Source organism: Arvicola amphibius, chromosome 5 (assembly GCF_903992535.2).
Source record: "Arvicola amphibius chromosome 5, mArvAmp1.2, whole genome shotgun sequence".
Taxonomy (NCBI): domain Eukaryota; kingdom Metazoa; phylum Chordata; class Mammalia; order Rodentia; family Cricetidae; genus Arvicola; species Arvicola amphibius.
The window spans coordinates 25830783-25972860 of NC_052051.1; the positions used below are offsets into that span (position 1 = coordinate 25830783).

At 46.6% G+C, this 142078-nt stretch overlaps 5 protein-coding genes across 7 annotated transcripts; 3 read left to right on the forward strand and 2 right to left on the reverse strand.

Annotated features, from left to right (window-relative positions):
* The first annotated feature begins 541 nt into the window (after positions 1-541).
* On the forward strand, positions 542-28420 carry Hck (HCK proto-oncogene, Src family tyrosine kinase). Its single transcript, XM_038329386.2, is given in 24 exon segments — positions 542-591; positions 594-631; positions 633-651; positions 1331-1337; positions 4955-4998; positions 5731-5748; positions 5751-5794; positions 5796-5817; positions 6176-6188; positions 6569-6602; positions 6604-6668; positions 8001-8109; positions 10413-10463; positions 10465-10512; positions 10514-10543; positions 10545-10563; positions 10990-11048; positions 11050-11143; positions 13385-13413; positions 13415-13565; positions 14819-14895; positions 20288-20441; positions 25930-26061; positions 27927-28420. Coding segments are annotated over 24 exon segments (1509 nt in total). The 5' UTR covers position 542; the 3' UTR covers positions 28130-28420.
* Positions 28421-37706: 9286 nt separating this feature from the next.
* Tm9sf4 (transmembrane 9 superfamily member 4) lies at positions 37707-81041 on the forward strand. Of its 2 annotated transcripts, none has more exons than XM_038329378.1 (18): positions 37707-37928; positions 51570-51686; positions 54881-54980; positions 59577-59745; positions 59845-59977; positions 61270-61393; positions 62844-62962; positions 63064-63175; positions 63996-64066; positions 66860-66992; positions 67859-67940; positions 68038-68113; positions 69812-69895; positions 72309-72484; positions 72996-73059; positions 74961-75080; positions 75837-75926; positions 79157-81041. In XM_038329378.1, the coding sequence occupies exons 1-18, from the start codon at positions 37914-37916 to the stop codon at positions 79304-79306; spliced, it is 1935 nt and encodes a 644-aa protein (XP_038185306.1). In that variant the 5' UTR covers positions 37707-37913; the 3' UTR covers positions 79307-81041. The 2 variants fall into 2 exon arrangements, with proteins under 2 accessions (XP_038185306.1, XP_038185308.1); XM_038329380.1 differs by having other exon boundaries at positions 51573-51686.
* Positions 81042-88896: 7855 nt separating this feature from the next.
* Positions 88897-91961, reverse strand: LOC119814086 (putative testis-specific Y-encoded-like protein 3). Its single transcript, XM_038329385.1, has one exon. It carries the CDS (start codon positions 91846-91848, stop codon positions 90841-90843), a length of 1008 nt encoding a protein of 335 aa, XP_038185313.1. The 5' UTR covers positions 91849-91961; the 3' UTR covers positions 88897-90840.
* A 2420-nt stretch (positions 91962-94381) lies between these two features.
* Plagl2 (PLAG1 like zinc finger 2) lies at positions 94382-108334 on the reverse strand. Of its 2 annotated transcripts, XM_038329381.1 has the most exons (3): positions 108231-108334; positions 102727-103096; positions 94382-99399 (listed from the first exon to the last, which is right to left on the reverse strand). In XM_038329381.1, the coding sequence occupies exons 2-3, from the start codon at positions 102984-102986 to the stop codon at positions 98169-98171; spliced, it is 1491 nt and encodes a 496-aa protein (XP_038185309.1). In that variant the 5' UTR covers positions 102987-103096; positions 108231-108334; the 3' UTR covers positions 94382-98168. The 2 variants fall into 2 exon arrangements, with proteins under 2 accessions (XP_038185309.1, XP_038185311.1); XM_038329383.1 differs by lacking the exons at positions 102727-103096; positions 108231-108334 and adding an exon at positions 101048-102204.
* A 120-nt stretch (positions 108335-108454) lies between these two features.
* Pofut1 (protein O-fucosyltransferase 1) lies at positions 108455-134683 on the forward strand. Its single transcript, XM_038329384.1, has 7 exons — positions 108455-108676; positions 110632-110753; positions 115007-115189; positions 116274-116386; positions 125593-125785; positions 127552-127794; positions 132043-134683. The coding sequence occupies exons 1-7, from the start codon at positions 108535-108537 to the stop codon at positions 132229-132231; spliced, it is 1185 nt and encodes a 394-aa protein (XP_038185312.1). The 5' UTR covers positions 108455-108534; the 3' UTR covers positions 132232-134683.
* Positions 134684-142078: the final 7395 nt, after the last annotated feature.

The following is a 142078-nucleotide window of genomic DNA, read 5'->3' on the forward strand; positions in this document are numbered from 1 at the left end:
ATGTGGTGCCCAGTTACTTTTCTGGATTACTGGAGCCATGTACACATCTTCATTGCTGGCACTTTGCATACAGTGGTAGTGTAGTTGCATCTTATGTCAGGCCTCTTCGGGGTGCTGGGGCCCATCCAGAGGCTGTACTGAGCAGTCTCCATTACTACAGTTTCTCCATTCTTCCAGTGCTCTGCAGTGGGGGTAGAGAACCTACTGGGACTGGCGGGTAGGAACGACAAGTGATGTGTGGTTGGTGTGCAGGGGCCATGCATCAGCTCAGTTTCCTAACCCCAAGCCAACACTGCCCACCATTCACGTTCCCCCACGCTGCTCCTCAGCTCTGCGTGCTGATTCTGTTAGTCTCACGAGTTTCCTTAATAGACTCCCACTCTGCTGGTACGTAGAGCCAGGACTAGAACACCATGTGGGCTCTGGCCAAGCAGCATGGCAGATGAGTCAGGAAGAAGCTCGAGGACCCAAATGGTTTCACTCGGGGCTGGCAGGCAGGTTGGGGCTGTGAGACTCCTGTCTTCCCCTTCTTTGGCTACAGGATGGGATGCATGAAGTCCAAGTTCCTTCGAGATGGAAGCAAGGTCTCGAAACAGAGCCAAGTGCCAATCAGAAGGGTCCTGTGTATGTTGCCAGATCCCACGTCCCCCAGCAAGCTGGTGAGTATGACACCACCAGGAGGTGTCCCAGGCCCTCGCCATAGGGCCTTCAAACCCTTTCTGGCCCTGGCCCAATTAAGTGAACTTAGGGTAGGATGGCATGGAAGCTGCTTCTTATGTGGGCAACCAGGACCTGGCCCAGATCTCTGCCTCTCAATCAAGTCTAGTGTGGGCCCTGAGCCTGGACCCTGTCTACAGCAGTGCAAGCAGACCCATGATAACAGCACTAGCATGGCTGTCCATCTGCCTGGCCAGGGTATAACAGCAATCCCAGCAAGGAGATTAGCAGTGCTATTGGGGCGGAGGGATGTCGTGGTGGATAAAGGACTATTGCTCAAGTGGAAGGACCAGAGTCTGGATGCCCAGCAGCATCTACAATCCCGGCACTCAGAGACAGAGACACAGGCTCTCCATAGTAAGCTGGCTAAACAGGCTGGCCAGTGAGACACCCTCCCTCCATATATAAGGTGGAGAGTGATGGAGGAAGGCATCCACTTCAGGGGCTCCATACATGTGTGTACCATGTACACACATGGCTGTACATAGATGTACACACACGTGAACATGCATAAACGTACTTCACATACATGCAAAACAAAACAGCAATAGTGGATCTATTAGTTACTTTTCTATTACCATGATAAATACCATGACCAAGGCGACTTACAGAGAGAAAGTGTTAGTTTGGCCTCATAGTTCTAAGGCATGCGAGCCCATGATGGCAGGGCAGAGGCAGCAGGCAGCAGGCAGTAGGCATGGTGGCTGGAGCAAAAGCTGAACATTCACATCTTGAGCATAGAGAAGAAGACAAGAAATGGTAGTCTTTATTACTCTCAAACCCCCCCCAGTGACATACTTCCTCCAGCAAGGCCACACCTCCTACAGCCTCCCAAACAGCGCCATCAGTGGGGACCAAGTGTTTCAAAGGCAGGAGCCTATGCAGACCACCACAGTGGCTTAGGAGCCAACAGCGGGAGTACTTAACAAAATGAAGGGGTAAGGCAGGAAGTGGGATGTGCTCAGTCCATACAGTGCTTCCCACGTAAGCCCAAGACCTGCATTCAATCCCCGGAACTCAAGGTTTATTTTTAGAAGAAGGCCGAGCTGGGTGGTGGTGGCGCACGCCTTTAATTCCCAGCACTCGGGAGGCAGAGGCAGGAGGATCCCTGTGAGTTTGAGACCAGCCTGGTCTACAGAGCGAGTTCCAGGACAATCCCAAGCCTGTTTCCAAAGGCCATACAGTCCCTTCACCCGAGTGACAGCCCATATGAAGGCAAACCCTTCCCCAGTGTCCAGCCTTCTGAGCCCTTTTCCATGTGTGAGGCTCTGAATACAACTATTGCTGGGAAGGGGAAAAGAATGCAACGGTCACCTCCCTCTCTTTGCACGTGACTTCTGTTCACAACTGCTGGTTACACAAACTTCTCAGGCTGGTGACGTCACAATCCGGTTTGGTTATATACTGTTACCCTTAGCCATTCCTGGGTCCAAAGGACAGCTTTGGGTTGTCCTTCCTGAGGACGGATGATGGGGTGCAGTCATCAGCTCATGTTGCTCCCTCCTTCTCGGTGCTGGGCCCAGAGGTTGAGGTAAGAGAAGAGAACGTTTCTCGGGAGAAGGTGTTCCAGGCTAAATCTGTTTGAGAAACCTCACATGGCACAGCCACCTTCCTTAAGGACATCTCAGAACCTTTAAGACTCTTTCAAAAACAACAAAAATCAAGTATCCTCGATGCTCCCTCAAATGAATGTGTGTGATGGGGCACACCTTGTTGAAGATAAAAAGTCATTAGTATGGAGCTCCGCAAGTGACACATCCCCTAAAGGCAATCTATCATTAACGGTTTGATATGGACATTTAAAATCCTTTTCCATGCATTTACCAATCCACCACCAGTGTGTGTCCACAGGAAATATGTATATGTGTTGATATAAATATATAATGATCCATTTGTTTGTATGCTTGCTTTTGGAAGACAGGGTCTCACTCTGCAGTCCAGGCTTCTTGGTACTCACAACAATTCTGCTTGGCCCCCAGAGTTGCCCACTTCATGTGTGTACCTCTATGCCCAGCTCCGATAATGTAATGTTCAGCAGATGTCTTAGTTAAGGTTTTTTTTTTATCACTATGAAGAGACCATGACCACAGCAACTCTTATAAAAGAAAAATATTCCATTGGGGTGGCTCACACTTTCAGAGGTTTAGTTCCTTGCCATCATGGTGAGACATGGTGGTGTATAGGCAGATGTGGTGCTGGAGAAGGAGCTGAGTGTCCTACATCTTGACTTGCAGACAACAGGAAGTGGTCTAAGACACTGGGTGTCGCTTGAACACATATGAGATCTCAAAGCCTGTCTCCACAGTAACACACTTCCTCCAACAAGACCACACCTACTCCAACAAGGCCACACCTCCTAATAGTGCCACTCCCTTTGGGGGCCATTGTCTTTCAAACCAGCACAGCACAAGTTGCTGTTATCACTCAGCAACGTCTGTGAAGTCCTCTAAGTGATGCTTAGAGCCCCAGGGTCCTGGTGGCCATGCCTCTGCTCCATATGCATGATGGAATCTGTCCCTGAGAAACCTGGTACCCAAGGTACCTTCAGACATCTCTAAAAAACACTGATCTGGACCAGTTCCCTCATCTTGTGGGATAATCAATCTAGCCTTCTCCAGTATTCCACAGCAAGAGCCCAGGTCACAACCTAAGACATCTCCATCCTTGAGCAAGCTCTGCCCCTTATATGTCATGTGACCCCACCTATGCCTGTAATCCTTTCCGACAAGGACCTAGGGGGCCAGAACAGATGTCCTTAGGTGTCCTTTCAACACAGGCTCCTCACACTTTAGACCCATGTCTGTTGACAGAGGACTGTTTGTTTGTGTTCCTCCTGGCTGCCCAAACCAGAAATAATCACACAGAAACTGTATTAATTACAACACTACTTAGTCAATAGCTTAGGCTTCTTATTAATTCTTACATCTTAAAATTGACCCATTTCTATTAATCTGTGTATTGCCACGTGGCTGTGGCCTACCAGTAAGGTTCCAGCCAATGTCTGTCTCCTTCAGCTGTTACATGGCTTCTCTCTGACTCTGCATTCCTTTTTTCCAGCATTCAGTTTAGTTTTTCCCACCTAACTCTATTCTGCCCTGCCACAGGCCAAAGTGGCTTCTTTATTAACCAATGATAATAAACATAATTCATGGCATACAGAGGGAACCCCACATCACCTCCCCTTTTCTGTCTAAATTAAAAAGGAAAAGTTTTAACTTTAATATAGTAAGATTACCTATAACGAAACAGGTATCAAGCAAGAATTATAGTTACAAATATTTAGTTCATTACAATTTGACAAATTAAGGAAAATACCCTATCATCTGTCCTATCTTCATGATTCTAAAATTGTATATCTAATTTATCCTTTATCATAACTAAGAAAAATTCTAACTAGCTTTCTGCAACTTTTGAAAGATCCCAGAAGGATATAATTTGCCTAAGTTAACAGAAGTGTATTATAAGCAACTTCCAAACTCTAGAATTGACAGAGACATCTTGCGCCTGGACAGTCACCCAAAGTTTTCTTCTCTAACATTTGGAGCATCCATTTCTTAGCCTACAGCCCATAGTATCCAGCAGACTTTTCCATGAAAGCAGGAAATTTCAAAGACTGTTTTGCCTCTATTGGCAGTTTGTCAGTCGCTTTCTTCTGTATCCTGCAGAATGTCTGGCAGACTCTTTCATGAAGCAGGAATCCTGAAGGGCTGTCTCACCTTCCTTAGGCAGCTTCAGCAGGTCATTTTTCTGTGGGTCCTGTTGTTTATACAGCATACCATCAAGCAGTCCAGGCAAGAGCAGTTTCTTGCCCAAATGGCCAATAAACTCCATAAGGAGCCTCTTCGATGGACCATCAGTCTCTTGAAGTAGATTGGTGCTGCCAGGAGCAGATGTGTCTCATTGTCATGAAAAGTCCTAATTCTTAAAACATTTTAAATGCCATATCCTATTAGTCTTTGAAAGGTTGAAGAATAACTATCCATCTGAAATATATCTCTGGTACATCTAGAAAACCTAACTGACTATAAGCTTGATTATTATAGATGACTACCTATCAACCTGTAGTTCTTAATTATATATTACATTTTTAAATGAGCTGCACAAACACAATACCTTAATCAAGAACAAGAAGTATATATATAACAAAATTGACTTAAATTTGTATCAATAAACCAAGATCCATACCAATGCAAAATATTCATCTCTATACATGTCCTTCTCCTGTTTCTTCCTGCAGGGGCCCAAGCAACAGCAACAGCATGCCCCCAGGGTTTGTGGAGGGTGAGTATCTGGAAGCAGGGGTCGTGGCAATTGCGTGCCATCTGTTAACTTAGGTTCTGAGTTGTAGGCTAGTGGGGAAAAAGTCAAAAACACCTATATCAGTTGGTTGTGTGTGTGTGTGTGTGTGTGTGTGGTGTGATGCTGTGATAAAACACCATGACCAAAAGCACCTTGGGGAGGAAAGGGTTTATTTTCTCTTACAACTCGCAGGTCACAGTCCCTCACTGTGGGAAGTCAGAGTAGGAAGTCCTCAGGAGGCTAGAAACAGGAACTGAAGCAGAGATCACCAAGAAACAGTGCTGACTGGCTTGCTCAACCTGCTTTCTTATACAATCAGCTGTCCAAGGGGAGCACAACCCACAGTGGACCTGAACCTTCCACATCAACCATCAGTCAAGAAAACAATGCCTACCGGCTTGCCACAGGCCAGTCTTGACTTAGGCAATTCTTTACTTGAAGTTCCCTCCTCCCGGGTGACTCTGGTTTGTGTCAAGTTGGTAAAACTAACCAGCACACCATCCTTGAATATCCTCTGAATTACCTGAGTTCCTTCCCGGGGCTCTCGTGTTTCTAGAACGTTGCCCTGTGATGTGGACAAAGTCCTGCAAGCTTTAGCCAGCATCACGCCCAGCCCTGGAGGCTGCTCGGTCACCCTATGAGACAGGCAAAGAGTGGGGTGCACATGGGGTTCAGAGTGGGGGTGCTGGGGAACTACATCTCCCTTCCCGGCAGGCTCTGAGGACGTCGTTGTGGTGCGCTTTATGACTACGAGGCCATTCACCGTGAAGACCTCAGCTTTCCAGAAGGGAGACCAGATGGGTGGTCCTGGAGGGAGTGAGTTCTAGCCTGCTTCCCCCTAAGACACACCCACCCCAGGGCTTACAGTCCTGTTTTGCATCAGTAAAGAACCCTAGAGCCTGTCTGACTCTGGGAGTAAAGGACAGATGAGAACCGGACCGCATGCCATAGAGGAGGAAGGGACTTGCTATACCCTGGGGTAACAGGAGCGTGGCAGGGGACTGTGCCCTTCCAGCAGGTTCTCTACAAAGCCTCCCTAAGGCTTTCCGGAACTGGGCTTCAGTGTCCCCGCAGGCCTGGCCCCTTCGGAAGGCTTTGCACTCAGACATCCGGGGTCTCTGAGGTCCCCACCTGTGGTTGTCACAGCTCTCACCATCAGGGTTGCTACAAGAGTTCAGATTGTACTGAGATCCCGAAATGGGACCTGGCCATGCACAGGCAAACCCTAGCTCACAGCCTTCTCCTCTGGGCCCCACTGAACCAGTTAATGTGAGTGCTTCCTGAATACAGGCCCTGGATTGGGGTAAGGGTAATCCAGTCATGGCTGGAATTCAGGAAAGAGAAGGGATCCAAAGAACCCGGCATGTGATCTGTGACCCCAAACTCCTGTGGAGACCATCATCTCCCCTACCCTAGTCCTGGGCCAGTGTTGGGTGCCCTGCACCTCACTCTTCTGGTTTCCTAAGTGTGTGAAGAGCAGGGGTTTCTAGGCCAGAGTGGAGACCACGGAGAATAAAGGGTTCCTGTGCTCTTCTTTCCTTCCTTTCCCTAGGTCTGGGGAGTGGTGGAGGGCACGATCCCGGACTAACCCGGAAAGAAGGCTACATCCCAAGCAACTACGTGGCTCGTGTTAACTCTTTGGAGACAGAGGAGTAAGTGTTCTATCCCTGTCCGGCACCCTCTTCCTGGAGCTCTCATCTTGGCTGGTTCTTTTCCCATGCTTCAGTCACAGAGGCCTGTCCTAACACCCTGTACAAGATGGCTCCCAAGAAGCCTGTTTTACTTTCTTCTGAACATATCCCAATGGCAAAAAGGGACATTGGTTTTTCTGGTTGTGCACATGCACGATCTGCCTCCCTCTTGAGAATGAGCTCTGGAGTTAGGCTGTCTAGGTTCTAATCCGGTCTCTTACCACTTCCAAGCTGCATACCTCAGACAAGCTACTTGTCCTCTTGGTTCTCCAGGTTTGATCACTATAAATAAGAATAATAAAGGGTGACAATTACAGGCTCTAAAGCTGCAGAAAACCTGTCTCGAAAAAAACCAAAAAAAATAAATAAATAAATAAAAGAAATAAAGGGTGACAATTGCATAGAGCTGGGTCTCTTGGTAAAGATGGGGCTGGAGGTTTGGTGGGTTAAGACACTTGTTGCCTTTCCAGAAAACTCATTTGGGTTCCTGACACAGCGGTTCACAACGGCTTTTAATTCCAGCTCCCGGGGATCTGACACAGAGCGCTCTCTCTCCTTCTCTCTCTCTCTCTCTCTCTCTCTCTCTCTCTCTCTCTCTCTCTCTCTCTCTCACACACACACACACACACACACACACACAGCGTGGGGGGGGCGAGAAATAATTGAAAAAAAAACAAACGGATGAACTATTCATACACTTCTTTAATCCCCAGCACTAGGGAGGCAGAGGCAGGCAGATCTCTGTGAGTTCGAGGACAGCCTGTCTATATAGTAAGTTCTAGGACAACCAGAGCTACATAGTGAGACCCTGTCTTGGAGAATAAAAAAGATGAATGTTAGCTATTTTCTCCCTTGTTGATAACTGAGAAGCAGAGAACAAAATGGAGCCAACCTGTAGGGTTGGGGCACACTGACATCTTCTCAGGACTCTTTCCCATCAGATACACAAACCGCTCCGTATCCTGGCGAGGGTGAGAACTGCTTCAGCTGCTTCAACGAGAACTTTCCATCGTACCCCAAATAGCGGGGGGGTAGGAGAAAGGAGAGAGAGAATAAAGGAAGGAGAGAGGGAGAGATAGAGAGAGAGAGAGAGAGGAGATAGAGAGAGAGAGGAGAGAGAGGAGAGAGAAGGAATAGCTGGTTTCCCACCAACCCACACCCAAAAGTAGGAAAAAACGCTACCTGAAGTCAGGTGCTTGTGTGGGCTCTGCCCCAGTATGTCCTGGGCATCGTGGTGAACAGGACATGCCGGTTCATCCTGAAGCTCACAGTGTCCTCATTCATTCCTGGCAGGTGGTTCTTCAAGGGTACCAGTCGGAAGGATGCAGAACGCCAACTCCTGGCTCCTGGCAATGTGCTAGGCTCCTTCATGATCAGGGACAGTGAGACCACCAAAGGTGATGCCTGTCCTCCCTGCCTTCCTGTGCCCCATGGTGCCAGCTCCAACCCCTAGGGACATTCTCTGAGGAAGACTGAGCAGCTCAGTCAAGTGGCCGTGCTACCAGGTTTTCTCCCCTCCTTTGCTGCTCTGAGCAGTGGGAAGGCTAAGGATCTTTGCAGGGTGGCTCTCCTAGTTCCGTAGATGCAGGCTTAGGTCAGTGGAAGTGGTTTGAATCCTGATGGCAAACAAACCTCCTGCTGACACTTTGTCCCCACTAGCTCCTGGCTGGATTTTTTACTGTATCCTGTCTACAAGTCCCATTTCTCCTTGGTGAAGAAACAGTGTGGTGTGAGCTAAAGCTAGACCCAAAACTACCTCTGGGACTCCCTCAAAATTCTCTCTTGGTGGGGGCAGTGAGACGGCTTAGCCGGAGATGCCTGATGTCAAGTTTGACAACCTGAAGCTACATGGAAGAAGGAAAGAACCGACTCCTGAGGGTTGTCCTCTGACCTCCACAAGCATGCCACGGCATGCATGTCTACCCCATAAAGATATAAGGGGGAGCTTTTTGGGCGACATGTGGATAGGAAGATGTCATGGATAGATGTCAGGAGTCTTGTCCTGAAGTTTCTGTACTAAAAAGGTGGCATCTTGAGTGGGTGTTTTAAAATATATATATTTAAAATTTATATTATATGTATACATATAACCTCAAACCACAGAGAATGGCTCCCCCAGAACTGCCCCAGTGAGTTTCCCAGGGTAGCAATGCGGCGGCAGGCGCCATCTGAGTTTAGACTCCACAGGTGCAGGTGAGCCTTGACTGTTCATTTGCTCTCAAAGTCACTTGATTTGAACAGGTCAAGCCAGTTGTACAAGTGTGACCTGGTTGGAACTGTGAGGGCACATAGTTTTGGGGACACTGAAGGCATTTGTGTGTCTGGGACCAGTTCTGCCATCCATGGTCTGAGGTCAGCAATCATTTAGGGCTGCAGGGAGAGGCCCAGCCTCTTTACCTCCATCTGTGCCTAAGATAGCTTAGAGATTGGGCTGTCCACCTCTGCAGAGAAGCAGAGAATCAACGGTACATGTCAGAATCTGTGGATAGGAGGGTGGACTGGGCTAGCTTCCACAGTCCTTGCGGGTGAGGGTATGCTGGGGATCGGATAGATTTAGAATGAGGCCCTGAGCGCTTGGCTGCTTCCCAGATCCTGCACACCCTGTCCAGGCCCCCTTGACTGGGACAGGGTGGCCAAGGAGGGGCCCTCAAGCCATCTGACTGGGTTTGGAACCCAAATGTACCACTTACCAGCTATGTGACTCCAGGTAAGGTATTGTCACCTCCTAGCTCATTTCCTCACCTATATAAAACAGGATTGGCAATACTATAAAGCCTCTACCTTATGAGGTTATTCGCTATGATGAGTAATGTAATCCCTGTAGTTTTAATTTGTTAAAATGCATTCTATTCCCATTGATCCATCGTGTAATCTTAATGTGTTGAAATGTGTACTCTTCCTCTTCGTTCGCTGTTCGTTTAGCAGCATGCTTCGAATAGGGCTTGGCATGTACAGTCAGGTGTCATTCAGCAATTTAAACCTCTGTTTAATACTTCTGTTTCTTTCTATATCTCTTTCTCTTTCTTTACCAAATTAATATGGCATCGTGGCTTTTCCGTCATTAAATAGATGACACATGGATAGATAATTGATAGATAGACAGATAGATAGATAGGGAGAGAGAGAGAGAGAGAGAGAGAGAGAGAGAGAGAGAGAGAGAGAGAGAGAGAGATGATAGGTAGGTGGATATATATATAGATGGATATATATATATATGGATATATGTGTATATATATATATATATATATATATATATATAGAGAGAGAGAGAGAGAGAGAGAGAGAGGACAGATAGGTGGATGGACAGAGGACAGGCCAGAAACAGTGAAGCGATAGTGGCATCCAGCGTCCTGACTGTCCCAAGTCATATGCAAGTATTACTCCTGCTGATCACTGGGCACTGTGATGAGATGGAACGGCACGGCCACTCTTATCTTACAGGTGAGGAAACTGAGGCATCAAAAGGCCGTGTAGTCATCAGAAGGGCTCACAGCTGAGAATGGCAGACCTAGGGTGGGCACCCAGGCAGCCCCATGCCTCAGCTTACTGTTAACGATCTGAGCATTTGCCCAGGTGCCCGTGAGCTCACATGAGGCCAGCAGAGGCCTCACAGACAATCATGAGGATGTCTAGGTACTGACACCAGATGGCCAGGGCGCCGAGGGGTACCATTCTGATGGGCTTCTTTTGGACTAATGCAGGGAGTTATACTCGCTGTCTGTTCGAGACTGTGACCCTCAGCACGGAGACACGGTGTAAGCATTATAAGATCCGGACCCTGGACAGTGGAGGCTTCTACATCTCCTCCGAGGAGCACCTTCAGCAGCCTGCAGGAAAACTTGTGGCCACTACAAGAGTGAGTCCTGCCCGAGGCCCAGGCCCCCCACATTTGACTGCAGAGCCTCAGCTTGTCCCCACTGCACGGTGCAGCCCAGCTGGGAGGCTACTGCCAGCCACAGCTTTAATTCCTCGACACCCTGACCGTATTTTACAAGGGTTGTTTGGTTCTAGAGAGGGGAAACCAGTCTGGTGTCTTCTAGGCAATTCTGGATCGCATCTCATCCCCCACGGAGAAGGGCCTGTCTCTCAGGAATCCCAGTCACATGGGATTCTGCATGAAGCATTGAAGCACTCCGAGGTCTCCTGACCCAGTCATGCGGGGGTGATCCTGAGGGTTAGGCTTGTTGGACACCGGGGGGTGGAGGGATAAAGGTAGCAACTCGTCCCTGTTCTGCTCTTTGGGGGGATGTACCATCTGCTCGGACTGGGCACTTTGTTTCAGAGGGGAAGGACGGGCTCTGCCAGAAGCTGTCAGTGCCATGTGTGTCTCCCAAACCCCAGAAAGCCATGGGAGAAAGATGCCTGGGAGATCCCTCGAGAATCCCTCCAGATGGAGAAGAAACTTGGAGCTGGGCAGTTTGGAGAAGTGTGGATGGGTAAGGAGCTGTGGCGAGAACACCTCAGGGCCATGCTGAGAGGGCACCAGTGCAGGGCTGTCGCACAGCAGAAGGAGATTTAAATAATAACCCCAGAGGGCCACTCCTCAGATAACAAACCAAATCACCTACTGGGAGGAATCACTATTTTGCCTTTGCGGTCAGGCTTGAGGGTCAAAGAATTGCCTCTAGGAGGCGCCCGAGTCCTGAATGGCAAATACCCTCTGTTGTGTGGAGCTGGGCAGCCTGCCTTTTGAGCTGGCATACTCAGGAACTCTAGGGATGATGAAAATTCATAGTGGTAGAAAGAACATGGGTTTTCAGGTGAAGACTTAGCTGTTCAGATTCATGAGCCACAATGCCCAGTGACATTTCAGATGGGTGGGGGTACCAGAAAGGCCTGACACACCCCTGTTGGTCCCTTGCCCCACTTTTAAGAACAGCAATTCCTGTTTCATGGGAGGTAGGTGATCACAATGCCTGGCCGGCCATGCTAACACTCCCCTGTGTGGCAGCTGGGAGAAGCAGCTCGTAGAGAAGCAAACATTCCGCTGGATAAAGCACATTGGTTGGTTGGTTAGTTGGTTGCTTTGCTTTGGTTTTTCGAGACAAGAGTTTCTTTGTGTAGTCGTGGCTGTCCTGGGAACTAGCTCTGTAAAACAGGCTGGCCTCGAACTCACCTATCTTTGCCTCCCAATTGGTGGGATTAATGGCATGCACCACCACACCAATAAGGTTTTAAAAGCTTGTGTTTCAAACTACATTTACTGATAGCCTGCTGTATGCCAGGGTAATGAATAAAAGAATGAAACCATAAGGAAACGCTTAGAAAGGACAGATCTGAGTAGCAAAGTGGGGGCCAATAAAAAAACAAAACAAAAAAGCTGTCCCCCTGAGGCCCCATGCTCTCACTGCAGGGAAGCCCACAAATCTGGATTTGAGCTTTCCTGACATCCAAAGCACACATGGAAAGACACAAGAGCCCTGAAGCAGGGTGGGATGGAGCAAGAGGACAGAGTGTGGCTGAAGACTTGAGGGACAGGTGTATGCAGGGTGGTTAGTGTATAAAAGCCGGAGTAGTGAGGCAAGTCAGATGACGCAGCAGGTAAAAGGCTTGCCGCCAAAGCCCGGTGATCGGAGTTCAGTCCCTGGAATCCACAGTGGAACGCGGAAACCGGCTGACAAAGACTGTCCTCTGACCTACACACACACACACACACACACACACACACAGAGAGAGAGGGGGGGGGGGGGAGGGAGAGGGGGAGAGGGAGAGGGGAGAGGAGGGAGACAGCGAGACACAGAGACACAGAGGAGGGGGGAGGAGGGGGAGGGAGAGGGAGAGCGACGGAGACAGAGACACACCACACACACACCACACACAACAGAGAGAGAGAGAGGAGTGAGAGAGAGAGGAGAGAGGAGAGAGAATATTTATTTGTTTTTTAAAAGCAAAGACTGAATTTAGAGACCCAGGCCTCTATAATCCCAGCTACTATATTAAGACAGGTGGACTCAAGTTCAAGGCCAGCCTGGACAACTTAGTAAGACCCTGTTTCAAAATTAAAAAGGGGGCTGGGGACGTAGCTCAGTGGTCGAGCACTTTCCCAGCATGAGGCCCTGGCTCAGTCACTAGTTGTGTGTGTGTGTTGGGGGTGAACTTGGTAGATACCAAGGACAGAAAATTGAGCATGGCCAGATCAAGCAGGGTCTTGCAGGTCATAATGAGGTCCGGAATTTATTTCAAGGCAGTGTTAAACACTGTGTTGCAGGCTCGTGCCACAATCTAATTAGTGGTTTGAGGGTTACTACCCTACTGCTGTTAGTTTACAGTGCTGGGGATCATGCTCAGGGGGCCTTGCATGTGCCAGGCGAGTGTTGTGCCACCCAGCTCCATCCCGCCCTTGAGACTTGAGCTGGCCTGGAGCTGCAGGCCTTTCAGGCTTTCACAGCCTTGGGAACTCGGAGTGACAGACGCGTGCCCAAGCTCACACAGAAAGCTGTTGTTCACTCTTGCAATCAGCCCTTCAGACTGAGTGCTCATTTTCATTTCCCTTAGCAGATGAGGAAAACACAGCCCAGAGAACTGAGGTAGTTTGTTGAGCTGCACTCCGCTAGGGAGCAGGGAACTGTCTCTGCCACCAGCCACGCACGCTCTGTCTTAAAGGAGCAGGTGGGCAGGGAGAGCTCCTCGAAGGCTGCTGGATCCTAACCCACTTCCTTGCTCCGTGCTTTCTCCAGCCACCTACAACAAGCACACCAAAGTGGCCGGTGAAGACCATGAAGCCAGGGAGCATGTCTGTGGAGGCCTTCCTGGCAGAGGCCAACCTCATGAAGACGCTGCAGCACGACAAGCTGGTGAAGTTGCACGCCGTGGTTACTCAGGAGCCTATCTTCATCGTCACAGAGTTCATGGCCAAAGGTGCGTGAGCTGGGCCAGACTGTGGCCCAAGCAGACTTCTTTCGAACTCAGAGATGACCTTGACCTGGCTCTCCTGGCACACTTCTAACAAATCCTCACAAAGCGCCCACAGTCAGTCCAGCCTCCTGGCTCACAGAGTGCAATCACGTGATGGGGGGTGAACGGAGAGAAAGGGCAGGGCCTTCATAGCAGGGAGCTGGCAGAGTCTCTGAGACGACAGAAGAGGCACATGGCTTCCTGTGACTTGTATCTTAGAACCTTGGTGCTGGACTGTAAAGAAACCCTGCTTGGAGTACTAAGGGACAAGAAGCCACATGGAGAGAGACCATAAAGATGAGACATCATCTTTAATGTTCCACCTCTATCACCCCTCTTCACGGTGTGGGTCACCTAGCCTGCTATGACCAACCCACAGAATCATGGGAAATGTTCATGTCGTTACTTTCAGGCTACTAAGCTTTGGGCTACCCTGCTTGTCGTCGTTCAATATATCTCAGGAATGTTTGAGACAGGATTTCACCCTGTAGCCCAGGCTGCCCTGGCCCTCACTATGTAGCACTGGCTAGCCTCGATCTCACAACAGCCCTCTGCCTCAGCCTCTCAAGTGCTGGGATTACAGCCTCACAAATGCTGTGTCTCCATCACCTGGGTTCTCCGGGATTTTTTTTAATTGTTGTTGTTGTTATTATTATTAATTTATTTTAAGAGAGTTATTCCATAGTCGTTTTCAGGCCCTGCTTATTTTTGGATTAACATCTCACACACCATCATCCAATGTGTTTTGAAATCTCAAAACCTTTTCCATTTTCCAAATCTACGATCAGCTGGCTTCCTAAAGCCAGGCCCCAGGCACCAAGTCTCATGAGGCTGCATCAATCAAAGAGTCCAACTAGCAACCAAAAGTCCTTTCAGAGAAATTCAGGCTCTAGCACTCAGATAGTAGGGGCAGCAAGTAGACGCTTCTAACTCTAACATCATGGCTGGGCAGTGACGAAAGCCTGTAGCTGTGGCTATTCTGCTAGCTGAAGTGGAAAGAGAGCTGGAGTCCAAGAATTGGTGACCAGCCGGACAATATAGCAAGATGCCATCTCAAAAGGAAAGTTGGCAGGAGATGTAGCTCGGTAGTAGAGCCCTTGCCCAACGTGTGAGGCCCTGGCTTCAGTCCTTGCACTGCAGGAAAACCCTCTACCACTATGAAAACAATGTTTCCCAACGGACTAGCAGGCAGTGTTCCTTCTCACTCCCCTTTGCAGGAAGCCTGCTGGAGTTTCTGAAGACTGAAGAAGGTAGCAAGCAGCCATTGCCGAAGCTCATTGACTTCTCAGCCCAGGTGAGCCTAAGCCAATGATGGTCAGAAGAGGTGATGTCACTTGGGTGCTCTGTGTCTTTTGTGTGAGTACCCACCCCTCCACATGTACATGGATCAGTTCCAGGACCCAGAGATACCAAAAGCTTGTGCATGCTCAAGTCCCTTATAGAAAATCAAGTATTACAAATAGCCTAGACACAGTCTCCTGTGTAGTGCTTAACGCATCTCCAGGTGAGTTACGGAATCCAACATAAATGCATATAAATAGCTGTCATTTTGTTTTGTTTAGGGGTTAATAATCATTTTTAAAAGTCTGTAGAGAGCCAGGCAGTGGTGGCACACAACTTTAATCCCAGCACTCGGGAGGCAGAGGCAGGCGGATCTCTGTGAGTTTGAGGCCAGCCTGGTCTACAAGAGCTAGTTCCAGGACAGGCTCTAAAAAAGCTGCAGAGAAACCCTGTCTCGAAAAAAAAAAACCCAAACAAAACAAAACAAACAAAAAGTCTTTAGAGACTTAATATAGATGCAATTGTTTTAAGAATATTCTTGTCCGTTGGTTGAATCTGCAGGTGCAGAACCCACAGACACGGACTGTTCTTCATATAGAACAATTCATACAGAGCGCACATCAAAACTATGGAATGGGCTTTTTAGAAAAGATTAATCTTTTATTTTTTATATATGGATATGTGGGTCTTTTGTCTGCATGTAACTCTGTGTGTCACATGCGTGCCTGGTGCCCTCAGATGCCAGAAGAGGGAATCAGATCCTCTAGAACTGGAGCTACAGATGGTTGTGAGCCATTATGCAGCACTGGGACCCAGTCCATGTTCTCTGGAAGAGCAACCAGTGCTCTTAACCACTGGGCCATCTTTTCAACTTCTGAAATCATTTTGTTGATTGGTTGGTTGGTTGGTTTTTGGTGTGAGGCATGGAACCTAGGGCCTTGCACATCCAGAGAAGGCTCTCCCTTTGAGCTACATGGAAGTTATCCATTCTTTATGTAACAGATCACCTCAAGACTTAGTAGCCTGAAATAACTTTGAATTTTCCATGATTCTTTGGACTGACTGTAGCAGGCTAGGTGGACCACTCTGTGAACTGAAGGGACTTGAGTAGAATGTCCAAGGTCATCCTTATAATTTCTCTCTGTGTGGCCTCTCGTCACACAGTATTGGCTGTCCTGGAACTAGCTCTGTAGACCAGGCTGGCCTTGAACTCACAGAGATCCGCCTTCCTCTGCCTCCCAAGTGCTGGGATTAAAGGCGTGCGCCACCGCCGCCTGGCATCACTCCGTATTTCAACACAGCTTCATTATAGGCCAGCACCAGAGCTCCAAGAGGGCCCCAGCCAGGGAGTAACTGGTGGCAAAGCCTCTGTTTGCATTGACTTGTCAATACCGCATTGGCCAAAACCAGTCACGGCAGCAAGACCAGAGCCGTGACTGGACAGAGCTGGACAGGAGGGATGAATCCTGGCAGGCAAATAGACTCTGCTCACAGGAAGGTAACTGTCATCCCATTTTACAGTCCTGAAATTGAGTGTGAAGAATTTGAGGGCATGATGGTGAATGGCTGTAATCCTAACATTCAGGAGGCAGAAGATGGACAATCAGGAGTTCCAAGACAGATCTGAGCTACTGATTGTAGAAGAAGAAGAAGAAGAAGAAGAAGAAGAAGAAGAAGAAGAAGAAGAAGAAGAAGAAGAAGAAGAAGAAGAAGAAGAAGAAGAAGAAGAAGAAGGTTAAATACAGATAAGGAAACGGAGCTGGACAGTGGTGGTGCACACCTTTAATCCCAGCACTCAGGAGGCAGAGGCAGGCAGATCTCTGTGAGTTCGAGGCCAGCCTGGTCTACAGAGCGAGTGCCAGGACAGGCTCCAAACCTACAGAGAAACCCTGTCTCAAAAAACCAAAAAAAAAAAAAAAAGAAAGAAAGAAAGAAAGAAACTGAAGCCCAAGAGGTTCTGCAGCTCTGCAGCTGGCCTGAGTTGCAGGGCTGATTAGGGGAGGGGATAGGTAAAACCACCGTGAAAATGGCAAACACCGCTGCCTTGTACAGTTCTCTTGTGTATGAGCCAAGGGAGTAACCATGGGCTCTCTCCACCCACCACCCTTCACGGCCCAGGCTCACAGTCTGAAGAGCAGAATCCAGCAAAGAGAAGGGATGTGTAAGCCTTAGGAACACATCTTAGAACCCCATTTAAAATAAACAAGCGTAACAACAATGGTGCAGTGGGACAGAGTTTTGCTAGGTGCAAGGCGCCCTGGGTTCTAGTCCCAGTGCTATACAAAAAAAGAAAAAGACACATTCTTTGTCCTTCGTCCTGCCCCCTCGACACAGCACAGACTGTTTTCCTCCAACCCTGTCTCGTGCTCTCTGCTCTCTGTGGGAAACATGGTGGACAGTGGCGCTGTGGAAATGCATGGCTTGGTCCAGGAGCCATCAGGAAAAGAGTCACCAGGAAGTGGTCTCTAGGAGGCTCCCGGGGATTAGAAATTCTGCACATGCAGAGGAATAGGAAAGAGGGTCTCGACAAAAGAAAACGCCAGGACAAAAGCCCAAAGAGAAAACGAAGGGGCTGAGCCTGGTCAGCCAGAGCCTCCTGGGTGGTACAGGTGAAGGATATGGCATGCAACCCAGTGGGAGCTGAGGAAATTTGCGGCCGAGCAAATTTGAGCCTGGTGGTGAGGCCCAGGTCAGAACTCATTTGAGTATGCAAATACCAGAACCACGGGCAAGGTCTAGCCAGAGGCTCCACTTTCAGAGCCCTGAATGCCAGAGGCATATGGAAATCAAGGCCTAGCACTGCTGTCCCAGTGACCCCAGTCCTCCAGGAACAACTGTGTGACCTGTTACTAAAGTCTAACCATCAAACCAGCAGGAGCCTTGCCAGACAAGGGTCAAAGGCTGCAGCAAGAGCTCCTGTTGGGGCTGGGGATGTACCCGAGCCAGTAAAGTGCTCACCTAGTACACATGAAGTCCCAGACTTGATCCCCCAGCCCCCCATAAACCAGACGCAGTAGTGCACATCTATAATCTGAACACTTGAGAGGCCGAAGCAGGAGGACCAGACGTTCAAAGTTATCCTCAGTAGTTTAGTGAGTTCTAGGTCAGCCTGGGCTACATAAAACTGTCTCAAAAAAATAGAGTCACACGCTCCCTGTCACAGCTAAAGAAAACAAACAAGGCAAGACACTTGGCATTACTAGCCACCTCTGAAATGACTCTATATGGAAACAAAGTCCTTACCTGTGGGGCAATCTTAGAGGTCAATCTCCCTATGAACCCTGGGATGCAGGCTCAAGGTCACAGAGCTTGGGAATCAAGATGAGCAGGTCCAACCCTGGGGCTATTTAGCCATGATATTCCATTACCCCCAAATTATTTATTTATTTATTTATTTATTTAGCTAGTTATTTAGCTAGTTATTTAGTTAGCTAGTTAGCTAGTTAGTGTTCCTGCTCACATTGAGCTCATGTAAGAACCAGGGACATATGAGTGTCAGCCAGCGGGAAAGCACTAGGCACAGAGGGTGGATGGACTCAGCAAAGCCATAGCTCACAGCCCCACTTCTGGAACTTACATGTTATGTCCCTATGGGCTGATTAATCAGTTTATAGTAAATAATCTGTAGTATCATCATCCTAATAACTTTTCAAGCTATTCTCCTAAGGATGCTCTATAAATTTTCCACACTCTCCAGGTCAAAACCCGTCTCCCCCCACTACAACCTCTATTCCAGACAAAATCAATCTTGAGATTGCATTCTGAAGTTGGGCCTGTTTCCACTGCCTTTGACGCCCTCTGCTGTTCATTCTTTGGAAGTGCACTACCTGGTCCCTTCTGGCTTTGCGTTTACTGGCCGGCCCTGCTGTGGTCTGTCTGAACAAACTCTGCCACCCCGGGTTCCCCAGGTAGTCTGCTCTGATGATCCCGTTCTGGGCTATCCAAAGCAGGCTGGGTTTGAAACTGATAGCCAGGACGAGAGTCTCTGTAAAGTGGATCGTGACAGTTCTACCTCCTCAAAGCCCCCAGGCGGTTTTGTAAATTGTGCATATGCTGCTTTTTGGCAACCAAGATTCATCTTCCACCTCTTTTGTCGTAACCTTTGTAAGTAAGAAAATCTCTAAGTCACAGCCACGTATCTTTCTACCAGAAGCTTCCAGAATAAGAATTCTTCACACTGACCGCACGCCATGGGATGGCCAACTCGGCTGCCATCCCGGTTGAGATCTAGCACTTTAAGTTGGTAAACAGCACATGGAGGAGCTGGTGCTGCAGAACCAGATCCGGGAGCACATCATAACCATCGAAGATGAAAAACTGAAGCATGGTTCGGATGGAAGATGGCAGCGGCTTCAGCACCTGCTGCAGGACAGTGGAGGAGCTTCAAGGAGCCTGAAAAGCCATGGCGGCTCGGTGGGGAGACACTCAGAGCAGGAGGCGTCTGCAGAGCCCACAGTATCTGTGGAACAACAACTTTTAAAAAAGCAGGTCCTATGGAAAGATGCTTTTAAAGAACGGACTCATGAAATTGGAAGATGGAAGAGCAGAGCCACACCTAGAGAATGAGGGGACAAAGACGTAGAGATGCCGGGAATGGGAGCCATGTGGGAGAGTGCCATGGGACAAGGAGAGGGTGTTGGCACGACAGCACTGCCCTCAGGCTGTGAGCCTTGGGCCTGCCAGCATCGAGAGCGGGGAGGGGTGCAGTGGATGCCCTGCCCTGTCACTAGATCACCCTGACTCTGGGCAACAGCCAGATAGCAATAGCCAGATATCCAAAACAAGTCTCGGCGATGGTCCAGTATTTACAGTGCTTCAGAAATCAGACACCTTGAACCAGACCAATGACTCACTGCAATGAATATTTTCACATAAAGCTGTTTCCATGCATGTATGTATAGTGTGCGTGCGTGTGTGTATGCGTGTGCATGCTGTGTGACCTTCTGCAGTTTTCAGTGCCACTTCATCAAACAAATCTGTGATGGACAGGTGGGAAAGAAATAGTCTAGATAGGAAGCCATTAAAGGAAACTCTTAAAAATTATGATAGACTGCTAAAGCGTAACTCCTCACAGCTGATGCCTTCTGGCAGGAGTGAGGGTGGGGAAGGACGCGGTTTTCTTTAAGGGGCTGGCTGCCGAGAGTTTGACCATGCTACAGTGAGTACATGGGCAACACAAAATAGACTTCGGGTTTTTCTTTTTCCTTTTATTTTTTCTTCTTTTTTTCTGGGAGAAGGTTACAAGGGTGGGGTGGACCTGGGGGGACTGGGAAGTGAGTGTGATCAGGGTGCATTATATGAAACTCTCAAACAATCGATAAAAATACTATGTTGAAGAAAAAGATTTCTTTCGAATTATTTACCAGAATTAAGCATGTGAGTGACGCTGTCTCTTCCTGGTGCAGATCTCAGAGGGCATGGCCTTCATTGAGCAAAGGAACTACATCCACCGAGACCTCCGGGCTGCCAACATCTTGGTCTCTGCATCCCTGGTGTGTAAAATCGCTGACTTCGGCCTGGCCCGGGTCATTGAGGACAATGAGTACACAGCTCGGGAAGGTAGGGACACTGCTCTCCTGGACGGGCTGTGAGACATGGTAGTGGACACCTGGGAGAGAGACCGGAAAGGGCAAAGACCTGACCTAGACTAACTCTCACATCAGGCTTGGCTGGCTCCTTCTTGGCAGCACACTAGTTGACAGAATACTCAGCAAAGGCTACTTCAGGAAGGCTTTAATTGCCTTATAGTTAGAGAGCACAGTCCGTCCTGGTGGGTCAGGAAGGGTATAGAACTGGTCACATTGCATCCAGACAGATGCTGGTGTTCAGCTCGCTTTTTTTTTTATGTGGTCCATAGCGCATCGAATGGTGCTGCCCACAGGCAGGATGGGTCTTGGCACCTCAATTAACCCTATGTAGGAAGTCCCTCACAGACACATCCAAGGGCTCTTCTAGGTGATTCCAGAGCCTGTCTGGATGATAACGTTAATGGCACACAGACTTGAAGAGAAACATTTCAGATCAGATTGAAGTGACAACTTCAGCAAATACAGGTAGCTGTGAGAGGTGAGAGTAACTTTATGCACAGAAGACAAAAACAGAGCAATCTAAATGTCCGCAGACAGGGCGAGCATATCAACTGCGTCACCCACAGAGTGTGGCATCATGCAGCAGTGAAAAAACCCACACCGGGGGCTGGAGAGGGCGTGGGGGCTGGAGAGGGCACGCAGGAGCACAGGCTTGACTAACACAGAAGGCTATAAGTTCCACCCCATCACATCACACTCCAATGCCAACTGCAACTAAAGGGGAGATGTGACATCAGATGAAAGTAGTAAGTCTCAACAGAGCAGACGCCAGGAGGTTGCACAGACAGGGAATCCAAAACCAGGCAAAAGTCATTTGTGAAGCTCATATTGTTCCTCCTAAATAGCCCCAGACTGTCTAAATAAAAAGGAAAGGCTTTAACTCTAACATAGCCAAACTCTAACAATACAATAAGAACAATTGTGGTTGGAGAGATGGCTCAGCGATTAAGAGCACTGGCTGTTCTTCCAGGGGACCTGGCTTCAATTCCCAGCACCCATATGGCAGCTCACAACTATCTGTAATTCCAATTCCAGGGAATCTGGCACCCTCACACAGACCCGCATGCAGGCAAAATATCAATGCACATAAAATTAATAAATATTTTTAAAAAGCCAATCCAGTACTCAGGAGGCAGAGGCAGGTGGATCTCTGTGAGTTTAAGGCCAGCCTGGTCTACAGAGCAAGTTCCAGGACAGCCAAGACTTACACAGAGAAACTCTGTATTGAAAATCAATCAATCAATCAATCAATCAATCAATCAATAAATAAATAAATAAATAGAACAATTATCAGGTAAGAATTGCATTTGCAGTGCCCAGTCCACTTGTATTTAGCAAATTCACAGAAATTTCTCTGTTATCTGTCCTATCTTGATGAGTCCTAAGTTTTATCCCTAAACCACTTTCTATCATAACTTCTATTACCATCCTAAAAATATCCTTTTAGACCTTAAAACATTTTCTTAGATAAACAACTTAAACTTTTGTGTCACTCAACCTTATAAACTTTACATCTCTTATGTAAATATCTTTACTAAATTTGGTAACAAAGAAAATGATATAACTATCTAGTCTTCAACCCCTCAGAGACCCAGGGAGGATATAGTATTACCTGAATAGACAGGAAGAGCAGAGCAAACAACTTACAAAGCTACAGAAATGACAGAAACAGCTGACTGCCTGGGCAGTCACCCAAGTCTCCTCTGCAACACTGGGGCATCCATTTTCAGCCTACAGGCCTAGAATATCTGACAGACTTTTCTGAGGAGCAGAAATTTAGAGGACTGTCCTACTTTGTCTTGGCAAAGTTCAACAATTGTTTTCTTTTGTGTCCTGTTTGTCCAATTTAGACAGCAGCACAGTGTCAGTAGTTAAGGCAAGGACAGTTTCTTGCCCAGTGGCTAACTTTGTCACAAATGAAAGCAAACTCCATATGAAGGTTCTTTGATGCCCATCATCCTCTCTGAAATAGATTGGTGCTGCCAGGAACAGACAGATCTCACTGTCATGAAAAAATTTATGTTACTAAAACATCTTTAAAAAAAGATTTATTTATCATGTATACAGTGTTCTGCCTGCACATATGCCTGAAGACCAGAAGAGGGCGCCAAATCTCATTACAGATAAGCCTGAAATTGAACCCAGGTCCTCTGGAAGAGTAGCCAGCGCTCTTAACCGCTGAGCCATCTCTCCAGCCCCATTACTAAAACATCTTAAATGTCATATTCTGTAGATTTCTGAAGTGTTTGAAGACTATCTAAAATATATGTCTGACTTTGAAAATATACCTAACATGATTACAAGTTTGATTGTTATAGATGACTAACTACTAATCTGTATTTCTTAATTGTCCTAAATAGTTTATAGTGGTAGCTTTCAAGGACTAGAACTTTACATTTTTAAATGAGTTACATAGGTATAATACCTTAAACAAGAATATAAATATATATACAGTATGCTAAAGTAAAAATAACCTTAAATTTGTAGCCTATGTATTAATGTACAAAATTCCTTAAGAAATAGAAACATGTATAAAGTATTTTCTAACAAAAATAATCTTAAATTTGTATCAGTATGCAAAGATCTATACCAATGTAAAATAATAGAGATTAATATTTGCTTTTTAGTTTAAAAGTAGATTCAATAATCTACCCTTTTATCCTATCATTCTTATATGCACCCTTTTTGTATCTTTCAAAAAGAGATCCCTGAATCTAAGCTCCTTTGCTTAGTTTCCTTCCTGACCATGACAAATAACAGCTTGCAACCAACCCCCCTAAATGATGATAAACATCCATAATCCACCAAATGACCAAAAACACTCACTCCATCTCTTGGGGATGTGGGCATTGTGTTCTTAAAATTGCTTCCTGGTGTCTGGGGGCAAGAACATTTTTAGGGGACCCTGAAAATGAGATAAAGTCCAAGCCCTGGGAGAGCTAGCTGTTGTCCAGTCTTGGTGTGATGGGAAAGTACAAGACTTATTTGAAGTCCTGACTGGAGTCGTCTATGAGGCTGGACCATCTTAACTAAGTGCTTTGAAGTTGTCCTGAGCAGTTTTTTGTCTAACTAGATTGTGGTGTTATCACAATCTAGGTGGATTCATCATTGCAGGGCCCCATCATCTCCCTGGACATCTCAGAGGTCTCTGCCGGGAAATGGTCATGCGTTAAAGTTTTCACTGCAGGAAACTTTAACATTTTCAATGTCATATGCAGCAGATCTCCAAAAGGTTATAGGACCACAGTCTATTAATTACATTCAGGTACACAAACCTAGTTCCTAGTTACCTGCTTTAGACTCAAGCCTAAAATCAGGTATAGGAAGCTAAATGAAGTTTATTTCTGGAATTCATTAGTACTCTATATGACCATTAATATCGTGACAGAAAGTTTAAATATATATCATAAGTTTTGAGATAATATTTATACCTTAACAAAAGTATCAAAGAATCAAATAGAAATCAAAGGATGATGAGATTAATGGCAATAAAATAGTCCCATAAATTGTATTTTCTTCTGTCCCATACCAGGTGGTTCTTCTGATCTGAGACAGAGATTCTGATTTTTCCTTTAACAAACGTGTGAGTTTAGAGGAGAGAGCCATGCTCCAACTCCAAAGCCAGCTTTAATTTTTAATTGAATCGGGACCATAAAAGGACCATTTGCCTTATGTCTGTGGAGGAGTTACAAAGATAGGGAGCACTAATTCAGATTAGCCTCATGTGACAGTGTGGCACAGGGGGAAGGCCTCAGTCACTGGTGTTGGCAGTGACACTGGCTCTTTCCCCAGGCAGGACGCAACCCTAAGAACCATTAGTGTCAACATGGCAGTTTGGACTGCAGCAAGAGTCTGGGGCTAAGTGACCTCAGTTTTATCCCTGGGTCCTGGTTAAGCCACTTCCTTCCCCTGCTGCTGCTGCTTTCATGATAAAGTCAGTCCGGTTTATGTCCAGCTCTGAAAAGTTCCCATGCTCGTGGGTGCTTAGGGTGATGTGTGCCTTGCTGATATTAGAGATGGTGGCCTCAGCCTACGGGACCACTCAGGCCATGAAGCCAGATGCCCGGCTGAAGACTTAAAGATGGAACTGCTTGAAGATTTCTAGCTTTTTCCACCCCACAGCCTTGCTGTTTGGCAGCTGCTGGTCCTGCCCCTCAGCATTCAGCCTGTGTGCTCTGCCAGCCATGATGGGACATGGACAGCAGGTGGCAGCAGAGAGTGCTTAAGGGGGGGGGGGGCATGAGCTCCAGCATTGTGATTTTCCACATTGTGAGGGCACAGAAATAGTTGCAAAGGTGGGCATGGTGGCACAGGCCTCCAACCGAGGCAATAGAGAGGTGGAGGCAGAAGGATCAAGAGTTCAAGCTCATTCTCTAGTCTCTAGTGAACTGAGGTGAGCCTGTCTCATCAAACGAATGACTGGAGGCTGGAGAGACAGGCTGCAGGCTGCTCTTCCAAAAGCACTGAGTTCAATTCCCAGTAACCACATGGTGGCTCACAGCCCTATAATGAGATCTGGTGCCCTCTTCTGGCATGCAGGCAGAACACTGTATACATAATAAATAAATCTTTTTAAAAAAAAAAAATTGAATGAATGAGCTGGGCAGTACAGGCAGAGGCCAACCTGGTCTACAGAAACCTGTAGGACGGGCTCCAAAGTTACACAGAGAAACCCTGTCTCAAAAACAAAAACAAAAAACAATAACAACAACAACAAAGAATATACACCCACTTTGGATATTGATCTCGTTCCTGGTCTGATGATACGCTGTCTTCCCTCATGATGCTAAGCTAGAGCAATGAGCTACAGTCTGATTTAGTCACCAGAGGAAACAACAAAGAAGCCATGGTGGGAAGTTGCTGAACTGAGTGTTAATTGTGCTAAGTGGTCAAGACAATTTTGACTTCTGTTTTTGCCTCACAGTGGGTTTATCAGAGAATAATCGTAAATCAAGGAGCAGCTACAGATCATGTTTACCAATTGGACTGTAATTCAAATACCCACAAACAGCTAACCAAACCCATTCTAGGGGGAAGGAAGGAGTAGGGAAGGAACACCCAGTGACTAGGACAAACCTCAGGCAGCAGCTAGAATCCTCTCCTGCACCCCATGGCTGGGGAGGTGGGCTGGGGAGGTATCAGCTGTGGCCTGGTCTCAGGCCCCCCCTGAAGCTCCTCCATCCCCAAAGACCTCTAGGACTCCACTTCTCAGAGTTATAATTCACAAGGGGTCAACTGAACCAAGGAGGAGAGCCAGCACCTGCATTATCTCCCTCTGCTCATTTCCCCTTGCTTCAGCTGTCCATCCTCGAGACAAATGTGTCTTAATACCACGGATGTGGGCAGCACATTGCGGGGGGGCAGCTGGAGCCCCTGTCCTGACTCCTCTCACCCTAGCAGAGCCCCATCCCTCAGTGGTCCCCAGACTCACCCTGATTCTGCTCTGCCCAACCCTACAGGAGCCAAGTTCCCCATCAAGTGGACAGCCCCTGAAGCCATCAACTTTGGTTCTTTCACCATCAAGTCAGACGTCTGGTCCTTTGGTATCTTGCTGATGGAAATTGTCACCTATGGCCGGATCCCTTACCCAGGTAGGGAAAGGGACATGGGTTTAGGGGTTTTTCTAGAGCCAGTCTGGTCGTAGTCCATCGTGCCAGCTTGTCTGTGAAATCAGCTCTTGACCGTCCCCCAACTTCTCTTCACCTTCCCCATGTCAATCAGGGGTACCACCATCCACCATTCCTCAGCCTGCACGTAAAGGATTTGTTGGCTATCTCCTTTTTTGCACAGCCAATTGCACCTAAGCAATCAGAGCTCAACTATTTAAGCAGGAAGTAGATGAGATCTGGGGAGGCAGGAACTGGCAGGGCCCGGATATGGTGAAGAATGTATGTGCTCATTGAAGTATCTACGAAGCCATGAGATGGCAGACGACTGGAAGGAAGTCAAATGATTTTTTTTTTTTTTTTGAGACAGGATCTTACTATGTAGCCCCGGCTGGCATGGAACTTGCTATGCAAACCAGGCTGGCCTTGGAGATCCATCTGCATCTGCCTTCCAAGTGCTGGGACTAAAGGTGTACACCACCACACCTGAATGACTTTTATCTTTAAGATAAAATCTTAAGAATGATTGAGACTGGAAAGACGGATCAAAGATTAGAAGTACTTACTACGCTTGCAGAGAATGGGGTCCAGTTCCCAGAACTCAGGTGGCAGCTCACAACCATATATCACTCTAGTTCCATGGGATCTGGTGTCTTTCTGGCCTCCAAGGGACACCAGCATATATTGTGTATATATGCATATATATATATATATATACACAAAATAAAAATAAAAACATGTGAAGGGTGCAGGCTTTGGTTCATGTGAATGGATGAGAGTATGTGAACAAGGTGTCACCAGGCAACTGGGTACAGGGTGGTGACACTGGCAGCAGAGATAAGCTGATGAACTGGGTCACATTTCAAAGCAGTATCTCCAAAAGAGATAATAAAGGATGGCTGTCCTGGCATTGAAGCAGCTTCGGACATTTGTGTTGATTCACTAAGGGTGATATTTAGACATCAAGGTAAGATGTTTAAGGTTTCTTTGGTTCTTAATCTGCTTTTAATCCCTGAACCATCTCTTCAGCCCCAAGTTAAAAAACAAAACTAAAGATAAAAGTAAAGTTAGTGGTCATAAATATTTCATGGTTGTATTTATAGAAAACAAATGTAAATTTAAGTAGAATAAGGAAATGATCCTATTTAGAGTGACCTTGAGTCTGGTCACCTGTTTTGTGGGTATACTAGTAAAATCCAGGCAGAAGATTATACAACCTACATCCATTCAGATGCCTGAGACTGTAATTAACAAAACAGCCCTGGGAGTGCATACCTTTAATGCTAACAGAGGCAGAGGCAGGTGGATCTCAGTGAGTTTGAGGCTTTCTGGTCTACATAGTGAGTTCCAGGATCAGAGCTACATTGGGAGACCTTGTCTCAAAAATAATAATAAAGACAGGGGCTGGAGAGATGGCTCAGCCCTTTAGAAGACCGGCTGCTCTTCTAGAGTACCCGGATTCAATTCCCAGCACCCACCTGGGAGCTTACAACTGTCTGTAACTCCAGTTCCAGAGGATCTGATACCTCCATACAGACATACATGCAGGCAAAATGCCAATGCGCATAAAATAAACATAAAGATAAATGACAGACAGACAGACAGCAGACAGACAGACAGACAGACAGACAGACAGACAAATCACAGATAAAATGACAACCAAGAGTGGTGGAAATAGGTCGGTTAATGCTCTGCCTCGTATGAGATCTGGAATGGCTTGGTGGCTGGACAAACTCAGCAAGTGCACAGCTATCAAGGCTTAGTTTCTGTATCTTCCCCCATATAGTCAGATGGTAATGGCAGCTCCATTTGCCACTCCCCACACACTAAATTCCACCCCTCTTTCTCAGGCATGTCAAATCCAGAGGTGATTCGGGCACTAGAGCATGGGTACCGGATGCCTCGACCGGAGCACTGCCCAGAAGAGCTCTATAATATCATGACCCGGTGCTGGAAGAACCGACCAGAGGAACGGCCTACCTTTGAATACATCCAAAGTGTTCTGGATGATTTCTACACGGCCACTGAGAGCCAGTATCAGCAGCAGCCGTAATGGGCAGGCCATGAGCAGAGCCAAGCCCCCGGAGTGCCTGTGACATCCTTAACCTCTGGGCCCCACTTCCAGACACCAACCCCCACTTTACACACTCCAGCCCCAGATTGTCCAGCTGTCGAGTGGGTGGGTGGACTTCACAACCTCTTCTTGACTAGTCGTCTGCAATCTGCCATTCTCAGGGCCCCCAAGTTGGTATTTGTTATTTGCCTGAGATGATTGAATTCAAGCTATATCTGTGGTTTAAATGGGAAGTTTAAATAGTATTTAAATAAAGATATGAATGTCAAAGGCTTTTCTCAAAGGTCAGCTTCTCTGTTCCCAAAATGTCTATTTGCCTTCTTGCTGTCTGACATATAAGAGAGGACCTTCCCAGAGCAGAAGTGTGAAGAAAAGAGAGAATCTAGGTGGGGAGATGGCTCGGTCCATAAAATACTTGTCCTGCAAGCACAGGGACCTGAGCAACCTCCTGAACTCACGTGAAAATGCTGGGTGTGGTGGTGTGCATTTGCAGTCCCTGTGCAGGGGTGGAGACCAGAGGACGCCTGGGGCTCAGTATCCAGGTAGTCTAGCCTGATTGGTGAGCTCCAGATCAGGGAGAGACTCATCTCAAAGAAGACAGATGGCGTCTGGCCTCTACACACATGCACACATGTGTGCATCTACACACACACACACACACACACACACACACACACACACACCTATGCATAAGAAAGGGAAAGATTAGAAGCAATGCTCCAGGTTTTCTAACCATCCTGAAATATGTGCTGGCTGTACCAGCTTCCGTTTGTTTCTGTAACAAATCCCCACAAGCACAGGTGGCTTCAAACAGCACATGGTTACCATTGAATTGCACAGTGGGGAAGCCAGGAGTGCCAAATGGGCTGACGGGATTTGGCTGCTCCTGGAAATTTGGGGGGAGAGGGATTCCTTCCTTGCCTTTTCTGGCTTCCAGAGGCTGCCTTCACCTTTAACTCATGCTTCTGCACACCACCTTGAAGCTCTACTTTCATCTTCTGGTCTCCCTGCATCTTCATCTACTGCATCCTCTAAAGGACACTGGACTCACCTAAATAAGCCAGAATAGTCCTTCCACTTCATGATCCTAACCATATTTACAAAGTCCCCTTTACCAAGGCAATATTTTTCTCAGCTGCCAGAGATTCACACATGCACACCTTTTTCAGGGGCCATTACTCTGCCTCCCAAACTTGGGCCTGGATACTGTATGGTTTTGCCTTCCAGAAGCTGGGTCTGTCAGGACACCACAGATGACTTCTCTCCTGTTGAGCCATACTAGCCTATAAGCTAGACCTCCCTCAGGGATGCTGGCCACTTTCCATGGCCACGCAGCCATCATGATAGATACAATGGTCTTGGGTCTAAAGGTGAGAGTACTGATAAGAGGACCTGGTACTTCATAAAGGATGCTCTTGGTGGCCAGGAGGGAGACCTGACAGGAAGTAGAAGGTGGTAGCCTTTCTGCACATCACCTCAGCTGAAAGTTCTCAGCAGTTAGCTTCAGTCATGGGGGAAAGACGGGATAGTGACAATGGGACAGAGTGCAATGACTCTTCTGTGCTACTGCATCTCCCAAAGCATCTACATCATAGCATCCCCTAGGGTCACACAAAACCCTGAACTTACTGAAGTCAGTCTGCATCCCTCAGTAGCTCATGGGTCTAACCTGAAGAACTGGGTCTAAGAACAGAGGAGACTAAGGCTATCTGGGTTTCAATTTCCATTCTCGGGAGAGAAACAAGGTGACTCTTATCCCCATTTTCATGCTACAACCAACATTTCTGTGACCATGAAAGTGCAAAGATCACTGAACAGCTGCTCTCCAGCAAGGGTCAGCCACTGACCAACTCAGTTGAGTTTCTTCCAACTCAGTTCCAACCCTAATTAGTAGGAGGTACTGTCAGATCCTACAGGTTGGGAGCTCAGTCCCCACAACTTCCTGCTTTCCACACTAGATGCCAGATGGAAGTTGTAGATTGTTTTAGTCAGGTTCACTGGCTGCCTATAAGCCAGACGCCCCATGGCTCCCTCCTTAGGTTCCATTACTTTGCTCAAGCTGCTCAGAGAACTCAGGAAGAGGGTGGGGTTTACTGCTTCATCATAAAGAACACAACAAAGGAGATGATGACAAAACGCAGTGGGAAAGGGGCCACGTGGCACTTCCATGTCCGCTTTAGACTCTGTAGAAGTTGCCACATAGCCAGCTATCTGGAAGCTCTCTGAACCCTGTCCTTTGGCGTTTTATGGAGACTTTATTGCCTAGGCATGATTGCTAATAAACTGGGTGGGAAAACCCAGCAAGGTCTATCTTAGGAAGATTTTTTTTTTTAGTCCTCTCTATGTGGCTTTCCTATGGTTAGGATCTCACTGGAGTGAGGAGGCCCTTATCTCACACACACACACACACACACACACACACATATATTATACCACAACAGTCTTTATGGCGAGCTCCCAGAAAAAAAGGGGGGGGGAATAAGTTTGCTATGGCCTACTTAGAAAAGACATAGTTTAGCTTTTATGGCCTGACTTGAGGAGAGAGTCATAAAATGGCAACCATGGACAAAATCTAAACCCAGCATCATACATATATATAACATGTGTTTCTCATATTTATAATCACACATACACTCACCATAACTTACCTGGTCTGTAACCTATTTGATTGCTCTCTTGCTTTGTGGTTTGGAATACATACTTTGGAGTCTGAAAGCAAAGCCCAGGGTCTTGTTTACAACCTTGCAATAGAAATTTATTCTATTTCCATTCAGCAATCCATGGAAAGAGCACCCATCCCTGTCCCACCGATGTTGAGCTTGGCCACGAGACTTATTCTGACCAATGGAACATTAGTCAAAGCAAGGGAAACAAGTTTAGAGAGTGGTTTCTGATCTTACCCTCCAGCCTCCGTCCCTGATTAGAATGTGGCCTGAGGAAAATGAGTGACAAGAGGAGCAAATCTGGACCAGCCCTCAGGGTGGCACCAAACCCAGCTGAGCCCAGTCCAGGCTGACTGAACCCCAGCTGGTCCTCAGACATGGGAAGGAGAAATAATTATCATCAGCTTTTGCTTCCTGGATATTACGGTAATGGCTGACTGAGGTGACTGGGACAGGCTCTCCCTGGCTCCACTTTTTTTCTTTTTTCCTTTTTATCTTTATCTTTTTCTTTCTTTCTTTTGTTGAGACACGGTTTCTCTGTGTAGCTTTGGCTCTCCTGGAACTCACTCTGTAGACCAGGCTGATCTCAAACTCAGAGATCCACCTGCCTCTGCCTCCTGAGTGCTGGGATTAAAGACGTGTGCCACTGCCACCTGGCCTGGCTTCATTTTCTTAATAATTTGTCCTTTGCAAATTTTTAAATTATTATATTTTGAGACAGGGTCTCACTATGTAGCTCAAGTTAGTCTCAAATTCCTTATCCTCCTGCCTCTGCCTCCCGAGGGCCTGAATTATAGGTGAATGCTACCACAGTTGACCAGCTTTTAATTTTTAAACTTATTTATTATTTATTGCAGGGGGTTGGCATTGCCACAGCACTCAAGTGGAAGTCAGAGGACAAACTGTAGAAGCTGGTCCTCTCCTTCCACCATGTGGGTTCCAGGGGTGAACCACCTTTATGAGCTGAGCCATCTTTCCAATGCCAGTTTTTAATTGTAATGAAGTACAGTTAGCAAAACTCACTGGGGGTGGGGGGCGGTGCTAGACAGATGGTTAAGAGCACTTACAGCTCTTGTGGAGGACCTGGTTAGGTTCCCAGGCACAACCATCTGTAACTCCAGTTCCAAGAAATTGGATGCCCTCTTCTGGCCTCCTCAAGAACAACACCAACATGCAGCAAAATGTACATACTTATAAAATAAAATCCTTAAAAAATGTGTGCATGTGTTTGTGGGTGGGGCAGACCATGACAGAATACAAACAGAGGTCAGGAGAGAACCTCAATTGTAAGTCCTCACCTTTGACCTTTCACCTTATTTGAGACAGGGTGTTGTTTTCATCTGTGTGAGCCAGGCTAGCAGCCCTGTAAGCTTCCACAGCCTCCACTTCCATTTAGAGGGGTGCTGTCTGCTCCCATTTAGAGGGGTGCTGTCTGCTCCCGTTTAGAGGGGTGCTGTCTGCTCCCGTTTAGAGGGGTGCTGTCTGCTTCCACTTACAGGGGTGCTGTCTGCTTCTGTTTAGAGGGGTGCTGGGCTTGTACTACCCAGCTACTTTTTCAGGGGGAAGGGTATGGGACAGGGTCTCACTATGTAGACCATTCTGGCCTCAAACTCACAGAGATTTGTCTACCTCTGCTTCCCTGGGAGTAGAGGCATGCCCATTATGCCTGGCTCATGCCCAGCAATTTATGACATACCCTTTCCAGATGAGTTCCAACATCAGTACAGGTTTAGAATTTGTTCATCTTCATGAGTGATACAAAGGAGAATGCTGGGTGGTGGCACATGCCTGTGATCCCAGCACTAGGAGAGCTGAGATGGAGACTGTGCAATTGGGGGACTGTTTTAGCATAGACAACAACAAAGATGAAACTGAAATAATAAAGACCTCTCCTTTCTTGACTCATCAGGGACTTGAGCAACTATGTCAAAGAAGCTGAGAATTTCAAACTATCATATATGTTGTGGTTATAGTATAACGGCAATAGACACTATATGCTGTGAAATAGAATCTACAATACTGGTTATACCAGATGGCTTAGTAAAGACACATGCAGACAAGTCTCAAGATCTGAGTTTAATCCCTGGGTCCCACATTGTAGAAGGATAGGATCAGTTACTGAAAGTTGTCCTCTAAATTCTGTATGTGCAGCAAGGCACGTTAGTCATATGTGCACACTCACTCACACACACACACACACACACACACACACACTAAATATATGTAATAAAAATGTTTTAAAACTGATAACATTGGAACTGGGCAATGGTGGCACCCACCTTTAATCTCAGAACTCAGGAGGCAGAGGCAGGTGGATCTCTGAGTTTTGATGCCAACCTGGTCCACAGAGTGAGTTTCAAGACTACACAGAGAATGCTGTTTCAAATATATTTATTTATTGATATGAATATATTCTTTTACATTGTTTCTATGGGTATTTTGCTGCATGTGTGGCTGTGCACCATTTGCAAGCCTGAAGCCTGCAGAGGCCATAAGAGGGCATCAGATCCCCTAGAAACTAGAGTTATAAACAACTGTGAGCAGCCACGTAGGTGCCGAGACTTGAACCCTGATCCTCAGCTCTTAACTGCTGAGCCATCCTTCCAGCCCCATCAGTGTTCTTCCTTAAGCAGACATAGCGGTAAGAGATTTCCAAGATTTAAGCCGCAGTAGAACTGGTCACAAGTTTGCAATTCAGAGTTAATGCAAGACTGGTAAATCCTTCCTGTTTCTCTAGCTCCCTGCCCTCTGGGAATATATCTGCTCTTTGGGATGGTTGTGACGGGTACAGTCATTTACTGGTGTGTGTTTCAAGCTACATAATAAGCCATCCCCAAGACTAAATCAACTAGGTTCAACCACGTAGTTCTTTTGCTCTGCACACTGTCAATAAATTATGCTGTCCAAACTATTTTCATTTTCATTCATATGTGTAATGTCAGGTGAAACTTCTAGAATGCCTCTAGGAACAAAGTGGACCTGTCGCTATAGGGCTCTCCAGCAGGACACCTAGCTTTCTTTACACTCTGGGGTGGAAGAAGCTGCAGAGCCTCTTAAAGCCTGGATACAGAACTGGAAGTCACTCGTTCTTCATTCTATTGGACAAAGCAAATAACTTGACCACCATATTCAACAAGAGGGAAGAAAGTTCACCTTTTGATGGATGAACCAGTTGCTCATGATGTGGGATGTCCTTCTATACATGTGTTGCTTTTATTGGTTGATGAATAAAGCTGTTTCTGCCAATGGCTTAGCAGAGTAAAGCCAGGCCAGAAATTCGAACAGAGATAGAGATACAGGGAGCTACAGATATGATAAGATAAAGGGTAGAATCTACTTTGAAAAGAAAAAAGGGGATGATATAGATACAATAAGATAAAAAGATAGATTATTAAATCTACATTTAGAAAGCAACCAGCTGGGCAGTGGTGGCACACACCTTTAATCCCAGCACTCAAGAAGGCAAAGGCAGGCGTATCTCTGTAAGTTCAAGGCCAGCCTGGTCTACAAGAGCTAGTTCCGGGACAGGCCCCAAAGCTACAGAGAAACCCTGTCTCAAAAAACAAAACAAAACAACCACTAGTTTTAAATTGGACTTTTGTATATTGTATACAAATTTTGTATATTGATACAAATTTGAGATTAATTTTGTTAAAACAGACTGTACATGTTTCTAATCTTGTTCAAGGTATTGTACCTATACAGCTCATTTAACAATGTAATGCAAATTTAGGTATGTTTTCTTTCTTTTTTAAGATTTATTTATTTATTACATATATAGTGTTCTGCCTGCATGTATGCCTGCAGGCCAGAAGAGGGCACAAGATCTCATCACAGATGGTTGTGAGCAACCATGTGGTTGTAGGGAATTGAACTCAGGACCTATGTAAGAACAGCCAGTGCCCTTGACTGCTGAGTTAGCTCTCCAGCTCTTAGGTATGTTTTCAAGGTCAAACAAAGATATATTTTAGATAGACAGGTCATCTTCAGACACTTCAGAGATCTACCAAATATGGCATTTAAGATGTTTTAATAACATAGGTTCTTTTTCTTTTTTATGACAATGTGGCATGTCTGCTCCTGGCAGCATCAATCTACTTCAGAGAAGATGATGAGCATCAGTGAAACTCCACATGGAGTTTGCTTTCTTTGTGGCAAAAGTAAGCCACTGGGCAAGAAAGTGCCCTTGCCTTAACTGCTGATGGTACGCTGTGATATGGGATGTCCTAATGGGACAAGCAGGGCACAAAAGAGAGTGACTGCCAAACCTTGCCCAGACAAGGCAGGAAAGTCCTTCAAAAAACCCTGCTTCATGCCGGGCGGTGGTGGCGTACGCCTTTAATCCCAGCACTCGGGAGGCAGAGGCAGGCGGATCTCTGTGAGTTCGAGGCCAGCCTGGTCTACAAGAGCTAGGTCCAGGACAGGCTCTAAAAAAGCTGCAGAGAAACCCTGTCTCGAAAAACCAAAAACAAAAAACAAAAAAAAAACCCTGCTTCATAGAAGTCTGTCAGATTTTCTAGGCCTATACAACAAAGATGGATGCCTCAATGTTGCAGAGGAACTTTGGGTGATTGTCCAGGCAGTCTGCTGTTTCTGTCATTTCTCACAATTTTTGGAAGTCATTTGCACTTCCTGCTTACTCAGTTAATATTATCTCCTTCTTGGATCTCTGAGGGAGTTGAAAACTAGATACAGTTATAGATTTCCTTGTTTACCTGATGCAGAAAGAAAATTATTATAAAAAGTAAATTAGGTACAAGACTTTAGACTCACCAAGATAGGATAGATATGGAGTATTTTCTCTGAATTTGCCAAATATAAATGGATTAGACATTGTTGATGTATTTATTGTCTCTCTATATATATTGTATATAGTCACTGTAGTTATTGTATATAGTTTTCTTATATTAGTTTAGCCTTTTTATTTTAGACAAAAGGGGGAAATGTAGTGATATTTCATTTGTATTTTAATAATTAAGCTTGCCTGAAGATTAGAGACTAAAACAGCCATACTGGTCAGTTTTATAGAGCAGGCAGTGGTAGCACACACCTTTAATCCCAGTAGCCACAATAGTTAGCCAAAGAAACTGGGCAGTAGTGGTGCATGCCTTTAATCCCAGAACTAGAGAGGACTATAAAACGGGAGGAGACCCGTCTCATCTCAGTCTCAATTTGACAGTTCCAGGAGGTAGGATTGCCATTTCGGTCTGAGGTAGAGGTAAGAGCCAATGGCTGAATGCTTTGCTTTTCTGACCTTCAGGTTGAACCCCAACTTCTTGCTCTGATTTTTATTATTCATGCTAGATGCCCATACAAGGATGAGAAGGCTGTTAGTAGACATTTATGTAAAAGAATCTACCAGAGTGGTGGTTGACCACAGTGGTGGTCAGAATTCAACTGTTCCCTGCCAAGATGCAGAATGAGATAACTAAAACCCTCAACTGTTGTGAACAGTACCAAGAGCCGTAGCATTCAGTAGCAAGGCTAAGTGGGTTTTTTCCCCAGAGGCGCTCTCTCTCTCTCTCTCCCTCTCTCTCTCTCTCTCTCTCTCTCTCTCCCTCCCTCCCTCCCTCCCTCTCTCTCTCTCTCTCTCTCTCTCTCTCTCTCTCTCTCTCTCTCTCTCTCTCTCTCTCTCAGGCTGGACTAAAATTTACCAATGCTGGCCCCACCCCCGCCAGCCCTTTTTGAGCCAATACTGGAAACTAAAGCTTAAGATGGTTAAGTGATTTGCTTCAAGTCATACATTAAGCCAGTCAGAATGGAGAAGTCTACATCAAAAGATGTCTCTTTCTAACCAGGCGGTGGTGGCACACACCTGTAATCCCAGCACTGGGGGAGCAGAGGCAGGCAGATCTCTGAGTTTGAGGCCAGCCTGGTCTACAAAATGAGTTCCAGGACAGCCAGAGCTGTCACATAGAGAAACCCTGTCTCAATAATAATAATAATAATAACAATAATAATAATAATAATAATAAAATTTGTCATCATTTAGCAATCAAGAAAATGCCACAGAGACATGCCCACAGGCCAAACTGAGGAAATTCTGCAGTTGAGGTTCCCACTTCTCTAGGTTGTGCCAAGTTAACCATGAAAACCAGGACATGTTAATCCCACAGACGGGATGAGAAAGGCCACTGACCCACATTATCATGGCCAAAGTAATCAAAGCAAGCCTTTTATTTTTTAATTCCTGTACACTGGCTGTCTCTCCCTAAAATTGATTCAAGAGATCAGTTCAGGAGTGGGGGCTTCCAAATGGAGGAGTTGGCAGGCAAACAGATGGGGTTACAGAAGCGGAACATAGGCATAACAAGTTGACTATACCAACTTTCTGAAACAACAACAAAAGATGTCTTTGCAAAAGATGCCGTTCCGCTTAAGTATTGCTGCTTTTCAGAGACTCATTTAACAGTGTATTGTTTGAGGGACTTACCATCTGCGTGAAGAAATGTACATGATCATATAATGACAATTATTTTCGAATACTTCCTATGTACGATTGACTAAGTGAATACTCAACATAAATCAGTTATAAAAGTAATCTAGAAATCTGCCCCATTTTAGAGACGACAAAAAGCCAGGGTAAGGTGAAAGACAGTCCTACCTTCTTAGGGATTACAGCCGATTAGTATTATTAGTATTAGAGGATATATAATAGTCAAGTAAACATCTAAACACATAATTACAAATTACTTGGAATCCAGCTGCTGTTAGAGAGGGTTTACCAGGCCTTCTGTCTCACAATTAAGGTCTCGGGTAACCCTAGCAACGGGTCTTTCTGCCAATAGTAAAGATGGCATCCAGAGAGCGCGCCTGTTTCTACACACCCCAATTACCCACAATGCAAAAGGAGTAGGGGGAGGAGCCCTGTCTGCCAGAAGTTAATATGGCTCCAATAGTTACATCGTATTCTCTCTTTACCTGCTCAGAGACCTCACTGTTAAGACCAGTTTTCCAAGGAGAAATTAAGTCTCCTTTACCTCCTCACTAGTGCGGCTACAGAAGCAACTGAAGCGAAGTGACCCCCTTGTGGAGTTACAGTCCGTACCCACGGAAGCACCACTTCCGCTGACGTCATCACGGCGACACGTGGATCCAAGATGGCGGCGGCGATGGTGAGTGAAGGAGACTCCGGGAACCGGAGCTGGAGCAGGGTCCCCTGGATAGCCCAGGACCTTCCGGCACCCCATGCCTGGTCCCCAGCCTGCTTCAGAACCCCTGCTCGGATTACCCTTCACTGGGTTGGCCCCTCACAAAATCCCTTTCGCCAGCATTGGCTTCCACCTAGGCTTGTCAGGGCCTGGAGTTTTAGGGGAGGTGCCGCTTGGAAAGAAGACCTCATATTAGTGTCTCCGCGGTTCTCATTTCGGCTTTCGTTCCCGCCCCCTTGTCACCCCTATTTCCCAATTTTCACCTCCTGGCCTTGTCTCATTCCGAGAATTCCCCGTTATTTCTACCTTCGCTCCTCCTCACGTTCAGACCCAGCTCTCCCCATATCCCCATCATCTTGACCAGTCTGAGGATGCTACCTCGCTTCGGACCACCTCTTAGCCCAAGCCCTGTCCTTACATGCACCCTCAGCTGTCCCCATAACGCAACTCGCTTGTTTGCTGCTCTACCAGGGCACCTCGTGCCCATCTTCCATCCCCAGGCCCTTTCCTCCTGCCTTCCTGTCAAAACTCGTTACCTCTCCTAAAGTGCTTTTATCCGATTGGCTCTTAAACTTCACTGTGCATGGAAATCTTAGGTTGTGGATGGGGAGGCGTGTTAAAATGCAGTTTCCTGAGCTTCACCCCCAAAGAGTGCAGTTCCATAGGGTTAGGCAGTGCTCAGGAATTTACGCTTTCCCAAGCAGCCCTGTGATTTGAATGGAGGTGGCATTTTGTACTGCTGTTTAAAAACAGCTCTGGCCCCCCCTGTCCGCATCCCCCTCCCATGCCATACATCTCCTTATAGATGAAGACTCGCTGTCACGAAGCTGACTGGACTTGAGGCTCTTTATGGGTGAGAGTGGGTGAAGTGACAGCTGTGCCTGGAGGGTGGGTCACAGTTTGCTGGCTTCTATTATGGAACCACAGAATTAAATTTTGGAAGGACTGGTTTTTCTCTGAGAAATTTAGCTCAAATTCTGTTAGCCAAGGAATAAGAACCAAGGTGAAATTTCCTGGGTGGCCCTGTATATTGCTTCCTCAGAAGATAAAATTTTATTTCATCCTGATAGTGAATGACAAGGAAGACCCAGAGAACAAGCTTGTGACATTTGACTCCACCAAAGGAAAACTCATGCTTAAGCTATGTGGTGTTGGTTTTCTCTAAACAGGGCCAGGTTAATCAACTGACAGGATTCCCTTCTGTTAGCAAATTGCTAACTTAATTGTTTTTTTTAAACAGTTTTCTTTTTTATAAACCCAGAAGTCAGGTAAAAGATTTCATGGCTTGGGGGAGTATAGCTCATTGGTAGAGCCCTTTCTGAGCCTACACAAGAGCCAGGGTTTGTTCTCTGGCACTGTCTTGGGGGGAACATGTTTCAAAGCTTTAGCTGGTTTCAGTGGCCTCAGACTTCAGTCTGAATCAATGAAGTGGGGACAAATCCCCAGGATAGAATGTTGAACCCGTTTTCTCCTTTGCTTCATTCAGAACAAGGCTGATGGGAAGACAGGAAGTCACACCTTTTCTTGCCCATAGAGAGTTCAATAAAGTGATATTTATGGCACTGCACTGGGAAGTTCCAGCCCTGTACAGAGTTTTAAGAGTTTATAAGTTAGCAATATGTGTTTCTAGTATGTATTTTATTTAATCAGCAAATATTTGAGAGCCCAGTCAGTGCATGGAACCAATGGAACCAGGTGTATAGTTGTCAGAGGGGCAGGGTCCTACCCTTGTGGAGCTTCTTTGGTTTGCAGAAACCTGCAGTGAGGCAGAGAAATAGTGTAATGGAGAGTGTGCTATATGCAGAGGCCAGATTTAAAGGCACACAAAAAGCTGCATGTTTAGTGAGAAGACACAGAAGCAAGTTTGTGCAGAGGTGTATGTGGAGTCCAGGTAGATGGGAATTTGGTCTGTGCCAAGCACGTTACTGCACACAGAAGTCAGAACTATCCCCACGCCTTCATACACGTAAGCTATTTTGCAACCATTTTGGGTGGGGCATATAGATCTCTTTTGGGGTGGATCAGCTTCTGAGGCAACTCGTGCTGAGAGGAACTTAGCTAGTGGACTGGGTGGCTATGTGAACAGGCTGGGGCTTGAGGAAGCTGTTTACTTTGAACGTTAGAGTTGTAGATATTACAGTTCAAGGGCTTTCCCCTCCCTCCTACTGTCATGAATGGTTCTTCCCCAGCTGTACAGCTGCCCAGGTCTGGTAAGCACAACGTGTTTCCTGAGTCTGCAGAGTAAGACTTCTGGCTATAGGGAAAGGAGGCCAGGAGTTTGTCTTCTGCCCTGGATTAGACCACCCTATAAAGTTACAGGATAGAATTCATCTGGCTGGGTCAGAATTGAGAGCAGGCTCATATCTCATTACAAGAAGCTACTCTTGGGAATATTTTAATGGAACTTGGGAAATGCCCATTGAGTACATTCATAGGCATATAATATTCTATTTTCCTTATATATTGCCTGCCTCACACTGTATTAGCTTTTATTATAGTTTTATCTCTATGGATATGATTCATATACCACAAAAATCGCCCCTTATTAAAAGATCTTTTTAAATTTTATGTGTTTGCCTGCGTGCATGTATGTGCACCGTGTGCATGCCTGGTGCCTGGGGAAACCAGAAGAGATGACTGGAACTGGAGCTCCAGATGGTTAAGCCACCTTGTGGGTTCAGGGAAGCAAAGCCAGATCCTCCGCGGGAGCAGTGAGTGCTTCTAACACTGAGCCCTTGTAAAGTTCACAGTTCGTGGGGTCTGGCGTATTTAGAGGATCGCTGTGTATTTCCAGCACATTTTCATCGACCTACAAAGAAGCATTCATATCACTCCCTGGCTTTGCTCCTCCTAGTCTCTGAGAGCCACTGATTTTCTCTGTCTCTGAGGCTTTACCTTTCCTCATTTCATATAAAGAGAATGTACAATATGTGGTTTTTCTTACCTAACTGCTTTTACTTTTCCATGGCACTTTCAAAGTTCATCCATGTTGTGTGTAACATTCCTAGTACTTTATTCTTTTTAAATGGCTAAACCATTGTGTTGTATGGATAGACCACAGTCTCTTTATCCCTTAGCTGCTTGGAATAATCCTGCTGTGAACTTTGTGTGCATCTGTACATAAACATGTTTCAGTGTTCCAGGATACATGCCTAGTAGCAGAGCCTAGGCCGGTCTATCCTAGTTTGAAGACGTTTATTCCATGTAGGGCGGAGTAATAAGATGACTGACACCAGGCTGGAGCCAATACAGGTGGTGCTGATAGGGCAGCTGGATGGAAGTGGAGCAGGAGGCGGGCAGCTCCTCTGACTCTGTTTCATGTGTTTCATGCTGTCTCCTTTGGGCTTTTAGAGCATCAGTCACACTGGAGAAGGAGGCAAAAGCTTGGCTCATTGTAGTACAGGCATTTATTTCATGTGTGGCCTGGCAAATGGATTTGGCTCTCTTGGTCTGTTTATGTAGATGTCATATGTGGTATTAATACTTGAACTTCACCTGGGGGTGGTAGTACATGCCATTAATCCCAGCACTCAGGAGGCAGAGGCAGGTGCAGTTCTGAGAGTTCTGTCAACCTGGTCTACATAGGGAGTTCCAGGCAAGAAAGAGATCGCCTTTAAAAAAAAAAAATGGACTTCCATGTTTTCTAAGTTCAGATGGAATGTTCTGCAGTGAGTGCTTACATCGAAGCTACTTTTGCTAGTGTACTGTGCAATTGAATTTGTTTGTACCAATCACTGTTCTTGTGCTCCCTCCCCTCCAGGGTGTTGTGTTGGGGATATTTTCTGTCTGCTTCCTTGAGTTGCCTCACCTGGGACATATTCTGCAGGAACCACTGTATCCTGGGAACTGAGTGTCTATACCAAGCTTTGGTTAATGTGTTTCTCCGAGCAGTTTCTTTTAAAGGAGGCCCCCAGCCCCCAGGAAATGCAGAGGAGATGGCATTTAGTTGCCTCTTGGTCTCTGTTTTACAACTTGAACAAAAGGTCTCCTTTGATCTTGGAATTAAAGAAGTGGGTTACAGAATGTTGGAGAAGGTTGAGTTTTGATCTCTGGGCACTGGCAGGGAGGTGGGAAGGATCCAGGATGAGCAGAGCCATCTGGCCACGGATGGTAGGGGCCACTGCCTTCTGCTGCTTTGATCCCTGAACCATTTGCTGTCACTATTGTTTCCCAGATGGAGTGGGGGACACCCAAGACTTTCTCAATTCCACCTCATTCCTCTTCATTGCTTCCTCTGTGCCATCCAATATGTCCAGTTTGATTTCTCACCTACATCCGCTGCCTTAAGCTGACAGAGCCTCCCAGGCTTTGAGGTTCAGGTATAGGCTGGGTGTAAAAGCCGGGGGTAGAATTACTTTTGTGACTGGGCAAACTTCTTGCCTCTTGAAGCCTTATTTTTTTTCTTAATATTTTCATTGTGGTAAAATAGATGTAAAATTTGCACAAGTTCAGGACGTTCCCTACATTCAGTGTTACCGCAGCGCCTCCTCCAGCCATCTCTAGAGCTTACCCACCATCCATACTGAATCTAGTCCCATAATTTGGAACTGGGGATGAGACTCCTCAAAAGAATTATTGTAATAGTGATCGGAGTGCCTTTGTAGCCAGCATCCCAGAGTTGAAGTGTTGTTGGCCTTCCTTGTCTGGGCCTACTGTCTGCGGACCTAGGAGCTACTTTGTGAGTGCCCCCGAGGGCAGGGAAGAGCAGTCATTTTTGCAGTGCTCTTCTTTGGGGTTTCTAGCTGCGCACAGCTTTGCGAAGATAGTGTTTCACCTGGACTTCCTTCTTCCTGACAGGCCTCCCTAACCCTCTCCATCTCCTTCGAAGGTTTTTAGTCTTGCCTTGTTTCTGTTCAGCTGTCATGTCTCTGTTCTGAAGTAAAGGCTGCATTTTTAGTTGCTAGTGGCTAATTTAGTTCTGGGTATTTTGTTTTATTTTCATGTAGCTGGGTGAGTTCTTTAGCTTCTTGGGGGTCTTGGTGAGTGGTCTTTAGTTGTCATTGGCCTCATTCACCTGTGGTTGAATTCTTAGGAAGCTTTAACTAGTTGGATAATTAATTTCAGTTAACTGTTGGCAAACAATGCCTTGAAAGCCTCCCTACCCCCACCCCGGTGCCTCAGTTCCTTAATCTGGGGAGTAGTCCCTGACCTTAAAGTGGTGCTGCATGCAGAGAGGAAGAACAAGATAGCAGGCTCCGTGTGCCGTGGGAAAGGTGCTGCTTCTTCTGCAGGAAGGCACAGAAATGGCCTGTTTAAGATTGGTCCCAGCTGTGTGGCTAGTTGATGCTATTTATAGGAAAAGCTGGAGAGGCAGAGAGCTCCAGAAAAGAAGAGGTTAACATCTGGTCACAGAAATGCTAGTGGATGAACAATTTTCACTTCTCAGGAGAAACTCCCTGTTTTCTTTGGGAGAGGTTAACTGTCCACAGTTTTCAAAAAGGGCAAAATTGGCAGGATGAATATTTTTTTTTCCTAGTACCCTTCCCTTAGGTTGCTATGGATGGGGGGGGGGGGTTGCTGGTTGCTTTGACCCCAAGAATTAAAAAAAAAAAAAAACCAAACAACAACAACAAAAACGGAGAGACTGATTCTTGGATCCCTTGAGCTTTTCAACTTTCCAGGTCACTGGTACTTTTGCCAGGGGTGGAGTGTTAAATTACCTGCAGAGAGTTCTCGATTGCCATCATCTGGTTCCTGACAGGCTGCCCCTACAGTCTTGTGATGCTGTGGAATGGACTGCCGCTTATCTTTTAGGACTCTGGCCGTACCTGACTTGGTGCTGAGCTTCACCACAGTTGAAAAGTGTGAGACAAAAGTCAAGAGATGGGGGCTAGAGAGATGATGGCACAGTGGTTAAGAACACTTGTTCTTGGTGGGTGCCATCCATGATTCCAGTTCCTGTTCCGGGAGAGCCAATGCCTTCTCTGACTTCAGGAACCAGGCATACATGTGGTGTACAGATACATATGCTGGCAAAACACTCACTCGTAAAATTTAATAATAATAATTTTGACAAAAGACCAAAGAAGACAGAAATTTCCCAGTATGCAGGGATTCTGTATCTTTTACAGAAGTGAACTAGGTGCCACCATCCTCTCAAGCTTTGGGACCCATAAACTGCTAAGTCTTCAAGCCTTCTTAAATCGGGCAACATCCTAATATTAGGACTTTTGACATCAGGATATGTAGCTTTTATCAGCATCTTGTGGGAGTTTACAAGACTCCCAAGGTTAGAATTGCTGATTTAGTTATCACCTGAAAACCTGGTGGCCAAATTTTCTGTTCTAGACATTTCAGATGTCTCCCATCTAGGTAATTTTACAGGCAGTGCATTTCCTTCCCTTAAAATATAAATGGAAGCCAGGCAGTGGTTGGCACACACCGTTAACCCAACACCTGGAAAGCAGAGGCAGGCAGATCTCTGTGAGATCGAGCCCAGAGCAAATTCCAGGACAGCCAAGATTATACCGAGAAATGCAGTCTCAAAAAAACAAAACAGACGAGAGAGAGAGAGAGAGAGAGAGAGAGAGAGAGAGAGAGAGAGAGAGAGAGAGAGAGAGAGAGAGAGAGATGTATTACTGGGAATGTTGCTCAGTTGGTAAAATGCTGACCTAGCAAGCATTAGGCCCTGGGTTCCATCTCTGTCCAGCCCTGCATAAACTGGTCATAGTACTGCATACTTGTAATCTTATCATTGGGATAATGAAGATAGGACAACAGAAGTTCAAGGTCATTCTGGGCTATATGAGACTCATCTTAATTTTTTAAAAAATTTATATGTATCATTGTGTATAATGCTGATTCATGTATATGGGAAAGTGTGTATGAAAATATAAAAATATGACACAGCACCAAAGCTACAGAGAAACTTTGTCTCGAAAAATAAAAATAAAAAACCAAAAATATGAAGAAATACATAATCAATATGTACAATTTTAATTTGTTAATTTTTTTAAAACCTGGATAAATTACTTGGCTTTGCAAGCTTGGCAACGTGAGTTCAGTCCCTGGAATCCAAGCAAAGATGGAAGAAGAAAACTGTCTTCTGACCTCTACACACCCTGTAGCATATAAGCACAGATGGCATGCACACCGCAGACACACAATAACAATAAAGGAAAAACTAGAAAAGCCAGATAAGTCACTTGGCATTTCTATAATATTTTATGCATATATAATTTTTACTTTTAAAACCTTATAGGTTGGTTGTGGTAGTATATGCCCTTAATCTTTGCACTGGGGTCAGGGGTGCAAAGGCAAGTGGATCTCTGAGTTTAAGACGAACCTGGTCTATATAGGGAGTTCCAGGCCAGCCAATACTACATAGTAAGACCCTGTCTCAAAACAATAAAAGCCCAACTTGCTGTAATGATTCCAGCAAACACCAGCTTAGATACTGTCACTTATCACCAAGCTTCACCAGATGTCTTCACATTGCCACATCCTTTCACCTCTACCCATCCTAGCTAGTTCCTTCAGGCATATTAAGCTATACTTCATACTACAAATCACTCTTGTGAATGTACAGGCAGTGACCTTTAGCTTTGTGTAAACTTTTGCCCTTGTTACAATGACAACAATGGTATAGGACAGTTCTGTTACCCCAGGTTCCCTCACATTGGTCAAGGGAGTGGTGCAATCAGGCCCTTGTTCCCACAGCCAAACCTCCACTAATCTGATTGCTGTCTGTAAATTTCCTTTGCCGGGCATTCCATGGAAACGGAGTCGTGTGTTATATAAATGTCTGCATCTGGCTTCTGTTATTTAGGATAGTGTTTTCTGGGTGTTTACCTTCTTGTGGTGTTTATTGGTAGTTTTTGGTTTTTGTTTGTTTTTGTTTTTGCTGACAGATGTAGTGTTTTTTCTGCTTTTGCTAACGATTAGACTTTTGAGTCATTTTCAGTTTCCAGCTATAGTAGTTTCCCCAGTCTGAGGGTGTGTGTGTTCCAAGCCCTTTGAGGAGATGCTTGGGATCCAGCCGGGATGGAACTCTGTGTTTTCACTATTTTGTGTACTAGGAATTGAACCTAGGGTATGTGCTAGGCAAATGCTATGCCCACACCTCCTCTTTTGAGACAGAGTCTTATTAAGTTGTGCAAGCTGGCTTTGAATTCACTCTGTAGCCAAGCAGGCCTTGAGTTTGGTGATTTCCTGCCTCAGCCTTTTAGGTAACTAAATTATAGGCCTGTGCCCACTTGTTAACTGGGCGTTGCTGCCTCCTTGAGATGTAAGAGCTTTTTATGCGTCCTGAACCAGTTCCCTTTACCCACATCACTCATAAAGATTTTCCTGTCCATGGCCTAGAAGTGTACAATTTTTTATTTTTATGAAATTTATTAATTTTAATGGGTCATATTTTTGGTGGCATCTCTAAAACATCTTCATTTAACTTAAAGTGACAGTTTTTCTTCCAGGAATTTTTGTTTCAGCTTTTGTTTTCATCTGTTGTTCATTTTGAATTTATTATTTTTGTGAATGGTCTAATGTTACTTGTGAATATGGTTACCACATAGTTAAAGCTTTTGTTTCTCTTGCCAGTGTTTTGTAATTTTCAATAAATAAGCCCTTAAAATTCGTTTTCATGTACCTAGACATGGGTAGTGCTTGCCTGTATTCTGGCCTCTGAGAGGCTGAGGCTGGACAAGTACCATGAGTTTGAGGCCAGCCCAGACTACATAGAGACCACCAGGCCACCCTGTCTTGAACCAAAACAAAATGCTATTTGTTTTCCCTTTTTTTTTTTCTTTATTATCTGTAATGTTGAATGTAGCTTGTGTCGACCATGCTTGGCAAGTGCTTTACCACTCCACTGCATCCAGCCCAAAGTCCTTTCTGATCTGTTCTTAGGGGCTGGAAAGGTATCAACAGTGCAGAGCACTTAACTGCCCTTCAGAGCCCGGGTTTGGCTTCCAGCACCACACAGTGATTATAACTCCAGTTCCCGGGGCTCCAACACCTTTAGACCTTCTCAGGCTCCCACACACACGGTATACATACACGCGTTTGTACGTGTACACATATAATAAGTATTTTTAATATATATTCTTAAATTTTTTCAATACCAAGTAGAACCATGTTTTAATTTTATTTTTGAGCTGTTTATAGCCAATATATAGAAATACAATTATTTTTTATATATTAATCTGATAACCTGTGCTTGCCCTCAGCTTGTTTAATTCTAGTTATTGTATAGATTTCTTAGAGTGTTCTAGATGCAAGATTATATGGTCTACAAATAAAAGCATTTGTAACTTAATTTTTCAGTTTGGATGTATTTAAATTTCAATTTTATTTCTTTCATGTGCTGGTTTATACCATAGAAGAATAGACATGGCAAGAATGTGTATCCTCTTTTGTTCCTGATCTTAAGGGAACTTAGCATTTACTTTTCTACCATTAAGTGTGATGATTGCCTGTGGGTTTTCATAGCTGCCCTTTGACTGGGGAAGTTCCTTTTTAGTTGTGCTTTAAGTTGTTTTGATAACTATGTTGAATTTTGTCAGCTGCCTTTTCTATGTCAGTTGTGATGCTGACTTTTTTCCTGATGCTGCTTCTATGACATGCGGTAGTAATTGAGAAGCGAGAAGGCCTTCCTTGCATTCTTGGGATAAGTCAAACACCATCACATTCTATAGGCCAGAATGACCTCAGCTCATTCTGTTCTGCCTCCAAACTGCTGGGGTTACAGGTCTAATTCACTATAACTAGCTGAGGTGGGTTTTGTGCTGTTAATTGCAGAGCACTTCCTTAAGGATATTTTCATCTGTGTTCATGCTAAAATATTTTGATAGTTTTTTCCTTTTTGATTACTTTGTTTGATTTTGGCATATACTTAAGGGGGGGGGCAGGGTCTCATTGTATATTCCTGGCTGGCCTCATACTTGCTATATAGACCAGGGGCCTCAAACTCACAGAGATCTACCTGCCTCTGCTTCTGGAGTGCTGGGATTAAAGATGTGTCACCAAACACACTGGTATGTGCTTTCACACATTTAAACAGGCAAGAATGGGCAGTACATACATAAACTAGGATCATTTTTATATACCTAAGAACTTGTGTTGGCAGTACTTGAGAGTAGCTCTGTCTCTCACATTGCTAATTCTCTCCTCAAAGATGATCCAGTTTATTTCCATCTAGCATACTCTTTGTTTTGTTCTGTTTAGAGATGGAGTTTATTTATTTATTCATGTGTACCCATTTGCATTTATGTGTGTTCATGTACACAATGTGTTGTGTATGCAGATGCCCAAGACGCCAGAGGGCATTGGAACCCCTGGAACTTGAGATATAGGCTGTGTAAGCCTTCTGACGTGGGTGCTGGGAACTGACCCCATGTCCTTTGCAAGAGCAGTAAGTCTTCTTAACCACTGAACATCTCTCTACCACCACTCCCTTTTTGGAGATGGGATTTTGCTATGTTGCTTAGAGGTTGGTCTTGAACTCATAGGCTCAAGTAATCCTCTTGTCTCAGCAGCCTCCCGAGTAATTGGGATTGCAGGCATGTGCCACAGCTCCCACCTCCCACCCCCCAATTATGAAATGGGAATACAGGCTTATACATGAGAGGAACCTAAAACTGTGCCTGGCATATATTGGCATTTAGTAAATATTAGCTGTTGTCGTCAGCATCATACATTTTAATATATGATGCTGGCCAGGCTATAGATCAGGCTGGCCTTGAACTTGGAGATCCACCTGCTTCTGCCTCCTGAGTGCTGGGATCAAAGGCGTGCACCACCATCAGCCGACTCATCATCTTGTATTAAAACTCATCTGCCTCAGCAGAGCACACACATTCCGTCATTATATTTGGGTTATCATTTGAGGGAGGGGAGTGAGTTGAGATGGGGTCTCACATAGCCCAGGCTGGCCTAGAACTCATCGTGTAGCTGAGGACAACCTTAAACATCCATCTGGTCCTCCTGCCTCTGTCTCCCAAGTACTAGCATTAGAGTGTATGCCACACCTCTAAGGTGATGCTGGAATCAAACCCAGAGCTCTGAGCATACTAGGTATGCACACTGCCTTCTAGCCCACAGTCACAGCCCCCAAGTTAGTCCATCTCTCTGTCCCAGATGAACTGGAGGTCCACAGCACGTGGTGCAGAAGTGGACAGGCAGCCACTGTAAGAGAAGCGGTGAGGGAGAGGTGCTTAGCACAGCAGCTAGGAAAATGGTCGCCATGCCTGTGCAGTTCTGTGTTCTTCACAGGTGTTAATGACTCTGGCTCCTGGTTGCTTTTTAATGTTGCTTTCCTGCTGGCGTGAGCATGAATCTCACTGTTTATTTTTGGGTTTTGTTTGTTTGGGGAGGAGGAAGGGCTTCATTGGTTTGAGACTTTGGAACCAAAGTGAATTGAAGTCTTCCCGGATTTACTTTTTTATTCTTCTGCAACCCGAGGTCTCAAGGGAGCTTCTGCTGCCCTGGGCAGTGTTCTCAGTTAGGTCTAGAGATTCTGTTTCTGAAGGAGGTAGAACTAAAGTAACTTCTTAGATTTAATTGGCCTGATAAACTTAGGAGATTTTAATCCTCTGTCTGTGCTTCAAGTCACTTATCAGATAAAGCTAAAGGTCCAGTGTCAGGCTTCTTAGGAGGGAATCTAGAACACGTTTTCTTTACATTAACAGAAACAGTGATTTTGGTGCCTTATATGTAAGACTAGTGGCTTAGGACTGAAGAGATGGCTCAGTCACTAAAATGTTTGCCGTGCAAACATGAGGACCCTGAATTCAGGTCCCCATCACCCACACAGAAAGTGAGCAGGCCTAGCGCAGCATACCTGAGCTGGTCTAGCTCAATCTGTGAGCTTTAGGTTCAGTGAAACATCATCTCTAAGAAAAGATGGGGAACAATTGGGAAGACAGATGTTACACATATGTACACACATGTACATATATGAAAAAAGTTACTAAAAAGAGTAGTTGGGACTAGAGAGATGGCTCAGCAGTTAAGAGATCTGTGGTTCATTTGCTAGCACCCACATGGCAGGTTACAACTGTATATAACTCTAGTTCCAGTGGTTCCAACACTCTTCTGGCCTCCACTGGCATCAGGCACACAAGTGGTGCAGAGATGTATATACAGGCAAACACCCATATGATAATAATAATAATAATATAAAGAGTAGTGACTTAGAGGTCAGTAAATGGCTCCAACCTCACTTTCCTTACGTGAATCTCTTATAAAAATGAGGAGACAGAAACGTTGGGCCATAACTGCTTAGCTGAGGGGTAGGCTACAATGCCCTGCCAATATTTGAGGCCCCCAAATTTAATGCCTTCTCGGAATATGGCAGCCACCTCCCTGTTGATTGTCAGGATACACTTTTAAACCTGATGGGGAGAATTAGAGACCCATACTTCCTGCTTCCCAGTTGACTCTAGGACACTCCTCCTCACTCCCACATACTGCTAGGTCGTCCTGCAGAATTTACTCTGATTCGCCAGGCCCAGGGCATAACCAGAGTGCCTGTGCTTCTAAGAAACTTCTAGAAAATGCTGCTGCTGCTCTCCACAGATCCCATTTTGCGTGTGAGCATCTAGATACCCTTTAAACATACTGAAAGTAGGACACTGACTCCCAGGATTCAGATGATCCATAATCTGGATGAAGCTAGGTATTGTGGTTTAGTCCCAGAACACAGGAAGCAGTCAGATCTCTCAAGTCCAGCCCTGTCTACATAATGAGTTCCAGGTCAGCCAGAGTTACGCAGTGAGACCCAAAATAAAAACAACAGTAATAATAATCTGGCATTAGAACTGTTTGGTTTGGTTTTGTTTGGGAAAGAGGTTTGAGACAGAGTTTCTCTATACAGCCCTAGCTGTCCTGAACCTCGCTTTGTAGACCAGATTGGTTTTGAATTCACAAAGATTACCTGGCTCTGCCTCTTGAATGCTAGGATTGAAAGCATGTGCTAACATGTCCCCCACTCCTCAATCTCATGCAGTACATGTTGGTCTGGAACTTGGCATCTTCCTGCCTCTAATTAGGATTGTGGGTGTACATTATCACACCTGGCTAACTGTATTTCTAAAGTGATGTAAATATATAATTGTATATAAAACGTTAGAAAGAACATACACAGAAGAAGGGGGGAAAGCCTATCCATCCATATGGCATTCTGGTAAATGTCCTTTCTTGTATATTTTGGTAGAGTTACCATATCTTTCTTAACATGTCTAGAAACAGTCCAGAGCCTGGAGAGATGGTTCAGTGGGTAAGAGGGCTTGTGCTCTTCCAGAAGGCTTTAAAACTTTTTAAAAATCTTAGGAATAGAATTGCTGGGGATTCTATAAAATCTAGCCAAGTTGCTATCTGCGTATGCCCCAGTTTGAAGTCTGCCCACCATATCAGAGCACAGAGTGGCATTTTAATATCTCATACTAGCAGTAGTGCCAAGTCTATTTTCCTTCCAGATAGTAATTGCTTGACCCATCTTGTCCCATTTCTGGAAGTGCAGAGTCTTGTTCCTTGATGCGTTTTGGGAAGCAACTTTACAAGGGCCTCAGGCTTCCCAGAACAGAGGTGACACTGGCCAGTGCAAGCAGATTTGAAGATTCCCACTTAATCTGCCCTGCAGGAAAGTTCACTTCTCTCTCTTTCCAGCAGGTTTGGTGGCCAAGGTTCCTGCTGCTTCTCTGTCTCACATGTAAAACAAGCACCTTCTATGTCCCTGGAGTCGCACCAATCAACTTCCACCAAAACGACCCAGTAGAGATCAAGGTGAGTGAGTGCTTGGGTCATAGGAGCACCTGTGCCTAGCAGCCTGACCAGAGGACTGTGTTGAGCTGTTCGTGTCCATCCTGGACTTATAGAGAACTTGAACAGACAAGGGCCAGCTCCCCTGGGAAAAAGAGGGTGGACTCCATACGACATGGCTGCCTACAGTTCTGCCTTTTCGTTGCCCCCTGCCTCTGCCTCTGTCTCCTCACTCCCAGTTCTTCTGGGAGGTGTCATACGCACTGTGCCCATCTGAGTGTGACTCTGCTTCCTTCCTCTGTGACTTCTCTGCCTCCCTTTCTCATCTGTTCCATCATCCTTCATTGCCTGCTGTTCAGATGTCTGTGTTGTAAGAAGCTCTCTTCCTTACACCTTGCAGGAAAAACAAGAGTAACATTTCCTGAGGGTTATTACATGCTACACATTGGGCTCTGCTTAGGTCAAGATGCCCCCAAGAACCTTCTGAGGGAAATTTTGTTCTACAGATTTTCTGTGTGTTTCACAGATATGGAAACTAATGCACAAAGAAGTGAACCCGCTGGTCACATGCAGAGAAATGCAAACACTGCCACCAAGTGAGATTCATGATGTGAGCACATGGCATCACGTCAGTCTGAGGTCAGCTCCTGACTCCAGGGCCCTTAGGAAGCCTTGGTTAGAGCATTTGGAATGCCAGCTTTCTCACCACAGTGCCCTTTCTCGCACTTTTGACTTTTGCCCACAACCCAGAGCAAAGCTTGGTATAGAGGTCCAGTGGTATCTGACCTCTAGCCCTGCCAAACTAGAGTCAGAGAGGACACCTGGGCTGGAAGGAGACCATAAAGATGGAATGCACCTCTTCATAATGGGGGGTGTGGTTATACCCCCACCCCACTCCCATTGTCCAGAGAACAAAAACAAGAATTAACAACAGTGAATTTGGGGGTAATGTTTCCTTAAGTAATTCATAACTTGTTTTTGTTGGGTGGTTTGTTTGTGTTGATTGACTTGGTTCGGTTTTAAGACAGGGTCTCAAGTAGCTTAGGTTGGCCTTGAACACTGGGTAGCTGAGGATGACTTTGAACTCCTGATCTTCCTTCATTCATCTCCCAAGTTCTGGAATTACAGTCTGTGCCACTACACCAGTTTATGTAACATGTATAACCCAGGTCCTTAGTGTCTTCAGGCTGACATCCCAAAAGCTCTAACCAGGTCTCCTGAGGGCCCTGGAGTCAGGAGCTGACCTCAGACTGACGTGCCTTTTACTCACTTCCTGGATCTCACTTAGTGGCAGTGTTTGCATTCTCTGCAAATGCCTATGGGATATGAGACGCTAGTCCAGACCCATCTGGGGTGTGATCCAGCCTGTGGCATGTATACCACGCTGCCTGTTTAAATACCCTCACATTTCTTAATTCCACAATAAGAGGTTTAAGTAAGGGTTATAGAACTGTTCTAAAATTCAAAACATTGTTTACACTTTTAGATGGTTTCTGAGCAAGAGCAGGTAGTTCCTAAATAGTTAGAAATAATTTCAGTTATATTTAAAGGGTTTTTCTTATTACATTTTATTTCTCTGTGTGTGTGGATTTGTGCTACAACATACATGTGGAGGTCAGAGGACAACTTGGAGGAGTTGTTTTCTCTTATTCTACCATGTGGGTCTGTGGGATGGGAACTCGGGTCATTGGGTTTAACAAAAAGTATCTTTACCTACTCAGCCATCTCAGTGGCCTAAAGCTTTATTTTTTTTTTTTTTACAGTATTTTCACTGGTTCTGTTTTCTTTTTTGTTTGTTAGAGATAGGCTCTCATGTAGTCAAACCTGGCTTCAAGATTATTATATAAGCTAAAGATGGTCTTGATCATTCTTTAAAATTTGTGTTTGTTATTGATAATGTGCACATACATAATGTATGTAGGACTAGGGCTAGACCATAGCAGAGATGTGGAGGTCACAGTAAGTTCTGTGCAGTTGATTTTCCCCTTCCACCTTTACACGGGTTCTGTAGATCCAACTCGGGTCACCAGACTTGTGTGGCAAGCTCCTTTACCCACGAAGCCCTGGGTTTGGTCCCCTGCACCACCATGCCTGGTTTGTAGCTAAGAATAACCTTGAACTTCTGATGCCCCTACCTCTACCTCCTGGGTGCCAGCACTAGAAGTATGTGCCACCATGCCCATTTTGTATGATGCTAAGGATCAAACCTGTGACTTTGCATATTCTAGTGGGGCACCCTGCCAACTCAGCTACTTTTTTAGATTGTCTCTCTGTCTCCATTCCTGTCTCTCCTCTCTCTTTCCTTTCTTTTTACCCCTTCTTTCCTCTTTTCTTTCTTTTTTGGTTTTACTCTGTAACTTGAGTTCACTCTCCTGCAGTCTCAGTTTTGAGTATATCATGGTTTTTCAGGTTCCCATAGTAGAGATTGTAGAAGGCGTCTATGTTTTTCCTCTTTGGTCGTTTGTTTAGCAGACATTAAATGAACATCTACTGTGCTGTGCTCATAAGTGGGAAAAACTGACATAGGGAAGACCAGGTGTGATGATTGGTGGCTCACACTAGTGGTGAGAGCACTGAGAGTTGTGGATTCAAGGCCAGCCTGAGCTGCAGAGAAAGACACTGTCACAAATAAAAATTAAAATTAAATAAAAATAAAACTTAATATACAATAATTGTATTTTATGTGACAAGCTCTGAAGAAAGCTGAGAGAGTTGAAATGGAATGATGGGGAGTTCATTTAGACACAGTGGGTAGGGAAGGGCTCATAGGTTGGGGGAATTTTAGCTGAGACCTAGATAGGAGAAAGCATCAGATGAGCACAGAGGGGCGCAGAGGAATGGCAGGGGGAAAGCCTGAGGTAAGAGAGCCATAGGCTCAAGGAACTGAAAGGACAGGGCTACGTGGGTCGCAAGTGAGGCACGGACCTCTTGGTTCTAAAGCCTCCTGCAGAAGGGCACTCAAGTGACATCTTGTCCAAGAGCAGCCACATGTTTACGACTCAGTGAATATTGGATCTCACTGTGGCTTTAAACTAAATCTGTGTGCTGTCTACAGCACAGTCCAGAATTGCGGGCTGTGCAGGGGTGGCGTGCAGTGAACTTGCCTATTGGGTGATAGTGCTAAGTGTGCTAAAGACATCTGAGTGCCAAGGAGTCTTCTTGTCACAGCCTTCTGTTTCTGGTGGATTGAAGAATAACAGCTTCTCTCCTTCCTGCAGGCTGTGAAGCTTACCAGCTCTCGGACCCAGCTTCCTTACGAGTACTACTCATTGCCTTTCTGCCAGCCCAACAAGATAACCTACAAGGCAGAGAATCTGGGTAAGCCTCTCGTACTACTTTAGCCTGTCTCACAGGGACCTGGCATGGTTTTCATAGTAGCTGCCTTACCTAACACTTGCTATGTGCTAGACACTGTTGTACATAGTTTATGTACAACATTGTTTGTGTTAGCTCAGTGAGTCATAATGGCCCTGCATAGGTAGTGATTTTGTGTCTGTTTTGTAGACTGACTTGACTTTGATTATACTGTTAGGTAATAGCTAACCTGGGCTTTACTAGTTTTCAGGGTGAGAGCACTCAACTTCTAACCATAGCAGCTTTCCCTTGGTTTCTAGATAGCCCTTTCTTTTCTAGTGGCTTCTATTACTTGCTCTGCCCTTATCCTGCTTTTGGTGTGTATTGGCCAGAGATTGACATTAGGTGTCTTCCTGGGTTGCTCTTCACAATATTTATTGGGACATGGTTTCTTTTTTGAACCTGAAGCTCACTGATTTAGTTAGACTGGCTATCTAGGTTGCTCTGGGGATTCCTGTCTCTGTTCCCTAGTGCTGGGATCACAGGCAGGTCAGCACATCCACCCAGTATTTATATGGGTACTAATGAGCTTATCCCAAGCACTTTACCCATTGAACCATCTCCCTAGATCATTGCTCTACCTTTAATTTAAAAGGTTGATGTAAATATTGTACTTATAAAATTCTCAAAAAATAAAAGAATAGAAAAGTCTGGGCAGTAGTAATGCACTCCTTTAATCCCAGCACTTGAGAGGCAAAAGCAGGTGGATCTCTAAGCTTGAGGCCAGCCAGGACTACACAGTGAAACCCTGTCTCAAAAAAACAAAAAAGAAAAGAGTGATTATCTTTGCCTCAAAGCAAGTGAAAACATTGACATTCTTGCTAAGCCAAGCAAGACTTACTCAGAAAGTGTGTGAAACGCCCTGCACAGTGTCTGGCACAAGTGGTAAATAGCAGCCATGATTCTAGGTTAAATATTCTCCCACTGGAGGTACCTCTTCAGGACAGTTGCTTGTGCTTCCTCTCTGCCTGTCTCAGCTTTAAGTCCTAGAGAAGCAAGCAGACAGACACTCCTTGAACCTCAGAGGCCTCAGCAGATTTCCCTCTTACGTCTTAGCAAAGAGAAGGAAGACACTTGTTCTCTAAAGGTTTGTTTTATTTATTCATGTGTTGAGTGTGTGATGTGTATGTGAGTAAGTACACTTGGAGGCCAGAAGAGATGCCTCAGAGCTGGAGTACAGGCATTTTGTGGTACACCTGGCTTATCATGTGGGTGCTAAGATGTGAAGTCCAGTTCTCAGGACTGTGCAGCAAGTGCTGTTTTCTACAGAGCCATCTCTTTGGTCCCTCTTTTTGTTTTTGTTTTGTTTTTTGTTTGTTTGTTTGAGATAAGATTTCCAAGGTGGAATCTGCCATGTTGCCCGTTGCCCAAACTGTCCTTAAACCTATGACCCTCTGCTTCAGCCTTCTGAGTGCTGGGATCTGAATTCCAATCCTCATGATCATGCAACAGTTGCTAACTGCCGAGATATGGGGTGCCATAAGAAAGGTGCTGGGGATCAAACCTAGGAACTTGGGTATGCTGGGCAAGTGCTCTCCACTGAGCTGCACCCTAGCCTTTGGGAATGGGTTCCTTTAAATGTTTTTTTTATTAGCATATATTGTTTAGTCACATCATGGCTTCTGGTTCATTGTTAAAAGGTGACAGGCCTGCTGTCTGGGCTACTCGAGAGCTCAGTAGGAGGACAGCTTGAGCTTGGGAGTTTGAAAACAACCTGGGTACATAGTGAGATCCTGTCTCAAAAAAAAAGTTGGGGGAGGGATGACTTAGCTAGGCATGATGGCCCATGCCTTTAGTCACAGCACTCCAGAGGCAGAGACAGGTGGATCTCTAGGAGTTCAAGGCCAGCCAAGACTACACAGTAAATTCCAGATTAGCCAAGGCAATAAATATAGTGAGACCCTGTTTCAAAAGAAAGAGGAATAGTTATGTATTTTTTAGAAATGAGGCATGCTAGGATGTCCTCTTTCCCCTTTTTCTTCCCCAAGACAGGGTTTCTCTGTGTATGTAGCCTTAGCTGTCCTGGAACAGAGATCCGCCTGCCCCTGCCTCCTAGTCCTGGGAATAAAGGTGTAACCCAGCACCTTCTTTCTTAATTCAGTTTACTTTCCAAATTTAAGAAGTAACACAGCCTTACTTAGTGTGTGGCCTCTTTTCTCTACAGTTTCTCCTCTCTTCAAGTCAGCTCCTCATTGGCTTACAAATAAATGGACAGTAGGACGTGGTGTAAGGAAAGAGCCCAGTCCTGCAACTGAGGTTTCTCTCCCGCCTGCCGGTTCCTGAATAACCACTCTGAGGCTTAATATTAATTACAAACTGTTTGGTCTATTAACTCAGGCTTAGTATTAACTAGCTCTTACAACTAAATTAACTCATTTCTGTTAGTCTATATTTTAACACAAGGCTTGTGATTTGTTAACTAACATCTTGCTTCTCCTGTGGCTGCTGGCATTTTCCTGACTCCTCTTTCTTTCTTCCTGCATCTTTGCTTAGATATCCCTCCTGACTCTATTTTGTCTTGCTATTTGCCAAATCGGGTTCTTTATTAACCAGTGGTAATAAAACATATTCACAGCATACAGAGGAGCATCCCACTTTAACTCCGGGGATCATATTGAGCTACTTTCTCTAGTCCTGGTTGTTTATAAAATGCCATTTCAGCTGTGGGCTATGCAGATGTCCTGTTGATATCCTCATGCTCTGTTCACCACTGATCCCAGACTTACAGGCTCACGTGCACTGTCAGGCATCTGATAGCACCTGAGGAATAGAGGCCTTCACCCTCTTCACACTCTTCCTTTTCCTCTCCTGGACGGCCTGTGCCATACTCAAGACATCACGTAGGGCTGCTACCTTGCATGGCTACCTGCTGTCTCTAATACGGTAGAATTTGTGGCTCTACCACTTGGCACTTATCTACCAACAACTCACAGTATCCAACTGCCTGACCTTTAGAAAACTGAGTGTCTTCCCTTCCTTATCCCTAGTACCCAGTAAGCAGCTGGTTCCCACAGTTTTACCACCTTCGCTGCTCTTGAATCTGTGTGCTATAATGGTGGCCTACCCACACACGCTTCCTGTGTTTGTCCTTACTTCTTGACTGGTGCCATTACTCCAGCCAGATTTTTGCATCCCTTTTTCTGCACAAAGCAGTCAAAGTCTCTGCCCCCAAGCAGCCTTTGCCTTTATCTAAATTGCCTGGTTAATACTGCCCCTCCTCCAAGTCCTACTAGCTCACTGAGATTTCCCTGGATCTACTCTCCATGACATCAGTTACACAGTACATTTTCACTCTGCTAGTTCATCAGTCTCTTTCACACTAGAACTTAGGGTCATAAGTTCTACAAATATGTCTGTTCAACATTGTATCTTCAGGCCTGGCACATAGCCAGTTCCTAGCAAGTGCTGGTGAATGAATAAGTGAGTAGATAAGGCATGTTGAGTGTAGCAAGTAGATCCACTGGCATATGTTGGACAGAGTACTTGTGGAGGTGGTAGTCCTGCCTGTTGGCATGGTGTGTCTCCTTCAGCCTGCCCCAGTTTCATACCGTTACTGTTGAACTAATGAGCAGCTCTGAGTGAAAGCCCAGTGGGTCTAGTTGATGCTTCCCAGCTGCTCAGTGCCTGTGAGTATAACATTTGGCTTCAGGTTCCTCAGGGGAAACCGGCATGAAGTGCCAGTGCATTAAGTAGTAGGTGTTGGCTCAGAGAGCTCCCTGGTAGTAGGGGGGTCAGACCTACACAAATTAGCATGCTGCAGAGTAACGTCACTGATGCAGGGGAGCTGCACAGAGATAGAAGGGAGGCCAGCTGGCTGCAGAGGTGATGCCAGTGTTGCAAATGATGTTCTTTGTTGCCTGCCCGATCTGTGTCTGGGAGTGAATTAACCCCTCAGTTCTCAGTATTCTGTAAGGAGAATATTAACTGCTGTCTCATTTTCTGGAGGAGGGAATTGAAGCTCGGTAAAGTGACATGCACAGACTAAGCTGGTAAATGTCAGGCAGGGTGAGTTAGCAGGTAGCCTAGAGTCAGAATATTTTCTTCACTGTACTGAGGGGGAACAGGAGGGAGTGGCAAGCTCCAGGCTGACAGGGTCAGCAAAGGCTGCTTGGGGGCAGAGACTTTGAGATTACCTGTGTGTGTAAAGCAGGGTCTGGAGTGACCTGGGAGAGTTGGAGAGATGGGTAAGAGATAGGCTGGAGCTGCCCTAGGGTGGAGCACACACTATATGATCTTTGTCCAGAAAGCTAGGGATAGAGACAACATCACCTGTCTGCAGTTATGAGATCAGGAAGGGTTATTAAAAGAAAGGGAAGCGTGGGGCAAGGTAACACACCAGGCATAGGATGCCACCCAGGACTCTAGAGACATGGGAGGATGTGGAGCATCTACCAGCAATGGAACACAGAGTAGAGGGGGGGTGGGGCAGAGCCTGACAGCAGGTCTGTGGCGCTGTGACATCCTTGGAGCTCCATTTTGTTCTGTCTGCAGCCCTGTGACTGCTGACCTCAGTCACCACAGGGCTGAAGCTCTGAGCTCCATCTGTCTCTCTTATGGCAGGAGAGGTGCTGAGAGGGGACCGGATTGTCAACACCCCTTTCCAGGTTCTCATGAACAGTGAGAAGAAGTGTGAAGTTCTGTGTGGCCAGTCCAGCAAGCCAGTGACCCTGACAGTGGAGCAGAGCAGGCTGGTGGCTGAGCGCATCACAGAAGACTACTACGTTCACCTGTAAGTTACCCACTGCTCCCTGCTGGCCTTGAACTCAGCCCAGGGAGGACCTGGTGGGAGTGTGGTCCTGAGAGACTGAGTGAGGCCTTGGGTTTCTAGCATTGCTGACAACCTGCCTGTGGCCACCCGGCTGGAGCTCTATTCCAACAACCGTGACAGTGATGACAAGAAGAAAGAAAAAGATGTGCAGTTTGAACATGGCTACCGACTTGGCTTCACGGATGTCAATAAGGTAGAGTAGTGTCTGGCGTGCTCAGAGGGCCGGGTCAATAGGTTGCAAGTAAAGGTGCTTGTTCCTAACTGATGACTTAGGTTCAATTCCTAGTACCCACGAGGCAGAAGGAGAGAACTGACTCCCACAAGCTGTCCTCTAGCCATCACATGTGCTAAAGTGTGTGTGTGTGTGTGTGTGTGTGTGTGTGTGTGTGTTTAAATGAGGGTCAACCAGAACATATTTCTGCCAGTGCCTCGTGGTCAATAGCCTGTGAGAATTCTGTGGCTTTGGTCTGGCTCCAGCACACACTATAAAGGGATAAAAGGATAGTCACTAAAATATTAGATTCTGTTTCTGTAAGATTAAAACTAGAAAAGGAACCTAGAACTTGTAAAGTGTGTAGGAAAGAAGACCACATGATGATCAAGAGCACACTGAAGGTTCCCTGGGCTGAATCCTGCAGCCACCATTTGCTAGTGATCTAAGAGTCCTTGGTCCAGTGTTTCCACATCTCGAAACTGTGATTCCCACTTGATTTGAAAATCAGTCTCTGTGTACACTTCATGACATTCTGTGTGTACACTTCATGACACAACTCCTGGCGGTAAGCTAGTAATGGATAACATAGATTATAATTGTGTCCTCTTCATCCGATTTCCCAGGGAGTAAAAGGCTGGCGTTCCTTTGTTTGTATAGAGGGTTAGGGTTAGCTTTGTCCTAATTTGGAGAAAACTTGTGGTGTGAGGCCCTGAGTCGTGTTGCTTTTCACTAGCTAGGGAGCCGTTGTACATTGGGGGCTTCATGGAGGAGCTAGGGCCTTAGAAAAGAGTGGAGTAGAAGAAGGAGAGCATTCCAGTTGCTGCAAATAGAGGTACAGGGTAGGAACTGCTTGTGAGGAAGGGACAGGCTAAAGAGCCCAGGTGAGCTAATGTGACAATTGGCAAGGCAGTGGGTAAGCAAGGCAAGAACAGGATATGTACGAAAGTGCCATAATGAAACCATTATTTTGTGTGCTGGCTTTAAGAGAGAGAGAGAGAGAGAGAGAGAGAGAGAGAGAGAGAGAGAGAGAGAGAGAGAGAGAGAGAGAGAGAGAGAGAGAGAGAGAGAGAGAGGAAAAAAAAGGAAAAAAAGGACAATGACAGCCGGGCCAAGGAGACTTGGATTTTATCTGCTGAGCCCCAGGAAGTCACAGTGGGTGTCAGAGCAAGAGTGCAATATGCCCAGAGGAAGGCTCTAGTTGCTTGGAGTGGGCTCCCTGAATAACTTTCTGCTTTGCTAGCTATTTCTTATTCTCTCTTTCTCTGCTTTAGATCTACCTGCACAATCACCTCTCGTTCATCCTTTATTACCACCGGGAGGACATGGAAGAGGACCAGGAGCACACATACCGTGTCGTCCGCTTCGAGGTGATTCCCCAGAGCATCAGGCTGGAGGGTGAGTGGGGAGGTAGCACCAGAGGGGCAGGGCTGGATGGGCCTGGGCTTTTATACACAGGATAGGATCTTCTCACAGTCTCACCATGCTACCAGCTGACAGGCCCAGGTGTGGCACATAGGTTCATCCCGAGAAGGCCACTGAACCCCAGGAGAGCAGGTTGCAAATGAGGGAGAGTTGTGCCTGCTGTCTTGTGGACTGGGTACCATGTAAGCCTACTGCCTTCCAACAACTCCAGGAGGTTGGAGGTGATTATAGATGAGGAACCAGAAGCTCAAGAGGTTAGTGACTTGGTCAAGGACTTGGTTGAGCCTCTTCTCAAGAACCAGTCTGCCTGGTTGTAGAACAAGGGATGATGCACAGGGAAAGCCTTTGGGGACAGTTGTGGTTTACTTTGTCTCCTTCTGCGTGGTGATGGGCCAGACTGAAATTGCCCGAGGTTGGCAATAGGCCAGGACTTAAGAGCTTAGCGCAGTCCTGATTTTTTTTTCTTTTTTGAGTCTGGGTCTTTCTATGTAATCCTGGTTGTCCTGGAACTCACTATGTAGACCAGCAGGGTGGCCTCAAGCTCACAAAGATTTGCATCACTCCGCCTTTTTGTTTTCTTTTCAAGACAGGGTCTCACCACACAGCCCAGACTGACCTTGAACCCGTGTATCCTCCTGCCTCTGCCTTTTCTTTTCATGTGCTAGGAGTCAAACCTAGGGCCTCACATATTCTAGGCAAGTGTTCCACTGAGCTCTGTCTCTAGCCTGCCTTCCAGCCTTTGTCCACAGTGAATGGTGATTTTCTGCCTTTTTGAAAAAGTGTGGATCATGACTTTCCACATGAAGCAGTCATAAAGCGTGAGACCCGAACTGTACGGACTGTCCTTCCTCTCCTGTGGATGTCGTAAGCACAGTTCAGCATTTACAGTGATTTTTTAAAAGGTCTCTTACATCCTCAGTGGCTCTTTAAGATTCCATTCTGTTTTTTTCTTGACAGCACACACAGTGCTGACCCATGGTTGGTGTTTGTGTGTTGTTTGACTAGATGAGGTGATGGATGACAGCAAACAAATGAGGGAATGGAAGGGGAAGGCGTAGGCTTGGTAGGCTTGCTAAAGTCATGAAGATGACCGATCCGTGAGCAAACGGAGGGAGCCACTGGGATGCAAGTTGAGTGGGCCTGATTGGACGGTGAATGAGTCAGTGGATGTTTGGGTTGAATGTAGAAAGCCAACTGCTTTTAGATGGAGGGAATTAGACTCAGATCTCTCTCTCCCTCCCTCCCTCCCCCATGTATATACCTTTTTACTCCTGAAGTCCCTTGGGAAAGCCAGGGCTCCAGGGAGTCAGTTACCTCTTGTGTTCCCAACCTCCATTCAACCCTGAGATGCCTGCAGAACAGCCTTGCCTGGGGGAGTAGCACTGGGCACTGTGAGAGCAGACTGGGTCTCTGTCTCTCACAGACCTCAAAACAGATGAGAAGAGTTCATGTATCCTACCTGAGGGTACCAACTCCTCGCCCCAAGAAATTGACCCCACTAAGGAGAATCAGCTGTACTTCACCTACTCTGTGCACTGGGAGGTGAGACAGAGTGCCTGCTCTGGCCAGGGAAGGAGGGCTTGCTCTGGGCTGGGATTCTCTGACCAACAGGAGGCCTGACTCTGCTTCCTCCTACCTGCCAGGAAAGTGACATCAAATGGGCCTCTCGATGGGACACTTACCTAACCATGAGTGATGTGCAGATCCACTGGTTTTCTATCATTAACTCCGTCGTGGTGGTCTTCTTCCTGTCAGGTGAGAGCTCTAAGTATGGAAGGTGGAGCTGAGGGTCTGAGATGTCACATACTTAAGAGGAATTTCTAGGGTGTTATCAGGGTCATGTGCGTCAGAAGCAGTCAGTCACCACATCCCTGTGCTGGGCTTCTTGTGTACAGATGTGAACAGGAATTGGCAGGGGCCCTTGTAAGCTGCTAGAGAGCAGATACGTTTGTCTGCACAGCCATTGATTCATTCAGCAACCCCCAGAAACATGGTTCTGCCATGAAGCAAGCTTGGCAGGAAGCTGGGTGGAGAAGATGTTGGACAGAAGTAGAATGAGAACACTTACTTCCATCTAGGAGAGGCAGAGGTAGCAGCAGCTCCTGCTTCTCCACTGCTACCCAGGGCTGGGTGCTGCCCTTCTTTACAAACTCCAGCTCTCAGCGCAGGGGCTAAGCCTAACAGCATAGGGAGCTCGGGCTCATGGCCCATTTCTATTCACCATGCTGCTGCCTAAAGAGGGAGGCAGGACAAATGAGACAGAGTGGCGGTGCTGTGCCCTGAACTGTTGAGGGACAGAGAGGTGAAGGTATCCCAGGTGAGTCTTGATGCACAGTGGAAGTACATCATTCAGGGCATTTCTAGCAAATAGACTTTTCCAGTAAACTCTCCTCCCTGACACAAAGCAACATCCTGTAGCTGTCTCTCCCATCCCAAGGTTTCTTTCTCTTCACAACCCCTTCTCTGCTTGTGTGGGAGGGGTTTGGGTGGTCTCATGACCAGGCCCTGATGGAAAGGGGCATGGAGCTAGACCACTCTGTTAGCAGTGCTCACCCTCCAACCCTGTCGCTTGCAGGCATCCTCAGCATGATTATTATCCGGACCCTGCGGAAGGACATCGCCAACTACAACAAGGAGGATGACATTGTACGAGGTCTTGGCTGGGGCGGGATGGACTGGAAGAGGGAGTAGGGCTCTCCACCTGCACACGTGAGAGAGCGAGCGTAAAATAAACCTCAAAGGCATTGAAAAGGAAAGACAAAAACATTTCCTAATCACCCAAACGGGTAGATCTGGACTAAGTCACAGAAAGAAACTTAGTTAATTTTTCATTTTAAAGTAGAGCTTTTGAAATGGCACATAATGTTTAGGGTGCTGGCCACCAAGCCTGACAGCCTGAGTTTGATCCCTAGGACACATATGGTGGAGGTAAGAGAAGTGACTTTCCACAGTGTCCTTCACACTTTATTATACATACATGCCCCCCATGCACAAACAAACAAACAAATAAATAAATATATAAATAAATAAATAATGGTTTTTTGTACAAAATTTAAAGCTAGAGCCAGGCATAGCATTATATACCCATGATCCCAGCACTCAGTAGGCTGAGACAGGAGAATCTCTAATTTGAGATGACTTGGTCCATAACAAGACCCTGTATCAAAAATAGCAAGGCCCAGCATAGTCATTCATGCCTATTTCTTGGGAGGCAGAGGCAAGTGGAGCTCTATGAGTTCAAGGTTAGCCTGATCTATATAGAGAGAGTTCTAGGCCAACAAGGATCCAAAAAAAGAAAAAAACACCATCACTACCACCAATAAGAAAATAAAAAATCCTAAACCTTTTATGTACTGAACATTTCTTATGTATTTTCAGACAAGAAACTACACATAGCCAATAATCGCATGATGCTTTGGTATTTGTTAAGATTAATACTGTTAGCGGGCGGTGGTGGTGCACGCCTTTAATCCCAGCACTCGGGAGGCAGAGGCAGGCGGATCTCTGAGTTCGAGGCCAGCCTGGTCTACAACTAGTTCCAGGACAGGCTCTAGAAAACTACAGGGAAACCCTGTCTCGAAAAACAAAAAAAAAAAAAACAAAAAACAAAAAAAAAGATTAATACTATTATTACAGATATGCATGAACACATCTTATTTGAAATTTTTTTTTTTTTTTTTTTTTTTTTTGAAATTTTTTTTTTATGCTTCAGGAATACCCCCCCCCCCCCAAATTCAGATTCCAACTGTCATAGGAGTGGTTTTAGGACATATAAATAGCACAGATTTTTTTTTTTTTTATTTTTCCATTCAAAAAAATTTACATTTCCTCCACTCCTCCCATTCCCTTCCTGCTCCCCCACTCCCCCTCCTCCCTCCCCCACTGGGCAGGGTTTCCTGCCCTCTCTTAAGGAGGGAGGGGGAGGGAGTTGTTTTTTGTTTTTTTTTTTTTTTAAAGACAGGGTCTCACTGTGTTACCTGGGCTTTTTCAAACTGGAGATCAATCTGCCTCAGCCTCTGAATGCTAGACCACAGGTATACATCACCACACAAGACTTCCCTTCCCTTCCCTCCCTTTTTTGTAGTGCTAATTGTGGGGCTGGGGAAGTGACTTAGTTGGTAAAAGTGCTTGCTTTGCCACACAAACACAAGGACCTGAGTTTGGATCCTCAGTACCCACATACAGCTAGGGATGGCAACTATAACCCTGCTGAAGGGGTCAGAGACAGATGGATAGTTTCCTGAAGTCCAGAGAGAGACCCTGTCTCAAAAAATGAGGCAGAGAACAATTGAAGAAGACACCCAAAGTTGACCTCTGACTTCACATGTACATACACAAGAACATATACACCCAAACAAAATGGTTAGTAGGATTGACAGGAGAGTCGATGGTGGTGGCACACCCCTTTAATCCCAGCTTTCAGGAGGCAGAGACAGACAGGCCAGCCTGGTCTACAGAGTGAGCTCCATACAAAATGAGACCCTGTCTCAAAAAAACAAGAAAAAAGATCAACATGGAGAATTGTACAAAATCATATATCACTTGAAAATAACAAGGTACATGGTATATACATGGTATGACCTTTATTATTTAAAACTATTCATGTGTGTACATGAATAAACATAGATTAAAGAAAGAAGACTAAAGAAAACAATGGTATCTTATTACATTAATGTGTAAACATTACTTACATATATATAGATTTTTTTTTTTTTTTTTTTTTTGGATTTTCAAGACAGGATTTCTCTATAGTTTTTGGTGCCTGTCCTGGAACTAACTCTTATAGACCAGACTGGCCTCAAACTCACGTAGATCTGTCTGCTTCTGCCTCCTGAGTGCTGGGATTAAAGGCGTGTGCCACCACCGCCCAGCCAGGTCATTTTATTTTTTAGATCTTTCTACCATCTAGAAAACTGTGTATCTGAGTGAGCACATTTGCTGGGAAACAGTCTCTTGTCACATTGCCCAGGCCGACCTTGAACTCTGAATCCTCTGCTTTACCCTCCTGAGTGTTAACACTACAGGCATATACCACCGCACTTGACCTTTTCTGTGTTGTTAATTTTTTTCATATACTAAACATTTTCTGTTTCTTTAAATTCATTTGAATTCCATGACATATACTATTTGTTTACACAAGTAAATACATCTTTTATTTAAAATCAGAAAAGATAAGTTACTCACCAACAAAGACTATTAATGTTTCAGTACACTGGTGTTTGCATTGTTTTCCATTTTCTTGTTTTGTGGAATTAGGGAGACTTTTTCCTGCAGCTTCAAGTATCCTGTTTTTGCCCCCCTTTTCCCATGTAGCATTCCTCTAAGAAGTCTGTGGCAGAATGGTGCTGCTCTGATGGAGTAGCCTGGGTCTATGGGGGTGTTCCCTGCAGAGCCTCCCTGTCCACACAAACCTACCTCACTCTCTGCCCTTTGCTGCAGGAAGACACTATGGAGGAATCTGGGTGGAAGCTTGTGCACGGTGATGTCTTCAGGCCACCCCAGTACCCCATGATCCTCAGCTCTCTGCTGGGCTCAGGCATTCAGCTCTTCTGCATGATCCTCATCGTGATCTGTGAGTGGACCATGTAGGCTAGGTATGGGGGGTCAGAGGAACATAACCTGATCCTGAGGCATGGCCACCTTTTGTGCCTTAAGCAAAAGGGTAGGCTTATCTCCCCGGAGCAGGCCAAGCATTCTGGGCAGCAGCGCCAGCCTGGCGGTAGTGATTCTCCTCTCTGTATTTCAACTCAGTTCACATAGAGCCATCCTGAGTACTTGGTCAGTAAAGCACACATCAGCACTGTGAGGCTAGCTTCCTTCTGCCCTTAGAGTAAGCAGCTAGCCCAAACTTACTGTCAGGGTCAGAGCTAACTCAGGTCTCTTCCCCGTCTGCCTGTCTTTCTTTCTAGGCTGGGTCTTATATGTAGCCCAGGCCAAGATGAACTCTCACTTTTTCTGCTTGCGCCACCATACAGCAGGACTTTATAGAAAAAACCCTCGCTAATATATAGTAATTACAGACAGGTATGGAGTCAGTCTGCCTAAATTTTTATCTCACCCTCGTGACTTTAAACTTTATGACTAGCTAGCCACTTAATCTTTTTAAACTTCAGTTTGCTTGTCTAAAAAACGGAGAGGCTAACTTCTGTCTTTCATAGTCAAGTTACATTCAGCTTGTAGGTATTCAGAATGCTCTTGGCCTTCTTATGTGGTTCATTCCAAGGACTCTGGGGACTAGAAGCTATGGTTAGATTCAGACAGCAAGGCCTAGCAGCTTCTCCACCCCCAAGCCCAGCTACAGCCCAGTCTTTTTCTGTAGAGAGCTGTGCTCTTACAAATGCCAAGAAAGAAGGGAATCTCTTCTAACTTCATTTGTGTAGTAGCCTGTGAGTCTGCCAGATCCTTGATCCTGACTCTGCCCTTTGCTTCCCTCTATAGTTGTGGCCATGCTTGGGATGCTGTCACCCTCCAGCCGGGGAGCTCTCATGACCACTGCCTGCTTCCTCTTCATGTTCATGGGGTAGGTGTATGTGAGAATGTTCCCAGGGGCTGGCACAAGCCTGCTTCACACCATTTACAGGACCCCTTGTTGTGGATTCTGCCTTTTCCTACAACAGGGTATTTGGTGGATTTTCTGCTGGCCGTCTCTACCGAACTCTAAAAGGCCATCGGTGGAAGAAAGGAGCCTTCTGTGTAAGTGTCCTCCTCTCCCAGCATTTGGTAGGGCCTGAGATACTGTTCCACATGCTCAGGAGCATAGGCAGGCCCCAGTGGGGATTTTCTTAGATCCACAGTCAAAAGTTCTGGAAGGCTGTCTCAAGCTTACAAAAGGATCTCCCAGAGCTGCAGATGCACCGTCCATAAAGTTATATAAGGGGATTGAACTCGGGTGACTTTTGGCTTGCATTGTCCAGTGGCTCAAGCAAGAGAATAGCACATTCAGAGTGATCAGCAACATTGCATGAAGACACCATGCCCAACAGACTAGAAAGAATTGCCTGCCAGAGAAAGAGGCCAGGCTTGTGTGACAGCTAGCCGACATGCCAACCAGTGTAGTGAAGAGACATCTTGGATGTAGAAAGGCCCATAGAAATGGGGTGGTGCCGGGCTGGAGTTCTCCCAGGAACTTCCTTCCTCTTTCTGTGCCTGGTATCAGGTGGTGCCCAGACTGTAAGTTTCATCCAGAAAGGAGGATGTCGAATTCTCTGCTACACAGCAGAATGAAAGAGAATAAAAAGGAAAAGACATCTTGACATTTGAACTGGGCCTTGAAAATTTTAGGCAGCACCCAAAATTCTGGAATTGCCGAGATCCTAGTCTTTACTTGACTTTTCTTGATGGGTAATCATGAACAGCCCTCTGAGCCTCTGCTTCCCATCTCTCCAGTGGACTGGTTGCTTCTACTTTGCAGCACATAGCCCCTGGTACTCTCATACATACCACAAGACGTTGATGACCTACTTGAAGGCCCAGGGACAAGAACCTGCAGGAGCAGTGGCTGGCTGTTGGATGGGAGAAACTGAGCCAAAGAGGAATTAGTGCAGTTTGAGTGCTAGGTTGCTCAAGATATCCCAAGGCCCTTGTGCTTAGTGACTCACCTGGATGCCAAAATCCCAGTATGGAAGAATGAGACCCAATAAGCCTGCGGCCTTGGTTCTCTGAGCCTGCCTTCTAGCCCAAGAGACTGACTAGATTACATTGCAGGGGATCAAGAGTGGGTTTTGGAGACAGGCTGTCTAGATTCCCACTTCTGTTCCACCATTGATAAACTGTAGAGTGGAGGGATAAACAGGGTATCTTCTAAACCTGTAGTGAGAGTCAGGTGAGATGATATGAGTGGAGCCCACAATTGTCATCCTTAAGATGCTGTTCAAACTGAACCATTATTTTAGGCAATTTGGAGTTGGGAGATAAACATAATGTTATTCATTTATTTATGATGCAAATACTCCTTGAGTAGCTGCTGTCTGTGTGATGAGAACACAGTAAAGGACAGGATTTGGAGTGTGTTGGGGAGACAGACATGTATGCAGGTGCTCTTTATCTCAGTTGATAGTGTCCTGAGATGAATGTGCATCTAACATGCCAACATGCCAAATGCAGCGTGGTTGCTACTGAATGCTGTTAACCACCAGTCCATCACTAATTCAAAAGATCCTAATAGAACCTTCCTAAGTTGAGTGCCATCTATAATTAGAAAGTGGGATGAGGGCAAGGAAAAAGTGGTTTCAGGGCTCTACAAAATGTCTTATAGAGCAGGAGGCCTGCCTGCTTCAGCTGAAATCCAAAGGACCAGAGAGCTTGAAACCTCTAGTCTTCTGGTCTGTGAATCCCCCAAGGATGAAATAGGATCCCTAGATCAGCTCGCCAACCTGTCCTTCTTGCTCACAGACGGCGACACTGTATCCTGGTGTGGTGTTCGGCATTTGCTTTGTGTTGAATTGCTTCATCTGGGGAAAGCACTCATCAGGAGCAGTAAGTGCCTTCCCCCGCTATCCCGCCCCTCTCCAGCAAGAAGAGCTTGTGGTGTTCAGTCCTCCCTAAGGTCACTTCCTGTTCTTACCTTCTTCCCTTCCCTTTTCTGAGTCCCCAAAGTTCTTTTCCCAGCTGTCAGGGTGGAGGGTTGACTGGGGTTTCCCCAGCATTGCCCATCTGTCATCTCCAGCACCCTGACCCTGACCCTGGCCTTTCTGCAGGCTTAGAAACAGCTGGCCATAGCTCATTTCTCTAAGAGGTTTCCACATCCCAGGGGCCAGTTGGGGAATTCCCCATGTCTCAACCAAGTGAGAGCTGTTTGGTGTGAGTGGATAATGTCAGAGGGCTCACCTCTGCTCCTGTGAGTACCACTCCAGAGTGGAGCTCCCTTTAGCCCCAGGCTGTGCTGTTGCCAGGAGCTTCTCAAACTCTGAATGAAATTTCAGGCTCTGCGGCTGAGGGCACATAGGAGTGTGGGCCTTTGGTCAGTTCTCAGGTCTGCAGAAGTGGGACAGGTACTTGCCACCCCAGCCTTAGTGTGCTGAGAGTTGGTGTCTGATAAGGGCCCTGGATAGGGTTTAAGTGTAGACTGCTTCTTCCCAGCAGCATAGGGAAGGAAGTGTTCATGTAGACTTTGTAGAGAGCACAGAGACAGTGGGAAATGAAACATAACCCCACCCCCAGTAGAGCCATTCAGAGGTCAACACTGCAGAGGTCTTTGATAGGTGTTCTTTCAGTCTTTTTCCTTCAGCAGAGATGTTTAAAATGACATTATGTGATTTAAAAATTATAACAAATTATGCTTATTGTAATAAATACTGTTCTAAATATTTAACATGCTCTTTTTATTGATTTTTAGGTTGGCATACAAAGTAATACATTCCATTATGGCAGTTTATACATATGTATCACTATACTTTGTTCTTATTCATTCCCCTCACCCACTGCCCTTCTGTCGTCCCCTCCCCCCTCTGGCTGGTCCCCTTCCTTCCTCCACTAACTCCCAACTTCTGCTTTCTTATCACATGTATTCCATTACCCTATTTCCCCCTCCTTGAAGATCTTTTCCTTCTGTCTAGTGATCCCCTTTCTAGTTTCACAAGTTACACATAAACATATATAAATATACACAAAAAATTTTAAATCTAGGTTCTGCATATAAGAGAAAACATGCAGTCTTTCAGAGTCTGGCTTATTTTATTATAATGTTTCTAGTTCCATCCATTTCCTGCAGATCATCATTATGTTTTTCTTTATCTTCTGTACAGTTCCGTTTCCTGGCTAATGTGACTAGTGCAGCAGTAAATGTGGATGTGCAAGTAACTCTGTGGTGTGCTGACTTAGAGCCCTTTGTGTGCACACCCAGGTGGCGGAGCTGGTCACACTGCAGCCCTTTGTGTGCACACCCGAGTGGCGGAGCTGATCACACTGCAGTTCTTTGTGTGCACACCCGAGTGGCAGAGCTGGTCACACTGCAGTTCTACTTTTACTTCATACTGATTTCCAAAGTGGCTGCACAGTTTCACATTCCCATCTTAATATGGGAAGATATGGGAATATAAACACTTCTTTTTGCACAAGTCTTAGAGAAAATAACTATACAGAAGATGAGGAGGAAGACAAAACTCAGTCCATCCTCCATGCCCCATCCCCGGAAGTGCTATTAGCTTTTTTATTGTGGGCCTCTCAGACAAATATGCATACAAACATTGTGTTTGGGGGCTTAGGATGTAGCTCAGGAGAGTGCTTGCCTCGCATGCTCGAAACCCTGAGTTCCATCCCCAGATCTTCATGAGCTCACTGTGGTAGTGCACACCGTGCAATCCCAGCACCCAGGAGGAGGAGCAGAAATTCAAGGTCTTCCTTGCCTACACAGTAGATTCAAGGCCAACCTAGGATACATGAAGCCCTGTCTAAAAAATGAATTTTATTAAAATGGAGTTCTTTTATAACTCCAGGCCTATGCTCAGCTTTTCCCCACCTGGAAGAATACTGCAGTGCTTCATTTTAACCACACTCGAGGGGTTTTGCTTTTTCCCTTTTTCCCGTTACCCAGCAGGCCTCATGTTGTGTCCTTTCCTTTTGGCCCCTTCACAGCTCCTTGGAGCTCTCGGGTCCCACTTCCTCCTTGGATGGTGAGCTCCTGGGATGCTGAATTCCATCTTCACTGGGAGCTCACACAGCCCCATCTACACTCTGCCCTCCCCACAGGAAATTCTTGGCCTCGAGAGATTCAGGCCAGGAGCCCTGGGGCGGAAAAGTCTGCCAGACCTTCCCCACCACAGTGGCCCTGCTGCGCATGTGGCTTCTCCTCCCCTGGAGCCCAGAGCTGCCCATTTCCACCACCACCACTTGCATGGCTTCTGTTCTAGGTGTCAGGGCCTATGGGGGCCTCACAGCACTGTGTCCACAGGTTCCATTTCCCACCATGGTGGCTTTGCTGTGTATGTGGTTTGGGATCTCCTTGCCCCTTGTCTACTTGGGCTACTACTTCGGCTTCCGCAAGCAGCCATACGACAACCCTGTGCGCACAAACCAGATTCCCCGGCAGATCCCTGAACAACGGTGGTACATGAATCGATTTGTGGGGTGAGTCTTGGCAGAGGTGAACAGGGGACTTCTGGGGTGGGCAAGGCCCAGTCCTCTCCTAAAGCATCTCCTCAGGAGAACATGAGGAGCCTACCTTCCCAGAAGGGTGCTGAGATCACCTGCACCATCAGCAAGTGCACTAGCGACCGGCCTGCAAGTGCAGCCTCACGCCACAATGAAGGAAAGGTGCTACAGACTTCATGTCTGCCTAAAAACTAGGTCAGAGAAGCAGAGGTAGAAAAGCTGGAGATATGGCTCAGTGGCAGAACACTTACTTACCTAAGTTGCATACTACCCTAGGTTCAATCCCCAATATCCCAAAACCAAAAAGCCATGTGGAATAATTGTATTAAAGAAATAAAAAATGATGAGCGCCTGAACCTTGGGCAGGTCACCCACCATTCTAACTGAGTTCCCATCTGTGAACTGAAAGAACTGCCACTGTGTGGGCATTCTCTGTACTGATGCTCAGAAGGGGCATGGGCACCATCAACATTGTTCTCTGTTGCAGCATCCTCATGGCTGGGATCCTGCCCTTCGGCGCCATGTTCATTGAGCTGTTCTTCATCTTCAGTGTGAGTACCGCCAACTCCCCACCTCTCCACATGCAGCCTTGCCACCCTCACTTAGGCACTCTGCTTCCTGCTTCTGTGAAATTGCAGGAACCCCTTTCTTCGCCCTTAAATTCAATAATGGTCCTGACTGTCGGGACAGTTTGAGCAGTAATAGAGACATGCTGTACATGAGGGGCTGATGCCTGGAAAGGGCTTAGCACATGGAAGCTGCTTCGAGTGATGCAGTCATTTACAACTGTTATTGATAGCACTGTTGCATCTGCTTCCGTTCCTGGGTCCCTCACCCTCTCCACCTGCCAGTGCTACCCAAGACTTCAGGCACATAGAAGGATCCCCAGCTGTCAGCATCATTGAGCAACTGGAACAAATGGAAACAGACTTGGCATTCAGAAAATGCTGCTGCCATGTTGGTGAGCACTCCTGCCTAGAAGTACCAACATGAAAGCTGGCAGGAGGACTGCAGAGCATGTGAGCAGCTGACTCGGTGCCCAGCCCAGGGGTGCCGTTATCAGTACTCTACAGGTCTCTGCTGTTCCGGAAGAGCAGTCCTTCCCTGCTAAGAGGAAGAGCTTGCTGCCTGTCCCCAGAATACGTGCCATGGGCTCTCCTGGTTTTTTTGGGACCCTTAACCAATCACTTGAGCTCTGACTTCCTCGTCTATAAAAGGCCAAGCTGGAGCTGCAGAGATGGCTCAGCAGTTATTCCTCACTGGCCACTTTCCCAGAGAACCTGATTCCCAGCATCCACATAGTGTACACAATCATCTATAATTCCAGTATCAGGGGATCTGACACCCTCTTCTGGCCTCTGGGCACCAGGCATGCACGTGGTGCACAGACATTCATTCATACAAAATAAATTTTAGAAAGGCGAGGACGGGGCTGGAGAGATGGCTCAGAGGTTAAAAGCATTGCCTGCTCTTCCAAAGGTCCCGAGTTCAATTCCCAGCAACCACATGGTGGTTCACAACCATCTGTAATGGGGTCTGGTGCCCTTTTCTGGCCTGCAGACATACATGCAGACAGAATATTTTATACATAATAGATGGATGGATGGATGGATGGATGGATGGATGGATGGATGGATGGATGGATGGATAGATAGATAGATAGATAGATAGATAGATAGATAGATAGATAGATAAGAAAGGCGAGTACTAGGCGTGATGGTACAGCCAAGCATTTGGAGGCAGGCGGCTCTCTAGCCAGCCTGGTCTATACAGAGAAACCCTGTCTTGAAAAAAAATAGAAGAGAAGCCAAGGTTAGGAGTAGTTGGCCAACACAGAACAAATTCTATGCTATTTTTTAGATTATTTGTCTCATTTTACTTTGGGCTTTTTTTTCCCCCTTAATTGATTTGTTTATTTGGATTTTCGTTGCAGGGGTGGAGGTATACTTGGGGGGGGGGGGGGGGTTATTGTTCTCGATGTTTTTGTTTTGTCTTTTTGTTGTTTTGGGGAAATTTTGTTTTGTTTTTGTTTGGTTGGTTGGTTTGGTTTTTTTGAGGAAGGGTTTCTCTGTATAGTCCTGGCTGTCCTGGAACTTGCTTTATAACGCTATGGCCTCAAACTCATAGAGATCTACCTACCTCTACCTCCCAAAAGCTGGGATAAAGGTGTGCACCACCACTGCCTAGCTGTTTTTATTTATTCTTAAAGAGAGACAAAAAGAACATACAATTGGGTGGGGAGCATCCGAGAGGAATTGGGAAAGAAGGAAAACATCAAAATATATTGTGTGAAAAAGTTTTTTCAAAAAAAAAGTATTTTTTTTAAATGCCAAGGTTATACAGGTCTGTGTGTAGTGATAAAGCTGGTGGGTACAGCATGCACCTGGTGGAGCTGTTCTGAGAGGAGTGGCTGCTGAGCAGCAGGTTACTGAGACCATCTCTGGTGCCACAGGCAATCTGGGAGAACCAGTTCTATTACCTCTTCGGGTTCCTGTTCCTCGTTTTCATCATCCTGGTAGTGTCCTGTTCACAAATCAGCATCGTCATGGTGTACTTCCAGCTGTGTGCAGAGGTGAGGGGGTAGACCAGTAGGTGGGGGGTGGGATGGGACTGCAGAGGGTGGATATCCCATGTGCGTACCTCGGGCTGTCTTGATTCCCCTGCCCAAGCCATTTTCCTCTACACTGGAATTGATGGTGTCCACCTCTGCATGGCTGTGATTTGTTGACACCCACCCACTCCAGGGGGCAAGTCTCCAGCTGGCAGGTGCAGACTGTTGACCTGTCTCCCCTATGGGCAGAAGGGTAGGCCAGCCCAGAGCCACTACCAGCCTGAGTCGAAAGCCAGCTCTTCCGCTAGGAGACTGCTGTGCGGGTCACCACTAACTAAATGACCCTCAGCCATGAGAAGCATTTGCTCGAGCAAAGTTATTTGTTACTGTTTTTTTCTACTGATCTTTGAAAAGCTTATGATTTATAAGCAGTAAAATTTACCCATGTTAGTGGGCAATTCTGTGGTTTTTTAGAAATGAATTCAGATATGGGACTTCATCCTTTTTTTTTTTTTTTGGTTCTTAAGACACGGTTTCTCTGTGTAGTCCTGGCTGTCCTGAAACTCACTCTGTGGATCAGGCTGGCCTTGAACTCAGAGATCAGCCTGCCTCTGCCTCCCCAGTGCTGGCATCAAAGGCCACCATTGCCCAGTCAAATGTGACTCTTCTTACCCAGCCTTGCGCTCCTCTGTTGATCGTGAGATCTGTGGAGACCTGTGGAAGGACGGCCTGGGGCCTGTGGTGACCGTTGCTCTCTCTGCTCTCTTTGCTCCGTAGGATTACCGCTGGTGGTGGAGGAATTTCCTGGTCTCAGGGGGGTCTGCATTCTATGTCCTGGTCTATGCCATCTTTTATTTTGTTAACAAGGTACCACCCTCCTTGAGATCCCCCTTAACCCTCTCTGGGGCAGGATGTTGGGGAGGAGGAGACTGTTGAAAGGAAGCCAAGTGTCTGGATTGTGCTTTCATACCCAAAGCGGGAATGACCAGAGCCATTTAGAGCCACGTTCTGTGTTTGGGAAACAAGCCTCAGTCTGAATAACAGTGAGAGTGCTGTGTGCAGAAACTTGTGAGATACTTGGAACAGAAAGGCAATACGGCCTGTAACCTCAGCTCTGGGTGGCTGAGCCTGGAGGGGTTGAAGTTCATACAAGCTACATACAACCTGAGGTATGTATGTAGCAAGATCATTTCTACCATGACCCATGTGACTTGAGTCCTGGAACCCTGGGTAGAGGTGGTGAGGTAATGAAGAAAGGACAGACACAAGTACAGGAAAGCTGGGAACAGGTGGGGTCTACTATCGCGGTCAACCCGGGATCTCGGTGTTTATTATGGCTATACCACAGGGGAAGGGTTGGCTGGTCTTGGTAGAGATCTCTGTAGGCCAGCAGTCCTAACGTTGGAGGAGGAAGCTGCAGTTACCAGGTTGCACGCACTGATTAATCATCCTTAAACACTCAGACTCCTGAGGAAAACTTTGCCGTTCCTCTTGAGCCCAGCGTTGAAGTCTTTGACATAGCTGTGTCCATCTCAGAATGCACATTCATTCGGGACTTCGCTCACTTGCAGCCTCCCTCACTCCCTATACATCTCAGGGGCAGAGTTAGCTGCGGTGCTTCTCCTGGGAAGTAAGGCTGGTGATGCAGTGTTTACCTCAAGACACGGGGGAAGGACAGTGACAGGATAGTAAGACTAGCTAAAAGACATAAGTAGAGATAAAATCTGTCTGGGTGCTTCTGTGCAAGCGTGAGGACCTGAGTTTGATACCCCAGAGCGCACATAAACAATCGAGAACAGCAACGTGCACTCTGTAGACACAGTGCTGAGGAGGTGGAGACTGGTTCCCTGGAGCTCGTGGGCAGCCAACCTAGTCAAGTGAGGTCCAGGTTTTGAGGCCCTATGTCAGAAATAAAGTGGAAAGTGAGTGAGAGGCACACCCAGTGTTGACCTCTGGCCTCACACCCATGTCCACACACAAATATGTACACAGAAAGATCAAGGAAGACTATTTACACACCCTATGAAAGCCACATCTAGGACCTCAGCCATCGTGTCTCTGGGGCCCCCTTTTCTTCACTCAAGTACTCCTTGCTTATGCCTAGTGAGGAGAAAATGAGCCAGGACCAGGCTTGTGTCTTGGAAGCCTGCTTGCTACATGAGCTCACACAGGTTAAGCGTGGGCTGATAATCAACAGGAGTCTGGCTTAGCAACTAGGGCGCAAACCAGATGGGCCAGTTAGAGAAGTTTAGGGAGGCTCTGGTGGGTGCCTCACCTCCAACACTGAAGGATTTTGCATACTTTACTTAAGGTCTCTAAAGCCCAAGGGCCTGCAACCAGGTCTTATTTGCAAAGTGAAAGCTGCGGGTCTAGTAGGTGAACTCAGAATGCCTAAGTTTCCCCAAAATCCCAGGTTCTGGAGAGAGAGAGAGGACTTCCCAGATAATCTAATGGCAGTGCTCCCCCGTGCTGCTTCTATAGTCCCAGCAGATGGTCACATCTGCCTCCGGGGCAGCAGAGGTTCACAGTCTCCTCTTGAAAGAGGATTTTATTGGAACACAGCCATGTACGTTCATCCGCATGTCTCTGGCTGCTTTCCCACTGCAGTGACAGTTGAGTAAACCACATAATATAAAACTGAGGAGGGAATACAGATATCGTCGGCCCTGCAGACAAGGTTTGCTGATCCTGCTGAAGCTCACCCAGGAACACTCCATTCTCTAACTGGACAGCTATTACAAGTCTCAGGCTCACACCTCAGCCTGCCTTGTGCACCTTGTATCTTAGTCTTATTCCTAGACTCTTCCCATCTCCGTAGCCTGTTCAAGTCAGAACCTTTGTGACTGTCAAGTAACCAAAACCTAACTGAAACTGACTGAAGCACGTAGTGTACAATTTAGGAAGTTGGAGTCTAACTTCAGACCCTGTCAGGTCTGAATTTGGGACCCGGTCAGCCCTTTCTTTTTGCCCATTCCTTTCCTGGTTTGACCATTGTCCTGTTCCTTTCTTCTCCTACCCCCTTTACTCCACCTGCAGACACACACACACACACACACACACACACACATACCCACACACACCCGCACACACGCGTATACATGAGAGATGGCAGGGACCTGGAACCTATAAATGTAGTCTTTGCCCTTTAGACTTAGAAGATCTCAGACAGGGACCTATATTTTATTTCTTTGATTTTATTTTTCTTTATTGTTTTCTTCTGGGCTTGTCACATTTTGTGGGGTGTATCTGCCTATTAGCCCTAGAACAGACCCCCTTCAGGGCCTGGTGCACTGGGCACATACCAAGGTGTCAGGTGGGCCGCATTCTTGTCCTAGCAGACATCACACCGCCAGCCCTCCACCTCTACCTCAGTCACAGGAGGCCAGTGTACTCCAAGAGAAAAAGCATTGTGAGCTGTTAGAGATTTGCCAGGCATTCTCAAGGTCACAGGAATGTAAACTGAGGCAGCCTAGTCCTTAACCTGGGAGCAGTGGGAACCTCCACACATTTCCCACCTCTTGACTCTGATGTTGCTCTAGCTGTCCAGGAATATTGTGGTGCTGCTTTGGGACAGTGGACCAGGAAATCCACTCCAACCTATAGAGTTCTTCCCCTGACCCCCAAGGTCATGAGGTCCAAGCCAGTACTCTGCCCTGGTATAGTTGGAAGTTAGTCTGCACTGTGTGCCCTTTTACCTTGCCAGGTGTCAGTTTTACAAGGTGGGGGCAGGGGTGTGGACGCATATCTTAGTTATTATCTACTGCTGTAGTGAAACACCATGACCAAAAGCAACTTGGAGAGAAAGGGATTTATTTGACTTAAACTTCAGCATCATAGTCCTGTCAGTGAAGGAAGTCAGGACAGGAACTCAAAACAGGGCAGGAACCAGGAGGCAGGAGCTGATGCAGAGGCCTTGGAGAGGTACCCTACAGCTAGGTCTCATGGAGGCATTTTCTCAATTGAGCTTCCCTCCTTTCAGATAACTATAGCTTGTGTCAAATAAAACTAGCCAGCACAGGGTGGGTGTTAGAGTTTGTCATAGCTCATAGCTGCCTGGTATTAAACATCCATCCCTCTTTTCTCTGCCTCCACCCCAGCTGGACATTGTCGAGTTCATCCCTTCTCTCCTCTACTTTGGCTACACCGCCCTCATGGTCCTGTCCTTCTGGCTGCTCACAGGGACCATCGGCTTCTATGCAGCCTACATGTTTGTCCGCAAGATCTATGCTGCTGTGAAGATAGACTGAGTGGGCAGACCAACGCTAGGCCCACTCCATCCTCGGACAGGAAGCCACCCTGCGTAGGGAACTGCAGGCACACAAATAAAATAGCTCCTGCTCATTTGGAATGTAACTCCTGGCACAGTGTTCCTAGATCCCCAGGCTGCATGGGGGCAGGAGGGCCTGTAGATACCCGTGCATTCCTTTCATCTTATTCCAGTCTGTAGGGTACATTTTCCTGTGGGTTTTCTTTACCCGAGAGTCACCTTCAGCAGGAGTTTTCTGACCTGTTAATTCAGGTTTTATTTTTTTGTTTGTTTTTGTTTTTTGTTTTGTTTGGGTTTGGGTTTTTGGGTTGGTTTTGTTTTGTTTTGTTTTTGTTTTAAACAGGTCCAGGATGGATAAATGTGGGGTTTTGGTCACTGTCCCCATCACGTCCTCAGAGCTGTTGGCCACCCTACCACTAACTGGAAGAAAGAGCGCCAGGGCTGTGGTGAGGGCTCCAAGCCTCTCATTGCCCATCCTTACCACTGAAGCCACAACACAGCACAGCTCCAGCCCGGACAGTAGCCTCAGTGCCAACCAACCCCTGCTGGCCCCCCTTTCATTCTCTTCCCCAGCCTGCCCTCTGCCGCCCAAACAGGGCTTCCAGCCAGGCCTTCGGTTATCATATGACTGGGAACAAGCCCCGGCCATGATTACTACAAGGACATGTCCTGGTTCCCTAGGACAGCAGGATTCTCGTCATCAAAGCAGCCAGAGTTTGCTGGCCACCAAGGAAGAGATGAGATCTACAGCGAACTGTTCTTGTGCCAAGAAGCCCTGGGTCAGGGCTAAGGATTTCCAGAGCCAAGCACCCATATGTGTGTCTGGGAAGAAGTGGCTAAGGCCACTAGGGTGCTCATCCCTCAAGATTGCTCCCCAGTCCTTTTCTCAGGGGGCACTACTCCGAAGGGTGATGGTGGACCTCCTCTTCCCTCACTTTGAGGTCGAGTTCTCCCATCTCTTCCTTGAGGTGGCCAGGGAGAGGCATTCTCTCCTCATGGTTCCTGACCTCAGCATTTATACTCAGTTCTTTCAGCCAGACCCATCCCCCCTTCCTCCCATTCAAGTTCTTTTGGGGACACTCAGAAAACTTCTCTGAGAAGGAAGATGGGAGGTAAGTTAGATTGCTCCTTTTCCAGTTCCTAGGAATAGGCAAGAAGTCAGTCTCCCCAAGTTGGAAGGAGGCTCACGTACCTAGCCTAGCTCCTCCACCCCAACCCCTGTGATCCCTGTGCAAGTCACAGAGATTGCTCTTAAAGTAGCAAGAGACCAAACCCACCCTGGGTGCAGGGGTCAATAACAGCCACTCACCCTTGCTCAAGTCCGTTGGGACCGTGCTGGGAGACAGCTCAGGATGCTGCTTATGCTAGGAACACACCCTGCCCCTCACTGCCCCAGCCTCCTGGGGACTTGCCACCATCATCTGTCAAATCAGTGAACTTCTCAGTCTTGCCTCACAGTGACTCCACAGCACCAAGTGGCTTCCACCAAGAGACAGGCTGGAGAAAAGGGAGCCCAAAAAGTAGAAAGTGATGGGGAGTTACTTGTTCGTTCAAATCTTGCATTTTCCCTCTAAGATTCTCATTTGGGGGTGGGGGTTCAAACATTGTCAATTTTTCTGACTTTTTAAATCATTGTCATTATTTTTAATTAAAAAAATTATGCCTGTATGACTTTTTCTGGTCCAATTGTAAATAAAAATGCCATTGTCCTGTTACGTCTCAACTCATTCAGGAGTGGGGTTTGAAGTGTGACCAAGCTCAGTCTCCCATCCCTGTTCTCTAGGATTCAGCTGTTTGTGCCTGCTGTAAGCCAGCCTCTTCTGTTCACCCCTCCATGTGGAATTGCAGGCCTTTGCCCCTCTGGATTAGCAAGAAGTGGCGAATAATTATGGACTCAGATAACGTTGAAACCTGGTCTGAAATTTCCAACTTGCTTCACTCTGTGTCAGATAGGATGCTTTCAAAGCAATAGAAATTCAGGCGCAAGCATCCCAGAACTTGGAAGGCAGAGTTGGGTTTATTCTGATTTACGGTTAGAGGGGATATATCCCATTAAGGCCAAGTCATGGCTGCAGGAACTTGAGGCCAGGAGGCAGCTGTGAACACGAGTGCTGTACTCCCTTTTCTCGTTTAGTTCAGTGTAGGACCAAAGCCCATGAAATGGCGCCACACACATTAAAGTGGGTCTTCCTGCCTCCACTTCCTTCACATGTATCTGGATCTGGAGGCTTGTCTCTGTTAGTCTAGGTCTTATCAGGTCAACAACCAAAACTATCAAAGGATTCATCCTTCAATGGGAAGGCTTTTCAAATTTCCTATTGTTAGATTTACACCATTAGGGTGCACACTAATGCTGAACTGAACTGTTGAGCGCCATCTTGGCGGTACTGGGCACTGCACAGGATGGTAATCAGCTGGGACAGCTCACTCATTGACTGCGAAGTCGGCTTCCTGGTAGACCATACTGATGCCATGGACCACAGCCAACAGAGACACTGAAGAGCCCAACATGCCTACTGTCCCTGAGGTCACTATGACTCCTGCCACTGTAGCTTTTTAAGATATGTGTATGTATTGTGTGTGAGAGAGAGAACACCATGACACATGTGGAAATCAAGCCAACTTTGAGGAGTCGGTTCTAGCCATCTGCCCTGCTGAGGCCAGATCTCACCTCTGTGCCTGTGCTGCAGACTGCAGCCAAGCTGGTCCTTCGGCTCCCAGTGGTTCTCCTGTCTCGCCCTCCGAGCTGACCTTAGCAGTGCCGGGATTACAGATGTATGCCACTGCATCTGGTTTTGGTTTTTTGTTTTTTAACGTGGATTTTGGGAGTTGAACTTGGGTCATCAGACTTACTTGCACATTAGGACCTTTGCCCTCTGACCTCTATCTCCCTGACCCCAGCCTGAGCTTTGTGAGTGCCCGGCTGAGATACGCTAGATCCTTCCTTTTCAAGTAATTCTTGAGCCCAGCCTTTTGCATCTCCATATGAACTGTCCTCTTGACTTCCACAAAAAAAAAAACCAAAAAAAAAAAAAAAAAAAAAAAAAAAAAAACCAAAAAAAAAACTTGTCTTTCAGTGCAGATTGTCTTAAATTTGGATCATTTGGTAAAGAATCTTAGCAATACTGTTTCCTTTCCCATGGACATTGATTTTGGAGTGTCTTTTTGATGCTTTTTTAATGTTTAAGTGTTATTATGGGAGCATTTTGCCTGGGTGTCACCATATCCACCTGCAGAGGCTAGAAGAGAGACTTGGGCGTTCTAGAACTGGACTTACGGGTCATTGTGAGCCACTGTGTGGGTGCTGGAAGTCGAACCTGAGCCCTATGCAAGAGCAGTCAGTACTTTTCACTAGGCCATCTCTCCAGCACCCATTTGTTGCTGACTTAGAATTTCTGTGCGGTTCAAAGCCATGTATGGCCACACATACAGTCTCTCCTTAAAAGGTCACGTACACTGGAAAAGAGGGTGGAGTCAGGTCAGCTTGGAAATGATGCTGTTCAGATCAACTGTTCTGGAATCCCTGACTGCAACTGTAGGCTTGATAATTGGATTGGATGTCAAACATTGTGTTTATGTTTTGGAGTTTTTTGTTGTTTTGTTTTGTTTTGTTTTTGCTTCAAGGTCTTATGTAGCCTAGGCTGGCTCTCAAAGTTGTTACATAGCTGGGGATAACCTTGAACTCATGATCTTCCTGACTCACCAAGTCTGGCTTCTGTGTGTGTTAGTTACCAGCAAACAACTCCTTAAAGCAACCACTCCACCACTAAGCTATACGTCTAGTGCTTGACATGTGTGTATATATATATTTATGTCTGTATATGTATGTGTGTATATATATGTATATATATTATAACATTTTGTTTTGTTTTGTTGAGATAGAATCTCACACAGATCACACTGGCCTTGAACTTGCTGTGTACCCTAGGTGAACCTGGACCTTTCTGTCCTCTTGCTTCTACCTCCTGAGTCTTGAAATTACTAGCATACTCCAGTGGCCCAGCTAAGATGCCATACATTGAACATTTTATCTCATGGGGTCTTAGATATAATCCCGTAAATCTTCTGAGGTTTGCTCTGGGACAGTTTTAAGTATTTGGAAACTGTTTTTTTCTGGGCTCACAAGATGTTTTATTTGCAAATCCACACGAGCTCTTTCTACTGGTAATAGTTGGCTATACAGCGATACCTTCCTGGGTACACTGGGTACCCTATGATGCCTGGTGGGATAGACACTGTCCCCTGGGGGACAGCACACATGCCTAGCCCTTCCTGTTTCTTACCTGATTTCAGGCATCTCCTCACAAATGTGGTCTCACTTGTATTCTGAGTGCTCAAAGACCCCCTGAAGCTCTCCAGGGGCCTCTCTTGGCAATGTCGTACTTTCTGAAAATGTTTGACAGAATCAAAGAGCCGCCACCATGATCTCTTCACTGTCAGCTTGGTCTCTTCAACTCATGACATTCACTCTAGGGTAGTTCTCCTTCACACTCCTCTCCAGGAAGACTGGGTTAGCTTCATGCTCCCAGAGATCGCCATCTCTGCCTCCTGAGTGCTGGGATTAAAGGCCTGCACTATCATGACCGGCCTAAAAGATACATCCTTTAACACTTGTCTAATGTCTGTACATATATGATGACACTTGGAGATCCGAGAATAACTTGGAGAGAGTCTTTAGTTCTCTCTACCTGGATGTGGGTTCTGTGGATCGAATTCAGGCTTGGTGGCGAGTGTCCCTGCCCACTGAGCCACTTTGCCAGCTCCTGTTTTGCTCTTTTCTGGTTGTGTCAGCTAGGCAGATAGCCTGCTCTGGCCTTGACTGAAGACAAGTCTCTGCAGTTCCCTTTTCGTCTAAGCCCACAGGAACTCTGAGGGGCTGCATGATGCGCTGAGTGAGAGTCCTTTGCATGGCACACAGTTATTTCTTCCTGGCTGCTCTGGCAGGGGGTCCAGGTTCTCTTTCCAGCACCCACATGGGGACTCATCTGCAACTCCAATTCTAATCTCTGCAGGCACCAAGAATGCATATGGTACACATACATGAATGCCAGCAAGACACTCACGCACATAAAATCTTTAAATAAAAAAATAAAGACACTACTTGCCTGTTTAGTTTGGTAGAGATTAGTGACTTGATTTAAGGAATGTTCTAGAAGTCAGTACCCTGTAGCTCTGAGGGCCACCACAGTACAAGTGCTCCCTGAAGGGACCCAAGAGGACTAGGTGGTAGCTACTTGCAGTGTCGTCTTTCTCTGTCAGTCACAGACTCCAGAGCAGTTCCAGCCAGTAGTGAAGTACGGGAAAGCACAGAGGCCCCTGGAAAGGGCGCTCTCTCTCTCTCTCTCTCCTCTCTCTCTCTCTCCTCTCTCTTCTCTCTCTCTCTACCCCCCCCCCTCTCTCTAGCAGAATCGGGATAGTTATCAATATATCCCAGTGTGACCCTTGGAGCCACTGCCTGGGCCCCAATCTGTGAGTGAAACCAGCATGAAGGATGGCAGACAGGACAAGGTCCCGGTCCTTGAAGACATCAGTGAGCTGATAAACTAAGAGCCCCAAGCCTGTCTTACCTAAGCAGACTGATGTAAGGAAGAGGCCTACTGTGTCAGACCTGTTAGATGCCTCCAACAGCACGGTCACTAAGTCAGTCTCTTGGAAGGCTGGAGGTGCATGTGGAGAAGGGACCCTCTAAATCAGTAGTTCTCAACCTTCCTGTGCTGTGACCCTGTAATACAGTTCCTCATCTTGTGGAGACCCCCAACCATAAAATCATTTTCATTGCTTCTTCATAACTGTAATTTTGCTACTGTTATGAATCATAATGTAAATATCTGTGTTTTCCAATAGTCTTAGGCAACTCCTGTAAAAAGGTCATTCGATCCCTAAAGGGTCATGACCCACAGATTGAGAAACACTGCCCTCAAAGGACACTGTCTTCTCACTAAGGAATTACAAGTTTCTCCTTTGGAACAGAAAATTGGCTGAGGGCTGTGAAGACACCCAAGGACACACAGGGAATGATAGAGGGCAGGAAGGACCTCCTAACTGGTGCCCACTGGACACCACAGCTCACCTGCAACCCACATCTTATACTACTACCCAAGGCTCCCACACCCCCTGCACCATCACCCCACACTTGAGTCAGCTCTGATGGGGCCACTGGGTGGGGAGTCCACATTCAGACTCCAATCAATGGTTCTGCTGCTGAGCAAGGGGCAAGCTGACATGGTACTTCCTCGAATTTTTGTACTGAAATAGTATCTTTGAAGAAAAATATCAAAGTCCCTTGGACTATAATCAAGGCAATTGCTGATTATGAGCAATTGCCACAGTTTAGGGGCAGGTTTTTCTCAGATTGAAAGTAACTTGTCGAAAGTTTTATTTCTAGGTCAAAAGAACAGGGTAGACACCCAAGATGAGGTAAGGAAAACTGGGCTCCTTCCTTGTGCTTTGGAACCTATAAACTCACAGCTATCTCTGCAGGATGGGTTGGGAATGGGCCCATGGCATTTATTGCTCCAGTTCCCAGCTCCCTGGAGAGTTCCTATCCCTGAAGAGATTAAACCCTGAAGTGCCTTCAGTGAGTCCATGCCCTGTCTATGGCCCTCTGGCCCAAGTGATCTATTTTCCCTTTGCCCACCTGGAAGCCCCTCCATGTATAACCACTGAGTTCACAACTGTGCCAAGCCTGATTTATTCCAGGTGAGGAGAGACAGCAGCAAAGAAGTCCTTGAGAGTCCCCGGGAAGTAGCTGTTTAATAATGTAGCTGGGTGGTGGTGGTGCACTCCTTTAATCCCAGCACCCAGGAAAAGAGGCAGGCTGATCTTTGTGAGTTTGAGGCCAGCCTGGTCTACAAAGTGAGTTCCACAATAGCCAGGGCTACACAGAGAGACCCTGTCTCAACTTTTTAAAAAAGCAAACTAAGAAAAAAAAGAGAGAAAAAAATGCAGAAGAGCCTAAGGTGGTGTGAACCTCCAAATAAGACCCCAGCCAGTGGGAGGAGGTACTACATGGTGACTTCCAGAATGGTTTCACTGAAGAGGGGAAATATTTTTTAGATGTGCACACTGATGCTGGGAAACTGTGACAGAGACTGCGCATTCGTTTCCCAGCCACCCAGACCTGAATAATCACACAGAAAATAAATTAAAACACTGCTTGGCCTATTAGCTCAGGCTTCTTGTTAACTAACTCTTACATCTTAACCCGTTGTATTTTACCATGAGGTTCCAGGGCGTCTGTCTCCTTTGGCAGCTACATGGCGTCTCCTTGACTCTGTCTACTTTCTATCTCTCTGTTTGGATTTCCTGCCTGGCTTCATTATGCCCTGCCATAGGCCCAAAACAGCTTCTTTATTAACCAATGGTAATAAAATATATTCACAACATACAGAGGAGAATCCCACATCAGGAAACCTTAGTGCAGCAATAAACCAGCCATGCAAATATCTAGAGAAGGATGGCAAAGCCCAGGTTTGGAGACTTGTGGCTGGAAGGCTGTCTGAAGGCGGGGAGAGCCAAGGTCAGGTCTTCAGGGTCTTGTGGGCTGTGTAGAGCCAGCTTGCTTTTGTCGTGTAAGATCCAAGCCCCAGGAGGGTTTGGAACAGAAAGACATGGGCTGACTCAGGTAAAGAGAGCCACTGTAGGTACTGTAGCCATGTAGACTCCCAAGACACAGTAGATATTCTATAAGTGCTGAGGGCAGGGACCCGAACAGAGAGAGTGTTAAGATGTGTGGGTAAACAGCCAAACAGTGGTGGTGCACACCCTTAATCCCAACATTCAGGAGGTGGATCTCTGTAAGTTCTAGGACAGCCAGGACTACACAGTGAAACCCTGTCTCAAAAAAAAAAAAAAGTGTGAGTAAACAAACATGCTAGAAGCAAGAGTTCCTTGTGTGGGTAAGGCTCATGCTTCCACAAGGGCAGGCACAGGGCTGAGCAGTGTGAGGGAAGCCTAGTACGGACTGTGTAATAGGTAAAGCACCTGTTTGACTTTAGGGCCACCATCCGGGAACTGGGGAGGGCACAAGGTGGCTCAGCCCCAAATGAGGCAGGAGCCAGAGTGGACCTGACAATCAACAGGTTCAAATCAGGCAAATCCCATGGCATGCCAGTCCCTACAATGCCACCACCGCCCTGCTGGTGGTGCACCTCTTTAATCCTAGTTCTCAGGAGGCAGAGGCAGGCAGAGTTCTATGAGTTCAAGGCCACCCTGGTCTAAAGAGTGAGTTCCACGACAGACAGGTCTACACAGAAGATTACTGTAGGAATGTTGGAGGCTTCCAAAAAGAGCTACAAACTGGAGAGGCAGATAAGGCCAACCGAAGATACTGGGGATCTGGAGCAGCACGGTCCTCTCCTTGCTCCCTGTGAGCCACGCCTCCTCCAAGCCACACCTGACACTCCTCGCTGCTATCCACAGAATAAAGCTTTGCCTGGCATCTCGCCTGGCTCTACACATCTCCAGCAGGCAGTTGTGTTCAACAGATGCATTTACATACATCAGTGCCTGTCCACTTATGCTGTCTGCCTTGCCAACATGTCCCTCCCCTTCTCCAGACTTACATTTTGTTTGTATTTATTTGCATTGCTGGGATGGAACCAGTGCCTCACACAAGCTAGGTTACTTAGGGCTCACACTGATCTACATCCCCAGCCAGAGCTCTGCTTCTTAAACTTTTGCCTACCCCTCTAAGGCCACCTCTAGGCCAGGCATGGTGATACACGCCTTTAATCCCAGTACCTGGGAGGCAGAGGCCAGTCTGGTCTATACTCTCCAGAATCCCCATACTAAAGAAGTCTCCCACCACCCATCACCTTCAGCTTGGATAAACTGCTGGCCATGCTGGGATGAATCAGGCTCTCTCCTTGGCCTGGTGATTTCTAGGAGTGACTTTTTCATTTGCATATGTGTTCACAGTGGCAAACTGTGTGGTCACCCCTCATCACCCCGCCCCTCGCCACCCAACTGCAGCCCTTTGGGCAGGAGCCATGCCTTGTTCCTTATCTTGTCAGAACTTCACATGGCACTCCAGCCCACTCAGATAGGTCACTCATTCGTGCCGATAACGGGGGATGTGGGACAGAGAACCCTGTGAGCAAAACAGCAGACCGATGGGTCCTTGCTCTCCTGATTCATGGGAGCGAGCGAAGAAAGGAGGCATGAAAACATCATTGCAGAGTTACATGTAATAAAGAGAATATTCCCAAGGTGGGTGTAGGAAAGGTTTTCAAAGAGAGGGTATTTGAGACTTGAATAAATTGAAGGAACCAGGCCCATATCTGAAGAAAAATTCCAGAAAGAGGGAAAACGCTAGTGCAAAATCCTGAAGCTGGACACTTCTGAAACTTCTCAGGAGTGACAAGGGGTGTGTGTGTGTGTGTGTGTGTGTGTGTGTGTGTGTGTGTGTGTTGGGGGAAGCGGGAGAAACCAATGAACTGAGGGAGGTGGTGGAGAGGCCACAAGGGTGGGCAAAGGCAGGGCTTGGGCAGCTGTGATAAGGGCTGGGAGGTTCCTGTGTTTGCCTGCTCGTGAATAGAAGCTTTTAGACGAGGGAATAACATGGTCTAATTTCCCTAGATCAAAAGGTTTTTATTCTTTATCATCATGTTGCAGATAAAGTGCCACAAACCCTCTTCTGGCTACACAAAGGAACCTAGGAACATTTCTCCATCTGGACACAAAAATGTCTGTTACAGTATGTTACAGGGCCCAGAAGACACTGGGTTCCAGGTTCCTTCTGGGGGTTATTCTCACAGAACACAGCAACAATGCCCAGCATTAAGTTCCACAAAATCAAACTCTACAGCACCAAGCCACAACTCAATGACAACCGTGAATAGTCCAAATGTCCAAGTGGCACAGAGCAGTTAGTGGTCATCTCACCAGCGTCCTCGGCGAAACACAAGCGGGCCTATACAGCTCAGTCGTCCAGTAAGAGCAGAGGAGATGCCTGGGTCTCACTCAAAAGGTGCAAAATGAAGAACACATTAACTTTCTGCCCATACAAGCTCATAACTGGACCAGAAAACGGCCAAAAAGTGACAGTATTATGTTTCTCTTCTAATTTACAAAATATATTGGTGAATCAAAAGAGAGAAAGGGAAAAAAAGGAAGGAAGGAAGGGAGGAAGGCAGGCAGGCAGGGTCAAGCTAGCAAAGGCTGAGGGTTCTCCATCCCCGTTATTTTCTGTCTCTGGGTCCTAGGGAGCAGAAAGGAAGGCCTTTCATGAGACAGAGACAACCTGGAGGGGACTCGGAGGGGCAGGGCAGTTTAGCCTCTTTTATCTATAAACCCACAAGGGGTGGGGGGGAGGCAAAGAAGGAAGGAACACTAAAGTTTCTTTAAAAGAACACAGTGTAAAATGAAGTGATTAGCTGTCCTACGTCAGCCCTGTACTGTACACTGTGACTATTCTAAGCCTTGCGAGGGCAAGGGGGCAGAGAGCACTGGTAATTCACAAGACAGGCCCTTCTCTCTGGAGACAGGCGGATTCAAGGAAGTGTCTCCTTAGCTATTTGGAAAATGCTTCTTCAGCTATTCATTTCAGAGATGTCCTATTAAAAGCCATGTGAGATCTATGCCAGTGTAAATAGCCACACGGCCAGAAAGCCCCTCTCCAGCACCTACAACCTAACCTAGCAGCTTACAAACAGGTAGGTGAAAGAGAAACTGACAAAGGGTCTGACTTCTGTGTAGATCTGGAAGTGAGGCTTCAGGTGGGAAGGCTCCTACCTTGAGCACACGCCCGGATATGCCAGCCGGGTACAATCTCTGGAATTAGGAGCTCTCACTATATGAACAAGGGGCCCTTACGGACCTGAAAGCGGGCAGCAGGGAGGATGGTGGGCTAGGCGAAAACTCCTCAGAAAGGCTATGGCCAGGCATGGGTGGGGCACAGCGTGGGTTTTCACAAGCCAACAGCAGTCTATGAGAGGGGCACACACAGGATATGAAGAACAGTACTGATCACGACAATGCACCAGCCATCGCTTCAGGCCCCGGGCCTCACCCATGTCTGATCATCTGGCTGCCCAACTGCAGATGCCCAACAAGCCAGAGGATAGGAACTGCTCTGTGGTCCTGCAGCCATGGGATATCCAAGTCTGGCTGACTGCCAGGACCACACATGCTTCCTCTTGGGTGATGAGCCTCAGTTTGGGACCGTCGGCACAGCTGCGAAGCCCAGCATATTGTAGCTTTAAAGCACTAGGCTCTGGTCCTTGTGAAGCCCTGTAGGTAATGGTGTCAAGTGAGTAGAAAGGCCATGTTTTACAGGTGGATCCAGGCCACACAACCGTATGGTAGTACAAGTCCATAGCGTTGGGTGCCCACTTTAAGTGCAGTGGCATATGAGATCACACAATGTCACAACCTTGGCGCCGAGTCCACCAAACACGCTGAAGAGCCAGAATTCACAGGAGAGGAAGCAAACAGCAGAGCTCTGGCATGAACATAGGTAGGTTCACAGGCACAGGAGTAGTCCTATGTAGGTGCCATGTATTGGAGCAGGACTTAGCCAGACTGGAACCCATAGGGCCTATGCAGAGCCTCTGGTGACCACCTTGCAAAGCCTGGTCTAGCTCTGCAGGGCCTTTGCCCCAGTAAGTAGTACTGCAAAGGGTTGGGCCAAAGGTCATCTTTAATGATCTGGGCCACCCTGTCAGTTTCTACAAGGCTATGCTGTGAAAACCAGCTGAAGAAGCTTCGCATGGTGTCGCGGTTCCTGTGCACCAAGGCCGGGGGTTCCTGGCCTCGGTGCCAGCGGATGCGAGTAGCCATGGACACCACCCGGCCTGAAGGTCTACACTCATACTCCTTCACTATCGTTTCATTTTGGAAATAGGGGTTGCTCCCAAACAGAAACTTGAACTTGCAACCTGTTCTGGTGTGTCTGAGCTCCCTCACCTCCAAATTCACCAGATAGCCAAGCATGTCTTCATCCCTAGGGCTGATCATGGTTGACAGCTGTGGGTGGTTCAGGAAGGCAGTGACCCAAAAGCCTGGAATGTTTTGGATGATGAAGCTCCGGCGGGCTAGGTGCAAACGGCGCATCCTCCCAAACCTGCGCTCCAGCGGAAGGTAGGCCCCGTCAGCCTGGGCACTCATGACCTCCAGTTCCCATTGGATGGCCTCCAGCGGGTCTACGATGAGGGCCCCTAGGTCCAGAATCCTCAAGCTTGCCTGGGCCTCTGCAACGTACTCCAGCTTTTCCCCCACCTCCACAGGCTTCTCCGCGGCTACGGTGGCCTCCTCAGTCGTCACTTCCTGGGCCTTCCCTCCGGTCCCCACCTGAGTCCCCCAGCCCTGCATACAGCCCTCCGGGTTCAGGACGCTGGAGGTGGGGGCCTCTCCAGTGTTTTCTGGGGCAGGCAGTGTGGTCCCGGGGCTGGCTGCGGGGTCGGAGGACCCGTGAGCCCCAGCTCCGGGGGCGCTGGACGCCGGGACGAGGCGCACATCCTGCTCTTGCCCAGGCGGTGGGTGGGCGGCCAGCTCCAGAACCCCAATTCCCTCGCCCGCCATCTCCCGCTGAATCTCTGGATGGAGAGGCCCGGAGAGCACCGGCAGGACTGTGGTGTTGCCGCAGTAGGACGCTGGTGGCAGGCGGGGTCTCTTCTCTGGGGCGAGCTCCGCCCCTTGCACCCCCCTTTGCCGGATGTGACTTGTTAGGTTCCCTCCTCTGCTGGGGACCGGGAAGACCACCCATGACAAACAGAACTGGTTCCAGGTTAGCAGGGCAGGTGTGGAATAGGCAAAAGGGCAACTGGAGCAGCATCAGGGGACAGGCTCAGTCCTCAAACGTGGTGGTTATAACCTTCCACCACACAGGGGAGGACTGTCTCCCTTGCCTAGTTCCTTGCAGCTTTAGAGCAGGCAGCTAGGACACTTGCAGCCTCGCACAGGATATTATACTGGCACAGGCAGAGGGCTGACCAGATTCAAACTGGAAAGTAAAGATAAGCATAACTGTCTGGCAGTCAAGCTGCTGGAAAGGAAGGCACTAGAAGGATCAGGCCAGGAAAGATCTTAAATTGCTGCAAACCAGGAAGCAATCGTCGCTAGCCTGGTTCCCACATGAGCTAGATCCTCTTGGGCTATAGATTTTGAAATCAAGTGGTTCTTGCTTCACATGGCTCAGGCTCAAGACTGCCCCTTTGCTCAGTGCCAGCCATTTCAGAGGAGAATTTTAAGGGATACATACGTGCTCGACACTGGTGGCCCAAGCTTTTAATCCCTACAGAGGAGAGGTAGGTGACTCTGAGTTTGAGGCCAGCCTGGTCCAGGACAGCTAGGGCTACACAGAGAAAGCCTGTCTCAAAAATCCAAGGTGGCAGTGATGCCGGGTGTAGGGTGGGGTGGAAGTGAGAGGTGGAATTCTATGTACAAATTGAGGTCTTGATTCAAACAAAACAAGAAAAAAGGGCCAAGATGACAGAGCACTCAGGAGGCAGAGGCAGTGGGATCTGAGTTTGAGGCCACACTGCTCTATATGCCGAGTTACTTGGGGCTATGTAAGACCTTGATAGCTAATCTTTTTTTCTTTTTTGGTTTTTCGAGACAGGGTTTCTCTGTAGTTTCTAGAGCCTGTCCTGGAACTAGCTCTTGTAGACTAGGCTGGCCTCGAACTCAGAGATCCGCCTGCCTCTGCCTCCCGAGTGCTGGGATTAAAGGCGTGCGCCACCACCGCCCGGCCTTGATAGCTAATCTTGATCACCACGTTGACACACCTGGGAAAAGAGACCTTCAATTGAGGAACTGCCTCCCTCATACTGGGTGTGGCGTATCTGCCCAACACTTTCTCCAATACTAATCGATGAGGGTGACACAGTCCATCATGGGTGGTACCATCTCCGACTGATCAAGTGGGCCTGGGCTGTGTAAGAACACTGCGGGGAGCGGAGGAAGCCTTGAGTCAATGTGTATTACTTGTGAGGATCAATGCCTCAGACCCACAGGAAATGGCAAAGCCTTCCTCTGGTCCTGTGGGAATGCTGCTTAAGTTCAGAAAGCATCAACTGCAGATGCTTACAGCTTGAGACCCGAGACTGCTCGCCCAAAGAGACCTCCTACCAAGACTAGCTAACCCTTCCTTCCTGGGCCGGACATAATAAAATCATGGAGGTTCTGTTGCTACTTCATAACTAATTTTGCTACTATATGAATCATAAATGTAAATATCTGATACACAACTCCTGTGAAAGGGTTGTTCAACCCACAGGTTGAGAACCACTGCCCTTGACATCCCTAGATTGAATCTCTTGGGGTCCTAGCTGGAGTTCCGACCCACTGGGGTAGGCAGGATACTTGTCAGAGAGGCTAAAATAAGGAATCTGTTCTCTGTCTTTGTGTGCCAAATCACCTGCACATTGCTGCCTCTTGCCCTCATAGCCTCTTGGATTACACTCCGAGTGACTGTTTGGCTTTGGACACTGGTTCCAATCCCCTAGATGAGAGGATCTCAGTGCAAGGGGTGGGGCCTGGGAGAGCAAAGACAATCTGTTAAGAAACAGGCCAAGTAATAGTGTCAGGTGAGCCCACATCAGCCTGGAAGCACTATCTAAACAGTGTTTGAGCACAGACGTGTAAAGCTGGGTCCTAGCTGTTAAAACATGTGCACCTTAGGGAGCCTAATAAGGGTTCTCTTTCTGTCAGAACTTCATGAAGACATCTAAAATCACCGTCCACTCCAAGATACCAAAGGTGAGTCTTTCCAGGGCCTGAGGACAATCAGCTGCACAAAAGTGGGCCAGAGAATTAGTAATGCTGAGATTGAAAGCGTTTGAGCCTCTGCATCAAAACAATTGTGCAGACTGAACTACTTCTGACATTTTCAATTATGTAACACTTCAGCGTTTAAAGCCCATTTGATCTGGGTTTTCTGATCCTCACGTCCAATGAATCCAGTGAAGCCACTTACCTCAAAGACATTCAGTTAAGATCCACTGTTTGCCCTGCCCTCACCAGCATCACCCTGAATGCTGAAGAAGTCTGCAGCTTCCCATTCTTCACAATTTCAGGCTCACTCCAACCCTTCCCCAATAAACAGGCTCGAAAATGCAAAGCACATCATTCAGAAGTTTTTAATAAACAACTTCATTATAAAAACTTTTTTGAAAATTAATTCTGTAAAACATTGAAAAATCTACTTTAACAAAGATATGCCCTGTGCATTTTCTAATGGCACTTATATTTTACAATTAAAAACCTTGTTTTATATAAAGCCAAAAATACTCCAAGAGGTTATTCACTGTGTTTACAAAGTGCTAGAAGGTTTTTGTCTTGTAATTTTCTTTCTTTAAATAATCTGGCATTAAGAAAGAGTGGCTCCAAAGCTTCAACCAACTGGGAGTAAGAGAAGGGTGTGAAGTAGTGTTCAGGAATTCTAGTGCCGGACACGCAGAGGTTGCGCATGGGAGAACTGGCAGATGACACAGGCAACACCTGAAGCAAGTTGGTAGGAACCACTCCACACAGTCCAAGATTACACCATGAACACCCTTTCCACACCACAGACCCCACTCTCCAGTGGTGAAAGTCACAGCCACTTCCTTCCACAGCAGGTTCAGAGCTCCAGGAGAGGCCAGGGTGAGGTCCCAGAGAAATCTGGACTTTTCTGGCCAACACCTGCCTAAGGCAAAGTTTCTTATTACATAAATATCCTTGTTAAAAAGCAAAATATTGATCCTGTATAATACAACCTTTTTTTTTGTTTGTTTTTTTGTTTGGTTTTTTTTTTTGCTTTTTTGTTTTTTAAATCATGGAGAAGGGGTAGGGAAAATAGCTACCAAAAAGGAAAGGGAAAACTTAAAAGGCTACTAAGGGAGGTTTAGGGAAATTTCAACTTACGACAATATCTACGAACAAAAAAGCAATCACACCTGCTTCCCCAGATTTGCATTAACAAAAACACCACGTAAATTCGGGGAGAGACACACTGGTGCACCCTTCCCTGCCTCCCACCTGTTTAAGATGGTGCTAGGATCCTCTGAGCCGACACCTGGGCATGCTAGTCCCTGGCCCCAGGACAGTCCTCAACTCTGACAAGCTGTTGTGCAGGCTGAGGGGCGCTTGTCCTCTGTGCAGTGCATTGCTGACAGGCTAGAGTATGTGGCAAGGAAAGGGGACATCATTCTTTTCTGGTCCCTGATTGGTCTGTGCCACACACACACCATGGCTCCTGTCCTGGGCAGATGCCCCTCTGGCTCTCTTGGCCTCAAAAGGGGTACGTAAATGAGTTTGGGGCACCAAGTACAGAGCAAATTATTTTTATCCTTTTAACAACTGGCCAAAAAGGCTCTTTTGGATGGTAGGTTGGGAAAGAGTTAAGAAACTGCAGGGTGGTTTGTGGTCCAAAGGAGTGAAGGCAGATAACCAGCCAAGTTCACAGTGATAAGAAATTTCCTTAGGTAAGGACACTGAGAAAAGCTGAAAACAGAAAGGATGGATGAGGAAAGGCAAGAGAAAAGACTGGAGGTGGGAACAAGGCCCTAGCTACAAGTTTTACAACAGGCGCTCTGCTGTCCTATGAGCACCAAGGGAGGACAAGCTCAGGAGAACAGATCTCCTCAAACAGCCCAGTGCACTATACTGTGTGGCTGGAGGTTACTGGCTTCTGAAAAAGAGGCAATAGGAAGGTGGCAGGCAAAGGGAGAAAGGGGCCTGGGTCTAGTGAAGACCAAACACAAGGAAAATGGCAGCAGCGAGTTCCACTTGGATTCTCACATGCCATTTCCTGTAATACGAGTCCCAACAACATGCATAGCATGCAGGAGATGGTTGCGTACCAAGGTAGACGCTTTTAAAAATAAACCTTAATTAGTCCCTGGGACTCACTGAAACTAATCTTTAGAAGCAAATCACCTAGTCTGATTCTAATCCTGTCAGACGTATTTATATCCAGTTTTTTTTTTTTTTTTTTTAAAAAAGGTATTCCAAGCTACCTTGCTTAAATCAAAACATCTTATTCACTCCACATTGCTTCCAAACAAGGGCCAGGGAGTTAAATCTGAAGGTTTTCACCTCAAACAAGGAGTACTGGCCTGGGCTGAAGCAGGAGTCCAGGTCTTGGACCTGCACAGTTCCCAATGATAAACTGAAGTGAATCTAGACAGAAGGGAGGGGACAGGGAAGAACTGGTGGGAGATTGAGGCAGTTCCTAGGTAGTCTGTCCTGAAACCCTAGTGGAGGAGCCAGCAAAAGGCACCACTAACAGAAGTGCCAAGGCTGCTGGCTACATCTGTAAGAGTTAACAGTAAAGAGGTAGAAGTGTGTTTCTGAATTAGAGAGGTGTCTCAAAAGGTTCCACAATGATGGTCCCTGAGCTGCCTCTCTTCCATGCATGGGAAAAGCCCACACAGAACCGAGATGAAATGGGAGTAGGGATTCGACTGCTTCTGGGCAAGGGCTGTGCAGTCTGTGGCAGAGAGCCCCGAGTCAGCAGAACTAACTAGATAGCAAGCAACACTGCTAGATACTCGGGGCAACTGAGGGGACTGCGACAGGTAGAAGGTCTTCGACGGAGAGCAGAGAAGACAATGCACAGTGCCCAGAGTCCATGGGGACTGCGAAGCAGGGAAAGGAGAAGGGACGCTGTAGGTAAGAACATTTTGGTATGAGAGGCAACAATGATTTGATAGATAGATTCAACTATCTCCCCAATCCTAACTTTCTAGAAACTCCTCTGACAGTTCCATTCTGTCCTAGAGAAAGGACAAGCAGGAGGGAAACAAACACAGGGCACATTCCCTCTTCTCTGCTAACCAGCCCAGAGCCCAGAACCCCTCCTTCCAAGACAAATACAACAGCTCATGATGTCCAGGGTGGGGCCAGAGACTGGGGAAATGGTGGGTATGGATGCCTTTCATTTCTTCCTCTCTCCAGTTCAGGAGGATGAAAGTATCATGATGTACTTGGAGAAAAACCAAATTGCAGACCTGTGAGAAAGCTGCTCCAATCTTCTTGCCTATCCCCTGTGGACACTGCCATGGAAGGCAGGAACAGAAGCAGTCATGGAGATGGCAGAAACTGAAGCAGTCCAAAGTCAGTTATTTCCCCACAGGGGAAAAAATGTGACCTCAAGTGAAGAGAAGTCAGCAAGACCCGACTCCGCCTTGTAAACAGGGTTCCAGTTAACACCAGGTACCAAGTGGTTCAGGCTGGTGGCAACTGAAATGGACTGGTGGGAATGGATTCACGGTGTGTAAACAGTGTTCACTGCAATTACTCTAAGGCTAACAGTGTGGCGAGGGAGGTGAAATGGTGTGTCTGAGGAGAATGTGTAAACGGTACCGTTGCTGGACAACACTGACTGAAATGGAGCTGCTGGTAGAGTAGGGATGGGATTGCTGAGAACAGAGCCCCTCTTTCCTGCCTGGTAGCTGGAAGCAGGTAATAGTCAAGAGACCCTCCACAGCAGGGACTCAACAGCCAACTGCTGGAGGGTCTGCAGGTTGGGACCAGAAGGCGGGCTTCTTAAGCTATTTCTCTTGAGGTCATACAAGGTAGAACCCTCTGTCTCCAAGAGGCTTCCCCTTCTCCAGATTGAAGGTGGTTCTGATGCTTTGGAGAGACAGAGGGCTAAAAATAGCTCCCAGTTCAGATCAAAAAATAAAAGTAAAAATACCTGAAAGTCCTATGATAGATTGTTCACGGGGCTGGGTTCAAGGATCCCTCTAGATTGATCCTGGAGCCTGAACCCCCAAACCAAGTGCTCCATATACACTGGAATTTTCTTTTTGAACCCAGCTCTGAAAGCTCAGCTGCCTTCATGGGAGAGGTGGACGGGGTGGGTACTTAGGCTCCCTTGCAGAACCAAAAGACTGAGTGGGGAACCTCCATGGGGGCTATTGGAATGCTTGGTGGAAACGAGGCAGGGTGGTGGTACTCAGGCCAGAGGTGAAGACAGGAGGCAAGGAGTGCAGAGGTCCAAAGTTAAGGGGTCCCCCAGCTCCAGGGGAATCTTGAGGCTGAGCTTGCAGAGTGGTGAGCAGAGGCTGTGCTTCAGCTTGGGAGTAGCCCATGACCAAGCCTCCTGTGGCCCCTGGCGGGTTACATGGGGGTAGGTTGAGTGGAAGAAAGCCCAGTAAATGAGAGAAGTCCACATTAGCAGCGCAGAGGGCCTCAGAGAGGTTGGCGGGACTCTTAGTGAGCAGGGCTTCATCTAGAAGGGCTGCAGCTGCCGCTGGCTGAGGTGAGGCGGGCTGGGGTTCAGCCGATGAGAGAGAGAGGCTTCCAGGAAGCTCTGCCAGAAAACTATCCACCTCCACTTTGGGCAGTTTGTCAGGCAAGTATGAGGTAGATCCAAGCTGGTATTTTGGAGGGAGCTGAGCTGAGGAGGAGATAGGAGAAGATTCCAGAGGGTAACTCATACCCATGGGCAGCGTGTTGTGCACCAGGGAGTGTGGCACGCCCGCGCTGGGCATGGTAGGGATGTGGGCACCATACATACCCATGGGCAACATGCCAGGAAAGGCCTTGGCCCCCATCACGTCCCGAGAAGCCATGCAGAGCACAGGGCTCAGCTCTTCCTTTACACTGACTGTGGAGCTGCAGCTGAGTAAGCCTAACATATCTACTGGCTCTGTCTTGATCTTGAGCAGCTCCTGTGAGTGGCTCTTCTTGACATGGCGTGTTAGGTGATCCTTGCGGCCAAACCTCTGGGCACAGTACTGGCACAGAAAGTCTTTACGACCAGTGTGGACCACTAAGTGCCGTCGAACATCCTTCCGAGTATAGAACCGCCGGTCACAGTGGTCACAGGGGTGCTTTTTCTCCTTGGCACCTCCTGCGACCCGGCGTGAGTGAGCCTTCAGGTGCTCTAATAGGGCCTGGGTACTCTCAAAGGTCTGCAAGCACACCTTGCAGCTGAGATCACCACTGCTGGCAGCATGCATGGCCAGGTGGCGACGGTAACCCAGCTTTGTATTGTAATTCTTACCGCACTCAGAGCAGTGGAGGGCCTCCTTGTTGGGGTCGTGGGTCTGCAAGTGGTTCCGCAGATGGTCCTTTCGGTGAAACATCTTGTCACAGTACATGCACTGGTGGGGTTTCTGGGCCGAGTGGGTGGCCATGTGCCTGGGGGTAGGGATAGAAGATGGGGAGAAAGCTGAAAGAGGGAAGTTCAAAAGGGCTAACTAGACAACCAGATGTCTACGAATAGGAAACTACATTAAGAAATCTCAATAAAGCCATGCAACAGAATACCATAACAACTATATTCTACCAATATTCCTTTAAAATGTATTATCATTCTTTTTGTTGTTTTTTGTTCAAGACAGGGCTTCTCTGTTTAACTGTTTTAGTAGCAAACATGAAAAATCTAAGTTTGCTAACAGGGAACTTGTTATACAACTGCTAAATTTGTAATATAACTATGATATTTAAGAAGTGAGCTTTGCCGGGCGGTGGTGGCGCACGCCTTTAATCCCAGCACTAGGGAGGCAGAGGCAGGCGGATCTCTGTGAGTTCGAGACCAGCCTGGTCTACAAGAGCTAGCTCCAGGACAGGCTCTAAAGCTGCAGAGAAACCCTGTCTCGAAAAACCAAAAAAGAGAAGTGAGCTTTATATGTACCTTTAAGGAATAAGCTTCTTAGAGATATTAAGAGGAAAAAGTGTGGGGAAGGTGGGCAGTGGCACATGCCTTTAATCCTAGCACCTGGGAGGAAGAGGCAGGCAGATCTCTGTGAGTTTGTCAGTCTGGTCTACAGAGTTCCAAGACAGTCAAGGCTACAGAGAGAGAAATCCTGACTCGAAATAAAAAAATAGAAAAAAATAAAAAAAGGAAAAAGCAATAGTACATAAAGAATGATATTTGCTACATTAAAAAAAAATAAGGCATTGCATGTATGTGCTTGCAAATAAGAACCAGGTATCACTGGCAGCCTGAGAGGGAAAAAAGTCAAAAATTGGACAGTGTATAAATGGACTTGATGGAGAACATTCACTGCAAGTCTTTAGTACCTCCTGAATTCTGAGTCCTGTGAAGAATTTCCTCGTCAAAAGTTTACATTTAATTTTTTAATGTTACAATAAAGGGAAAAATGAAATATGAAATGCATGTAAACCTCCTGATCTGTAACAAGTTCCCAAGATATACAAGGAAAAGTAAAAAAAAAAAAGTTCAACAGTACATGTAATACACCCCCTTTTTGAAAACCAAAAGAATACACATGTGAATGTCTCAAGGATTCCCAAGAAATGAATCCCACCAGCTGCCTTTGGGAGAGAAATAGCTGTGATGTATTTGAGGACAATTCATTTTTCACTACTTTATCATTTCAATTGCTTATTTCCTCATTGTCCCTTAGTTTGCATGTCTCCTATCTGACTGCAAAGCAGCCCAGAGCCCAGGAACTGGATCCATAGCTCCATATACATTCAGAATCAATTCACCAAGACTTTAAGGCCTAACATTTGCCAAGCTGCGGGTGAAGTGTCATTAACATTCTCCAGTTAAGGACAGGAAGCACCAGGTAGCCCCACCCATCAGTAGCAGAGGCTGTATTTAAACACTGACCCTCTTGAGATAGCACATCATAGCTGCGTCTAGTACCCCATGACCTTTTCTATATAGAGAATCACCTTGTGTTATGTGTATGGGTGTTATTATCAACCTCCTGAAATACTGGCAGGATGGCACATGGGAGGCAGTGCTGAAGGACTCAGTCTGTTTCCTTTATTTCTCAGGTAGAAAACTAAGGCCCAAAGAAGTTCAGAAACTCACAAAGATCACAAGTAAATTCTGCCAAAGCTCTTGCCTCTTGGACCAGGATTTTTCTATCAGTCTCACTGGTACTCAGACCACCACAATAAAGTCCAAGAAGATGTCCCTGATTAGGGTCCCCTAAGATAAAGAAGCACACAGAATCAACACATTCCTAGGTCTACACAACTGTCCTGAGGGCAATCCTGCCCTCCACACAACCCCTGATGCCTATCTTGGTTCCTTCCTACCAACTGTTTTCCAGATGAGGAACTGGGGCTTTCTGTGGTCATTTCATTGTATTACGGGTGTGCTGTCTGTCTTCTTTACTGAGAAAGTATACACCAAAGTTTTTACTTATGTGTAAAAAACAAACAATAGTTAGCACCGCCCCCCAATCCTTCTTGCTCACTATTCTGTCCCTAGCAACGAGGACTGTTTGTTACATAGCAGGAGATTAATAAATAATAGTTAGATGAATGGCTAGATACACCAGGTTAGTCTACCACATTTGATCAGGGCAAGTTCATGGTTTCTTTACTGGAAAGGCAGGAGATCAAGTGAATATAAATGGCTCTCATCAGGTCCTTTCCCTAACAGAGCTGCTCTTATCTGCCATAAAAAGAGCTTTCACATTCTCTTTCACTTTAAGTAAGGGTTCTTGGGTTTACAAATTTCAGGAAAGGAGCTGACCCACAGAGCAGCAGGGACTCTACACAGACAGAAACAACCATCTGATTAGCAGGCTGAGTCAGAAACAGCAGCACTGCGGGACCAACACTCTGCGATCCTGGCTAAGTCACGAGAACCCCAGCTTTAGAATGAACAGATTAGACCACAGGATCATCTTTTTTTTCTAAATTTCTAAAACCAATTCCTAACTTCTGGCTAAGGTTCTGATAATTTACCTGCCAGGAATGGAGGAAGTACTGAAAAAAAAAAGTTAAGTCTAATTTGTTCATGGCTGCTTTACACTATACTGATCAGATTCTATTTGTCTCAATAAAAATACCACCATTTTTGATGAGGCAGGGATTCTTAGAATTCTAGGCTAACTCAGGCTACATAAGGAACTCCTTTTTTCAAAACAGACAAACACTAGTTTTGTTTGTCTGGTGTTTAAAAAAATATTTTGGCGGGGGGGGGGGGGGAAGGGTTTGAGACTGGGTTCCTGTGTGTAGCCTGGCCTCAAACCCACTGAGATCTACCTGCCTCTGCCTCCCTAGTGCTGGAATTAAAGGCGTGCGCCTACAGAAAAAAAATTACATTTATTTTGCGTGTACATGTAAGTGTTTAGGGGCCAGAGACAACTTGCAGAAGTCAGTTCTTTTCTTCCACCATGTGGGTCTCAGGGACTGAAGTCAGACTGTTAGGCTTGGCAGCAAGCAGAGCCAGTTCAATAGGCTCTAGGTGGTTTATTTAAAAACAGTCTCACTCTGTAGCCCAAGCTGGCTTTGAACTTGTGTGACTCTTCTGCTTCTGTCTTGTAAGTGCTAGAATTACAGGCATGCACCTCCATGCCCAGCTAAACACTATTATTACTCAGTGAGTGACTTCAAATGGTTAGAGTTCAGAGTACACTTACAGGACAATTTTACCTTTTACTCTTTTGCTACTAATAAAGTCCCACACTCAGCTAAGTCTCTGGTTTTGACCTCTGGGAAGTTGGGGGCTAAAAGAGGTATGAGAGTGTCACCTACCTATATAGCTTGTACTTGGAGGCAAAAGCCTTGCCACAGTGCAGCTGAGGGCAGCTATACGGTCTCTGCTCCGGATGGGGAAGGCTGTGAGGCCTTAGCTTCTCCCCATTTGAGAAAGGTGTCCCCGAGATTTCACATTGGCACTTCACTTGACTCTCTGCCTCTCGGCCCCGAGGCCTGGGAACTAGTTTCCAGCCCACTTCCTCCTCCTGCTTTGCATCTTGAATCCAGGGAGGGACGCTGGTGAAAAATGTGGTCATGGCAAGGCTAACGGCAGAGGGCCATGTTATTCAGAAAGCCTCTCCATCGGTTCTGCTCGGTCTGCTCGGTCACAGTCTCCAATGCAGCCTTCAGAAAACAGTCTCTTCACCTGAAACAGACAGAGCACTGGTGTTAGGAAGACCCATGCCAAGGGCACAGAGGCTCTAGCAAACACCTCCCAAACCTACACCCAGCCATCTCCTCCCACTTAGTAGTGGCGTGACTTTCAAACAAGCACGTGCTTCCCTGACCTGCTTCCTTATTTACAAAACAGACACAACCCCCAAAATTATGTTTTGGAGGTCAATGCAGCAATAAGTATAAAGCTTCCATTGGTACTTGATGCTTGCCAGTACTCCTCGGGATTATTCTAGTAGCTCTAGGCTAGAAGAGACAAGGTAATCTGAGGAATTAAACTTACCCTTCATTTTTACATCATTTCCAGAAAGCTTAGATAGCTTTCTTCCTCCTCACCCTACTTCACTCCATCCTCTATTATTCCCCTCACCAGAGGTGCTAAGGAACAATAAAATATCCAAAAGGCAACAGAGAATGAGAACCCTTCATAGGAAATTCAATCCCAAACTAGGCCCTGTGCCACAAGCATTTCTTAGCATCAGGAGGTTCCTTCTAGAGAACCTAGAAGTTGCCTCCAAGAATTTTCCCTAAACTAGTGCCAGTCCTACCCTGACCTCTACTGCCTTTCTGGATCTTTTGTTGTCCAGGTTCATCTTTACCAAAGCCATGTTTTTTTTTTTTTTTTGTTTTGTTTTTTTTTTTTCTTTTAAACCACAAAAACGCAAAGTGCTGAGTGGTTCATTCTAGAGACTCAGAGGGTACACATGCAATTCTCTACTAAGACAGACAACATTCTTGGAATGTAAGTAAGTCCTCACCACCGACTAATCTCTGAGGAATCCTTCTGTATTCATTTCATTTCCATATACCTAACATCTAGAGAAGGAATTTCAAGTTTTTTTTAAATGAGTACATTACTCATTGAACTCAAGTTGATTCTCAGGGGCTTAATTTATGCCCAAAATTCTAGTTTAAAACTGAGTTTGCCACCCTCCAGAGAAAGAAGCCAAAACTTGAAATCTGACCCTTCCCCTTGTTGGTGACAATGGTGTAGTAAGGAGAGGAAGACAGAGTAACAATAACACAACCCCTTCCTGACACCAAATTAGAAACTATCCCAAAATTTAGTCATGAGGATTTTCCACGTAAAGAGAGCAATAATGGTGTATCTGGGAATTGGCTATAAGAATCTGGGGAGAGCTTCAACTGCACAAACTAGCTGTGGACCATGGAATGCTTGCTCAGCTAATCAGCACCTGCTGCTTACAGTGACCATTCATCCAACAGACTGGCCATGAACGAGATGATCGTATCAGCGGGTTCATGCCCCAGAGAGCTTCGCTCATCATACCATGAGCTACATCCTGTTCAGGAATCATTCCTTTTGTTAAAAAAACACTGTAATGTAATATGACAGGCATTTCCCCTCACAAGTGGGGATTTGCCTAAAATCATCTGCATAAAAGTGGCAGTATTTTGTACTAATCATGCACGAGGAAGAGCAAGAAATTACTGAAAAATACTCACTTGAGTTATCCTGGAATATCTGCCTGTTCTCTATACATCTCAAAGGCATCTGATGGCTGGCTTTCATTGTTCAAACTCCCTCCCCTCCTGCGCAAGAGTGGAATTACCTGTTTATACCAGTGATTACTATGTATCCTGGAACTGGAGAGAATGAGCTCCAAGTATGCATGTCTAGTTTAGAGAGAATTCCCCATACCTTCAAAGTCAAATTCCGCTCCCGCTTCATATCTAAATCATGCATCTCAGCCTTAGAAGTTGGGAATGGCAGCTAGAGGAAAGCAAGTCACATCACTCTAGCTGATGAGAGAAGGGAGCATATCTCTGGAAATTCCGCACAAACTCAGAGAGAGAATGGTACATCCCCACCTCCCACACGTCCACCTCATCTGTTCTGGTGAACATGCACAAACAAGACACAGCAGTTTAGCATGCTGGCACTGAAAGAGTGAGTAATGGGCTTCTAGGAAACAAGCTGTTAGTGGCTAAGAGCTCGTGAAGATGCAGACAGAACCAGAGGAGGAAGGTGGGAACCACGTGCTCAACTTCAGCATTAGTGAGGTTATGGCTTTAGAAGAAAAGAGTCACCACCTTGGATCCTACTCCCCTAGGCCTCTGAGAAAGCAGCAAGATCCTTACCTATAATCAGTGGCCACCAGGCTGCTGGGCAGCCACAGTTGCTGGTATTACCTAGGAACCTTTTGGGGATATAGTCTGACTTTCTCTGTGTCCTTTGTTTGCATACTCCTTTGATTCAAAAAAATCCTGAGTTTGATTCATGAATCAGACCTAGTTCTTCAGACTTCCTGTCAAAACTGTGAAAGAATGTTGCTTCTCCCCAAAGCTGCTCTTCTGGTCTTACTCTAACCGTAGCTATGGAGAAGCTGACAGAACCTGTTTCCATAAAACAAACACAATCCCTCCCAGGGACTGGTATAAGTCAGTGTATTTTCAGCCCAAGATTCTTCTGGCATCTGATCTGAAGGGGGAGGCAGCACGGAAAGAACCTTGGACTTGCTATCAGAAGAGCCACCACTCACTGGCTGTGAAACCACGGGCAGTCACTTCATTTCTCTGAACCTTACTCTCCTCAGTTTCTGGAAGAGATTCATTCTCAACCTGTACATTTCCTGGAGGATGGAGTGAAGAAATGGCACTACTTAGAGTAACATGAAATGTGAACAAACGAAGCCCACAACAGCAATACCGCTGCTGCCACTCTTCAGCAGGGCCAGTGGAACTTCTCTCTCCCTCTTGGTGTTACTTCTCACGCCTCAAAGTCAGTTTCCTTCCCTTCCCAACATCTCAGAACTCAGTCTTCCTCTTTTCCCTCACTGTTAACCCTCACCACGAGCCCTTTACCTCCCTCCAGCACATCCCTGGGTCAGAGTTTTCTCTTGCCTGGATGACCTCTTTATTACGCCCTTTTCTATTATTAAAGTTCCATACCCAAAGTAAGAATGCTTGCTCAATGCTCTCTGTGGCCTTCAGAAGCACCGGTCTGTCTTCTGTAGTGCTGTGATGTAGGCTGCCCTCTGATGAAACTATAGTTTTTATGGTGTTACATCATCTCTATAGAAACTGCGTTCTTTCTCCATTATTAGTCTGTTTCCTCATCTGTAAAGCTAAAAATACTTACCTCACAGTCTGGTTGTAAGGATTATTTTAGTCAGGTATGCAAAAAGCTCAGCATTGGGTTTGGCCTGCTTAAAATGCCCAGCAAAAGAAAGCTATTATCTTGGTCTTTGTACTGAATTTTGTGTTCCCACCTTCGGTTGCCACAGTCCAGTTTTCCCAACTCTCCCCATCAAATAATGTTGAGCTAGCAGTTTCTGCAGCAAGGAAAGGGTTAATCTCTGAGTGTTCTTAACCAAAGAGACCCACAGAGGATTAACAGCTCCACTTCAGTGACTACCCTAAAATAGCTTTTATCCCTCCTGCCCAAGAGCTACTTGGGGACCTGAAGAACTCAATTCAACACCTGCCTAGGAGGAAACACACCCAGAAAGGTTCTCGGAGGTGGGATCTTCCCTCAAAAGAACTTAAAATAGCAACTGGGAAATTATAAATAGTGTTAGAAGGGAAAACAAAGCAGGCCTTGACCTGGGCAACAGAAACAAATCCAAAGGCACACTGGTTGGCTGGAAAACAGCAAGGGCCGGAGGAATGGAAATAGCTGCTCGTTTCCTGAGGCCAGCACACACACACCACTCCGGAATGGTGGGAGAATTAAATTACAGGGAGGCCCGAGAGTCTCAATGACTTGCATCATTCCAAGAAACATCAAACAGGATTAACAGGGGTAGGATTTACTCTCAAGCTGCTAGTTCTTCTGTCAGTGTAGATGGGCCTCTTTGGAGTCCCTTTGATTCCCTATTTCCTCAGATACCCGCTGCCTCCCACCCCTGGGGAGGCCTTGAGCAAATGGCCGCAACTCAGTTCAGCCTCATTTCCACCTACAACCGCCCCCCATCCCCAACTGCAACTCAGTCCAGCCTCATTTCCACCTACAACGCTCCCCCCCCCCCAACTCAGCCGCTTTCGTTGGGAGGAGAGGGTTAGAAACCCAAGGCCAGACTTATCACGGCCCCAGGCTGACAGGTGGAAAAACACACAAGCCAGGAGTCAGGCTATGCCGGCAAGGTGAAAGCACAAACTCTCCTCAGCAGCCAGGACCCTTTCCCCCTCTGTCCCAAGGTGGATGGACCGCAGCGCAGCGCTGGGGCTGTAGCCAACAGGCTAGCCCTCTGACCAGCTGCTAGATCACCCCATTTTGTGTGAAATGTTAAATTCTCCCTACGAGTGGAAGATGGCACTGGAGGACGGGGAGGAAATAAGAATTTAGAAAGAAGTCTAGATAGGGTCTCGGAGATGGGAAGAGCAAGCGTGCACGGTAAAGAATCACGAACACGGTATTTGGGTCTCTAAGAAACCACCACGAGAAAGAGGTAGGGAGATTCCATAAGTCGGAGGAGGCTGGGGGGGGCGGGGGATGAAGACAAGTGAAGACAATTTCAAGAGGGTCTAGAAACGTGACTCTCCCGATGGAAAAAAAAATGTCTAAAGTTTCCTCAATACGGTCACTGGGGAGGCAACTACAGGTAGGACCTTATTTGGGGTTCTTCAGACCGAGGTATTGGAGCGAAGCCTCAAAGTAAGTTTATGAAAGTCTGGAAAAACGAAAGAGCGGAGAGGACTATTTGGAGCAGGAAAGGGGGTTATGTGGGTCGGGGTAGGCGTGTCCGAGGAAGGAGCAGGTGCAGCTTATCTATGCCCCCCAGACTGCGATCCCGAGGAAGGTCAGCAGCGTGTTATCTGGGTCTCCAGGGAGTCTGGGGGGCGGGGGGTTGGCAGTGGGGGACCCTCGGGGCTCAGTCTCCAGGTCTAGGAATGGAGGGAGCCTGAAGGACTTGTTCCGGTCCCCCGGGCACAAGTCTGAGGTCCGGAAAGCGTTTTCGTCACCACGGGGCCTATCGGGGCCCGGCTGCCGCAGAGGGGGCCCCCAGTCAGGGGTGTGGGCGACCGCGCTGGGCGGCCCGAGGTGAGGGGCGCCGCCGCTCCGAGTGCCGGGCGTGTGGGCACAGCGCGACGGCCTCCCGCCCCGCTCCCCACCATCCCCCAGGACCCTCGCCGGCACTCACTGCGCTCGGGACCCCGCGCTGCGGGCCGGGCCGCGCTCGGGCTCCGCCAGGCCCGCTCAGGCCCCGGTAGTGGCGGCGGTCGGGCCATTGTGCGGTGCATTGTGGGAGCCGCGCGAGCGGGCGCTCGGGTCGTGGAGGGGGCGGTGCCGCGGGCTCTCTATGGTCCCGCCCGCCCGCGGGCTAGAGCGGCCCAGCCGGCGCGCGGGCGGCGCGCGGGGAGCGTCGGGAGCGGGGCGGCCACTCGCGCCTCTGCTTTCCCCCTCCCCGCCTCTCAGCCGCGACGCTCTGGGGCTCCGCCGCCGACATGGGCGCCGCCGCGTGGGCACCGCCACACCTGCTGCTGCGGGCGTCTCTCCTGCTTCTGCTGCTGCAGCCGCTGCTGCTACGGGGGCGGTCGGTGGACTCCTGGGACCTGGCCGGTTACCTGCTCTACTGTCCCTGCATGGGTAAGGCCTCCCGAGCCCACTGCTCAAATGGAGAAACTGAGGCTGGGGAGGCGGAGCCACTTCTGCTTGGCGCCTAGAGACGCCTCGTTAGGTCCAGGAGAGACCTCCCGGAGCGGGATAAGGCATACTCTTCGGTGCCCTAGCTGCATGGGTGCCGAGGGGCCACTGGTGTTCAACTTGCCATTCGACGGACGGGAGAAGCTCAGTGACTCACTCGAGGTCTAATCCGAGACCAGTAAATGGAGTTTGTCGGGCCAGACTTGCCCGCGTTAAATCGTGGCAGTTCCTACATTCATTCAGCAAGTGTTTATGTGCCACTTTTTTTTTTTTCCCAGGCGCTGTCTTCTGTGCCGGTAGTGAATGAGACAGATAAATCTCATACATATCCTTGTAGATCCTTCATTTTAGGAAGACAGACAATAAAACAACGTTTTGTTTTTGTTTTTTTAAGTACGTGAATAATTTGGTACAAGATGATAAAGACTGAGGTAATAAAAGATAACAAGGACTCTTAAGAACCAGTCCAAGGATTCAGTTTAAATGGAATAGTGGATCATCACTGAAAAATTCATTCCTTCTTACAACCCTTAGTTGCTTGCATACCTGACCATGGCTGTCATCTTGGATGAGGTGGCTCCACTCTGGTCTTCTCCACACCCCTTCTCCCTTGGCCCTCCAGCTACAGACACACTAACCTGCCTTCTGTTCCTCACACACACAAAGATCTATGAACTATTCCCTCTTCCTGGAACAGCCTCCTCTAATTTCTGCCCCCACCCCACCCTTCTCATCCATGAGGCCTCAGCGTACATACCAGAGAGGACTGATTCCACCGATCTCTGCTCAGGTAATTTCCTTAGTCTCCCATCGCCAAACCTTTTCGTTTTCTTCCTTGCAACTCTCAAAATCTATCGTAATGAATTTGTAGGTTTGGTATCTCCAAACCTGAATTAGGACTGAGTGCCTGGAGGGCAGAGATCTTTACCTTTGCTTGATTTTATATTGCGGCATCTAACATTTTATATTGCGGCATCCAGCACATTTTGGCCTTGCAGTGTTTTTGGAGGGGACAAATGGATGCCGTATCGATGATAGCTTAGTGTAGTTGCATACAACTGAAATCTCAGAATTGGAAGCCAGAGGCAGGTGGGTTTCCGTGAGTTTACGGCCAGCCTGATCTTCATAGAGCAACCAGGACTACCTAGTGAGAACTTGGCAAATCAAACAAACAAACAAACAAAAACCAAGAAAACAAACAAAAAACAAATTGGCCTTTATATGCGAAACATCCACAGGCTGAGAAAACAGTTACAAAAAGCCAGAAAGTGGGGAAAAAAGACATTTGAGGGGAAATGGCAAATGTAAATAACCCAAGATGTGGGTATAGCTCAATAGTAATGCACATACGCAACATGTTTGAGACCCTAGGTTAAATCCCCAGCATATAAATCCATAATCTAATTACACAGCTGTAATCCTAGCACTTAGGAGGTAGAGGCAGGAAGATTGTCACAAATTCAAGAACAGCCTGGTCTATAAAACAAGTTTCAGGCCAGCCAAGACTACATAGACCCTGTCTCAAAAAGAAAAAAAAGTAACTCAAATCCATGCTGAGAGCAAGAGAATTGGATAGGGGTGATCAAAGTGTCTTAGCAAATGAGGTATCAGGGTCACCCCCCACACCCCTTGTGCAGGTAAGTGGAAACAGGCCAGAGGACACTCCTGGCAAAGTAAACAAGTAGGGATTATGGAGCATGTTAGGGAAATAGCGCAGACTCTGGGGCGACTAAGCAGTGTCAAAAGTGGAAGCCTAGACCTTCTCTTAGGTGCCAGTGTTACTAACTCGCCTGGGTGACTTGACCCTCCCCCATCTCACCTGTACGTCTTTTCTGAGCCCTTCACACATCATGCTTTTAGTGCCCCAGACCACTCTACCCACAATCTACCATTTCCAGGGCGCTTTGGGAACCAGGCCGATCACTTCTTGGGCTCCCTGGCATTTGCAAAGCTACTGAACCGCACCTTGGCTGTCCCTCCATGGATTGAGTACCAGCGCCACAAGCCTCCTTTCGCCAACGTGAGTACTTTTGTTCACCTTCCCCATGCTGACTGACTTGCTTGACTCTAAGGCCTCTGGCTTTCACTTCCACTCCAGGCTTGTCCTGTTCTCTGCCTAGAATTGTCTTCCTTGAAATAGCAACTTTTTTACCCAATACCTGCCACCTGGCACTGTCTGAACACTGCGTGAGGATTAGCTCCTCTTTCCCACCGCTCATCCTCGAGGAAACCCAGGTTTAGAGGGGTGAGGTAACTTGCCCAAGATTGCACAGCCTGTGGGTAGTACTTGAATTCAACCCCAAGGCTGACTACTTGCAGAGACTGTCTTGAAACTAAAGCCTCTGTTTCCAGTCCTGATTCACCCTACCCTGCGAACATCCTATTGGTCAATAGTAGGTGATAAGTGCTCTTATCAATTTTAAAAGAGAGATTGAGGCACGGCTTAGTTAGTAGTATGTGCATGGCTACCTACCCAGGCAGTCTGGCTCCAGTGCTGCCTCTCAGCCCAGCAAGAGGTCCCTGGGCATGACTTTCTCATCATTCGCTGATACTTAGCTTATTCTTTGTGTCTTCCCGTCGCCTTCTGTTTCGTTCTGTTCACCATATCCCCAGAGACCTGGATGTGGGAACTTAATATTTAATGAGTTAACTTTAAAAGTTTAAGTAGTTAACAAAAAGTTAAGTAGTTAAAAATATATATACTTAGCACGAACAGACCACTGTTTTTAATTCCAATGCTTTTTTTCTGTGTGTATTTTTTTTTCTTTGCATGGAAGTTGTATAGCCTGGGCAAACTACTTCATATTTCTGTGCCTCAGTTTCCTCATCTTTATGATAACCTGTGATGATTGGCTCCCTCATGATGAGGATTGAATGAGTTACTGACAGTAGTGCCTTGACCCTCTGCCTCAGGTCTTCTTCCTCTTAGAATCTGCTAGGCTCCTCAGTATACCGAACCAGGACACAGGAAGTTCCTCAGATCTGACTTGTTAGGCTTTACGGATAGATTTATTGCTCATCTGTCTCTGTCTTGCTGGCTTGCTGTATCCTATCCTTCTCAGCCAGTTGTCATACTGAGTCTCCACTTCTTTACTTTCTATGGATTTCATAACCTGTCTCAAAGCTTCCAGTTCCTAAAGTGACTATTGTCACTGAGGTCACCAGCGACCTCAGAATTGCCAAATCAAGGTTTATTTCTCCAACTGTGTCTTACCTGACCACCCAATGACTCCCTGTGAGCCTCTCTTCTTCCTAAACTTCCCTCCTCCCCTGGCTTCCAGGACATTGCTTCTTCAGTCCTGACCTCAGCAAGGTTCCATTTTTTTTGTGCCTCGGTCGGGGCTCACCCATGATTCTGCTGGTAATGTCCTCCCTCTGCTTGGTGTTAGCTCTGTAGCTCAGATGAGTCAGGCAAGCAGACCTTGTACAAGGCTGAGTACAGCACCTGGAACTAAGTCGGCACTCAGTGAATAGCAGCTGCTGCTGCTACCATTAGCTGACTGTGTTGTAGGTGCCGTTGACTAGATGGGGTTCACTGTTGTCCTTACACCTCCAGTACACCTCTGGTACAGGTGCTGTTCTGACCACAGGCTTGTGTTTCTTACCTTAGACACTCAAGTCTGCTTAGTTGTCACAGGTATCTCAGATTTAGAAAGCTGGAGCTGCACTTGCTATCTTTGCTTACAAACCTGTGTCACCATCTGCAATTCCAGCCTCAGTATCCACCATCTCTACTCACCTGGGCTCTAGATTTCATCCTGAATGCCCCTCTTGAATACACACTCAGCTCTCAAAGCCTCAGCTTCACCTTCTTTGGTATCTAGACCACTTCATATCTCACTTAGATGTATGGGAGGTACATATTAACTGCATGCTTAATAAGCTGGGTGTGGTGGTTCATGCCTGTAATTCTGGCTCTTGGGAAGCTGAAGTAGGAAGATAGCTTTGAGCTTAAGACCAGCCTGGGCTACATGGGAATGTCTCCAAATTTCTTTTTAAAATAAAACTAAGTGAATAAGTAATGCATTCTTGAACAAATATAAGGATCATTATAGTCGCTCCATAATTCCCCTCCCTTTTCTGTTCTTAAGTAGTCAATGTAATCTCCTCTCTGTCAACAGATCAGTTCTTCCAGAAAAGCAAACCTTGCTCACTGTGATGAAGTCCTGTACATCTAGCACTTGGAGGCTGAGGCAGGAAGATTGTAAATTCAAGGCCAGTCGGAACTACATACAAGTACTAGGCTAGCTACGGCTCTATAGTGAGATCCTGTGTCTCAAAAAAATTCCTGTCTGGTTTCAGAAATGCTAGTTCCAATTCCCATTATCCCAAGCTTTAGATTGAGGATATACAACAGCACAGCAAAGGCCTTAAGAAGCCCTGCTGCAAAGCCGGGCGGTGGTGGCACATGCCTTTAATCCCAGCACTCGGGAGGCAGAGGCAGGCGGATCTCTGTGAGTTCGAGGCCAGCCTGGTCTACAAGAGCTAGTTCCAGGACAGGCTCTAAAACTGCAGAGAAACCCTGTCTCGAAAAACCAAAAAAAAAAAAAAAAAAAAAAAGAAGCCCTGCTGCAGTAAAGAAGCCAGCTTAAAACAGAATTTTCTAGATCTCTTCAATTCTGGAGCTTTATACGTTCTTGATTGATTGCTTGATTGATTTTTTTAAGACAGGGTTTCTCTGTGTATCCCTGACTGTCCTGGAACTCAGTCTGTAGACCAGGCTAGCCTCAAACTCACAGAGATCTACCTGTTTCTGTCTCCTGAATGCTGGGATTAAAAGGATGCACTACCACGCCTGTAGCTCTGAAACTTTTTTACTTCATGTGACCTCTTGGGATATGCTTGAGAAACCTTGACCTGTAGGTTGGAATCCAGATTTTGTTCCATGGTGTTGTCAGTATATATTTAAACTAAATTTTTATTCTTTTGTTTGGTTTTGGGTTTTTTGTTTGTTTGTTTTTTGTTTTTTAAGAGAGTCTCATGTAGCCTAGGCTGACCTCAGATTTGCTATGTGAATGACTTTGAATTCCTGCCTCTATCTCCAAAGTGCCAGGATTACAGGTGTATACCACACCTGACTCAGAACTTTTTTAAAAAAATTAAAAACTTAGGATGATGACTCTAACTGCCGACCATGAACTCACCTGATTAGAAGTGGTCCTCGTGAACACATTCTTCTTGCCTCATCATCTCTATTTTGATTTTCTGAGACAGGAGTTTATAAAGCCCAGGTTGGGGCTGGAGAGATGGCTCAGAGGTTAAGATCACTGACTGTTCTTCCAGAGGTCCTGAGTTCAATTCCCAGCAACCACATGGTGGCTCACAACCATCTGTAATGAGATCTGGTGCCCTCTTCTGGCCTGTAGGCATACATGGAAGCTGAATACTGTGTACATAATTAATAAATAAAATCTTATTTTAAAAAAATAAATAAATAAATAAAGCCCAGGTTGGCTTCAAACTCTTCCACCATCATCTCCAAGTGGTCAGATTACATTCATGCACCACTGTGCACACTTTTCTGATCACATGCATGTACCATTGTGCATGCTTTTCTGATCACATGCATGTACCACTGTGCGCGCTTTTCTGATCACATGCATGTACCACTGTGCATGCTTTTCTGATCACATGCATCCCTGTAATGAGAAGAAATAAAGAATTGTTTGAAAAGAAACAAAGCTTTGCAGGTCAAGTTGATGAGAAGTTTGCTAACCCTGGCCTCTTGACGGCAACTACCTTCATGGACTTTGTGATATGACTGCTTTTTTCCTTGGCTTCCACTGAGTAACTGAGTGTTGCCATCCACATTTCCTGTAGGAAGTACCAGAGCTTCTCCAGAATAAATACCATCTATAGAAGGGGCATGCCATGCTCTGGGTATGCACCCCAAGTAGTTGTCCCAAAGCAAGCACTACTCCCAGCAGCCATGTAGAGAGGGCCATAGAGCTCAGTTGTGTACATTTGTTCCAAAAATGAGAGTTGACTTTAAAATTCTCCTCTTAGGAGAGAAGTAAAGGCACTACACTGCAGCCTGCTTTTCCTAGCTACTGGTGAGGCTGCGCATCTTTTGAATGTATGGGCTGTTTGGGTTCCTTTGCCGTGAGATGCTTGCTGTCTCACTCACCTGTCTTTCATTGTAGATCATCAGGCATGCTAGGCAGGAACTCTACCACTGAGCTTGAGCCGAAGCCCACGCCAGGCCTCTCATATCACCCAGTCTGGGCCTTAGAGTTACTATGGAGACCTGTACCCCTCTTTTTTCTCCTTTAGCTCCATGTGTCCTACCAGAAGTACTTCAAGCTGGAGCCCCTCCAAGCCTACCATCGTGTTGTTAGCCTGGAGGACTTCATGGAAAAGCTGGCCCCCACCCACTGGCCCCCTGAGAAGCGGGTAGCATACTGCTTTGAGGTGGCAGCCCAGCGGAGTCCTGATAAGAAGACATGTCCCATGAAGGTAGAGCCTGTTCTCTGTCCTCTAGGCTTTTGATGTAGCAATGTGGGGAAAGATGGGGATTTGGTCTGTTTCTAGCCATTTTTAACAGTGTCACCTTTGGCACACTTCTCTGAGCTTGTTTCTACCTGCTCTAGCTGGCGTATAGACAGTAGACCGTATAGAAGAGCACCTGGGAGCAGAAGTGCTGTCAGCATGGTAACTAATGCCTGCATAGCTGTCCCACGTGCAGACTGCTCCATGAGGAAGGTGCTGATGATGTCCTCATGGTGTAAGGAAGCCCTGGCCAACATGGTGTAGCTTGACTTGCTGTTCATACTCTTAACGTATATGTTCTCCCACTTCTCAGAAGGACAAGGAGCTGTCATGGATAATTAGTAAAAATTTGCATTTCTGGTATTTTATGAATGATACACCCCAATATCTTTTGGTACAAGTGGTAGAAAAGCTATAAATTTTAAAAGGGCCTAGCTTGTCTCCCCCTATATTGCCCTTACCAGCTGTCTGACCTTGGGCACATGTCTTACCTTCTGTAAGTCTGATTCCATCTTGAAAAGTGGCATATTATAGTATCTTCTTAAAGCTTGAGTTTCGTGACTCTCAACCTGTGGGTCACAATCCCTTGGGGTTGAATGACCCTTTCAAAGGGGTTCCTAATACTATCAGAAAACACAGATGCTTTTATTACAATTTATAGCAGTAGCAAAATTATGTGAACTAGCAATGAAAATAATTTTATAGTTAGGGGTCACCACAACATGAGGTTTTATACATATATATGTTATAAAGGGTCACATCATTAGGAAGGTTGAGAACCACTGCACTAGTTCCTAGCATAGTTTCAGCCCAAACCTACCACTACAGGGTTAGTGGAATATGACATGTGAACAGAGTAGATTCCTTCACACACAGCTGGAAACCAAAAGAGCACAAGCTCTCCCCTCCGCCCCCAGCCAAGGGGCCATCCTATAAGAATTCTTTACCAGGTGTCTCCCATCTCTCAAGGCCCTCTCTGCAGTTCTTTGGCCTCATCCCCAGGTAACTTTCCCTCCCATTGACTAAGCTTTCCACCGCTCTCTTTTTGCAGGAAGGAAATCCCTTTGGACCATTCTGGGACCAGTTTCATGTGAGTTTCAATAAGTCGGAGCTGTTCACAGGCATTTCCTTCAGTGCCTCCTACAAAGAACAATGGATCCAGAGGTACTTGGAGGGGATAGCGGTACTGAGTTTAGGGAGGGCTGGGGCTCAGAGGCATCCAGCTCCTTCCTGGCCTTTCTGTCTCTACTCCACCCTCTTGTAAGAGACCAAAGGTGCAAGCACTGTGTTCTGTCTGTTGAACTTGGGATCCTGTATGTGATCTGTTTCCATCTCATCGCCTGACACAGCGGGATGTTGACCTGCCCAAGGTTGAGCAAGAGTTTCTCGGCTGATAAGGGATGTCATAAAAAGAACATTGTTCAGTCACATGCATGTCGATTTCCTCCTCCAGGCGTGAGAATCACTCCCCTGTTGTCTTCCTCTTCACAGGGTGAAAAACTGGAAGCATTGCCTAGAGAAAAGCTCGGGTGCAGACTGAGAAGTGATGTCACCCTCATAATTACTAGCTAGGCTTTATTAATTGTGTGCCATAGGCCCTATTTAAAAAAAATAGGTTAGCAGGACACAGGCACAAGCTGTGAAATATTTATGGAGCGTCTGTCATGTGTGAGACACAGTATTCAGAGACCAAAGGTGTATGTAAAAATGAGGATGGCCCAGCCCTTTTCTTTGGAGAACAACAGTCTAGTCAGATTGATACCCCTGCATGGGAAATCTGTCGTTGGGGCTCTAGCATTGCAGGAAAGAGCCTGGGCTTAGGTGTCAGAATGGGGGCTGCTGCAGACTTTGCCTAATATGTATGAGGGTCTAGGTGTGTTCATAGAACCACTACCACCACCACCACCACAGAACAAGTCAGATGAAAAGCCAGGCGTGGTAGCACACGCCTTTAATCCCAGCATTCAGGAGGCAGATCTCTGAGTTTGAGACCAGCCTGGTCTACAGAGTTTTTCTGGACAGCAAGAGCTACACAGAGAAAGCCTGTCTTGAGAAAAAGAAAACAAACAAACAAACAAATCAGATTAATTAGGGAGTAAGAGGAGCAGCGTGTGAATTCAGAGTGGTCATGTGGTAGGCCAGCAGCAGACAGGAGTGAACACTGTGAGCTCAACCCAGCTTTGCCTCTTTCTCGGGAGACTGAAAACCATTCCAGGTCTCTGGTCCTGGTTTCCACTAAAGAATTTGCTTCCTAGCATAGAAAGTATGTGTATGGTGCATACTAAGCAAGCAGTCAGCTGTCACTCACATGCTTTATGTCAATTGTATCTATAAGAAATTTAATGAAATGGCTGTTATTATCAGTTTCATCTTGAGAATGTTGGGGGTTAGTCTCAGGACCTGACACGTTGGTAAACCCTCTGCCACTGAACTACCCATTTCTCAGTCCTCAGTTTTACAAAAGGAAGCTGAGCTCAATGATCAAATACCCAAGGTGGTAAGGCTGCCACATAGCCAACTTGGATCTGCATGTGAATCTTTAAAATAGTAAGAGCTAACACATTTCATGCATGCTGTATGCCACACTATTCCTAAATCTTGGTAGGCTTAAACTTAGGATTAATGAATCTTTGGAATGGTATGGTCATCTAAGATATATGCATAAAACAGGAAGCAGAGAAGAACGTCCCATGTCCAAGGTCATGAACTTTGAAATAGCAGAATCTGACCCCAAAACCCATTCCTTTTTTTTTTTTGAGTCAGGGCTTCTGTGTGTAGTTCTGGTATCCTGGAATTCTCTGTATACTAGGCTGGCCTCGAAATCACAGAGATTTGCATGCCTCTGACTCTGAGTGTTGGGATTAAAAGCATATGCTATCACCAGCTTGGACAGTTCTTTTGGCTTGGATTTTTTTGTTTTGTTTTATTTGGAACTTGTTTTCTATTTTCTTTATGGTATCTCTGCTATACAAAGTTTTAAATACAGGTTAACATTTAATTTTTTGCAATGAGTGGTTTAGAATATCAACCACAGACTAGATAGTTTTTGGGGGTTTTGTTTTTCGTTTGTTTGTTTTAATAAACAAATTGCCAGGCATGGTGACTCACACCTATAAGTCTCACACTCAGAAAGCTGACAGAGGAGGATCAGGCCAGTGTGAACTACTTTACTTTTTTCTAATATACTTTTATGTATATTTATATCCATATACACATCTACATACATTAATTAAACTTGCTGTTTGCTCAGGCTGGTCTTGAACTTGTAAACAGTAATTTTAGCAGAGTCAATTTCAAACATGAAAACAGAGTTTAAAAGAGTGAATAGCATTATATATATGTATATTTATGTTGATGGAGATTTTTTGTTTTTTTGTTTTGTTTTTGTATTTTTGCGACAGGTTCTGGCTTGCAACTCGCTATGTATACTGGCCTCTAACTTCCGATGCTCTTCCTGCCTCTGCCTTACTTTGCTGGGATTACAGATGTGCCACACCATGCCCAACTCAATGAGCTTTTTTAAAACCACTATAAGTGTACAACTCAATCACATTATGTACGTCGTAATGTACAGTCATTGCAACCCTCTATCTCCAGAACTTTTTCCTCTTCTCAACCAGAGACTGTACTCAGTAAAGGCTAATTTTCACTCCCCACTTTCTCTTCCCCAGTATACGTGACTCTAATTTCACTATGAACTCACCCGTTCTAGGAACCTCAAGCATTGGACTGACAGTCATGTAGTATTTGCTTGTTTAAGTCTGACTTGTTCATATAGCAGCATATTGTCTTCAGACTTTGTCAGTATTGAAGCGTGCGTCCAAATCTCATGCTAAAGCTGAATGGCGCAGTTAGATTCATCTGTTTTGTCTCCCGCCACATGGATCATTTCCGCTCTGCTGGTTCTCAGTCTGTGAATCCTGTGGTTGAACTTCAGTTCAACAGATAACGTATGTTTATTTGCTATCATATTCTTGTGATAGCAAGCCTGCTCCAAGACTGCACCTAAGGTGTGCAAAAAAAAAAAAAAAAAAAAAAAAAAAATCCATGAATGTGGCAAGGGCTAGACTTTTTTCTGTCTGAGGGGTATTAAAGAAACATGCTTTCTGATGGCAACTTTTCTCTTTTACTTCATCTTTAAAAAATCTCTGAAAACCTGTCTCCACACAGCTACATCTTTCATACACCTCTTCTACACAGTATGCAATCCCATCTCCATAGCTCTCTTCTGCCCACACATCTCCTCTTACACATCTTTACACAGCTGCTGCTCCGTCTCTACACAGCTCTCTCAGCACATACCGCCTTCTACACATGGCTCTTGCTGCACACACCTCCCTCAACCACCCACTCTGGACAGTTAGGAGTTGCATATACAGGATCTGACCCATTCTAATGCACGTGATAAGTCGCAGGGTTTCTCTTAGGCTAGGGAGGTCATGCTGACCATGCATGGTGAGTAAAGCTCTAAGTGGCCAGGGTTCCCAGACAGAGAGTGACATTGAAACTCAGGACTTAAACAATACGCAGTTAGTTGGCTGAACCTTGAGTCCTGCACCACAAACCGAAGCAAGAAGTATGTGCAGAAACTCAATTGCTGCAGGGTAACATTATGTCTTAATGTTATCAGCCTAACTTTGGTTCAACAAACAGACTCCTGAGAACTTGCCCTTATGTATTTTTGCAGGAGTAACTAGTCTATCTAGATTCTAGTTGAATCTGCCCTGAAATCTAAAATCAGCTAAATGTGTAAAAAGCTGCCTTTGTAACTGAGAATATTGCAATTTTCAAAAACATCCTAGTATTATTTCTAATCATCAAAATTGTACAGGTAAGCAGAAATCATCTTCCTGACCATCCACAGCTGTATGTGTACCCAGTAGATGGAGTATATATATACTAGATAAACACACAGGCAGTGGGGAAAATACCCACAGCTGTTTTTAAGGAAGAAATATTAGTGGCCCATGAGAAAAATTACAGACAGAAGCGACCGGTTTCCATAGCCAGTGACCTATGGTCTTTGCCTAGTGAGGTCCTCCATCAAAGAGTTATTCATCTGGTGGGTTGACCTGTATAGTATTAGTTGTTATCTATTGTATATTCTTTTTCTTTTCTTTTTTTCGGGGGGAGTGGGGTTTCAAGATGGTGTTTCTCTATGTAGCTTGGGAGCATGTCCTGGTATTCACTCTGTAGATCAGGCTGGCCTCGAACTCATAGAGATCCACCTGCCTCTGCCTCCCAAGTGCAGGGATTAAAGGCATGCACCACCACTGCCTGGCATGTTGCATATTCTTAGTGGCCTTCGGTAAAGCCATTGCTACCATCAGCTCTCAGCAATTTGTTTTTGGAAGTATGTGAACCATTGTGTTGAAATTATCCTCATTTATCAAGAACAGATATCTGAATATATGGTGGCAGCTTTTTGTCCTGTGACAAAATACCAGAGAAAATGAACTTAAAGAGGTAAGATTAGTCTTGGCTCATGGTTTCAAGGGCTTCAACTTGTCACTTGGTTCTGCTACCTCTGCACTTATAATGAGGCACAGTATTGTGGCAGGGAGCATGTGATGGAATAAATCAGCTCACACGGTGGACAGGAAGCAGAAGGAGCCAAGGAGAAGGACCAGGGACAAGACAATACCCATTAGGGCATTCCCTTAGTGTCCTACTTTCTCCAGCTAAACCACACCTCCTAATAGTTCGTTCAACCTATGAGTCCCTTGGTGAATTAATCCATTGATAAGGTTGGAGATTTCGTGCTCTAGTCACCTCTGGTCAGTGCTGCACTGGGGACGAAGACTTCAACACATGAGCCTTTGAAAGATTTCATAGCCAAACTGTAGTACATTGCTGGTCATTCTCCCAGGCTGAAACCTCTAAGAAGACAACAGAGGTCATGTGTGATTGTCAGGGCCTGTGTGGCTGAATCTGTGAAGACCTAAAGGCTAATCCAGAATTCCCGTGCAGAGAGCAGATGGGAAAGTGTCCTTCATGGCAGGGACTTTGAGAGCAAGACTCTGCCTTGCTTGTGTTTCTCTGTCCTCTGTACTCAGCCTCGTATCATCTATGTGTGCTGAGCCTAGAGGACCTCAGTAGCCGGGGTGTGATGTGATGTACTACTGAAGTTCACCAGGGTCAACAGCAGGAAGCCAGCCTTCTCTGGACCTAAGAGGGAATAGTCAGGTTGGCTGGTGGAGTTGGTCAGGTTTTCTTTGCAACTAAGGGTCCTCCAGCTCTTTCTAATCAATTCTCCCAGGTAGCACTGAGGGAGAGTGAGCAGCTGAGTCTTGATCTCTTGTTGCCTGTTGAGCCACAGCTGATGTGGTCCTACTGGGACAGCTTTGTGCTGGCCCGGGTCCAGGGCACAGGAATAGACATTCCAAAACTGGAATTCACCAAGGGTCAGTTCCAAGCTCTTCCCAAGAGAGCAGGAAGGGCATAAATCCCAATTTATTCTAGTGAGTCACCATCCATTAGGTCAGAAAACCTCTTTTCCTTTCAGAGATCCCTGAGGTGATACCTGAAAAGAGATTAGCCAGGGCCTAGGCTCTCGTAGAGTGCTCAAGCGATATTAGTTTCTTTCTCCTCTACCCACCACCAGCAGCATGCCCTGGTATTTTTATAAGGCCCCTGATTCCTCACATTCAATTCTAAAAATATGTATGGCACCTGCTGCCTGTGCTAGGGACTGTGGCTCAGAAGAGTAAGCCTTATACCCCTGTGAGGAGGTGCTCCTTGTCTGGGAGGGAAGATGAGAGTAACGTAGGGGTCAAGAACACAACTAGTAGGACTGGTTAAGAGCACTGGCTGAGCCAGGCATGATGGCTCCTAGCACTGGAGAGACGGGCAGGAGGATCTCTGTAAGTTCAAAGCCAGTCTGATCTACATAGTAAGTTCCTGGGCAGCCAGAGCTACATAGTCAGACTGTCTAAAACAAAAGCACTTGCTGCTCTTGCAGGGGACCCAGGTTGTTCCCAGCCCCCATATCAGGCAGCTCACAACTACCTATCTAACTCTAGTTTCAGGAGATCTGGAACCTTCTGTCTTCCACAGGCACATGCATATACGTGATATACATACATACACTCAGACACATTTACATACATCTTTAAAATTGCAAAACAAAAAACAGTGAAGCAGACTGCGTGAGTGCAAACCATGCTCCTCCAGTTCCCACCCTGTGACTTTGCATGTCATTTAGCCTCTTTGTGTCTAGTTTCTTTATCAGTAAAATAATAGTAGGCACACTTCCCTCACAAGGCTCTTGTGGGAGTTAAATGAGTTAATATGCAAGTAAAGCAACTGCTTCTCACGTAATATGACTCGGTACATTGTTGCCACATATAGACATATAAACAGAAGCATCATGCGGAGCCAGGCTGTGGAGGGACCCTTTCCTCCTGCTTCCACTGCTTAGGCCTCTGACAGTGTCTGGGGAAATCGTGGTAAAGAGACTGCTAGGGCCACTGTCCTTAGTTCCATCCAGTTTTGGCAGCAGAAATGACGGCTGTTGAGCATGTCAGAATGCAGAGGACAAGGAACTGAAGCCTGTGAGGCTTGGAAGGCATTTGCTGATCAATGTGTTTGGGTCAGTGTGAAGAATGGGTGTCAGGTGCATTGCAGTTCTGTGGTATGAGTGGAGGGTGAAACAGCCTCACTGGCTAACAAAGGATTTACTCATTCAAACTGGAAATTCTCAAGAGATGTCATCATGACCCTGTGATCTCCATGATCAACATGGTCCAATCACCAGACATAAGGTTCAGTTTTTTAAAAGTTGAACTAGGTTATATGCAATATGACAATGATGCCCAGAATTTTGTAAGACCTTTCTGTGTGCCAAGTACTGCTTTAAAGGTTTTACATTTATTAATTCACTTAATCCTCTCAATAGCCCTATAAACGGGTATCTTAATAAGCTTGACTGTGCTGATCATTGCATACAAAACATCACATTGTATACCTTAAAATATGTAATTGTGTTTTTTAATAGTGTTATGAGGTAGGGATATTCTCAGCTCTGTTAGAAGACAAGGAAATTAAGGCATGGATGGATGGATGGATGGATGGATGGATGGATGGATGGATGGATGGATGGATGGGTGATGGATGATGGATGGACTCATACATGAAAATGCTGTCTTCAGGGAGGGAGAAGGAATGAAGGGAAAGAGATGGTGAGGTAGGGTTTTGTATTTATTTTATTCTTTAGTTTACTCTGAGGTATGTGTGTGAGTCAGAACAGGAGTTGGTTGGTTCTTTCCTGCCTTCAATGTGGATTCCAGGGAACCAACTGAGGTCCTTAGGTGTGGTAGCAAACGTTTTTACCCTCTGAGCCATCTCACCAGTCCTAGGTATGTACGTTTTAAACTCTGAAGCAGAAAACAATATTAGTGTCTGCTGATGTAGGCCATGGGCCTGTGAATTATTTTCCATGTTTGTTGTAGGGTTTACAATATTTCATGATGCTTTACTTTTTTTGTTTTGCTTTTATTGCATTTATTCATTTGTTTAAAAGGACAGCACACAGAGGACCACTGACTGGAGTCGGTTCTGTCCTTCTGTCATGTGAGTCTGGGAATTGAACTCAGGTCATATGGCTTAGACACCTTTATCCCATGGGTCATTTTCCCAGCCCTTTCATAATTTTTATTTTAAAAAAATTAGGCAATTGTAGATCCACATGTAGTTGTGATAAACAATATAGAGAGATCTTGTCATATACCCTTGACTCAGTATCCTAGCCAGAGGATACTCAGTATCCTCGACAGTGATGTGATCCTATCTTGTTTAGATAGTCTTAACTTATACACAACTGTGTGTATGTGTACTTTAGTTCTGTATAATTAGTGTAGGTTTATATATTCAGTACCATAGTTAAGATACTGAGTAGTTCTTTGTTTTTTCAAGGCAGGGTTTCTCTGTAGTTTTGGAGCCTGTCCTAGAAGTCACTCTGTAGACCAGGCTGGCCTTGAAATCAGAGATCCACCTGTCTCTGCCTCCTGAGTGCTGGGATTAAAGGCATGAGCCACCACCCCCCAGCCTGAGTAATTCTTTCAATGTAAATATTATTACTACACCTGCCTATGTAAACAGACATCATCCCTAACTCTAGCAGCCTCTTCTCCCTTTGACCTTTCAAAAATATGTAAATGGAGTCATATGGTTTGTGCCCTGTTGGGATTGGCTTTTTTCACTTAGAGTAATTCCCTTAAGAGCTATAGTTTGTGTTGAAAGCCCATGATTTTTATGGCAGCGACAGCTCATGGTATGGATGTGCTGTTGTATTTATCTGTGTTGTTTCCAGGTTAGGGCAGTTGAAGTAAAGCCGCTGTGATCATTAGTATATATGTTTGTGTGTGAATACAAGTTTCCATTTCTCTGGATAAATGCCTACAAGTGCCACCACTGGGTCATATTGTAATTGCATGTCTGATTTCATGAGAAACTAACCACAAACATTTCCAGAGTGGCTGCACATGGATGTAATATCTAGAAGGGATTTCAGCGGGTGGGGAAGATGTTTCAGGTGGAGACAGGAGATGAATGCAGAAGTCTGGAGTCAGAAAGTGCATTGTAAATTCATGGGTAGCGAAGTGCTTTATGTTGCTAGGCTGGAGTCTGGGTTGAGCTGAAGAGGAAACCCAGGTTTACTATTCTTTGTCTTGCTGAGCCCTCACATGCTCTAAGCAGTGATCGAGGCACATGGAAGGAGGGCACTGCCATTGGAGCCTGGCTTAGTGAAGATAAGATGTGGAAACATTGCAGAAAAGATTTTGTGTGGTGGGAGTCTTGAGAGGGTGTGCTGGGTTATCTGCAGACCTTTGGTATACTACATGACGGTAGGACCTTGCTGGTCTCTTTCTTCCTGGGTCCTGGCATAGACAATCAGTAAGTATTTGCTAAGTGCTGAATGACTAGCTTTGTCCCATATGCACAGTCCTTGTGAGTGGGACCAGCGTTGTCTGTGTAAGCAGCTTCATGTACTCAGTCCCGCCGAGTGGGTAAAAGGGCAAGGCTTGGTCCAGACACCCCACCCTGGAATAAATTACTATACCACAGATTGGAAGCCAGCATGATATATAAAATGTTGGAATGCTCTACTGTAAACTTTTAATTGTTAAACAAGCAAAGGAGGTTGTAAATTCCGTGCGGCAGGAACAGTATTGCATATTGTGCCTGCTGTCTCCACCAAGGTTTCTTATCAGCCCGTTGAGATTTCACAACCTTTGCGTCTCTTGCATGTTATAGGGGCCTCTCCACAGGGTCTCTGGGGCATGGTGCAATGCCATCCTTTTTCCCGTGGGGGTAGTAGCAGGGTTCTCTGTGCATTCTGTCTGACTTCTCCTTGTCTGTCTTACACCTAGATTTTCTCCAAAGGAACATCCAGTGCTTGCACTGCCAGGGGCCCCAGCCCAGTTCCCTGTCCTGGAGGAACACAGGGCACTCCAGAAGTACATGGTGTGGTCTGATGAGATGGTGAAGACAGGCGAGGCCCAGATCAGCACCCACCTCATCCGGCCCTATGTGGGCATTCATCTGCGCATTGGCTCTGACTGGGTAACTTCCTTTTCCTTTCTCTGGCTGACATTTGCCTAAGCAGAGCCCAGGCCTGTAGTGATTGGTGGAAAGTCTCAGCCTGGAGCAGAGGCAGCTAACTCTCTTATTACTTAAGTCTGGATTATATATCATGATCTTGCTACTGCAGCACATGCCAGGAGTGTGTAGGTAGAGCACCTGCTGAAAAGCTAGCATTGTTTACAGATGGGTAAACTGAGGCATTAAGTCAGATCCCAAACTAGGCAGAAAGCTAGACAGAGGCCCTTGGCCTAGAAGTCCTCTGTCCCACTTGAGTTACCAAGTAGATTGCTGTTGAAAATGAAATATAACTGAGTGGTGGTGACACATGTCTTTAGTCCCAGCACTTGGGAGGCAGAGGCAGGCAGATCTCTGTGAGTTCGAGACCAGCCTGGTCTACAAGAGCTAGTTCCAGGACAGGCACCCAAAGCTATATAGAGAAACCCTGTCTTGAAAAAAAGAAAGAAAAAAAAAGTTCGGTTAAGTTCATTAATAAGACTGGGAGTATGGCAGAGTGGTAGATCATTTGCCTTATAGAGGCAAGGCCAGAGTCTTATCACCACACACATGATTAATAGTAAGGTAATTTCACAGTTAACCTCTAGACTCTCCCTGGCCCCTCTGTAAGAAAAAAGATCCAAGGATCGGGCTCAGAATGTTCTGTGAGTAGTCTGAACCATGCACGTGCTCATATATGTGCAATGTTCTGTACATATGTAGAATGTTTGTAGAATGTTCTGTGAGCGGTCTGAACCATGCATGTGCTCACATATGTACAACGTTCTGTACATATGTAGAATGTTCTGTGAGCGGTCTGACCATGCACGTGCTCATATATGTACAATGACTAGCTGTCATCTGTACTTTCCTGGAACACAGAAAGAGAAAAGATGCTCAAGACTGGGGATATAGCTTAGTGGTAGAGCATTTGCTAGCAAGCACAAAGCCCTGGTTCCATCCCAGCACTATAAAAAAAAGTGTGTGTATTTTTTTTTTAATGAAGCTAACCTAAACCAATACCAAACTCATATAAAAAAATTTTAATTGGTGAACATAGGAGCACAGGTCCAAAGTAAAATATTAACAAGCAAAGTCTATCCCAGGAATAAAATTCATTGTTCTAATACCCAAAGAAGAAAAACATGTAGTCATCTCATTAGAGGGTAAGAAAGAGCTTGATAAAACTCAAGTGCATGAGAAAAACTCATAATCAGCCAGAAATAGCCTGGACCCACCTTAGCCAGATAAAGCCTATCTCTCTGGAACCACAGCAAACATGTGCCTCAGGGGAGTGATCACAAGTCCCACCTCCTCAGGAATCAGATAAGCCTCCCCTTATCGGCAGTGCTGTGCTCCACTCAAGTTCCAGATAACAATGCTTTTCAAACCCCACTCAGAAATAACCTGTGTTGCTGTTTTAGTATGTCCCCCACTCCAGGGTCCTGTGTAGCCCAGGTTAGTCTCAAACTCACTGTGTAACCAAGGCTTGCCTTAACTTCTTGATCCTGCCTCTTCCACCTCCCAAGTGCCGGGATTATAGATCAGCCTCACCATGCCTGGGTTTTCTCTTAATGCTATTAGTATTAATGTATTGGGGGTGGGAGTATAGCTCAGTGGTGGAACATGGTGCTTAACATGCACCAAATCCTGGGTTCAGTACACACTCTAGACTCCTCCCGTGTGTCCTTCCCATTTACCCATTCCTGTGTCTGCTTCTCTAACTTCTCACCGCCCACCCCTCCCTGTAGAAGAATGCCTGTGCCATGCTGAAGGACGGGACTGCAGGGTCACACTTCATGGCTTCCCCTCAGTGTGTGGGCTACAGCCGCAGCACAGCGACCCCCCTCACCATGACCATGTGCCTTCCCGACCTTAAGGAAATCCAACGGGCTGTGAAGCTTTGGGTGAGGGCACTGAATGCCCGGTCAGTCTACATCGCCACAGACTCTGAGAGCTATGTGCCAGAGATCCAACAGCTCTTCCCAGAGAAGGTACGCCTGGCCTAGAGGGAGCACAGCGGGGAGGGAATGGAAACAAGGCTCCGCTAGTCCCACAGCTCTCATGCCTGCTTCGTGCTCCCCCCACCGGCCCTTCGCCTGGCTACACACTCCTCCCTTGTCCTAGCCTTCCTTCTGTCCACAGCTCAGACATCTCCGAGTTCTCTGCAGTTTTCATTCCACTCCAGAAGGTTCACGCACCCCTCCTGGGGTCTCCGTGGCCCTTTCTTTCCTTGAGGCACGTTCTAGACCACCCGAGACTAGTGTAGACCCCTCTTCTGTTCTCTGAGGTTTCCCCTAGTGCTCTGACCTCTGCAGGCTGTCACCTGTCTCATCGTGGTGTCTAAGACAGTACCTGACACGTGGTGCAGATGCTTTGTTGAATAAGGACATAGTGGACTCTGAGAAGGTTCCACAGTTGCTGAGAAGCTAAGTGCATATACTCTGTTTTGGTTTGGTTTCATTTTTGAGGCAGGGCCAGGTCTCATGTAACCTAGACTGGCTAAAAAATGTAATATGTAGCTGAGGATGACCTTGAACTCCTGGTCTTCTTGCCTCCACTTCCATCCAAGTGCTGAGTTAACAGGCCTGCACCAGAAATATACTTAAGAAATATACTCTGGAGACCTGTTTTCTACTCATTGTGCAGCCTTGCGAAAGTTACCTGAGCCCTCTGTGCTTGTTTCCTCATCGGTAGAGTGTGGCCCGATGGCGCTTGTCCCCCACAGCCTCCGTAAAGATCCGTCTTTCCTACTGAAAAGTAACGCTCAGTAAGTTAGCTCTTGTTAGCACCAGAAGTGTTTGGTGCTCAGTGACTGTTTCAGGAAGTGCTGCCCAACAGCAGAACCTGCTTGGCCAACGTTTCTAGTACCAGGGAGCAGCAAGTGGTAAGTGAGTGTGCCTCTGTGTGGTGGCTAAGCGACCAGTGAGCATTCAGGGGACCAGAGTAACTGAGGACCTCAGATGCTAGGCTGTCCTTAGGAGGAAGATGGTAGAAAGATGAATTTTTAAAAAATGTGTGACGAAGTATAATTTAGAGGTTGTCAAGGGTTTCTGTAAAAGTGTTTTCAAGTCTAACTAAGAACTCCAGCATATAGAAATAGATAAGAGAATATTTATTCGAATGTTTAAAATCAAGGGGGAGGCAGACATTGGGAGCTCCTGGCCTTATGTCATTGGATGCCTTTCTGTCCTTTCACTTGCTCCACCCCCTAAAAAAGAGATGCTCCAACCAACAAGGAAGTGCTGGGCCAGTGCCCTCTGGTCTGTCCTGCCCATTTCCTACATAGAAAATCAGCTGAGAGCCCTCCGGTCCACTCACTACCCCTGCATGCTGTAGTTGAGGGATGGGCTTAGAAGGGGCAGAACTTACCTACGAGGCCCCAGAGCCAGCTGTGGCTGGAGTGGCAGAGCTGGTAAGTTCAGAGAGTGGGTGGGACTGTTTGGGGGGTTTTGGTGAGATGACAGTGATAGTGTCTCTGCTGCAGCACAGGCGGCAAGGCTCGTGTTGTCAGAAGCCTTGGCGGAACAGCGGAGCCCTTCAGAGCTGAAGCATGGAGAGTCCCAGGGAGTTTCATGAGCTGTAGGGTTGATGCACTTGTTTAGGCCATGAGCCTCTTGATATTTCCTACTTCCTGTTCCTGTGCTGGTGTTCTTGCCCCACTCTCGCCCCTCAGCCTCATTTCCCGTGAGCTCACTTTCTACTCTCCTCCTCCCCTTTGTGATGTGTGACATTTGTGTGTGTGTCCACACACATGCAAATTAGTGTGTGGAGGTCAGCATGTCAGGCACCATTTACCTTTTGCTTTGAGACAAGCTCTCTCACTGATCTGAAACTCACCAAGTAGACCATGCTGGCTAACCAGCAAGCCCGGAACTACCTGTCTCCTTTCCCAATGCTGGGATTTTGAGCACACACCGCTAAGCTAGCTTACTTTCTTTTTAAAAAAAATAAAAATAAAAAACAGGATCACTATGTAGATGTGTCTGGTTTTGAACTCAAGGAGATCCACCTGCCTCTGCCTCCTGAGTGCTGGGATTGAAGGCACCAACCAAGTGTAGCAGTGCTGATTTTTAAATATGCTTTCTGGGGTGGAACTCAGGTCTTTTTGCTTGCAAAGCAAACATTTTTCTGACAGAGTAACCTCCCCAGGTCCCTTCTTTGTTCTGAGTGACACCATACACCTTTAAACTAGGAACCCAGATGAATGAGATGTGGTCCTGCCTTCAGGGCCACAGCTTAGACTGGAGAAGACTTTATGGGTGGCAAACAGGAGTAAGGACAAGATTTGTTAAACCTGTGTCTATTGAGACTGAGCAGAGCAACAAAGGTCCAGCCCAGGTCCAGCAGACCAGGGTGTTACCAGAGAACCACTGAGGAGTGAGAGCTACAGATAGCCATGTGCTGGGGTGCATGGTGGGGGCTCTAAGAGCCTTGGGAAGGACTTCTTTAGAGGTGTGCCACGTGATCTGAAGTGACGGGTGATTGGCAGTTACCCGGTTACAGAGAGGTTTGCCCGTGTCTTAGGTATGGTTACTAGTACCGTGGCCAGAAGTAAGTTGGGGGTGGTGTTCGGTTTGAGCTCCCACATCACTGTTCATAATCAAAGGAAGTGAGGACAGGAGCCCAGCACTGGGCAGAAACCTGGAGGCCATGGAGGCATGCTGATTACTGACTTGCTTAGCCCGCTTTTGTTTGTTTTTGGTTTTTCAAGACAGGGTAACTTTGTGTAGCCCTGTCTCTCCTGGAACTAGTTCTGTAGACCAGGCTGACCTTGAACTCACAGAGATTCACCTGCCTCTGCCTCCCAAGTGCTGGGATTAAAGGTGTATGCCACCATCGCCCAGCTAGCCTGCTTTCTTATTAGAACCCAGAACACCAGCCCAGAGTTGGCCCCACCCCCAATGGGAGCCTTCACACATCAATCACTGTTTAAGAAAATGGTCTGCAGGCTTGCCTACAGCCCAGTTTTATACAGGCATTTCTTCAACCAAAGCTCACTCTGCTCTGGTGACTCCAGCTTGTGTCAAATTGACATAAAACTAGCTAGGACACCTCATAAAGGAACAGTATTTGTAAAGTTCCTAAGGAGAAACAAAAAGGGGGGGAGCTTGGCAGATGGTGGCTGTCGCTGTAAGGACAAGCTGTAAGGATAAGCAGGCCTTATCCGGTGCATTGATGATTTGCCATCCTTATCTGAAAGGCCCAGGGCACCTGTAAAGGGTATGCAGCTTGGATAGTAGGAGGACAGGGGAGATGGGTGTCTCAGAAGTCTCTTACAGCAGTTCTGTACTGACCAGACCAGAAGAGGCAGTGAGAAGTCGGTCAGGCCAGGGAGAGGTAGCCCCTCACAGGAAGTGACTTACCTCTGCAAAGGTCGCACTGGTCGGTAGATGGAAGTGACCTACCTTTGCAAAGTCATAGGGGTCAGTAGATTGTAAGGGCATCGGGCCTGGTAGTGCTGCTTGGAAGAGGAGAGCATCTTGACAGCAGGATGAGGTGGGAGCATTGGTCCAGCTTGAGGGAAGCAAAGCAAGCAGTGCATAGCTGACTTGAGGGGTTTCTTGATGCTGAGACTAGAACAACCCAGAGTCTTGTGCTTACTGAGGTCATATGGCACACATGAGCATACCTCCAAGCCTGGGCAGCCTTTCAGTGAGTTGTGAGGGCACTGTAGGGTAGGCAGAGAAAGGCTCCATCCAGTAGGAGCCGTGTAATGATATTTTGTTTGTGAGCCAACAAAGCTTGCCTGAAGATCAGAGTGCAGAGCTAGCCACTAGTTAACCTTTGAGGCCAGGCAGTGGTGGCACACACCTTTAATCGGTAGGTGGAGACAGGAAGGGATTTGGCTGGGCAGAGAGAGGAATAAAAGGCTAAAGGAGACAGGAGCTCAGGGCATTCAGTCCTTATAGAGACAGGATACCCTATTCGGTCTGAGGATTTCATAGAGGTAAGAACTAGAGGCTGGCTGCTCTGCTTCTCTGATCTTTCAGCTTTCACCCCTAATATCTGACTCCAGGGTGTTTACTATTAAAACCAATTAGAAACCATGCTATAGGAAGCTCAGGAATCGCTCAGGGAGCTGGGCTGGGAGACAGGGCTCAGCTGGGCACACTTCAAAGACATCAACGCACATCTTCATCCTCTCCAATCTTCCCTCTGTCTGAAACTTCAGTCAGGAGAGGAATGTTGATACTGTGGCCTGTAGGCACCTGCTCATGCTCTTACCTTCCTCCCTACAGGTGAAGGTGGTGAGCCTGAAGCCTGAGGTGGCCCAGATCGACCTGTACATCCTTGGCCAGGCTGACCACTTCATTGGCAACTGTGTCTCCTCTTTCACTGCTTTCGTGAAGCGGGAGCGGGACCTCCACGGGAGGCAGTCATCCTTCTTTGGAATGGACAGACCCTCTCAGCTGCGGGATGAATTCTGATCCCACCTGGAGCCCCCAGCCAGGCTTGGCAGCTAAGGGTGTTCTGGGACTGTAAGCTTCTCTTCTCTCCTGGCAGAGATGGAGAACAGTACCAGGGTCTTCCTAGAAGAGGAAGGCATTCCATCCCAGACACGGACTCCAGCTGGAGCTGCTCTCAGCTGCCTGTGCTTCCAGGGAACACACACATACAAAGCAGCCCACCTCTGGCCTGGGGCTTGCCCTGCTCGGAGCAGCCTGCACTGCTGAACTCTCTCAAGCAGTTACTTTATAAAGAGGAAGATTTTTTTATAGGGTTTCTCAACTTGGGTGTTGGGAGGGAGGGAGAAAAGATTGAGGTTGAGATGATCTCTTATAGCCCAGGCTGGCCTTGAACTCCTGGTCCTCCTGCCTCTACCTCCTAAGTGCTGAGATTACAGATGTGTAGCAAGACACTCAGCTGATCTCTATTGTTTTGATGCAAAGCCATGACTACCTGAAAACTCGCCCTTGTTTTTAAAGTCAATGAGCTCTCTTAGCAGAGATACCTAAAGTGACCTTATAAATACAAAGGCAAGGAGCAGGTGGCCTATTGGCCGCTTTTCTAGGGATTCCCTAAAGGACCCTTAGACTCATCCCCACTGCCAGGCCCCGCCACCGTCATCCCTGGGCTCCTCTGTACTGAACACTGCAGGTTGGAGTTAGCAGTTATGCAATGTTCTGCACTAGGTAAGTGCTCATACAGCAGGTGATGGTGTTAGGGCCTCAGCACCATCCCTGGGCTGGTGGGGCTGACTGGGCAACCAGGGTGCTGAAGGCTGCGGTCTGGTAGATCCTTCTCCCAGCCTCTGCCTGTGGTCTCAGCCCTCATGTAGCTGTTCCCCAAGGACTGTTCTCCAAGCCTCCATTAGTGCATAGAAGCCTTGTGAAGCCCCAGCTTGGAAACAGCCTTTGCCCTTCCATCCAGTACACTGCTGGGGAAGTGAGGTCTCATTCCCAAGAGCCTGAGAGTTTTCATCTGGTGGATCTAAATCCACCTTGCATGGGGACGTTGAGAGGCAGGGGCCTTGGTGTGTGACCTTGCAGACCATCCTGATTGGTACAGTGTTCTTGAAGTGTGGCAGGCACTGTACTCTGTCTGTTTGTCCCCTGTAAGTGTTGTCTGACAGGTTATAAGTGTCAAGTCAGCTAGTACACACTATAAACGTGAAAGAGACCAATCCCTGTGTAGCTGTTGTGGAGTTTAGCTGCTGCTTCTTGCCAGCTTTCCCAGGCCAGGAACTGTGCTAGTGCCTTATGTGCATCCTCTTGTTTACTTTGGCCCTGCTATTTTCCTTCTCTTTTTGAGAGGTGTGGGGGGGGGGGATGAATGATTCTCCCAGGGCTGCACAGCTGTGGGTGGTGAGCCAGATCGGGCCTTCTAGAATTCAGTTCTGTCTGCTACTAGTCTCTGTTGCCTCCCGGGACACTGCTCTGGAGGACACCTGGGGAAACGGTGGGCCACCCTGGCTGCTGCTGTTGACTTCCACTGCCAGCTCTGCCAGCTCGAGGACCAAGCCCTCTGGATAGCTTCATGATTTCACTCAGGAAGTGTTTACTGATCACCTACTATGTGCAAGGAAAAAGGGATGCAGCGGAGAAAGCCTCAAAGGATCAGGAGTACATCCAGAAAGGAAGGCAAAGCTTGTGTACTTTGGATGGGGAGTCCTGTAAGAAAGGCCACGGCTGTGCGTATAGGGAAGCCATTTCAAGTTAAAAGAGAACTTCCACACATGCAAGGCCCCAGGCTGGTGGGTGGGGTGCAGTGAGGGAGCAGCAGTAGACAAACAGAAAGGTGACATCTGTAGTCTTAACTGAGACCGCAGGGCCTCCTCACAGGTTTTAGACAGAAGAGGGAGACCTGGTCTGTGTTTATGAGAAAATGGATGAGAGGAGGAGTAGAAGCGAGGCTGGTGCTGGCTGGGGTGAGCAGCCAGCCCATTGTGCTGGAGGTGGCCTGAGAAGCCGTAGTCTCAGTATATCAAGTTATTTTTGTGATTCAGTTTTTTAAAAGATACCAGTCTACATAACCGTGTTTAATGTCGGGTTTTTAGTTAACCACACCTCGTGTTTTCACTGCTCACACATAGATGAATAAATGCTTTTAATTATGTAAACTTCCACTGAGGGATGTTCCATCCATAGTTTGTGATTCACCTTAAATGTGTCCTCAGTTTTTACTACTGTGATTTGAAAATGACTACCTGCAAAGCTTTTTCTTTAAGATGCAAATTACGAAAAATTATGAGCTGGTAGCGCACGCCTTTAGTCCCAGCACTCAGGAGACAGAGGCAGGTGGATCTCTGAGTTCAAGGCCAGCCCGGTCTAACAGAGCAATTTCTCTGTTACACAAACCTTTCTCGGAAAAAAAGAAACAGAAAACTATGCACAAAAGAGGTGAATTTAATAAACTGATTTCACAGTTGTCAGTATTTTACCAGCTAGATTTTTATTGTTTTTTATTCTCTTTGGAGGGTCTTCAAACTTAAGCTCTTGATATAACCAAGGCTTGTGATGAAATCCCAGTCCTGTCTCAGCCCCACAAGTGTGGGATTACAGGTGTGAGCTGTCTCACCTGACTCACCCTGAATCTTTAAATGAATCAGCATGGGTGCCCAAGGAAGGGTCTGCTGTAACGTAGTGAGGAAGCGGGGAAAGAAGAGCCTCCCCACCATCCCGAAGACCCAAGCTACAGGAGGTGGTTAAGTTTAGGTAAGGCTGTTCTTGTATTTCATCTCCAAATTCCAGGCACTAAGGCCATGGGTACCCTTTCTGTGGAGTCCTGCAGGACAAGGCACTGAGTCTACTCCCATCATTGGCCCCAGAAGCCTAACCCTCTGGGGACAGGAGGGCCCTCCTCCCCAGGTGACTAAGCTTTCCAGTTCCTGTTTGCTCTCTGACAGCAGCTGGGAGAGATGGTCTCACCTTGAGCAAACAGTGTGGGAAAGCACAGGCCAACACCTCTGGAAGGCAGTGCCCAGCAGGGCTGACAGACTCCCAGGACTGCTTCAACCCTGACTGAGGCCTACAAGACTCCCCAGGCATGTCAGGCAGGATGGCTTGACCTCTCTGGCAGCCCTGTGCCCACTGCACACAGTGGAAGCAGCAGCTTTGGAAAGGTGAGCAGCCTCCTGGAATGGCCACGCTCTGTCATCACCAAGCATCTGCGGTGCATTGGCTGCCACTGCAATTTCAGTTCTCACAGTGGCCCAGCAGGGTAGAGTGGAGTGATGTCTCCCACAGGCTTCTTACAACTCACAGGTTGGGGGCGGCGTTAATGTGTGCAATTTTTAAGTTTTCCCTTGTTAAATTCAAGGGCCAGTGAGATGGCTCAATGGGTAAAGGCATTTGCTGCCAAACCTGAAGAGTTGAGTTTGATCCCTGGGACCTACAGTAGGAGGGAACCAACTCTTCCAAGTTGCTCTCTGCCCTCAACATACATACTGTGCACATGCAGACGCACACGCGCACTGAATAAGTGAAATATGACAGTAAAGTTTTAAAAAGTACATGAATTCAATTTGTAGAGTGTTGCAGCACATGCTTTTAATCCCATCACCGTGCGGACAGAACAATCTGAGTTTGAGGCCAGTCTGGTTTACCTATCCAGTTCCATGCCAGCCAGGGATACACAGACCTTTTTTTCAAAAAGAGAAAAATAAAAATTAAATTTAAAACAAGCCAAGAGGCTGGGAAGATGGCTCCGTGTGTAAAAGCACTCGCTGTGCTAGCATGAAGACGTGAGCTCAAATCCCCAGTATCCCTGGAAACGTCAGACATGGCCATCTATGCCTTTAACCCCAGTGTTAGGGGGAAGGTGTAGATGGATCCTGGGAACTCTGGCCAACCGGTTGAATGGCACTTGTGAGTTCATTGAGGTGCCCTCTCCTGAGGAACTGAGGCAGAGTCGATAGACACACGGATGCCCTTCTCTAGCCTCTGGATATGTTCACACGGGCACACTCAAAGCGAGCATGCGCCACATACACCACACATTAAAAACAAGAAGCTGGGTGTGGGTAATACACTAGGGAGGCAGAGGCAAGCGAATTGCTGCAAGTCAAGCCCAGCCTGGCCTGCATAATAATTTCCAGGTCGGGCTGGGCTACATAATGAGACCTTGTCTCAAAAAACTACAAAACAAAAACAAAAAAAAAAAGGCAAACTGAAGCTGACAAGATAAGGGATGTCTTAATGTTTTTGGACTGGACTTTAAGGGATATGGGAGTAGCCTGTTGAAGCCATCCTTTCCTCACAGGCTGTGACTTATTTGACTTGCACATCAGCCAGTGACTGAACCAGGGTTCTTCTGAAGCTTCCCAGGCAACAAGCCAGGCGTACACAGCTCTGGAGTGGAAATCTGCATGTTCAGATCTGAGTCCAGCATCTTCTCCCCAAAGCCCATGAAAACTCAGAGAAGTAAAAACATCCAGCCGGAAAACCTGAGGGAATCAGAAGGTCCAACATGGTCTGTTTTCATCAGACCTGGAATTTCAGAAATACTGGGCTGCCCTCGCCGGTCTGCTGAGTCACGCCCCTGGGGAGGGAGGCTTCTGGGAAAGGGCTTTTGTTGCTGCTGTCCTCGCTGTTCACCTGGTGATGCATGCAGCCTGGCACTGCTGCTCAGTAAAGGTTTTTCTGTAGAAACCTGCCATTCTTGCCTACTGTTGCAGCCAACATTTCAAAGAAAGTGCACCGTCCTCAACAATCAGTTCCCAAGCAGAGATTAGACTTAAATCTCACAATGTAAAATTTGTCGCTGTTGGATTCCCAACCCTAAGCAGCCCACACCACCATCCCCTCCCCCAACTCTGGTAAGGAGAGAAGAGGAAGGAAGGCAGCTTTACTTTCAGGCCAGTGGGCACTAGCTCACCAAGGCTGCCTGGCTTGTACACTAGGTTTCTTTGAAGTGAACAGAAAGTGGGGAGAATTCAACTCTCCCTCAGTCCCTTCTACCTCTCTCCCTTTTTCCTTTCTCTGCACCGGTCCTTCTGTGTTTCCCTGGGTCTAGAGAGATGACTCGTCATCTAAAGGCACCACAAGCTTTTAATTAGCACTAAGGGCCTGGGCTGGTGCCAGGCGGTGGTGGCACACGCCTTTAATCTCAGCACTCAGGAGGCAGAGGCAAGTGGATCTCTGTGAGTTTGAGGCCAGCCTGGTCTACAGGGCTAGCTCTAGGACAGCTCAGACTACTTTATTACACAGAGAAATCCTGTCTCCAAAAGAAAAAAGAAAAAAAAGGGGGGACCTGGGTTGGGTTCCCAGTATCAACATGGTTGCTACCATCCTCTTGTAACTCAGTTCAAGGGTGTTAGAAATATTCTTAAGACGAGCCTATCTGCTGACACAATTCCAATAAGACCACATTAGACCTAATAAAAGATGCCCACATTTGCTGCAGTGCTCCCGGGTGTCCGGGAAAGCATGGCGAGAAAGAGACTGCAGGGGAGACCACGCAAGACCCGGAGACCACGTGCTTCTTCATGGGCAGCAGCCTAAATAGCCTGTGGGAGTGGTCCTGACCCTCTCTGGGGAGGGGTCACTGCTTGGTGGGCTTTCCCAGAGGTGGAGTTCGGACCAAGGCAACTCCCAAGGGGAGGGACTTCCAAAAATGGATGCCAAATGGATGCCGGCTATTACAGAGGGGATCCAACCGCTTCTGGTGTTTGTGGACAGTAGACATGCATGTAGTGCAAAGACATACATACAGGCAAAACTCCCATACATGAAAAATTAAAAACAACAACAAATGATTCCCCTTGTTTGCTCATGAATTTGGGTCCATTCCATTCCAAAGGAGAGGTTTGCTCTTTTGGTTGCACACCCCACCCCACCCAGTGCCCTACAGCACAGGGAAAAAGACAGAAATCCCTACAAACGGCGGCACCGGGCACTTGTCAAGGCCCCCTGATGAGGGAGAGGCTAGGAAGATCTTAGGCTCCTGACTGCTCAGGGCAGTCCTCTATAGACCGGGCTCACCTGGGCTGCCTCCCAGAGGCTTGCAGCAGCTCTGCATTCACAAGTTCTTTTTATCTTTTAAAATATGGACAATAATGTAGCCTAGCCCTAGCTGGCTCGAACTTGCTATGTAGACCAGGTTGACCTCAAAGATCTACGTGCCTCTGTTTCCCAGGTGCCCCACAGGATTAAACCACTCCCTGTTTTAAATTATTTTTTGCATGTATGCATGGTATATGTGTGTGCATATGTTTGTGTGTGAAAGTGTGTATGTGCCTGAGTGTGTGTGTGAGTGTAAGGCAGAGATCAATATTAGGAATCTTTCTTAGTTTCTTACTGATTGTGTGCCTATGTGTATGCATATAATGTATGTGTGTTGTATTTAAATATAATGTGTGTGCTGTGTATGTATAATGAGTTTATGTATAATGTATTTGTGATCTGTATAATGTTGTGGGATAATCTTTTTGTACACTCTGAAGATGTGTCTTTGCCAGGGTGCCTTCTGATTGGTTTAATAAAAAGCTGAATAGCCAGTAGCTAAGCAGGAGGTATAGCTGGGGAAGTATAGGTGGGAAATCCAGGCACAGAAAGGACTCTGGGAAGAAGAGAGTCAGAGAAGCCAGCCAGATGCAGAAGAGTCAGATATGTAGAATGGGAGAGAGGTAAGAGCCACATGGTAGAATGTAGATTAATAAAAATATGGGTTAATTTAAGTTGTTAGAGCTAGTGGGATAAGCCTAATCTAAGGCTGAGCTTTCATAATTAATATGTCTCTATGTCATTATTTGGGAGCTGGCTGGTAGGACAAAAAGGACTCATGTTTGTGCATGTAAGTGTATGTGCTTGTATTAACATGTCAGAGGATGAACTCAAGCCTTGTTGGAGACAGGGTCTCTTTTTTTGATCACTACTGCATGTGACAGGCCAGTTAGCCCAAGAGTTTCAGGCAGTTCTGTGGACCCCTTCCATTTCTTTTTCTTTTTAATTGATTTTTATTGAGCTCTACATTTTTTTCTGTTCCCCTCCCTCCTACAGCCCTCCCCCAAGGTCCCCATGCTCCCAATTTACTCAGGAGATCTTGTCTTTTTCTACTTCCCATGTAGATTAGATCTATGTAAGTCTCTCTTAGTGTTCTCATTGTTGTCTGAGTTCTCTGAGATTGTGGTTTGTAGGCTGGCTTTTTTTGCTTTATGTTTAAAAACCACCTATGAGTGAGTACATGTGATAATTGTCTTTCTGTGTCTGGGTTACCTCACTCAAAATAATATTTTCTAGCTCCATCCATTTTCCTGCAAAATTCAAGATGCTGTTATTTTTTCTGCTGTGTAGTACTCCATTGTGTAAATGTACCACATTTTCCTCATCCATTCTTCGGTCAAGGGACATTTAGGTTGTTTCCAGGTTCTGGCTATGACAAACAAAGCTTCTATGAACATAGTTGAGCACATGTCCTTGTGGCATGATTGAGCATCCTTTGGGTATATACCCAAAAGTGGTCTTACTGGGTCTTGAGGAAGGTTTTTTTTTCTAATTTTCTGAGAAATTGCCATACTGATATCCAAAGGGACTGTACCAGCTTGCATTCCCACCAGCAATGCAGAAATGTTCCCTTTTCCCCACAACCTCTCCAGCATAAGTTGTCATCAGTGTTTATGACCTTGGGCATTCTTACAAGTGTAACATGGAATCGCAGAGTTGTTTTGATTTGCATTTCTCTGATGACTAAGGATGTTGACCATTTCCTTAAGACCCCATCCATTTCTTACAGGGCATAATGGGATTACAGACAAGTGTTGTGCCCAGATTTTAGGTGTGCTCTGGGGGTCCCAAGTCAGTTTATTAGACTAGCACTACACACAAACTTATCCACCGAGGTATCTGCGTATCCCCCAGGCTTGTTATTTGAGACAGGATCTCTCACTGAGCCTCCAACTAATTAAACTAGACTTCCTGACAAGTGAGCCCAGGGACCTTCATGTCCCTGACTCCCCTGCACTGTGCTAGGATTACAGGTGTGTATTGTCCTTCCTTTATTATTATTGTTATTGTTGTTGTTATATTACCTTAGTGTATAAGTGTTTGCCTGTATGTATGTTGGCATACCACATGTGATCGTAGTCCTATGGAAGACAGAAGAGGGCTTTGGATTCCCTGGAGCTGGAATTACAGATGGTTGTGAGCCACCATGTGGGTGCTGGGAACTGAACCCAGGTCCCCTACAGGAGCAACCCATTCTCTTAACTGTTGAGCCATCCTTCCAGCTCTCTTTCTAGCTTATTTGCATGGGTTCTGGGGATCAAACTCAGATGTTTATATTTGCATAACTAGAATTTTGCCTATTGACCCATTGCCCCACCCAAAGGAAATTTAATTATATTGGAACATAAAAATTGTACTTGGGGACAGTAAAATGATGGTTCAGCCTGTAAAGAAAAGCACTTATCACCCAGGCCTGAAACTCAAATTTAATCCCTGTAAGCCAGGTCAGGGCCTCTGACTCCAAATAAAAAAAAAAAAAAAAAAGCTGTCCTCTGACCTTTACACATACTGCCCCCGACTTGCCATCATACACACACAATAATAACAATAAATGTACCTTTAATTGCACATATTAATGCCGCCCCCAACCTGTGAGTTGTAAGAAGCCCGTGGGAGACATCACTCCACTCTACCCTGCTGGGCCACTGTGAGAACTGAAATTGCAGTGGCAGCCAATGCACCGCAGATGCTTGGTGATGACAGAGCGTGGCCATTCCAGGAGGCTGCTCACCTTTCCAAAGCTGCTGCTTCCACTGTGTGCAGTGGGCACAGGGCTGCCAGAGAGGTCAAGCCATCCTGCCTGACATGCCTGGGGAGTCTTGTAGGCCTCAGTCAGGGTTGAAGCAGTCCTGGGAGTCTGTCAGCCCTGCTGGGCACTGCCTTCCAGAGGTGTTGGCCTGTGCTTTCCCACACTGTTTGCTCAAGGTGAGACCATCTCTCCCAGCTGCTGTCAGAGAGCAAACAGGAACTGGAAAGCTTAGTCACCTGGGGAGGAGGGCCTCCTGCCCCCAGAGGGTTAGGCTTCTTGGAGTGGAGCTCAGAGGGCCCAAGGCTGGGGTGGAGGGGTGTGTGAAGAGGACAGTGAGAGGCAAAGAGCTTCTTGTTGGTGACAGACGCCGTCCTCTCTGAACTACTGTCTCCTCCTCAACTGTGAAACTGAGGGTTTGAAACTGAATGATCCTTCGGAAAGGACACCAGGCTTGTGACCTAAAGGCTTGCGCACAAGTCCCAACTTTGCCGCTATCCAGCGTGTGACTACTTAGAAATGACTTGGTGTTCTCCTCTGTACAAAGCACAGGGCCAAGGAAATGGCTCAGTGGTAACGTGTCTGCTGTGTGAGCATGAGACCCTGTGTTGGCAACCCCAGCCCCCATGTAGGAAGTCTGTGTGTGGCAGTGGTCACCTGTAACCCCAAGGCTAGACTTTTGAAGACAAGTGGTTCCCTTGCTGACCAGCCAGTCCAGCAAAACAATGAGCCAGGAAGAGACCCTGTCTCAAAAATGCCATGGAGAATGTCCGCCATGATGCACGTCTTTAATCCTAGCACCTGGGATGCAGAAGCAGACAGATCTCTGTGTGTCTGAGGGCAGTCTGATCTACAATTTACTTCCAGGTTACCCAGGGCTATATAGTGAGACCCTGTCTCAAAACGGCAACAACAAAAAATTAAATGCAGAATGATAGAACACCTCCATCCTCCACATGCACACGTACAGGTTGAGAGCTTGCATGCATGCATGTTTGTGCACTCACATGTGCGCACACACACACATACAAATCAATACGACTTAGGTCCCTGCTTCCGTTTTTAATGGGTAAGAAAGAGTTTAGA

Coding starts and splice junctions, on each gene's coding strand:
- Tm9sf4 (XM_038329378.1), top strand. Junction 59,978..61,269: donor GCTTCACGGATGTCAATAAG/GTAGAGTAGTGT, acceptor TCTCTGCTTTAG/ATCTACCTGCACAATCACCT. Junction 64,067..66,859: donor ACAACAAGGAGGATGACATT/GTACGAGGTCTT, acceptor CCTTTGCTGCAG/GAAGACACTATGGAGGAATC.
- LOC119814086 (XM_038329385.1), bottom strand. CDS start 91,848: ATGGCGGGCGAGGGAATTGGGGTTCTGGAGCTGGCCGCCCACCCACCG.
- Plagl2 (XM_038329381.1), bottom strand. CDS start 102,986: ATGACCACATTTTTCACCAGCGTCCCTCCCTGGATTCAAGATGCAAAG. Junction 99,400..102,726: donor TCCAAGTACAAGCTATATAG/GTAGGTGACACT, acceptor CCCTACCCCCAG/GCACATGGCCACCCACTCGG.
- Pofut1 (XM_038329384.1), top strand. CDS start 108,535: ATGGGCGCCGCCGCGTGGGCACCGCCACACCTGCTGCTGCGGGCGTCT. Junction 115,190..116,273: donor AGAAGACATGTCCCATGAAG/GTAGAGCCTGTT, acceptor CTCTTTTTGCAG/GAAGGAAATCCCTTTGGACC. Junction 127,795..132,042: donor AACAGCTCTTCCCAGAGAAG/GTACGCCTGGCC, acceptor TCCTCCCTACAG/GTGAAGGTGGTGAGCCTGAA.